General features: G+C 39.4%; 1 protein-coding gene across 5 annotated transcripts; it reads left to right on the top strand.

Moving 5' to 3' along the window:
• Nucleotides 1–27,984: 27,984 nt before the first annotated feature.
• On the top strand, nucleotides 27,985–109,737 carry LOC133454563 (mucin-2). 5 transcript variants are annotated; one of them, XM_061733288.1, is made up of 5 exons: nucleotides 27,985–28,482; nucleotides 41,590–45,361; nucleotides 48,529–48,600; nucleotides 70,555–70,584; nucleotides 108,422–109,737. In XM_061733288.1, the coding sequence occupies exons 2-5, from the start codon at nucleotides 42,399–42,401 to the stop codon at nucleotides 108,603–108,605; spliced, it is 3,249 nt and encodes a 1,082-aa protein (XP_061589272.1). In that variant the 5' UTR covers nucleotides 27,985–28,482; nucleotides 41,590–42,398; the 3' UTR covers nucleotides 108,606–109,737. The 5 variants fall into 5 exon arrangements, with proteins under 5 accessions (XP_061589272.1, XP_061589270.1, XP_061589274.1 ...); XM_061733286.1 differs by having other exon boundaries at nucleotides 48,526–48,600; XM_061733287.1 differs by lacking the exon at nucleotides 27,985–28,482 and adding an exon at nucleotides 29,221–29,254 and having other exon boundaries at nucleotides 48,526–48,600.
• The last annotated feature ends 10,378 nt before the right edge of the window (nucleotides 109,738–120,115 follow it).

Below are 120,115 nucleotides of genomic sequence, written 5' to 3'. Positions count from 1 at the left end.
ACTTGACTTCTTGTGTTTTCAACAGTACAGTCTCAATCTTTCATATTTTGTCTCCTTGATGTTTTGAATGAAACATGGGGTTTAAATGATTCACAAATCCTTTCATGTTTTTTTTTTTATTTTGAAACAGAGATGTGGTGACGATAAACTATTTCTTGTGAATAAGAAACAGTTCAATTGTAAAGAGGACTTTTTTTTTTGTTTGCACATATCTGGATGTCCAAAAATGCTCACAACTCATAAACTTTATTGCAGCACATTTTTTTTCTTGGCTTGTGGCTGTTCAGAACTTTGACAACAAAAACCCAGAGTAAAATCATCCAACTTTCCCATCTTCATCTCAATCTTATCTCACAGCCTGCTGCAGTAACTCCACCTTTTAAACCAGCTGCTGTGAAAACATGGTTGTAAAATATCCTCTTGCGCTGAGCCTGTGTGGGATTTTGACAACAACTTGGCTTGTGCTTCCATTGGCCGGGGTCCAGCTTAAAACCTTGGCTAATTCTAACAGGCCCACCCCCTCCTCTCCTTTCGGTTGTGGTGTCCTCATTTACAGTAATGGGACCAGTAAGATCCACTGACTTAGCAGTAATGCTAGTGGTGTACCAATTTTGCTGCCTGGCAACCACCAAAAAATAACAGAAGAAGACAGCAACAAACTGGAATGGTGACATTAGCATTGAAGGGGCTGAGATAGTTGTGTTTCTGCTTGCTGTTTGCACAGGTGAAGGCATTGGTGGTGGCAATGAATGAGAAAAGAACTGGTAATGGAAGAGGACACCAGATCATCTTAATATCTTATCTTCTGCCTACAGCAGTCAACATTAAAATGTAAATGGAGCCCATATCAGACAGATTTCATTGAACCGTTTTAACTTTCAAGAGCATGCACCTTCAAAGCTCTTTTAAAAAATGTTGATGTTAATTCATCTCAGTTTTGAAGTTTCTTGTATACGTGTAAAAGAAAACTTGGTCTGACGGTATGATGTTATCAGTACTGGAGTTGAGGGGGGATGAGGGGGGATGGCATCCCCCCTGGAATAAAAATGGTAAAAATCATCCCCCCTGTAAAACCGCCGTCCCGCCTTTCCATCCCTTATGTCATTTCATCAATGAATGTGGTTTTACTGCTATTTCAACATTTAGAGCCATCACCAGAAAAATAACACCAGAAAAATAACTTATTTGAAAATTTTCACCTGTTTCAAGTAAATTTTCACTTGAAATAAGTAGGAAAATCTGATTGTTCTACTTATTTTAAGTGAAAATCTACTTGAAACAGGTGAAAATTGTTGTTTTGTCCAGTGATGAGTCTTGTTTTAAGTGTAATGAGATTTTTTTTACTAAAATGAGACATTTTAACTAGAAATAAGACAAATATTCTTGTTAAGATTTAGAGTTTTTGCAGTGATCCATTTTACTTTTCCTGTGAAGGACAGAGTCATATTGATAAGTTCAGAAAACAGTTTTTTATTTTTGTGTTTTGATGTATTTGATGTAAGCCCAGTGGATATTTAAAGCTTACAGAAAGCTGCATTTAACTGCTGCTATGTCATTCCTGCAGTATTTCTGCAGGTGTTTTGGTCAGTGCTATTATTTGTAATATATTATATTATTTGTAATCAGCTCAAATTATCTGTCCCCATATGATAAAATCCACCACCCCCCTGATTTTTTTTTACAACTCGAGTACTGGATGTTATTCCCGGCTTTTTTAAATGGGATTTACCAAATTTATGACGCGGAAAAAACAACAATCTCAAATTAAAATTCAGGAAAGTGTGACCCCCACACATCAGCATATGGCAATCTGGAGTAAAGAGTAAAAAAAAAGCACTCAAATCAAACAATACAACCATTCTTTGGCACAGACAATATATAACACTACAGTAACAATGAGCTGCTGCGACTGTTTCTCGCAGCATGAGAACGATGGTCAGACAGTAAGCTGACATGACAGCAGCAGGAGATTTGGAGTTACACAGTTCTTCCGTGGATTTAACCGTCTCTTAACTGTGTCTTCTTTCTCCTTATCCTAGTGGAGTCTTATGCTGCTGCGATCTGGACTGTGTGGGGGTCAGACTGTCTCCGGCAGGGCTCTCTGTTGTTCTGGGTGAAGATAGGCTGGTTTATCACTTTGGTTGCAGGTTCTGGCTCAGTGTCGTGCAGAAGGGTGGATTGTCAGTAACAATCAGATATCTCCCTGATTGCATTGTGAGAGGATAATTAGGTGACCATGGCATACTTTGCATGTGTTTCCTGCTGTGTTTGAGGGCTTAGCACACGCCGGACAATAAGATGGATCAGAGAAACAGGAGGATACTTTTTACTCTTGTCTTTCATTGACCGAGTACAATACAGCATTTAAAATGTAAATGCCATACTAAACAGGAGAAATATGTTGTGGCTGCAGTGTTTTTAGGGCCCGAGCACTTACAGTGCGAAGGCCCTATTGTATCTGTAGGAATTTTTTTCCTCGTTTTGTTTTTTTTTTCCTTCTTCCGACGAAATGAGGGCCTTTTTGCCCCCCTAAACGTGCCCCAAAAGTCACCAAATTTTGCACGCAAGCCAGGCCTGGTGAAAAATTTGATATTTCATGGTTTGCATTAATGGGCGTGGCAAAATGGCTCAACAGCGCCCCCTAGAAAACTATGTGCCTCAAGCCCCACAATACGGTTTGACGTACATGCACGAAAATCTGTACACACCTGTAACATGTTGCAACTTAAAGAAAAGTCTCTTGCCACCATGGCCAAAACCGAACAGGAAGTCGGCCATTTTGAATTAATCGTGTAATTTTGCCACAATTTACGCCATTTCTTCGGCTGTTTCTTCGCCCGAACAGTAAAGTGCATCCAGGTGTGTTATACATCAAAATGTGTGTCTCCATCCTGCGACGATGTGCATTACTTTTCTCAGTCAAAAGCGTTACCGTGGCGACGCTAGACGCCAAAAAGTGCGCCCCCCCCTTTGGTCCATATTTGATAGTTCCTACTTTCTGCCATAACTTTTGAATGGTTTGACATAAAGACTCGTGGGTGGTGTCATCGGACTCGGTTTTGAGTCCTTGAACATAATTGGTGCAAATTAGCCATGCCCCTTCTTCTGATTGGTCAATATTTGATAGTTCCTACTTTCTGCCATAACCTTTGACTGGTTTGACATAGAGAGTCGTGGGTGGTGTCATCTGACTCAGTTTTGCGTACTTGACCTTCATTGGCATGAATTAGTCCCGCCCCTTCTTCTGATTGGTCGATATCTGATAGTTTCTACTTCCTGCCATAACTTTTGAATGGTTTGATATAGAGTCGTGCGGTGTCATCCACTAAATGTCCAGGCCTGAAGAATCTACATGCAAGTCATACAAGCGCTTCCACTGCAGCACGCCTGAATGTGCACAAGGGTGCGAGGGCCCGGTCATCGCTGCTTGCAGCTTTAATTTTGTTTTGTTTTTTGTTTTTAATTCATTGCATCTTCATGTCATGCTTGCAGGAGAAGGACCCAAATTGAGGAGAGCAGGGAAGCAGAAGGAACAGGCAAAGTATTTTTGTTTTAATCAAAATTGCAGGATAACCAAAAGTGAACTGCGGCGACACAAGGAGCAGAGCAACAATGGACTTAATGACAACAGACTAGCTGGGGAGGAATGAGAGACAAGACAATATATTAGCTGCAAGCGTTCAAGGGATAACAAGAGACAGGTGTTGAAGCATTAAAGCCGGAGAGAGGTACAGAAAGTCAGACACCAAGAAGAGTATTAAAATTAAACTATATTCAGAACAACAAAATATCACCAGTATAAGTTTTATTCAAAACAGAGGAATTGAACCAAACTCAAATAAATCCACAAGCAAAAAGCCAAGATCATGATAATTTATGTCAGCTTAGAGCCGTAGACCAGGGGTGTCAAACTCATTTTGCTTGGCGGGCCGGATTTGACCAATTTTTTTCTTGCGGGCCGCACGTTCAAAATAACAAAAACGGTGCGAATATTTTTTCTCTAATTCTTTTTTTTTAACTATTCTTATCTAATCCAATATCAGTTTAGTTAATTTTAAAGGAAATATGCACTTTGTTTACACTCTAATTATGTAAAATATATTTATTCAGGATCTTTTCTTGAAATTTCTCGTTTTTTTCAAATTATGTAAGATACTTTTAATATCATTTTACAAAGATAAACAGAAACAAGAATGTTTTTTTTCATATTTCGCTTTTTTATAGGAAATTTAATTAAAAGCAAAATCTTTCTTATCACATCCGAGAGTGTTTCTTTGTGATTTTGAGATTTTTCCAGTACAATTAAGTGTATTTATTTTTAAAAATTGGCGCGGATATTTAGGCCAGTGTGCCGAAAAAGTCAGCACTTCTCTTTTAACTGTTTTACTTTGTCACTATCCTCGTATTCAAAACTGAAATTCTCCGAATAAATATCTTCTATCATCTTTTTTAGCAGTGACATTTTTCCTGCGAAAATATATAATAGTAATCAGTTAATAAAAATAAACGTCGTCTACAAAGAAATTAAATCGGCAAATGCATTCTAGAAAACTAAAAAACTGTCGAAAACTGCTCTATTAGTGGAATAACGATGGATTTGTAGAAGAAATATATTATCGGATATGCTGCGATTCATGGCAATTATTTATGCCTTTTTAGTAAATTAACATTTCGTTTTTTTGTGTTGGAAACTTCTCGCTGGCCGCATGAAAACCGCTCTCGGGCCGCATGCGGCCCGCGGGCCGCACATTTGACACCCCTGCCGTAGACAGTTAAATACAGAGTGACCACTTGTGACAGCTCGCTCCATCATGAATTGTTACACACTGCAATTTAAGTTGTCACAGTGGATTAGTAACGAATAAAAACACAACTACTTAATAATAAATGTAACTTTTTACATCATATTCTATGGATCTCTTTGGATCAAATATGCCACACTTCTTCCTTGCTTGTTTCTTTGATGCTACATGTACCTTTATAAAGTTTAAAGTTGATGAGACAACTTGCCCTAAATTAACATGTAGACGTGTTTGTCCTTCCTCTACTGGATTAAAAAATATAGTTATAAACTGTGAAGCTGAAATTAGAACATTTCCTTGAATAAAACAACTATATGAGATTTTTTTAGACAGTACTAAGGGCTGGGTATCTTCAATGCCGATTCCTCAATTATACCTTTCCGTGGTTTTACAGGTGGACATTCAGCTGAGGCATCAACATTAAGCCGGGCATACACTGTGCGATTGTCGGCTCGTTTTGAGCCGATTTTCCAGTCGTGCGACTATTTTTTGGATTGGATTTTGACCCAATCGTGCTCGTGCCTCGTGCAGTAAACGTGGGGTAACAACGAGAGATTAACACCTCACGACGAGCTCCCGATCACAAATCGTGAGGTCGCAAGAAAATCAAGCGTGTTTGAAATCCTGGTCGCTCCTCGCGAAGGAGTCGCACAGTTGAAGCAGCTACGACCCGATTTGCCTCATCCTTTCGCAGAGAGCATGCACAATCTCTGATGTCACGTCAAAAACTGTTATTTGTATTAGCATTAGCATTATTTATTTATAAGTGTTGCAAATTCACATTACAAATCATGTTTTAATAGCAGAAAAAAGACTGCATTTCCACGTACGGTGCGGGTCGCCGCGTACCCTACACCGTAGGCTCTGCATTATTGTAACGCGGAACCATAAAGTGGATTAGTAACGAATAAAAACACAACTACTTAATAATAAATTTAACTTTTTACATCATATTCTACACTAAGTTTATCATCCATAAAGAGCTCTAACCAACAATAAATCATAATAATCATTTTCATCTTCACAGTTCCAGCAAACATACATTGTTTGGCCTTGGGCGCCGACACAATGGGCTCATTTTTGCATCTGGCATACTGGACCAAGTCTCATTTGGTTGGCTGTTTGAGTACGGCTCCACACATTTGAGGAAGAAGCCTTCCTCTTCATCAGATGAGTCACCACAGATATTTTTGTTCTTATTAGTCTTCAAAGTCAGGGTTTTGACTTTTCCTCCATTTCATCTTTTTTCTTATAAAGCAGATTTCTGTTCCATTATACCTCGTATTGTTACATTTCCTGTGGCTTTTTCAAGCTCGTAATAGAGTTTCTGCTTTCTTTTTTCCCCCCAGAGACACGCTCTCAGAGAGTGCCAGATATTCTCTGAAGTCGCTAGACCTGTGTAAACACTGACATTGCTGTGAACATATCTGAGCAGACGGTCTGATGCTAACATATGAACTGAACAGGTTTTTCTTCGGGGTCAAGGCAGGAAGGGCCGGGTTGATGCTTGAGGTCTAGCAGGGCGACGCAGTCATTTATGCCAAAAGCCTTTGCCGTACTCTTCATCGATTTCTTTTGCAGCTCCACCTGCTTTAGAAGGCGGTGTACTTCATGCTCTGCCCTCTTCTACAATTTCTAACTGTCTTCCTTCCTCTTCCTTTCCTCCCTTTATGTATCTCTGGGGATTCTTTCTTCGTGTTACCTCTTTCTTCGGATCAAATATGCCACACTTCTTCCTTGCTTGCTTGCTTCTTTAATGCTACATGTACCTTTATAAAGTTTAAAGTTGATGAGACAACTTGCCCTAAATTAACATGTAGACATGTTTGTCCGTCCTCTACTGGATTGAAAAATATAGTTATAAACTGTGAAGCTGAAATTAGAACATTTCCTTGAATAAAACAACTATATGATATTTCTTTAGACAGTACTAAGGGCTGGGTATCTTCAATGCCGATTCCTCAATTATACCTTTCCGTGGTTTTACAGGCAGTGTTGCCTACTCCTCGGTAAGGAAAGTAGCTATTGGCTGTCCCAAAAGTCGCTAGAAGTCTCTAAATGACGTAATCGCCTAATTTGCATAATTGGCAATTTGCATATAACTGTAATGGACGCTGTAGGAGAGAGGAATAACGTCGTGGGAGAGACAAAAGTGAGTAAAAAACACCCTAAATAAGTTTAGAACTACAAATGTACAAAAATAATTTCAACATTAACAACATTTAATTATTTTAATGCTTTATCTAGATCAGGGGTCAGCGACCCGCGGCTCTAGAGCCGCATGCGGCTCTTCAGCGCCGCCCTAGTGGCTCCTGGAGCTTTTTCAAAAAAGTTTGACCTCTTTTTTCCATTTTTTCTTCTTTTTTTCTTCTTTTTCTTTTTTTTCATTTTTTTCTCTTTTTTTTCTCTTTTCCTTTTTTTCAACTTTTTTTCCTTTTTCTTTTTTCTCTCTTTTTTTTCTTCCTTTTTCCTTTCCTTTTTAATCTCGACATTTCAACTTTTTTCTCGACATTTTGACTTTTTTTTCGACATTTGGCCCTTTTTCTCAAGATTGTACTTCAACATTAATCTTGACATTTCAACTTTTTTCTTGAAATTTCAACTTTTTTCTCGACATTTCGACTTTTTTCTCGAAGTGCATAATAAAAAAATAAATCTCCCCCCAGTTATAACTAATATATCCAACACATATCCAACCAATATGAATCCTTTATTTTTATTACAGAAAAGAGCACTTAGAGTTATTTTCAATACACATTACAGAGAACACACCAACAGATTATTTTTTGAATCAAGATTACTGAAACTTGAGGATTTGGTTAAGTTACAGACACTCACAATCATGTACACAGCTAAATGTAAATTATTACCAGAAAACTTACAACTTACACATGTTTACTTTCAGTTTAAATAACGAAGATAGTCGCAGAAAATTTAATTTTAAACATTTATTTGCCCGAACAACTTTAAAGCAGATGAGCACTTCAATTGTTGGAATTAAGTTATGGAATTCATTAAATTATGATTTAAAGTGCTGTATAAACATATTTCAGTTTAAATATAAATTTAAAGAGAAAAAAATAGCTATGTATGAAATAGTCTAAATATATAATATATGCGTATGGAGACAGACAATTTATTTTCTTGTTTTTCTTTTCTTGTGATATTAATTAAGGAATTGTGCAGACCATCTGTTATTATTGTTCAGTTTTTTTTTGAGGGAGGGACAGGTATAATAAGATTTTCTTCTTCCTGCTCCTTTCTGGTTCTGGAATATGTTTTTGATTGTGTTGTCATTTTACTTGCTTGCTTTTTTTCTCTGCATATTTCCATGACCAGAATAAATAAAAATGAAATGAAATGAAATGAAATGAAATATAGATCCATGCAGCATGTGTTGCCGTCATTCTAAGGCTGATACAAGACTTTTCATTTTTTGCGGCTCCAGACATATGTGTTTTTTTGTGTTTTTGGTCCAATATGGCTCTTTCAACATTTTGGGTTGCCGACCCCTGATCTAGATCCACATTACACACATCAGTTTTGTCCTGTATTGTTAAATGTTATAACAGCAAATTTAATCAAAAGATTGTTATGTAGGGTGAAATTCCTAGCTCTACAACCCTCCTCCTTTATCCGGGCTTGGGACCGGCAAAGTGACCCAAAAGAAAAAAGAAACGTTTACTTTTACATCCCGCTCTGCAAGCCAGCGGCGGCTTTGCGCAAGCGCATTTCATTTGCAGTCTGGACGCGGAGTGGTGAGGGTCTCCTCTCTGCTCTGCTCTGCCCACCAGATAAGTCTCCAATAACACCAGAAAAAGTCGCTAGATTTGTCGCTAGTCGCTTTTTTTCAGACCCTTCGCTATAAGGGTCTGAAAAGTCGCTAAATCTAGCGACAAAGTCGCTAAGTTGGCAACACTGTTTACAGGTGGACCTTCAGCTGAGGCATCAACATTAGGAACTGAATGACACAGGGTCCCAAGAGCGCCTCCTCAACAAAGGCAATCCATCATGTTTTCCTTCCCCTAACCACCTGCTTTTGAATGTCTAAACCTAAACACGCAGTAAGTGACAGCCTGGATAAACACCGGCTGAAATCAAACATTTTAAACTCCATCAGAGGTAAAACATGTGGTAGGCCATAAAACTGGTTAACGTTGCTCAAATTACACATTAACATTGAGGTCAATGTCAAAACCAGACAGCTTCTTTTTGGTCAAAAACCCTTGTCCCTTGCTTGCAGCTTGTATTCAACATATTCAAATGATGAAACTCTGAATTTGTAGACAAAATAGAAAGTTTTTTTTTTCTCAGATGTTTTGTCTCAGTATGAAGAGCACTGTTTTCTTTCTAAGCTACGGAAAGTGTTTGTCCTCTTTTTCTATTGTTGCTTACAGACAGACATCTCTTATATATCCCAGACTATGTTGTTTACGTGACATGATCCTCTGATCCCAATACACTAAACATTTTCCTTTGTTTCAGAGACAACACGCTTTAAAAGATTACTGTTTATCATGCTCGAGGGGGCTCAATGGCCGTGAATTGTGCCCAACCTTTTCATCTTAGACGCATTCAGAAAGACCACCTTGGTGTCATACAGTATTAGTAGCCTTCACTGTCTGTCTGAAAAAGGGTATTTATTGTGTTGCTATGACAACTGCAAAACAATCCTCCTGGGGTGAAAAGGGTAGCGTTTCTATCTGCAGTCGCAGATGATGTGGAGTTGTGATGTCTAGATATGCAATTTATTTTACTCCGTACACCCAAAAGATTAGTTCAGATTTGGTCACTGAGTTGTTCGCTCTCAGTTTCTATTTGCATTCAATAAAATTCAAATGTAACTATATTCTTCTCATAGGTCCTACAAAGATAATCCAATATAGCCTATTATTAACTTAAAGGGGACATATTATGGCATTTAATGTATATTTTAAACAGGCCTTGAATGTCTTAAAAACAATCTACATAAATCAGAAATTCAGTCCCTGGGCCATGTTTTTATTTTTTCCGCTTCTAAAGCCTTTTTCTGTGATTCATTTTCAGGGCGGGTGGGGGGTATGATAATGAGGCTCTGCGCTGATTGGCTGCTTGAATGACGTGCAGCAGGGGAGGAGACAAAGCGTCGCTCCGGGCAGAAGAGCAGCGGCTGCGTAGCAAAGCGTGTCCACGGTTCTGCGTTAAATCGACACGTACCCTGCGCCGTAGGCTCTGCGTTGGTGTAACGCGGAACCATAAATCAGCCTTTAGTCACCTCGTCTTCAAACAGGAAGATTGAATTTAATTCTAAACAGTTACACCACAGTTCTTTACTCCAATTCCTCATTTCAGACAAATGGATCATGTTAACTGTAAAGAAATCACAACACTAAATTTTCACAAATGGCAACTTTATTGTTAAAATATATAAATAAAATGTATGCACTATTGCTGGCTCAGGAAGGACCGCGCGTCTTCTGAATGTGAACAGCTCCAGGTGCTTGAAAGACCTGAAACCACAGAAGAAATACTAATAGAGCCCCGAGCCCGGGGCTCCTCGACGGTCCGGTCCGTGAGCAGCCCCTGCAGCTCCGTATGCGGCGCCGGAGCTCCGGAGCTAAGCTAAATACTTAGCCCATGCAAAGATCATACAAATATAAATAACATTAAAAAAAAAGGAACATACCGCTGACTCGTGTGCAGTTGCCGGGTCCGTGCTGTGGGAACTGATCCTTTTATGAGGGTAAATGTCGATGCAAAATCTCATTTCTACTCTCCCTCGCTGTTCAAACAGCCACCGCTTGTAAACAATGGTGGACGCTGGAGCCAGCGTAGAGAGCTGGTTGTGGGCGTGGTTTCAGCAGCGGAGGCCGAACCTCTGCGCCTATGGTGACGTCACCCTAGGCGCAGATTTTAATCGGCTCAAAAAAAATCACGTGACACTGGGGGATTCTGTAAGGCGGGGGTCACAGACCTTGCAGAAATTCATGGTATTTTGTCTCCCCTGTGCTGGCAGGGTGAGGGGAGACCAATTTATATATGTTAAAACAAGAAAAAACGTGTTTTTCATAATATGTCCCCTTTAAGAACAATCTGAATGCAGGATCCCAGTAAAGATTCAAATGCTTCTCTTTTGTCATTTTCGTGCCTTCACAAATATGTCATTCCACACGTAATTTGTGATATCAAGATAACACCAACAGTTCATACCTATCCTTAAAGATTATCTTATGGCATGTGGAAAGCTTACTGTTGTTTGAGTTTTTTATTTTTTTTTTCTGTTCTAAACCCAGGTGGTTTACCATATTGTTTTAATAACAGCAATGTTTACCTTGAGTAAACTTTGGCAACATAGGTTTCAAGTAAGATCAGTCCAAAAGTCCTGTCTTTAATGCTTGGCAGGCTCTATGGGCTGCAGAAATACCCTTTGAGGTGCAACTAAAATACATCAAACAAAATGGACCGAAGCAAATCAGGATGCTGTTGGTTGCTGCATCATCGTTCTCTCACCATCACATCCCAAAAACTTGTTTGAACTTCATGTTTTATTTAAGCAAACAAAGATTAATTAGATTAAGAATGTTTCCGAGAGTCTTCCTTTTGTGTCTGTATCCAATGAGCCCTGTGGCCAGTGATTCATCCGTTTCTGTGACATTTCTTTGAGAAGCTTGGCATCGTCAACTTCAGCAGGGCACGGACTCGGCACTGGATTTCACTCATGTTGCCAAGAGCAAAGAGAGGCATAAAAAAAATGGGAGTAGGCCCAATACACACCCTACTTCTCCGCAAAAGTGGTTTTTCATTATCATCATTTTGTTTACCCCTATACTTGCTAATGATTATCGGTTCAGTAAACACACAACCCTTCAGGGTCATAACATAGACTGCACGGGTCAAATGAATAGACGGCGTGTGAGGGGAAAATTGTTTGTTCTCTCCTGAATCATTTGGAAAGGTTATTGTAATGGAACATTGCACAAGACTTTATGAACAACATCACCACCTGGTGGAAAGAACGATTAAGAAGCGTCACGTCCTTTATTCATCAGCTTTAAAACTAGAACTGCCACATGCTGTTTTTATCTAGAGCAGGGGTCGGCAACCCAAAATGTTGAAAGAGCCATATTGGACCAAAAACACAAAAAACTAATATGTCTGGAGCCGCAATGAATGAAAAATGAAAAGTCTTGTATCAGCCTTAGACTGCCTTAACTGGGGGAAGATTTTTTTTTTTTCATTATGCACTTCGACAAGTACAATCTTGAGAAAAAAGTCGAAATGTCAAGAAAAAAGTCGAAATGTTGAGAAAAAAGTCAAAATTTTGGGAAAAAAGTCAAAATGTCAAGAAAAAAGTCAAAATGTTGAGAAAAAAGCTGGAATGTCGAGAAAAAAGTCGAAATGTCGAGAAAAAAGTCAAAATGTTGAGAAAAAAGCTGGAATGTCAAGAAAAAAGTCAAAATGTTGAGAAAAAAGCTGGAATGTCGAGAAAAAAGTCGAAATGTCGAGAAAAAAGCTGGAATGTCGAGAAAAAAGTCGAAATGTCGAGAAAAAAAGTCAAAATGTTGAGAAAAAAGCTGGAATGTCAAGAAAAAAGTCAAAATGTTGAGAAAAAAGCTGGAATGTCGAGAAAAAAGTCAAAATTTCGAGAAAAAAGTTAAAAAGTCGAAATGTCAAGAAAAAAGTCGAAATGTTGAGAAAAAAGTCAAAATTTTGGGAAAAAAGTCGAAATGTCAAGAAAAAAAGTCAAAATGTTGAGAAAAAAGCTGGAATGTCGAGAAAAAAGTCAAAATGTTGAGAAAAAAGCTGGAATGTCGAGAAAAAAGTCAAAATGTTGAGAAAAAAGCTGGAATGTCGAGAAAAAAGTCGAAATGTCGAGAAAAAAAGTCAAAATGTTGAGAAAAAAGCTGGAATGTCAAGAAAAAAGTCAAAATGTTGAGAAAAAAGCTGGAATGTCGAGAAAAAAGTCGAAATGTCGAGAAAAAAGTCAAAATTTCGAGAAAAAAGTTAAAAAGTCGAAATGTCGAGATTAAAAAGAAGAAAGAAAAAAGAGAAATAAAGGAAAAAAAGAAGAAAAAAGGAAAAAAATTAAAAAAAATGAAGAAAAAAAGGTCAAACATTTTTGAAAAAGCTCCAGGAGCCACTAGGGCGGCGCTAAAGAGCCGCATGCGGCTCTAGAGCCGCGGGTTGCCGACCCCTGATCTAGAGTGACGGAAGTACAGCTGGTTTACAGCCTCTAAACTATTGTGTAGCTTGCTTTCAACATGCTTTTTTCGAGGAGGGTGATCAGAACAGCAGGGATTACGAATTATAGTATGCTATGTATTGTTAGTACCCTCTGGTACATAGTAGCAGCCAGAAAAGGCTTCACTTTCACAGTTTATTGTCTCGCCCATTTATTATGCTGCCGGGCAGCATTTCTCTTCTGACCTCCAGCCTTGTTTCCAGAGAAAAAGGACAGGCACAAAAAGTCATTATTGAACCCAGAAACAAAGCAGAAAAAGTTCCCTCATCCATCAAAGGAACTGGAGATCTTTGACAATGTCCAGGACACGGCTCAGATCAAAGAAGGAGATGTCAGTTGTACTCAGGTTTGGCAAATGACTAGCTGGCCTGGTTCATCCATCATGCCTGAGACTGAGATAGCAAAATCATAAAACCTTTTCAGGTAATGGCCAGAGTTAGATACCACCATTAGACGTGTCCTCCTGGCCTGGAACCTTGTGCTGGGTCATGATTGATGACTTTATCTCATCCCACATTATAGGATCTGTTTAAAATGCTCCTTTTTTTGTTGCCAGGCAGACACAGAAGCGGATCAATGAGTCGAGGGAAGTTTTTCTGTTCTTTTGGTAAGTCTGAGGGCGCTGGTTGAATAAGAGCACTTAAATAAAAAAAAAAGGAAAAAAGCTTATCACAATACCAACGCTACTGTATCTGGAGCTGAAAACTGTTTTTAGGTCACTGCAAATGACTTTATCCTCACACAAGTCCACTACAGTCCACACTAGAATGGGTGATATTTTACCGTTCACGATAAACCGTCAAAAAAATTCCCCACGGTAAGAATTTGTCATCTCGCGATAAAAAATGATAAATTCCCGTTGATGACGTTTTTGTGTAAAACCGGATTTATGGTTCTGCGTTAAATCGACGCACAACGTACGTGAAGGAAGGAAGGAAGGAAGGAAGCCAGAAAGAAAGAAATGAGCCAGAAAGAAAGAAATGAGCCTGAAAGAAAGAAAGAAAGAAAGAAAGAAAGAAAGAAAGAAAGAAAGAAAGAAAGAAATGAGCCTGAAAGAAAAAAAGAAAGAAAGAAAGAAAGAAAGAAAGAAATGAGCCTGAAAGAAAGAAAGAAAGAAAGAAAGAAATGAGCCTGAAAGAAAAAAAGAAAGAAAGAAAGAAAGAAAGAAAGAAATGAGCCTGAAAGAAAGAAAGAAAGAAAAAAAGAAAGAAAGAAAGAAAAAGAAAGAAAGAAAGAAAGAAAGAAAGATAGATATGGGCCTGAAAGAAAGAAAGAAAGAAAGAAAGAAAGAAATGAGCCTGAAAGAAAAAAAGAAAGAAAGAAAGAAAGAAATGAGCCTGAAAGAAAAAAAGAAAGAAAGAAAGAAAGAAAGAAATGAGCCAGAAAGAAAGAAATGAGCCTGAAAGAAAGAAAGAAAGAAAGAAAGAAAGAAAGAAAGAAAGAAAGAAATGAGCCTGAAAGAAAAAAAGAAAGAAAGAAAGAAAGAAAGAAAGAAAGAAATGAGCCTGAAAGAAAGAAAGAAAGAAAGAAAGAAATGAGCCTGAAAGAAAAAAGAAAGAAAGAAAGAAAGAAAGAAAGAAAGAAAGAAATGAGCCTGAAAGAAAGAAAGAAAGAAAAAAAGAAAGAAAGAAAGAAAAAGAAAGAAAGAAAGATATGGGCCTGAAAGAAAGAAAGAAAGAAAGAAAGAAAGAAAGAAAGAAAGAAAGAAAGAAAGAAAGAAAGAAAGAAAGAAAGAAAGAAAGAAAGAAAGAAAGAAAGAAAGAAAGAAAGAAAGAAGAAAGAAAGAAAGAAGTGTTGAATTGGTATTTTTTTATCATCATTTTTATCATTATCGGGATAAATGCCAGAAATGATCGTGATAAATCTTTTAGTCCATACCGCCCATCCCTAGTCCACACTGGATCTTCAAACACCATCATAATAAGATGGGCAAACTGTCAAAATATAATGGCCAGTCTACTTAAAAACAAACCAAAACACAGCCAGTAGACGCTCTTTGTTGTGTCTAAACTCAGTGTCCTCTGCAGTCAGCAGGCTACTCAGCCTGTTTATACAGCTCATGGAGTCTGTCCTCTTCTAATTATCCTTCACTGCTCCATCTGCTGTTTCCCCGCGCTGACGGTCTCCAGCAGCCACAGACGTGCTAATTCTGACATCCCTGGTATTTCAGCTGTCACAGACATCAAAGTTGCTGCTTTCATACGAAGCAGCTCTGTCTGTGCGGAAAATGACCCTGAACACCTCTTTCAGTCAGTGTGTCACTTTGCTTCAGTCCAGCTGAGGTGCAGATACTGCAGTCCAGTCTTTAGCTGCTTGCATTTGGACAGAACAAATCTGGAACAAATAATCACTATTTAGTATAGTCTGCTGTGGATTTTCAGTGGGTCCAGGTTTTGTTTAAAACATTTAAATTAAATTTAGATTCTCAATAGCCTTGTGGATTCACTGTTAGTGATATTAGTGACATATAGCACTAGGGATTGGCGGTATGGACTAAAAAATGTATCACAATTATTTCTGGCATTTATCCCGATAACGATAAAAATGACGATAAAAAAAATACCAATTCAACTCCACCTTTTTAACTATGAATCTATCTCGCTCTCAGATCCGCCATGTTTGTCATCAACGGGAATTTATCTTTCTTTCCTTCCTTCCTTCCTTCCTTCCTTCCTTCCTTCCTTCCTTCCTTCCTTCCTTCCTTCCTTCCTTCCTTCCTTCCTTCCCTTCCTTCCTTCCTTCCTTCCTTCCTTCCTTCCTTCCTTCCTTCCTTCCTTCCTTCCTTCCTTCCTTCCTTCCTTCCTTCCCTCCCTCCCTCCTCCCTCCCTCCTTCCTTCCTTCCTTCCTTCCTTCCTTCCTTCCTTCCTTCCTTCCTTCCTTCCTTCCTTCCTTCCTTCCTTCCTTCCTTCCTTCCTTCCTTCCTTCCTTCTTTCCTCCTGCTCTCTCCTTCCTTCTTCCCTTCCTCCTTCCTTCCTTCCTTCCTTCCTTCCTTCCTTCCCTTCCTTTCCTTCCTTTCCTCCTGCTCTCTCCTTCCTTCTTCCCTTCCTTCCTTCCTCTCCTTCCTTCCTTCCTTCCTTCCTTCCTTCCTTCCTTCCTTCCTTCTTTTTTCCCCTTCCTTCCTTCTTTCCTCCTGCTCTCTCCTTCCTTCTTCCCTTCCTCCTTCCTTCCTTCCTTCCTTCCTTCCTTCCTTCCTTCCTTCCTTCCTTCCTTCCTTCTTTTTTCCCCTCCTTCCTCCTTTCCTTTGTTTTCTCCCTTCCTTCCTTCCTTCCTTCCTTCCTTCCTTCCTTCCTTCCTTCCTTCCTTCCTTCCTTCCTTCCTTCCTTCCTTCCTTCCTTCCTTCTTTCCTTGTTTTCTCGCTTCCTTCTCCCCTTTCCTTCCTTCCTTCCTTCCTTCCTTCCTTTTTCCCCTTCCTTCCTTCTTCTTCCTCCTGCTCTCTCCTTCCTTCTTCCCTTCCTCTTTTCTCCCCTTCTTTCCCTGTTTTCTCCCTTCCTTCCTTCCTTTCCTTCCTTCCTTCCTTCCTTCCTTCCTTCCTTCCTTCCTTCCTTCCTTCCTTCCTTCCTTCCTTCCTTCCTTCCTTCCTTCCTTCCTTCCTTCCTTCCTTCCTTCCTTCCTTCCTTCCTTCCTTCCTTCCATAAATCCGGCTTTACACAAAAACATCATCAACGGGAATTTATCGTTTTTACCGCGACATGACAAATTCTTATCGTGAGGAATTTTTTTGACGGTATATCGTGAACGGTAAAATATCACCCATTCCTACTGTGCACACGTTTATACAAGATTTTGCATCGTAATAGACTAGACTACTCCCATGCCTCCACCTCAACAAACAACATTAGTGAAAAACTAAATAATGACCAAGTCATAGAGAATAACACAAACAAGGGACAGTGTATTTAAATGCTTTTGTGCTCGCATGATGAGTTCCTTAGATGTGTAAATAAACCTCTGAGGGTCTAAATGTTTTTGATACTGTCCCTGGCACAATAGAGTCTATTGAAGCGGCTTCCTCCTGTCATTTAGACGCTGGTCACTTTTAAATCCAATGTCCCCTACAGCTTAGACATTGCAAGTATGTGGGGAGTCTGTATGTCAACATTTCCTATCCATATAACATTTGACAATACATCAATGCCACAAGCCTTTGGTAAGTATAGACCAGGGTTCGGCAACCCGTGGCTCTAGAGCCGCATGCGGCTCTTTAGCGCCGCCCTAGTGGCTCCTGGAGCTTTTTCAAAAATGTTTGACCTTTTTTTTTCCCTTTTTTTCTTCATTTTTTCTTTTTTTTTTTTTTTCCTTTTTTCTTCTTTTTTCCTTTATTTCTCTTTTTTTCTTTCTTCTTTTCTTTCTTCTTTTTAATCTCGACATTTCGACTTTTTAACTTTTTTCTCTAAATTTTGACTTTTTTCTCGACATTTCGACTTTTTTCTTGACATTCCAGCTTTTTTCTCAACATTTTGACTTTTTCTCGACATCGACTTTTTTCTCGACATTCCAGCTTTTTTCTCAACATTTTGACTTTTTTCTTGAATTCCAGCTTTTTTCTCAACATTTTGACTTTTTCTCGACATCTCGACTTTTTCTCTCGACATTCCAGCTTTTTTCTCAACATTTTGACTTTTTTCTTGACATTTCGACTTTTTTCTCAAGATTGTACTTCAAAATTAATCTCGACATTTCGACTTTTTTCTCGAAGTGCATAATGAAAAAAAAAATCTTCCCCAAGTTATAACTAATATAGAAAAATGCAGCATGTGTTGTCTTCATTCTAAGGCTGATACAAGACTTTTCATTTTTCATTCATTGCGGCTCCAGACATATTAGTTTTTTGTGTTTTTGGTCCAATATGGCTCTTTCAACATTTTGGGTTGCCGACCCCTGGTATAGACCCAAAGGCAGACACAGAATCTGGGCAAATAATAGTGGATGGCGCTGAGAAGCAGTCCTTAACTGTCAACCAGGTGTTGGTAACCCAAACCTGATTGTTTATCATTAATCATGTGGGTTGACAGAGGTGGATGGGGATGGAGGGAGGTTGCAGATGAGACACGTGTGGTAGGACGTGATTACAGTCAGGTGGGCAGTTTACTTCATGACAGAAGAGGTGAAAGCCTTAATAGGGATTTTGAAATGCACAGCAATGCCGAGTTGTCTTCAAGGGAATACCTTAGAGGAAAGCCAGACTTTGTGATCATTATCCGGTGCAGGTGTCCTCCATCTTACAGCCAGATAACAGTTACATTCCCGGGTCCTGAGCAGAGCTGATTTGGCTTTCTTCCAAACTCTGCAGCAGCAGCAACAAAGAGGGTGCACTGATGATACTCCTGTATGTTCTTGAGTAGAGAACAATGGAGGTTGGTAACCTTGGGAGCATTCGAAAAGGTGAGTACCCCATAGCTGAGGTTTTGTGTGGTTTTCCAGCCCACACCTACGGTGGCCGAGACCCGCCATTGCTGAAAATAAAAGTAACGCTGCAAACAGAAACAAACGCCGCTGCAAATAAAATAAACGCTTAGCAAATAAAATAAACGCTGCAAACAAAAAGAAACGCAGCTGCAAATAAAAGAAACACTGCAAATATAAAGAAACCTTGCTGCATTTAAAATAAAAAAACGACGAAAATAAAAAAGCCACAACGGAAGTGAATTACCGGGGACTATTTTTGCCGATGCACCGGTGTTGCACATTAAAAATTACACGTAGCGACGTTGAACACTAACCTTTTCATTTATTTTCTTGTTTATTGTTCTTATTCTTCGCTCTTCTTATTTTTTCCTTTTCACTTACGTCCTCTTCGTCTTCTTCTTCTTCTCCTCCTCCTCTCACATAAAAACACTGGTGCATCAGCAAAAATAGTCCCCGGTAATTCACTTCCGTTGTGGCTTTTTTATTTGCGTCGTTGTTTATTTTATTTTCAGCGGCATTTCTTTATATTTGCAGCATTTCTTTTATTTGCGACGGCGTTTGTTTTTATTTGCAGCGTTTCTTTAATTTTCAGCAATGGCGGGTCTCGGCCACCGTACACACCAGGTGACACACCACATCCAAGCTGTTTTTGGTGAAACCAAGACATGAGACTAACTGTCACCCCAATATAACTCTGACTGGCTGCCAGCAACTCTTTTTTGAACAGAAACATAACCAACGTGACCAGGAATCTTCATCAGAATACTTAGTCATTGGTAGGTGTATCCAGGTGGAGTTGAAACAACAAAACAAAAGAGAGCTCAGTGGGTTTCGACATCTTGGATGAATGAATTTAAATTAAAGTCTTGCGATCTGACCAGATTAAAAAAAAGGGATTCCTGATACCTGAAGTTATTGTCTCTGAATCCTCCAAGACTAACTTTACTTCCGGGAGTTTTTCTATTGCCATCAAAATAGTTACACTCAGCAGATGAAAAACAAGAAAAGACAGAGAAAGAAAGAAAAGAAAGAAAAGACAGAGCTGCTTCTTGTGTCTGATGCGTAAGTTGCAAACTGGTGTCCAGGTAAGTGAAAATGTAATGCTGATGTGAAACCTTCCTTTAGTTTAACAAACACCTTTCTCCGCATCGGATAAGGAGTTTGGAGGAGGTCAGATAACAGAATTCCCTTAAAACGCCTTATTGTGTTTGTGTTCGTGATTAGATTAGCATGCTGATATATCCACAGCTTGCCTCAGTGATGTGAAAAATGAACTGAGAAAGAAAAGGTAGCAAAACCGTTAGAAAATTTGCATCTGTGCAGATATTTGCATAGTTGTGCAGGAGGATAAAAATCTTGAATGCATATTCAAATCTGTCACGCTGTATTACAGGACATCACTGCTGCGCTGGAAGACCTGTCCATTCAGCTCATACTCTGTATTCAGAGGGAGTAATTGTGCCCTTTCCATGAAATAGTGTTTGAAACCCTTTTAATTTTCAAAAAATTTGGCTATGAACGTGTAAAAGTAGAATTAAAGAAATATAACGACTTGATTCAATGTTATGTTAATGTAAAGCTGATACGGCGTTAGGAGATAGGACAAAATGACGGATCAGGACTGATAAAAAGGGAAGAGATGTCTCAGCCCTCGAGGCATGTGTGTGGAGACTTTATCTCTCAATCTCTGCAGTACCAAGTGCTTTCTACAACCTACTGTATAGCCTTAGGTGACAACAGGCAGCGCACTGGCGATGCGGTTGATGCACACTAATAATAATAATGATCATAAAAGAAGTAAGTTTTACCAACAACCTCTGATAGAAGAGACACCAACCAGAGATAGGTGGTTAATCTAACACATCTTTTAGTGTTTTTCCCTTTCATTTGCATGCATGTTACAGGTACATCCCACAGCCACTAACTACAACTCCCATTCAGGCCATTGGATAGCTGTGTGGGTGCTCAGTGATGACTGGCTGTGCTGCTCTGTTCCTGGTTGGCTGTACCATCCCCGGACCAGGATTGTCCGCTTCCTCTTCTTCTGTAGCAAGTGCCTGATAGCCAGCTCTATTTGAGGAGCTGCCTGACAATGACTCAGGGCAGCTGTGTGTAACCTGCCCAGCTTGCCACTGTTTGTTTGTGTTTGGAAACTTTGTAGTAGTATTGTTAAGGGAATTCTGGGACTTAAAGATTGTAACTTTTAGTTTTGGTAGACATTTGTTGTAAAACCTTAGGTGAATTCATTTTGTTATATCAGACTTTTAAACCTCCACTAATTTTGATGTAGTTTTGTGCATAATGCTATGTTACTTTGTGGGAGGTTGGCTTCAGTTACCTTATTTTAATTCTGTTAACTTATCACACAAAAACAAACTAAAATGAAAGCTGCAAGCAGCGATGAACGGGCCCTCGCACCCTTGTGCACGTCCAGGCGTGCTGCAGTGGAAGCGCTTGTATGACTTGCATGTAGATGTCTTCAGGCCTGGACATTTAGCGGATGACACCAGCCACGACTCTCTATATCAAACCATTCAAAAGTTATGGCAGAAAGTAGGAACTAGTTTGCATGTTCTCCCCGTGTTCCCTTGGGTAGCAATGTGAGCTACCCTCACAAAAACATGCACACAGTCCTGGGCTATACATGCCCCCTCTGGCCAGCCGGGGTTCCAAATGGGGTGGGGAGGCCAGAGAAGCCCCACCCTGTCTGGTGAAAAGATGCCGCCTGCTCACTCCTCAGGTTAAGGAGGAGACCTGAGCTCAGTGCAGGGCCCTCCCGGGGTTGGTAGAGGATGGCAATGCCCAGGACTGTTAGGTAGGAGCACTGGGTGATAAAATGGGGAAAAATCAGGGATAAAAATATAAAATAAAAAATAAAAAAAAGAAAGTAGGAACTATCAGATATCGACCAATCAGATGAAGGGGCGGTGCTAATTTGCAGCAATTATGTTCAAATACTCAAAACTGAGTTCAATGACACCACCCACGAGTCTTTATGTCAAACGATTCAAAAGTTATTGCAGATAATAGGAACTATCACATATCGACCAATCAGAAGAAGGAGCTGGGCTAATTTGCACCAATTAAGGTGAAGTACTCAAAACCGAGTCCGATGACACCACCCACGACTCTGTATGTCATACCATTCAAAAGTTATGGCAGAAAATAGGGACTATCAAATATTGACCAATCAGAAGAAGGGGTGGGGGTAATTAAGGCAAATGAAGGTCAGGTACTCAATACCGAGTCCGTTGACACCCCCCACGAGTCTTTATGTCAAACCATTCAAGAGTTATGGCATAGAATAGGAACTATCAAATATTGACCAATAAGAAGAAGGGGTGGGGCTAATTTGCACCAATTATGTTCAAGGATTTAAAACCGAGTCCGATGACACCACCCACGACTCTTTATGTCCAGCCATTCAAAAGTTATGGCAGAAAATAGGAACTATCACATATCGACCAATCAGAAAAAGGGGTGGGGATAATTCATGCCAATGAAGGTCAAGTACTCAATACCGAGTCAGATGACACCACCCATGACTCTTTATGTCATAGGTCATGACATATCTTTTTGGCGTCTGCGTCGCCACGGTAATGCTTTTGATTGAGAAAAGTAATGCACGTCGTCGGAGGATAGAGACGCACATTTTGAAGTATAACACACCTGGGTGCACGTTACGGTTCGCGCCGTATTAACTGCCGAAGGAATCGCATAAATTGCACCGAAATTACACGATTAATTCAAAATGGCCGATTTCCTGTTCGGTTTCAGCCATGGCGCCAAGATACTTTTCTTTAAGTTGTGACATGATACAGGTGTGTACCGATTTTCGTGCATGTACATCAAACCGTATTGTGGGGCTTGAGGCACAAAGTTTTCTAGGGGGCGCTGTTGAGCCATTTTGCCACTCCCATTAATGCAAACCATTAAATATAAAATTTTTCGCCAAGCCCGGCTTGCGTGCAAAATTTGGTGACTTTTGGGCCACGTTTAGGGGGGCAAAAAGGCCCTCCTTTCGTCGGAAAAATTAAAAAGAAAGAAAAAAGAAGGAAAATTCCTACAGATACAATAGGGCCTTCGCACTGTAAGTGCTCGGGCCCTAATAAATACTTTTAATATTTTAAAGGATTTGTTTTGGTATTAATGCTTGCAAACCCCTTTCCCCTGACGAGCTGGGGTTTGTAACATTAAATGGGGGCTCATCCGGGAAATTATGGTAACCCAGTCCTGTGACGTGACAGAGTGAGACTTTGTGTATTTGTGTTGGCTTTTGCTTGTATCAGTAGTTTGTGGAGGCTACAAATGGCAGCTCCATTTGATCTGGGCCAATTTCTGGAGCAGCTCTCTTTCGACCAATTAAATCAATGTCGTAAAGCTGAGTTAGCTCAAATTGCGGACCACTTGTCCATCACATGTCCAAAACAGATCCTGAAGAAGGATCTTAAGGACTTGGGGGTAGGAAGGTTGGTGGAGCTGGAACTGCTGGTGTTGCCTTCCCTGTCTGAGGTGAAAGCTACTGGTGCTTCAGCTGATGTGCTTGATACTGGCCCCACTGCTGTGAAGGTGGATGGCCACAAGGCAGGGACCCCTATGGATGGGGCCCAGCCTGGTTTCATGGAACCTAAGGTGGACAATGAGGTCGCTGGTTGGAGCAAGACTCCTTTCATGATTCCTCGATTTGATCCTCTCTCTGAGACTGGCTCCACTGGGTCCATTTATACAAATGAACAGAAGGTAGAAACTGTTTCTGCTGCTGCTGTGCTCGCTGATGAGTATGTGCTCACGCACAAAACATACAGCTTTGGGACAACACAACCTTCTTCCCCTGGTAATAGTTTGGCTGAGAAGTCAATACCAAAAAGAGATACTTCTGCTAGAGAATGCTATTACTGTCATAAATCAGGTCATGTTATTGCTAACTGTTTAGCGCTGAAAAACAAAACTCAGCGCTAATCACAGGCTCAGACAAAAGGTGTTGGATTTATTAAAAATGAAATAGGCTTGGGTTCAGTTACGGAAGTTGGCGGTACCCCTGATTCATGTTTTGAGCCCTTCATGTTTGAAAGAACAGTTTCACTTACTGGAAAAGAGGACGATCAACAGTTGATCCGAATCTTGAGGAATACCGGGGGGTCTGTGATCTTAAGTGATGCATTGCACTTTTCTGAGGAGTCTTCTTGTGATTATAGTGCTATATTGCAAAGTGTTGAAATGGGCTATGTTCCAAAACCTGTCCATCGTGTTTACTTGCAGTCTACGCTTGTATCTGGTGGTTACCGTGCTGTTGGGTAATGATAATTGCAGGTGGAAAAGTCACTCCTGCATTGGAAGTCTTGAATGCTCCTAAGAGTACCCATCCAAAGATTATAAATCTCTCCCAGGCTGAGTCTTCACCCACTTGTGTTCTCACTCGTGCTCAGAAATTAACACAAGTTTTTTCATGCTGATTCTTGCAGATGGAGGGAAACCAGAGGTGGTAGTTAAGAGACCTGCAGAAAAGCTCAGGAAACACTGCAGCCCTCCATTGCTCTTCCTTCGTCAGTGACCCTTGATCAACTGTGTGCAGAGCAAAAGGCAGACCCAACGCTACGTAGATGTTACTCAAAGATGGTAAGTGTTCACAGGGCTGGATCAGAAACCATTGCTTTCTATCTGGATGGTGGTATGCTAATGCGTAAGTGGTGTCCTAAAGTAATACCCCATGTTTACTGAATGTTATTGAACAAATCGTGATACCAAAACCATTCCGGTGGCATATTTTATAATTGGCACACAAACATCAATGGTCTGGACACCTGGGTATAACCAAAACCTACCATCTTATCCTTTATCCATTTCTACTGACCTGGTTTAAAGTCTGATGTAGCTCGATACTGCCATGGGTGTCATGTCTGCCAGATAGCTGGTAAACCGAAACCAGTCTATTCCGCGTGCTCCACTCTATCCCATTCCTGTGGTTGGAGAGCCATTTGAACGAATACTCATAGACTGTGTTGGCCCTTTACCACGTAATAAAGCTGGTAATCAGTTTTTACTCACTCTGATGTGTGCCCCCACGAGATACCCAGAAGCCATCTGTGGCCGGGTGGAGAGGTTGACGGGACACGCACCTGTGTCCCATCCACCTGAGTGGCTGCCACGCCTCCACCCGGCCTGCCTTTATAACGCAGAGCTGGAGAGCAGAAAAGGGTCGGAGGAGCTGCTGTGTGCTTCTGCACTGTGTTGGGGTGTCAACCTCTCCACCCGGCCACACCATCCCATTGCGTAGAATCACAGCTAGCACGGTAATCAAAACACACAAAGTATTTTTCTACATTCGGCTTACCCCGTGTCACTCAATCTGACCAGGCTCAAACTTTAAATCGAAACTGTTTAAACAAGTTCTCCGTGAGTTATCTATTCAACATGCGGTTTCAAGTGCATATCACCCGGAGTCACAAGGTGCATTAGAGCGTTGGCATCCGACGTTAAAGTCTATGCTCAGGAAGTACTGCATTGACGTTGGTAAGGATTGAGATGAAGGCATCCCTTTTGTTTTGTTTGCAGCCCGAGAGTCCACACAGGAATCCTTAGGCTTTAGTCCTGCGGAACTAGTGTGTGGTAATACACGCCGTGGACCACTTAAGGTCCTAAAAGAAAAGTTGTTCGAACCCAGTGTGTCCCAGAGCAAAAATGTACTCGATTATGTGTCTCAATTCCGTGAGCGTTTGCACTGTTCACGTGAATTAGCACAGGAACTACTTACCAAATCTCGGAAGTCCATGAAATCCCATTACGACAGGTCAGCTGTCTCTCGCCATTTCCAAATTGGTGACAAAGTATTGGCTTTCTTACCAATTCCTGGTTCGTCACTCTCTGCTAAGTTCTCAGGCCCTTATGACATTCGTGATCGTCTAAGTGACACGGATTATGTGATAAGCACTCCTGAAAGAAGACGGAAAACTAGAGTGTGCCACATAAACATGTTAAAGCATTACCACACTCAGGAACCTTCCCCTCATTATAAACTCGCCTAGCCATCCGTGTTATATTAATGGGACTGCTCTGATAACTCATGACCCTAGTTCTGTTCCAGATGATGGGCTTAAGTTCGGTTCAACACCTTTGAAGTCCCCTCGGTTTCTAACTCAGAGAGGGTAGAGAAACTTCCCTCTCTGCTTGGACATTTGATACAGGCCCAACATGATGACATTGTGTCCTTAGTGCACTCTTTCCTGTCATTATTCAGTGACATTCCCACTCGTACCACGTACCACATTGAACATGACATTGATGTAGGGGATGCTCGTCCCATTAAACAGCACCCCTACTGGGCAAATTCTGTAAAAAGAGAAATAATGAGATCTGAGGTTGAGTATATGCTGCGCAATGGCTTTGCAACTTGTAGTTTTAGCCCCTGGAGTTCTCCTTGTATAGTGGAAGTCAAACCAGATGGCTCTCCTCATTTTATAACTGACTACTGTAAAGTAAATGCTGTTACGGTTACTGATTCGTACCCTTTGCCTCGCATTGATGACTGTGTGGACACGATCGGCACAGCTCATTTTGTTACGAAATTGGACCTGCTTAAAGGATATTGGCAGGTGCCTCTCACAAAAAGGGCTTCAGATATTTCGGCATTCGTGACCCCAGATCATTTTTTTTACAGTATACTGTCACGGCGTTGTTGTGCAATGCACCTGTTCTTTCTGCACCTGACCTGGCAAAACCCTTCAAGCTAGAAGTTGATGCTAGTGCTGTCGGCGCTGGTGCAGTCTTAATTCAGGAAGGTGACGATGGGTTTGATCACTCCATTAGTTATTTTTTGTGAAAATTCAACCAGCACCAACTTCAATACTCCACCATTGAGAAAGAAACACTGGCTTTGTTGCTTGCTCTCCAGCACTTTGAGGTGTATCTTGGGTCTTGCCATCTGCCGATTGTAGTGTACACTGATCACAACCCTCTTGTATTCCTCCGTCAAATGTATAACCACAACCAAAGACTTATGTGGTGGGCTCTCAGGAGTTCCAGTTGGAGATAAAACACAAAAGGGGTGTTGCCAACTTCATAGCTGATGCCTTATCCAGGTCCTGAAACCATGGGTGAAAAAGGTTGAATTTGACAATTCCTTTAACTGTACATGTTTGTTTGGTATCAGGCAAATAGTGCCTGATAGCCAGCTCTATTTGAGGAGCTGCCTGACAATGACTCAGGGCAGCTGTGTGTAACCTGCCCAGCTTGCCACTGTGTGTTTGTGTTTGGAAACTTTGTAGTAGTATTGTTAAAGGAGCTTGAGGCCGGATTGTGGCAAGATTTATGAAAAAAATCCGTATACATTTTAAGTTTTCTAGTAATAATGAAGCGTTCCAAACCCAAAAGAATGAGCCCTCTAGTGTATCTCTCCTTTGCCTTGAACAGGCTGTGTGCTGCAAAATGTGCTGCAATTCGGTCCCGAATTTCCCCCGCTGTCCTGCGGATGTGACGTCACATGACGCTGCATGTGCGTTCTCCCCGTTCTCCCGTGCCGGCTTCACTGTTGGCTGCAGTACCCCCAACGGCCGTCGTGGTGAAGGGTGGCGCTAGAGAGTCTCATTTCTTAAAAGGAGCCTCAAGCTCCTTTAAGGGAATTCTGTGACTTAGAGATTGTGACTTTTAGTTTTGGTAAACATTTATTGTAAAGCCTTAGGTTAATTTATTTTGTTATATCAGACTTTTAAACCTCCACTAATTTTGATGCAGTTTTGTGCTTTTACGCTATGTTACTTTGTGGGAGGTTGGCTTCAGTTACCTTTTCATTCTGTTAACTTATCACACAAAAACAAAGTAAAATAAATACTTTGCATATTTTAAAGGATTTGTTTTGGTATTAATGCTTGCAAACCCCTTTCCCCTGACGAGCTGGGGTTTGTAACAATGCATAACACTTACGCATATTAATCCAGAACCAGGGCTGACAACAGTGGAGCAGCTTAACCTTTGATGACTACGGATCTGCCTCTGCTTCAGAGGGCCATTGTCCATGTGTCTCTATTATCCTGCTGGTCACGGATACCCAGCTCTGTCCCTGCTCATATGGGACATTTCTGTAGAATAATTCTACCTGTCTGTTCCTATCTCCTTCCCCCTCCTTCTCTAACCCCACCTAATCCCAGCCCCCCACCCCCGAAAAGCTTGACCTTTCTGCATTCCTCTCCAGCTGACCTTGGTGTCCCCGCAGCTCTTCGCTTTTCCCCACCTTGCACTACTAGCTGCTCTCTTCCTGGCTTCACTAACCACCCCGTGCCCCTCATTTCCACCTCCCACTGACTGCCTCTTCCCTCCGTGTCCCTTGGTTACGCCTACCAGATCACTTAGCTTTCCTCTCTCCTCCTCCTGCTGTCTCCTTCTCCGCTCTCTGCAGCTGTACATACTCTGCTTTTTAATTAGACAGACTCACATAGCTCCACCTCCCTCTGCCTCCTATACTCTCCATCCAACACTCTGCCCCCCCCCCCCCACCCCCCCGACTCCCTCCCTTTTGCTTACAAGGATACAGGGCTTGCATGGCGACAGGGAGAGGAGGTCATGCTGGAGAGATGCAGAGAGAAAGCAAGGGAGAAGAAACGGGAACAAGGCAGGGAGAGCTGAGAGGAGCATCTGAGAGGATAGCTGTCTGTTTGCTCACTCTTGTCTTCTTGCTCCCCCTCCTGTCCTTTCACTTCCACTCACGGCACAAACGCACACTCAACTAGGTAGGCACAGCTGAGTGAGGAGCTCTGAGAGATGGAAAAAAAAGGTTCCCACGTGAAAGGCATGAATCCTCGGGGGAAGAGGAGGGTGCGATAGAAGAAGACACAGCCAGAGGACAGGGGGGAGAGGAACAGAGTTGAGGAGGAGCAGATGGACTCAGGACAGGAAACGGTGTGAAGCTCACCGAGCAGCAGCAGTGACAGAGAGCTGGGGATAAAAGCAAACATGAGGGATGGAAGAGTGAGAGGAAGCAACGTGAAGGAATAGGAGAGAAGAGGAGCAAGCGCTTGTGGGAGAAAGAAACAGCACAAAGGGCAACAGGAAGAGAAAGATGTGGTATGTGTGACTCAGTTCTGTCCTGACGGAAGATTGTACAGCAATCTCCCCAGCAGCCTTTACTCAGCAACACCACAGACATTGAGAGTTAGAAGAAGCAGAGCTGAAGACAGATTTAAAAGAAATGCATGCGTGTGTCTGTTTTTATTCCGTGCAACTCAGAAGTGAGAACATTTGATCATGTTTTGTTTTGGCTCACTGCCTTCCTCTGAATTTGTCCTTGCTTGTGTGCGTACACGTGCATGCTTATATTTTGTTTATGTGTTTGGCAGGTGAGTGCATATGCACTTATTTATACTGACAAGGGGGTGTGTTCATGTGCTCACAGTGCATCTTTGCTCAGTAGCCCGTGTCTGTGCGTGCGTGTGAAATCTCGTGGAAATGGATTGTGCGTGCACGTGTTTGGATACTGGGATTTGCTTTACTGCAGGTGTGGGAGTTATTTTTCTGAGTGTATATTTGCAGCTTTATGAGAAGCTTTAAAGAGTGAGGAGCTTAGATTGCTCTGTCAATGAGGTAGCTTTGCAAAATCCAGCAGTGTGCTTTCATTGCATATTTGTCATGATTTGGAGTCTGTGTGCGTGTGTGTGTTGTTGAGGTGCTGATGAGGGGAGTACACAGAAAGTTTGAGGAGGAGGGGGAAGAGGAGGAGGTACTGACGGAGGGAATTCCATTTGTATGGATTGGTGTGTACGTGTGTATCAAGAAAAAGTCCAGTGAATGCTGATCTGGCTACAAAGGCACATCATTTAGCGAAGCTGTCTCAAGAAAGGTAGGAAATTGTAAATGCATGGCCATAACTTCACTATGATTTGAGGTTCTGATCACTCATCAGTGCTTATTATAGTTTGCTTTTGTCTTCATGTCTCAGTTAAGTCACCTTGTGACTGTCGCAGATGATCCAAATGTAGACGCGCAAGCAACTTCTTATTTTTGCACGTTATCCTGTATCATGGACTGTTTGCAGGTGCGCACACATACTTTAATTTATTAGGGAACATTGTCGTTCAACAAGTCTTTCTTCCTGCTCTTCAACTCTTTCTGCTTAAGTACCCGCTTTGGTCTGTTATCATCAATTGCATTACAAATCTAGACATTTTATGAGATCTGAATATAATATTTTTCCCACATATATTCAGAGTGCAGTTTTTCAGGGTGGCCATGCCGTCCTCCGAGCCGTAGGTTTGATCGCCTGCCCCTCCACATGTTGAAGCGTCCTTGTTCAGGATATTAACGTCCATCAGCGTGTGGTTGTAGACAGGGGCGAAAATCCCGGGGGGGACAGGGGGGACAAGTCCCCCCCATTAGTAAAGCTGTCCCCCCCTAGAATAATTTGAGACAGAATTAATAATTTTGGAACAATGCAGTAGTATTTAGTAGTGATGCACCAAAAGGAAAATTTGTGGCCGAAACCGAAATCGAAAATAATAATAAACAGTAAAATCTCATTACACTTAAAACAAGACTCATCACTGGAAAAATAACTTGTTATTTGACAATTTTCACCTGTTTCAAGTAAATTTTCACTTGAAATAATTACAAAAATCTGCCAGTGCGACAAGATTGATCTTATAAGCAAAACAATCTTGTTCCACTGGCAGATTTTTCTACTTATTTTAAGTGAAAATCTACTTGAAACAGGTGAAAATTGTTGTTTTTTTCCAGTGATGAGTCTTGTTTTAAGTGTAATGAGATTTTTTTTTAACTAAAAATGAGACATTTTAACCAGAAATAAGACAAATATTCTTGTTAAGATTGTGGGTTTTTGCAGTGTATTATGTCAGATGTGCTGTATTATTGCCACCTTCCACCTAATACCATTGTTTTGTATTACTCTAAGAAAGGTCTTCTGCCTGTTTGCGAGATAGAGTTGAAAATGTCAAAATGCTGTATTAAAGGAAGGCTAAAACTTTTATTCCTTGTCCCCCCCTGGATTTATTCTCTAAAATTGTACTGTTTATTGTCCCCCCCAACTATGAAACAGGATTTTCGCCCCTGGTTGTAGACATCCAGCGCTATTATACAGTACACAGAGTGTGAATTGTAATAGAGGCGCTTTAGTTTGTGTGAACGGGTAAACAAGAACACACACTGTAAAGCACTTTTTAAAAGCTGATTCAAAAGGTACCATTTAATACTACTTGGCTTCGCTTGATGTAGGGCAGGTATTAGTTTCAATGCTTCTGTTTATTATTTTTATTCCTATTTTTATTGTAAAAAGCACTTTTTGCCAAATTTAGTCTGTTTGAAAAAAACGGTAAAGAAAAAAAGTCTAAATGATTGAGCAGCATATCCTTTAAGAGGTCAGCTATCTCCGCAGTCAGCACGCATTGCTCACGTTGCTAATAAATCCGTCGTCTGTCTCCACTTAATTTTCTCTCTTTACTCAACAGCAGCTAATGCACCCATCTCCTACACTTTCATCCACTTTCTCCATTCTTGGAGAGCCTTTGTGTCTGCTGGCTATGTGATTTCACTGGGTTTGCAGCAACTTGATTTTACAGGTAATGCACTCTGATGTACCCTTGGGACGTAAATAAGGACAGGGAGATTGTTGAACGACAGTCCGGCAGAGTGTAACCCCCCCAAGGAGTAGATGTTGCTGTTCATGTAGCCACCTAGTGTGCCGCGGAGATGTCAGTCTGACCACCTGCTCTAATTTGTACCAGGTGATTCACACAGAGGCCTGAGCATTTAACCTCCCTTAAACCGGCAGCGAAGAGTGAAAAAGACAGACAGAGAAGCTATAGCACAAGCGAGCGAAACAAGACAATTAGGCTGAAAAAGGAGAGCAAAAGAAAAACAATGTTTATTCTGGGGTTCTTTAACAACCAAGTTTCCTCTGATTTGCAGTTGCTTTAGTATGCTTATCACAATCCACTGGCCTACATATAGGGATTTCTTACTGGGCAGAGGGTTTTGATGCAAAGAAGACAGATGGAACAAATCATTTCTGACACACATGTTCTCAAAGTTAGAAACCCCCCTTGAGGGAAACTAGAACAAATAAGGTGTCCAAAGATGTCATGTTTAGTAGCAATAGAGACCCTTTTGCTGACTAAAATTTGTTCATGTGACCTTTAAGACGTTTTAGCTGCAGAAAATGTATTTAGGAGCCAAGCGTTTTCATATGCTCCTGAGTGCACCAACTTTCCCAGGTCTGGATGTGACTCATTTGTTTTGTGAGGACCCGCTTTGAAGCCTCTTTTTTCCCAAAGACTTTAAGATACAAAACAAAAAAAAAAAAAAGAATATTTACCATAAACTGTATAAAATAATTCAGTCACATGACCCACTGGTTTCTGAAGATCGGTTTTGAAGCCCGTTTTTCCTCGTACGGGCGCACCCACGGCAAGCCGACGGGAACACTCCCATCCCATGTCAATCAAATTGTTAGCTTTGCTCCCAATTCCTTCAGTTGAGTCCCGCCAGGTTATCTGCAGAGGTGCTGTCAGACGTTTCCAGAAAATCAAACGATTGATTTTTTTTAACCAAGCTGCAAATACGACAATTTAACATAGGGGTGTAACGATACACTAATCTCACGATACGGTACGATACACGATATTGAGGTCACGATAACGATACGATACGATATTATAGCAGTATTTTTTTAACAACCTTGAATGAGGAACATATGACTGGAAAAAATTGTCTTTTATTTGAAAGACAGAAAATACAAAACAATGCTGTGTGTTTGCCCTATTGTTACAGTTTGTAATGCTTTATAACTGTTTAAGTTTTAAAGAGAAAGCCAGGCCAACCATTTTCCACAAACTGAACTAAAAGTAAATATAAGGTTTGCATTATGCATCTTCAGTTGCATAATGTAAAAATAAAAATATTTTGTCTGAATAGTTTCTCTCATGTATGATTTGACTTTTTTCTTTTCCAGAAATTTAACAACTAAAATTAAATAAATAAATAAAAGTAAATAAAGACATACAATTTTACATCATAAAAAAGATTGATTCCTGCTCACCTTATAAGTGTAAGAGGAGATTTATTTTTGTTAAGAAGGTTATTTTGGTAATTCAGGGTTCATTATTTTATGAATATATATTCTTTATATTCTGATGTAAATCAGGGACTATAATGACACTAGTCAGTTTATCTGTAGTTGTTAATATGTTTTAGATTGGGCGGAGTGATACTACAGTACGGCACTAGCTGCTGTGTTGATGTTCTAAAATCCTACGCTGTTGAGGGACATTAAAGTACACTGGAGCTCAGGAGAAGTTGCCCGCGTGTTTATCCTACTCACGAGCCCAAAAAGGTTTAATTTAATAAGGTAAGGCTTAACTCTACACCAGCCTTACATAAGTAAAAGTTCAGAGCTCAAAACGGGACTGCAAAACGGGACTAGTTTCTTCTGAGCGGAGTAAGATTTTGGTCTGCGCGGTCGCGGCCGCGGTCGCGATCAGATGCGCGTTACTAGTCAACACAATAGATTAATATTAATACCCCAATATCGCGATACACTTTGTCACCTCCACGACACGTATCGTGACGTTTTTGTATCGCAAAATTTCGTGGCACGATATATTGTTCCACACCTTATGGAGATTGACTTGCTTTTATTGCTAGCCTCTATCAGTCAGTCGAGGAACTGCAACAACATTTTATATATACCTTTTTCTGCGGTACGCCGCCATGTTGCTATGGAAGCTGATGGGAACAAGCCCACCGTATGTCAGTCAAAGTTCTTTCAACCGACCCACGTCGGAGGAGCTTAGAACTGCCAGACGTTCACAGCAGGATAACTCACTTCACATGTGTTGCACATCAGAAATACCACTGCGCTTAGCCGATGCTAGCTGGGTTAGTATAAACTGCCGCTAACTGATCATGGCTCGCCATTGGTTGAGCCAACTGTCAATAAAAGCCTATGTCTCATATTAGCCTATAGATACATTCATTTCTTTATATATTAATCTTTTGTTTTTGTTAAAAACACAACCAAAAATGCCCAGAGATGTGTATAGATGTGTATAAAATCACAGTATGTGATATATCAAACATTACAAACCAAAGTGTTTTTTTCAGTTTGGTTTTTGTTCTTTGTTTTTGTATTTGTTTAGGTATTTATTCAAAACTGTCTAAAAACAGGGATGTTTAATTGGACATTATTCTGTTTTAGAACGACTCCGATCTACATAATTTGGTGCTTGTTGGACCAAAGTTTGCCCTCAGACTTTCAGAGTATATTTTTGACTGATCATCTTTTTTTTAAAGGATAACTTAAGTTAACTATGAAAATCTTTTGATTACTCGCAATCATTGATTGAGAATATTTAATTACCTAAAACAAGCAGGCCGTACGGCTTTAAAGTGAAGACGAATTTTATTTATTTTTCTTGCCACTAGGGGGCAGTAGACGCAAGTTGCAAACGCAGCACAGACATTTTTAAGTCACTGTAAGGAGTAAGGTCTTCAAAAACATTTTTTTAACTAGAAATAGCAGTTGATGAGAAGTAAGTTCAATTTTATATCTAATTTGGTCTTCAAGTGATGCCCAATATTTACTACACAACACTTATATGCGTACCACGCACCATTAAAACAAGACATAGTCTTGCACAAATGCAACTCTGCATCTCTGCTCTGGTGATACCAAGAGGATGGAGGTTGGTGATAACCCACCATTTTGAGTCACAGCTCAAATAATAAATGAGTTGTTGTTCATGACGACCATTGTGTTTTGGGATCTGTTGGAACCAGTTTGAACTGGAACCTGTCACGTCTTTAACATCTTTATTTATTCATTTATTTTATTGATTTCTATTTCATTCTTGTATATATATATATATATATATATATATATATATATATATATATATATATATATATATATATATATATATATATATATGTATATATATATATATATATATATATATATAATTAAATCTTTCATAAATGCATTCATCAGCTTTACGTGTGTGCTCGTTTTTTTGTCCTTCAGGGACAAATCCCACAAACACACACAATGAAATCTATTCTAAGACGACTTATTACACTGCAAAAGGCAATTACTGTATGATCTACCCTCCCGCCTTTTATTTTTGGATGTTTTATGTTGTCTTATTCTTCTAAATCCTCTGGTGACCCCAAAAATGATTTTCTCAGGTTGATAAACTGGTTTAGAGAAATACAAAGCAAATTTAATCTCAGCTCATAACATTTGCACATTTGGAAACCCTCTAGCCCTGGTACCCCAGTGCTGTCATTTTTCAACAGGAAGCATGGAATAATGCACCCCAGTATAGCAAGACTGTGGCCACCTGTTTTCTGCTGGCGATGTTTTGGGCCCCATAGTGACCCACAAATTGGAAAAGAGTTGTGATGATTTCCAACATCTTTCCAAGTAGTTTTGATGACTGACTAAACTTTAACAAACAGTGATTGCAAATGATAAATGTAAAACTGAGATTTGACGGTGAAGATCCCACACAGTCCTCTATCACTTCTACAAATCAAAATCACCATCTTTTAGCCCTTTTTCACCCTTTTCTGAGGGGGCACCACAGCAGATTATGCTGTTTCACAAACTGATTTAGAATAGTTTTTTTTCTTGTAATGCCATATGTCCTTCCTGACATAACCTTCCCCATTTATTCAAGCTTTTACGGCACCATAAGAACACCGGCTTGTGACCCATTAGAGGCTGGGTCAATGAGGGCAATGTGGGGTTCAGTATCCTACTCAAGGACACTTCAGCACGTGACAGGGCTGGTGATCAATGCAATGACCTTTCCTTTTGAAAGGGATCTGACTCTACTCATTAGACCACGACAATCGCTTCTAAAATGTCTTATTATGGGCTACGTTAATCGTTAAGGGCCACCTGGTGGCCAGATGCTCACAGAGATAACGTCCTTCCTCTGTTGCAGTAAGAACTGAACCTGAAGCCTAAGAGAAAAAGAGTGATAAATCCAGATATCAGTCCCAAAAGACGATATGGGATGATTTTTTAGCAGAAAAAAAAAAATATATATAGATAATCTTCTGCAGCAGCCACTAAAATACCTTATAAACAAATATGTCATTCCAAAGCTATAACAGAAACTCCAGTTGTGTGTGCATCGTCGCCATGGATACAGCGGGGCAAAAAGGTATTTAGTAAGACACCAGTTGTACAAATTCTCCCACTTAAAAAGATGCCTGTAATTTGCCTGTAATTTTTATCACAGGTATATCTCAACTATGAGAGACAAAATGAAAAAAAAAATCATCCAAAAAATCACATTGTCTGATTTTTAAGGAATTGATTTGCAAATTATAGTGGAAAATAAGTATTCGGTCAATAACAAAAGTTAATCTCAATACTTTGTTGGCAATGACAGAGGTCAAATGTTTTCTGTAAGTCTTCACCAGGTTTTCACACACTGTTGCTGGTATTTTGGCCCGTTCCTCCATGCAGATCTCCTCTATCCTCCTGAGACCCGGGCTTTTGTTTGATGTGCATTTTTTATGTCTCCTTACTATTTGGGATCAGTAGGACCTAATTTTTGTTGAAAGTACATTTTTGCTTTCTATGTGCTGTTGAACTATGTCAAATCCAATGGCCTCACATGAGGACAATGGGTTTATTTTTCTGTATTTCCCTTTCTTGGTCCTGCCCTGCATCCTTGCACATCCTGGTCAGGTTCTAATAATAAAAATATGATACATTTTATTTGCAATATACTCAGCATTTTGAATGAAATAAAGTGCTACAGAGTAAAAACATGGGTATTAGGTTATATCTCTATATCATTTATATTTATATATCATTTTCAATTGTTTTTTTTCCTGTTACAAGGAAATAAAAACTTGCTCCAATGGCAGATTATTCTACTTATTTCTAGTGAAAATGTGCTTTAAACAAATGGAAATCTAAAAACAAGTATTTTAAGTGTAATGAGACTCATTTTGACTAGAAATTGGACATTTGGGCAAGAAATAAAGACAAATGTTTTTGGAAAGAATTTACGTGTTTGCAGTGAAGATAGACCTGATGTCCTCAAACGAGTACTTCATGTTTACAGACGTTGTAGCTTGCTAATATTACTCAAATATATCAAAAACGCATGCCATATGAAGCTGCAGACGTTATTGTGCATAAATATACTAGTTTCAATCATAAAATTAGGTTAGGATTTTTACCTTGTCCATATTTCTGTCGGGAGCTGCCATAGAAGACTTTCATTGAGATCCCAGCCATCTTGTTTTTTCCCAAATTAGTGTAATTTCATTATGAGACCACTAGATGGTGCAGGCGGGGGTCCCGGATGAGGACAATGGGTCAATGTTCGTACAAATGAAGTATCATGGCGCAGAACAGCAGAAATGTAATGTCCTCATATGAGAACGCAGGGTCTCAGGAGGCTAGAGCAGTGATGTTTTGGGGCTGTTGCTCGGCAACACGGTCTTTCAACTCCCTCCAAAGATTTTCTATGGGGTTGAGATCTGGAGACTCTTTCCTACCATTCTGTCTCTCATTGTTGAAGTAGTTTGTGGGAGAACTTGCACAATTAGTGGCTGACTAAGTACTTTTTTGCCCTACTGTATATAATGAATTAAGAATCTAAGGATTTGATTTTTTTTTCTTTGATTTGGTTTGCTGCTAGATGTCCTCTATGAGGTATAGCTACACTAATTCAAGTCCTGTTTTCTTTTTTCCCCCAATCAGCGTTTAGCCGCTTCAGCAGAGCATCACTTATCCCCTTATTTCTAGTGCAAATTTGATGATGTATATTTGTAGATTTCTCTGCAGCGTTTGATTTCTACTTTGTCATTGCTTATTTATGCTTATGTATGTATTTACAAAGGAATATCTGTACCCACAAAGCCTTGTAAGAACTTACATGTGCATTTTTAATGGGCTTGCTGGTTTTATTATATCAAATAAAGTGAAACATCCCCCTGTGACTCTGCTGTGCTCTGCTGCACACACAATGCTTACCTAACAAAATATGCATCTCCAGGCAACTCCCAAAGAGCAGCTTCTGAATCGGAGATCTCTTTTGACAAGAACATACAAAAACCCCCAGCACCTCATGCATGCTGCATCTGCTTTGATAACTGACTGTGTTGCGAAGTCTGCTGACGGAGCGCAGGTATAAGTCTTGGTCTCGTTGTGCGCATAGGGCCGATAACTGATCATGTAACTTTTCTTAGTTCCTCTCCAGTTCCCCCTTAAATGCCCTGACACACTGATGCTCCTGATTTACCACTTCAGTGAACCCTAACCATGACATTTCCTCTGCTGCCAGAGGTTGTTCCCTCCTGCCTTGCGCCCTGTCCCCTTTACCTCTGCCCGTCTGTCTCCCTCCACCCCCTCTCCCTCTTACTTATTCAGATTCCCTCTACTCTCAGTTTGCTATGTGTCTCATAGCATCTCTAAATATAACCAAGCATGTCTTCCTCCTCTCCTTCCGCCTTCTCACTCTCCCTCCTCCTCATCTCGGTTCTGTCTGACAAATTCGAGCATGCCTAGACAAACCAATCTGACGTGACTTTACATAACAATTCAATCCACAGCACCTTCCACCTCCTCAGCACAGTGAGTCCAAAAGGTATGTTATTGTCATGGATGCAATTCTCAACATCCCTGTACAGCTCTGGCTCAGAATATTATTACATCCGCGCAACCAAGGTCTTCCCTTCTTGTATCCTGAATGCAAGAGATTCATTTGTCAGAGTTGGTGTGGCTTCAAACAAGAGGATCAAATGTGACCTTAGCGGTTTATTCACACATGCGTGCAAGAGGAAAGGGTGGAAACCTCTTTTCCCAGCAAAGCGCCCTTATAGACAAAGGCAAGAAGCAACGACGCTAGAGTAAATCTTAAATAATAACAGCAAAGAGTTACAACCCTTGCTGGCATTATGCCATTGCACACCTTCGTCCTCTTGCTTGGTGATTTATCTTTCGTCTGCCAATAAAGCTCCACATGGAAATGTCACATGTGGGAGAGGGCTGGCCTCGGCCCCACCACTGAGCCCATACAGCATTAAGAGGGTCTGGATTCATTAAACTGTCGGCGTAAATTTTGATCTAAGGGTAGTTTGTAGACCAAACAGGGAGCAACTGCGGAGAGGGGATGCGGGGTAAGAAAAGGCAGCACGAGTAATTTTGTCAGAACAAGTGATGGTGGGAGAAGAAAGGTAGATAGGAATGACGGTGGAAAAATGGAGAAAAATAGGGCTGGATGAAGTGAGATAGAAAGAAAGCATGCTTAGGGTGACACCCCACACAGGGAGTGAGGCTAAAAGCCAGACTGTGCACGAATGAGGCTCTGGAAAATCTGTCAGGGTGAAGGTTGAAAGTAGTGGGTTTTTGTACGAAATGGGTAGGAAGACTGACGGCTAAAATGAAATAGGATATAAAAAAAAAAAAAAAAAGCAGGAAGACTAAAAACTCGATTTCATTTAGGAAGAACTGAGAAAGAAAACTGCCATCCCACACAAATTGCTAGCCTAGATCAGTGTAGGGTAAATATAAAGATACATTTCTGCTTTCATTTATTTATTTTTCATACCCATGTAGTGCAAGACTCATACCATGTACACCGGGGGTATTCAACTAGATTCGGCCGGGGGCCACATCTGCAAAAGGACTGTATGGAGAGGGCCGCACAATTTGAAAATGTGGGGGTTTTCAAAATGTATTTTGCACTCAAAGACAAAGACTTATGTAAATATAATACATTTGTATTATACATTTGAATATATCTAGTTTACATATGAATTATGTATTAGTTGTCTCCAGATTTAGTAATTGTGAATGTTAAATATAATATTCAGATAAAGAAATATTATTTTAAATGCAAGTTCATTTTGAACCATGCATTGTGCAAACTTAATGAAATTGATATTGACCTACTTTTAATAAAACACGCCATAATGACAAAGCACCACTTTCCACCAAGATTTCCTTATTTGAATATTATATTAAGCATTGAGCACAACAATTTTAGTCCATAGTAGCCAGTTATAAAAATATTATAAAAAAAAAAATAAATATATATATATTTTTTTCAACAAACACCCCCTTTTTGAAATATGACCAGGGGCCACATAAAAGCTCCTGGCGGGCCGCATGTGGCCCACGGGCCGCCAATTGAATACCCCTGATGTACACCGTTTCCCAGACTGATAAGATTTTCAATGGATTTATATTTAAGCTGCTCATCTGTACACACTGCAATGATAAGAAAGTAAAATGAGAAGAAATACCATAGCTTTTTTTTTCTTAATCCATTATGGCTGATATTTCCCCTCAAGGGTCTGTCGGTGACTCTTATCATAATTAATCCTAATAAGCATGTTTTTAAAGAGGTTGACGGAAGGGTGCGGCTGTGACAAAGATCCTCCTCTCCGGAGGAAGAGAGAAAATTGAGAAAAACAGTGGACATAAATAAAAGTGGCAGCCCCTCGGGTATCTTTCTCCCTAAATAACCTGGGAGCTGTGAAGGAGTCGCTAATTACCCCTCCTACAGACAATATGAGTGCAGCAAGTCACACTTGCACCCGGGATTAGCGCACACGGGGCCGTCAATGTCAGAGGCTATCAGGAGAAGACGACGAGGAACAGGTTCACAGAACATGCGAGGCCCACCACCACGACGACGTGCCCGACTGCCAGCAGCGCAGACAGGAAGTGCAAGTGATCCATACGTCTCAAAACAGGCCAAAGAATTGGAGTGACTAGAACGTACTACTAACCACAGCATGTCGGACAGACTGTCACAAAGTGACCAGATGAATCAGAGAGGATGTCAACATGGCAGATCGTCAAGGCCTGATAACACGGCCGCAAACTGCTAAAACATGGAGGAAAAGAAAAATCTGTTAGACACATGCAAACGGCTGATGTGATGACAGTCACACCGTGTTTCTATGAACTGAAATAACACAGAATTTTGCTGGTACACTACAATACAGCTACATTTACCAATAGTTAAAGGTATTGTGACATGAAAAACACATTTTTCTTGATTTTTTGTGTTTTGTTGGGTGTCTTGACATCAATTACACCCAAAAAACAACGAACTTTTAACATTCAATGTATTGTGTGCTTTCTGGGATTTTCCGCATAACTATGCAAAAACGGCGCATCTGGTTTGGTGGCGGGCCGTTACGTCACGATCCGCTAAATCACCGCCCCCTCCACCCAGCTCCCTGCCTCCTCTCCTCTCCAGCGCACCATAAAGGCTGATTTATGGTTCCGCGTTACACCGACGCAGAGCCTACGGCGTAGGGTTACGCGGCGACGCGCACCGTACGCTGAACCCTACGGCGTAGGCTCTGCGTCGATTTAACGCGGAACCATAAATCAGGCTTAACACGGAGCTGTTTAGAGCCTCTTTTGTTCTCATCACCGGAGGAGAACTGCTAAGAAGACCCGCGGCCACTGACTGGACTTAAGATAAGGGGACACTGCTGCTTGCATGCCTTTATTTTTATGATTGTTTGCTGTGGTTCGCCCTGCTGCTTTTCCGTGCTTCGCCTGTCGCTCCCGGCTTAACTCTCCGACGCCGCTGTGAGCGTATGGTTGGGTTGGAGGAGGTTTGGAGGAGGAGCAGAGCAATGATTGACAGGAAAGGGGGAAAAGGAAGCGTTTTTCACGGCGCAAAAAAACACTGTCATAAAAAGCCAGGAATGGAGTACTAGAGTGAAGTTTTTCTTGTTACACTCTTTTAGACACATTTGAGGGATGTTGGCCAAGACTTTTAATAGTGTTAAAAGCATGTTAAAAATTATGTCACAATACCTTTAATAAAAGAGAGGAAAATGAAACAGCTATAAAGCACAAGTACACCTCTCAGCAAAAGTGAATAGGCCTTAATTACTATCTCTTTGCACATGTTTTGAGCGCATGTTTCTCCACTGATTTTATTTTGTTACCTCCAGCTCTTCACTGCTTTCCTTCTTCCTGTTTTCCTCCACCCTTCTGTATCGGCCCTCTTCTCATGCATTTCAAAGTATCTGGCTATCTTATATCTTCCTCTTTATCCGGAGGAAAAGCGCATGATTTATTTTTTCTACCTCTGTGAAAACGCAACAATATGGAAATTATTACAGACTCTTACTCCTTTTCTTTCTGTCTGTGTATTTCTTTAGGAGCTCACGCTGTCATCAGCCATGAGAGGATGTGTCACTCTGAGAGGAGCTGACAAAAGAAGTAGGGAAAAAGTGGTCAAATCGAAGCAGAAAGAGAGAGGACCAAAAGAAAAGCTCCAAGAAAAGGCCATTATGATGAAGCACTCAAGCCCATACCTTACCTTGGCCATTCAATCTCCCGAGGGCTCGGGGGAAAAAGCAGGTGGCAAAGGAGATGCTGCCAAGTAGGGATGGACAGGCTGCATTCCCCACCTGTCTACATATTTGAACTTCTCTGGCCTTGTTAAAGAGTTTATCACTCTGGAAAGTTGAAGAGAAATGGGAAGTGCACAACTCACGAAGACATGAAGAAGCATGGACATGAACATTTTAAAAATATTTGATGCTGCACATATATATTTTTCTATAAGTAAAGGTAAAGCGTCAGCATTCATGCAGAGATTATTAACAGTGATTTGTACAGTTTATACTTTCTTTGCTTGATTTTGATTAACCTTGATCTGTGGCTACAGCTGTCCACCATCTCTTGAGGACAATCTTAGTTCCAGAGGAAGGCATACAGATGAGCTCAGCAGGTTTACCTGAGCCTTTGAAGAAACTGTTGTAACCTCAGTCTCTTCTACATGAACTGGAACTCAAGTCAATGTATAGATTATTAATTGCTGTAATGGAGGGATCAATTGTTAGAGAGATCAGATAATAATGGAGATATCCCTGTGTAGGTGGTCTTACTAACAAAATAAGACTTTTACAACTGCAAATTGCTTGTAGAACCTCTGGATGTTGGGGGAAGGACAGAGGCTGCAAAAATGGTGAGCAAAGAGTCCAACCACGTGCTCACAGGCCAATCCAATAGCAAGAGCACCTTGGCAGACAAGCTGCCAGGGACAATGACTGTACGTTCTGTGCTGCTTAATCGAGACTCTCCAGATATTGAAAGTCGCCTCAAACGGCGCCGCAGCCGCACCCACCAGGTTCGCTTTAAGGACCTGGAAGATGGCAGCAGCAGCAGCGGCAACAGTGGGACAGGCGACAATAACGGCCATAAAAAGCCTGGCACAGACTGTGACAGCCCACATCCTCTCCGCAAACACAGCAGCAGGTCCTCAAAGCCATGGGCCGACAGTCTGCAAACAGAGGATCGACCGCTCCAAACGTCCGTGGTGGGAGCCGTGCGTAGCGACATGGCAAGTACTTTAGAAGTGGTGGCTGCTTTTTTAGCTCGGGCGCCCCCTCATCCATTAACACCTGGTCCAACGCGTCGATGCTGGGTACCGCCACAGACTAACTCTCTCACTCTGCCAATGACGCGTAGGTCTAGTACGAGCACCAGCACAGCCATCCAAACCTCTCCATGCCTGAAAAAAACACCATCTCTCTCTTCTAGCCATGCACGTAGCCACAGCATTGGGGACTCTGTTGGTGTGGATGGAGATGATGAACATGACTCTCAAGATGAGTACCATACACACAACCACGTGTTGCTGCCTGGATCCAAAGATCAGAGCAGACCTCCGACCCCTGGGGATAGTACCGTGGTGGAACGGAGGTCCAAAGCACCGAGGACGGACAGCAAGTCAGTTGGCCTGTCAAAAGGCTCAAGACACAGCTGCCCACCTTCAGTCCTTCACAGCTCTGAGCCATGTCACTGTCCCACTGCATCCTGCCGAGATGGCCCCAAGCGTCAGGGGAGCATCACCCCCTCAGTGGTCAGGAGGAGAAAGCGGCTAAACAGGACAACAAGTGATCCTGGAAAGGAGGTTCACTACTGCACCACTCCCACACAGACTGAGAGTCCAAGTTCACACCCCCTGCCTTCAAGTAACAAACACTGTACAACTCAAGTTCAAACTGAGAGCCTTTCCCCTCCTCCGAATTCAAAGTACTGCACTGCCCAAAGTCAGACTGAGAATGAAAAAAAGTTGTCACCTTTGACCGATGAACAAACCAAAACCCAAATTCAAACCCCTGCTTCTTCCCCAAACCTACTTTTGGGTACTGAGCAGTGCACGACTCAAACACAAATAGACTCTCCTTGTCACTCTTCTCCGAATCATAAACCTAGCACTACACAGACACAAACTTGCAGCTCATTTGCTTCCCCACCACTGACTGTATCACCCAGCTCTGTGCAAACTCAATCTGACAGCCCTGCATCCCCACTTGAAACTCAGAACCCTCCCACAACCCAAATTACTACTGTGCCTTACCATAATTACCCCCCACCTACAAGTGCAACAATACAGACCCCTGAAGACTGCACTGAGCCACCTTGCTCCTCTCCTTCCAAATCAGCTTGCACCACCCCTCCACCATCCAATGCCCCGTCAATTCCTGCCTCCACCCCCGCACCTTCTGCAGCCCAACAACCTATCCCCTATTATAGCGTTGTGTCTTTATTAACAGACCCCAGCACAGCTGCTGCCAGCTCTAGTCTTTCTGCAAATGTAACTCCATGCCCCACGCAAAACGGCTCCTCTCCCATACCAAACCCAGTATCATGCTCTTCTTTAACCTGTTCTGTCCCGACACCAACCGTATCATCACCTTTGGCTCCTTGTAACCCTACTAAACAACCTACTCCCCCAAATATAACACATGAGCCCCCATTGGATGTATTACATGCTACACATCCCACAAATCAAGCACCTTGTACGTTTGTGACTCAAACTGCTCTGTCTTGCACATCCATATCTTATTACACAACCACACACCCAGCTGGTCCACATGCACCTCACTTAAATCAAACTTCACCCTCTTATGCCACAGTTATACAAACGGTAGCTCATTGTAACATCCCATGTCAAGGCCTGCAAAATAACTCCTCTGCTAGCACAGGCTTAACCCCCTACTCATCCCCGGTCCCAAAACTAAAATCCTGCACCTCTCCGCCCCCACTTGTGAAAACCTACATGTCCAGTCTTCAGACTGCGCAGAGTTGTGCAACGCCAACAAAAACTGTTCCTCTATATGCATCCACATTTCGTGCCGCACCGCCGTACACTCCCCCCTCTCAGGCCCCCTACAGTGCTCAGGATAAGAGGGGCATTCGACTACCACCTCCTCCTCCACCTCCTCCACCCTACACTCCACGTAAAAAGGGAAACGAGCCAGCATGTCCCAGAGTTCGAACACCCATGCTCAGGGCAGAGAGCAAGGCCAGCAAAAAAGATAGAGAAAGGAACAAAGAGCAAAAGGAGGATGTAAAATGTAAAGATTCACCAAAGCTCTGTGAGAGAGCCAGCTCTCTGAAGCACAGAGCTCAAACCCCGCCAGTCGCTGTGATGAGGGGAGAGAGGCACTCCAATACCTCCTCCCCTGCCAAGGCCTGTTTTAAGCCCAGCTGTCTTAGCTCAGCCCAGGCTCAGCTTGGGGTGCTACACAAAATGCTCTGCTCAGGAGCCAACGCCAGGCCGAATACGCCCAACAGCCAACACACTCTCCCCTCAAACCAGCAGGGTTGCTCTGGGGCCGGAGGCTGCTGTGTTTCTGGGGAGCGGCCCATAGCAGGGCCCCTATCTCCCACCCAAGCTGACACTCTGAAACAGGTCCAAGAAATTCTCGGAGGGTTAATGTCAGGGGCCAGGTGTAAACTGGACCCGTCAAGGGTGACAGAAAAGCTCCTGAGTCCCAACGGACCACTGCATGACATGCGTAGCCTGCAGAACCAGCTCCAAAGTCTGGAAGGGGTCCTGGAAACAAGCCAGAACACCATTAAGGTCCTGCTGGATGTCATTCAAGACCTCGAGAAGAAGGAAGCAGAGCGAGAAGGGTGAGTATGGCAGCCATAATTCCTCAACTGATGTGAGCATAGTTGAAAATCCAAAGTATGACAAGATGATTTAAATCATATGTGTAGAACTCCGCTACTCTTGGGTCTGGTTTTTCAATGATGAATTTATGGAATGTTGATATTTACGACTTTATATATGGCGACATTTCGCAAAGTAGAGAATATCACTCAGTAGGGCTGTTCGATTAATCGATTTTAAATCGTAATCGCGATTATGTAATTAGAACGATGTTAAAACGTGAAACTCGTAAAATCGATTTTTCACTTTTTTTTTTACCTTGTCTGCACACATATTAATGATTGATACCATATTAATGATTGATGTAAATACCTCTCAATACCTGCGACAAGTGCCCCATCGGAGAGGCTCTTTAGTGTAGGAGGGGGCGTTGTAACATGCCACCGGGCATCCCTCCAGCCAGATGAGGTAGACCGGCTCGTGTTCCTTGCAAAAAACTTGCAAATGTGAATATCAAATGTAATGAGTGACATTACACACCTATACCTCCTTCATGGGTTGCATTATTATTTAGCATGCAAAGACCCAGTTTAGTTTAATTATAAAATGTCTTGTTTTATTTAATTGGAAATATAACTTACTGTATGTTTGCAAGTGCTGATTTGCTGATTTTTTTTTCAGAGATAAAACTTTATATTTTATTATATTTTTTAAAACTTTTTTTCAACTTATTTTACAGAGTTTTGCACTTTATTCATTCATTTTTGGTTTAATAAGAGCAAAGTTTGCACTTAAAGCCCAATGGGGCAAATGTTCAATAAAAAAACAGCATATTTGAAATCATTTATTTGCCTTTTGTCAATTCACAAAATAATCGTAATCGAAAATCGGATTTTGAGAGAAAAAAATCGAGATTTTATTTTTGGGCAAAATCGAACAGCCCTATCACTCAGGATTCCTGTACTTTTCTTTGCACAACAAGCCTGAAGTAGTGTCAGAAGGTAGCGTGAGCAGTGTCATAGCCCAGAAACAGACCAAGGGTTTTGAAATGGGTTTTTAGGGTTTAAATGCAGTGTGAAAGCCCTGGGACAAAAGTAGAGCTATTCAATGTTTGAAGCTGTAAATGCAAAATGACTTAAATCTTTAGGCCAGTGGAGTAGTAAGCCCGGGACTTACTGGTCCACTTCTCCCAGGGCCAAGTGTCATGTGTAAAGTCAACTGGTAATCTTTTCCTTTAGCCCTATGGATAGATGAGGGGAAATAAGAAAAAGAGAAGGAGATGAACAAGCTGTTGGACAGTATAAATTATTTTTGGTATTTTGGAGACTTAGAAAGTAAATGTCAGCATGTAGCCTAAGTACCTGCTGTTTTTTCAACAGGATGATCTGGTTCACTCCGCGCAAAAACAAACAAGCAAAAGATGTGACATTTTGATCCCAGCTTTGCTAAAAAAAACAAGAAAGAAAAGAAAAAAAAGGTCTGCTCACTCTTGGAATGGCGTTGACAAGTATGTTGTTTTAGGCAGATTATTCTTCACCAAAAGGCCCCGCTGTAATAACCTCCCTGCACTGTGAATATTACAGATAGACGCTTGTTGATTTGTTGAGATGCGGCTTCCCTATTTATAGCCAATCCCAGTTTTGTATAAATACGACGCTATGCGGACTGAGCACAGTGTCAATTTGGTTCAAATGAAAAGCAATAGAAATAAACCACACAGGGAGACTGAACTAACTTTATAAAGTCTCCTATCAATCATATGCAAGTCTATGCGAATCTCAATATGCTAAACAATTTATGCCATGTCAGACCACAGGAAACCTTTTGGGAGTTCGATTGCACCCATTTGGCAGCAGCACTTTGCTTAAAGCGTGAGAGGAGCATGCAGGAATCGGCAGAAATCAGCATTTGGCTCTCATCATGTTGGTTGCTTCAGATGCTTCTTGCCTCTTAGTGTAAACCCTTTACCGTCCCCATCAAGTCTTTAATTAATCTGCTTCCTACGTTGTAAGCCGCTTAGTAATTTCTGTTGCCTTATCGCACCAAAATAGTACATACATGATGAGGGGATGAGAAAAATCTTGGATAGGAAACAGGGATGGATGTGTGTCTAGGAGTCCAAGGAAAATCTTGACTGATATCTGTGCACGGTAATCCAAATCAGTGTCTCACAGGGATGAGGGTTATTGACTGTCACCATGTGTTCATTGTTTATGTGTGTATATATATATATATATATATATATATATATATATATATATATATGTATGTATATATGTATATTTATATATTTTTTCTTTTGTTAATTATTATTTATTTATATGTTGTCAGCACAATTAAGAAATATAACGAAAAAAGAGTGTATGTGTGTGTATGTATGTATGTGTACTTGTATGTTTGTGTATATTATGTACGTACAGTATGTATGTGTGTGCGTGCGTGTGTGTGTGTATGTATATATTTATATATAATTAAGAAAAGAGTAATGTAAAAATAAGAAGGACATAAATAAATACTGTTAATATTTTATGGAGAAGGGGCGAGATTAAATAAGTTATACTTCTTCCCACCCCTTTTCGGACATGCAAGTGAAATTACTGTGCTGTTTTTTTGTTTTATGCTGTTTTTTTGTTTTATTTTGTTTTGTTTTGTAAAATTGTCTTGATCGGCCATTTTGTATTATTATTTCTGTTTTACTTGTTCATATTTACATTATATATCATTTGCATGTTCGGCATAAATCACTAACTAACTAACTAACTAACTAACTAACTAACTAACTAACTAACTAACTAACAGTGATGACACTAAAGGCTGCACTATACTTTGCAGGCATGTAAACATGTGACTGAACAGTCTTCTGCGATCATAGAGACATCATCTTGCGTGTTTCAGTATTAGAATTCATTGGTTTTATGCATGCGCATTTGACTTTTACCTCATAAGCATTATTTTATGCCTCGAGTGACACCGTGACTCATGGTTTACATAACAGACTCAGCCCGTTGAAGAGGGTATTATTGTCCATTAAAAAAAATGATCAAGGCTGATTTTCAGGGAGATAATATGTACACTATTAGCTCCATGAGGAAACGTGAATATATTTTTACGGGCTCACGCAAACACACTTGTAGAAACCGTTCCTCCTTTACCCCTGATATGTGATCTCTATGCTTTTCCACAGAAGACATTCCTACAGGACCGGACAGGACATTGAGAACTGTGGCACCTGCAGGGACTGTGCCTGCATCATCTACAGGTGTGTTGATGCGTGCATGTGTGAACTTTTGCATATTTATTGCCTGGTTTTTCCACGTGAGCACTGAGAGCACAGGGCTTTTCTGGATGTACAGCTGAGTGCATCATGCTGTCATTTTGAATCACATCAGTTTCTGAGGTTTACTGTTGTGGTTTTGTAGGATTATCGTTCTGCTCTGTGTGACAGCACAGATGCATGCAGCACTTCTGATTATGGCCACTCATTGCCATCATTGCCTCATCACTTCTGCAAGTTTGCTCCCTGAGCACAGTTGTTAGATGTGTATTAGAGAGGTCATACAAAGAAGAAAATCAGCTTTTCTCAGCTTGAGAGCATATGTTTGGAGACCTGATGTGATCACCAAATCAGAAACTCATCATAACACAATTCTGAAAATGGGTAGTGCAAGAGTAAAAGTAGAGACATTATCAAGTCGGAACAAGCGTAAGCATTTATAATAGTGTCACGTGTGCTACGGAAAACAAAGAAACATATAGATGAAAGGTCCAAAAGTTAAGTGCATCCAGTACTCGAGTTGTAAAAAAAAAATCAGGGGGGATGGTGGATTTTATCATATGGGGACAGATAATTTGTGCTAATTACAATAGCACTGACCAAAACACCTGCAGAAATACTGCAGGAATGACATAGCAGCAGTTAAATGCAGCCTTCTGTAAGCTTTAAATATCCACTGGGCTTACATCTAATACATCAAAACACAACAATAAAAAAATGTTTACTAAACTTATCAATATAACTCTGTCCTTCACAGGATAAGTAAAATGGATCACTGCAAAAACTCCAAATCTTAACAAGAATATTTGTCTTATTTATGGTTAAAATGTCTCATTTTAGTAAAAAAAAAAAATCTCATTACACTGAAAACAAGACTCATCACTGGAAAAAACAAAAATGTTTTCACCTGTTTCAAGTAGATTTTCACTTGAAATAAGTAGGAAAATCTGCCAGTGGAACAAGATTATTTTGCTTGTAATAAGAAGATAAATCTTGTCCCATTGGCAGATTTTCCTACTTATTTCAAGTGAAAATTTACTTGAAACAGGTGAAAATTGTCAAATAAGTTATTTTTCTGGTGATGACTAAATGTTGAAATAGCAGTGAAACCACATTCATTGTTGAAATGACATAAGGGATGGAAAGGGAGGATGGCAGTTTTACAGGGGGGATGATTTTGACCGTTTTTATTTCAGGGGGGATGCCATCCCCCCTCATCCCCCCTCAACTCGAGTACTGAGTGCATCTACAGCTAGTAACCTCTCCAGGAAGCATAAGATTGTGGATATACCATGTTTTGGAACCTCCATCCTATACTACTAGTGCTTACTGATTTTGCCAAAAAATAGCATGCAGTATGTGAACAATTGCACAATATGTGATGATTTATTCCTGTAGCTTTAGACCCGCTTCCACTTGTGCCACTGCGCAGGTCACACAAGTGGCTAACAATGCCACTGTGTGCTAATAATGACTACCGGACCAGTATGCAGCTTGTGTGAGAGAAAAAAAACTGCATAATACATCTCCTTAAATATTTATGATGCACATCCTCATACTCTCAAATTAGATGAGGTGAACAATAGCGCAGATCTGAGTTGTGGACACTTCTCTTTCCTCCCTCTTCCTCAACTACACACACACACACACGCACACACACACACACACATACACATAAAACTGCATTCTGAGATTTGGATAGAAATAAACTGTTTCATACTTAACAGGGTGTAAAAAAAGAAGCAAAAGAAAAGTGCAAACTGCTTTGAGCTGATATCTCTTTAAATTGTCCAAATTTAAAAGATCCAGCAGGGCAAGAGGAGATATACCACAGTGGAGGGAAAGAAAGGATGACATGAGTGCTTGGTATTAAAGCGCTACTCTAATTATTAAAGCTTTCATGTAAACAGCTTAGAGGCTTTATATTACTTTAATTATGTCATAAATCGGAGAACGGAGAACTCAATTACCAACCCAGGATCCATCAAAACTCTTTAATTGTGGACTGGACTTACCTTCAACTGATTGTTTACCTACTTCCTCATTTATAATTTGTTATTTTTTTTGTCTCCTATTAAGGTTTCTCCTGTTAACTAGAACGTATCCTGGCCCTCAAACCTATTACAAACAAGCAATATTAGAGCTGAAGCTCAGTCATTGTTAACCACGTAAATGATTCAGTCCAAGTACTTTCTTAATCTGTTTATTCTCAGTCATTTATTTATGCTTTGTATCCAAACCTCCTAAATCATGCTAAAAGAAAAAGAAGAAAGACAGTGGGGGAGGGAAAAGAAGAGAGGCAGCTGAGTATAAGAGAGAAGGGAGAAAAGAAGCAAAAAGATTTATAAGAGAAGAGATCTGAGATTTAGAAAAAGAACAAGGAAAAGAGGGCGCGGAGGAAGATGATGTCCATAAAGAAAGTGATTCATTCAGAAGCTAAATACGCATTCATTTTGAGAGATTAGAATATAACTACTCAGGAATGTCAGCCTGAAACAGAAATGGCTGCTCATCATGAAGTAAGGGAATAAAAAAAATGTTGTACTTTTACATTTCACTGTATCATCATGTATTTTCCCTCCCAGGAGGAAGAGCAAAAGCATTTTCTCACTATTACACTGCGCCGTTGACACCACAAATCACAGTCTTCTGGTCAAAAGGGGGACAAATCACTCACTCATCTGTCAAGTCAACACGTTTCTTCTCATGTGAGAGGAAGATTTCCCTGCTTTAGGAGGGGAGGAGATTCTCTTTTCAGACTCGAAATGAGCTGAGCTTTATAGGAGAATTTGGTGGCAGTGGGGGGGGGGGGGGGGGGGGGGGGTGGTGAAGATAAAGTGGGGCTTGAAAATGAGTGAGTGATGGAAAGCCCTTTGAATCTGACAGGGCAGATTCCATCAATTAAAACGCCGGTCGAAATCTTCGTCTTCAAAGCAAAATAAAACAGAGATCAGCACAACACTCGCTGTCAGTCCACTCGGGCAGGAGTATGTTCAAAGATGAATTTCATACGTCTGTGCGAGGGTATTTGTCTTTGACCAATAAGCCGTTTAGAGATCTGACACAAGTTAATCAAATACCGGAGAGATTTACTGAGGTCACAAACAGCGACGACTTTAAATCAGATGATATACACATGTGGCCTAATAAGCAAGTGGACAGAATTTCCGGGTCAGACTTATCAACACACACACACACACACACCAAAAAAAGAAAGAAACCCATCTTCTTCAGCTACAGAGCATTTTATTTTAACTGACTTTTATGATCTTCCAGCAGGGTTGGGTCCTGCGCGGCTGAGAGCTGGCAGCCTTTTAGCCAGTACTGGAGTTGAGGGGGGATGAGGGGGATGGCATCCCCCCTGAAATAAAAAACAGTCAAAATCATCCCCCTGTAAAACTGCCATCCCCCCTTTCCATCCCTTATGTCATTTCATCAATGAATGTGGTTTTACTGCTATTTCCACATTTAGAGACATCACCAGAAAAATAACACCAGAAAAATAACACCAGAAAAATAACTTATTTGACAATTTTCACCCGTTTCAAGTAGATTTTCACTTGAAATAAGTAGGAAAATCTGCCAGTGGGACAAGATTTATCTTCTCATTACAAACAAAAAAATGTTGTTCCACTGGCAGATTTTTCTACTTATTTCAAGTGAAAATCTACTTGAAACAGGTGAAAATTGAATCTTGTTTTAAGTGTAATAAGATTTTTTTTACTAAAATGAAACATTTTAACTAGAAATAGGACAAATATTCTTGCAGTGATACATTTTACTTATCCTGTGAAGGACAGTATTTCTGCAGGTGTTTTGGTCAGTGCTATTTGTAATATATTATATTATTTGTAATCTGCACAAATTATCTGTCCCCATATGATAAAATCCACCATCCCCCCTGATTTTATTTTACAGCTCGAGTACTGCACACACACACCAAAAAAAGAAAGAAACCCATCTTCTTCAGCTACAGAGCATTTTATTTTAGCTGACTTTTATGATCTTCCAGCAGGGTTGGGTCCTGCGCGGCTGAGAGCTGGCAGCCTTGTAGCATACGCCGTCCTCTCCAGTCTGTTCATACAGAGGAGGCTACAAATGGCGCCATGATTCATCTCACCTACTCAGACTCTTTTGCTGGTATTTTATGTGTACAAAGAGCACAAATTGCTTCCTTTTGGCTCGCCGCTTTCCGCTGGTTCAAAACTAAAAACATCCCTAACCCGAGATCTCCCTTTCTTTTGCACTCGTCCATGATTTAATCCACTTAGAATAGCTTACATCAGCAGCAGCTGCTGCGGTTGTTGAACTGATGTTAGCCAGGGGGGAAACTTATCTTCTTACCCTATTTCCCAACTTACAGCTTGAAAGTTTTATTGTGTAGCATTGTAGCTTTCAGGGGGGATCTATTGGCAGAAATGTGGTGTAATATTCATCACCATAGTCTCGTAAAAATCTGAATTTTGCTTCTCGGTTCAGATGACTGATCATTGCATCATGTGCACTATACAAGATGACGAAGGGGTTTCATGTCAGAATGGGTTCACGCTGCATGACTGATCAATGACAAGGGTTCACACTTCACAAGGTTTTTTCACTGGATCCAACCCCTGACTAATCTGGTTGGTATTGATCAAGATATTGCTGGTGTCACGACTGTAGACAAGTACCTCCTCCTGAAGCGACATGCTCCGCTCAGCTGGTTAAGAGAGAAGTGACAGTTTCCCACAAGGTTTCTCTTGAGTTTTTTTTTATGTTGCATGCTGGAAGTATCAAAGAAAGATGGGACTTCCTGTCAAATTTCAGCCAAACTGCACTTAACAACTTCAAGTAGAGCATACTTTCTTAACAATGCAGTGTTTGATTCACTTGATTCCCTCACCATTTCTCTTGCAAATTCTTTGGATGTAACTCAGGCCCCGTTTACACGGAGCAAAAACGGAGGCGTTTTCATGCGTTTTGGCCGTTCGTTTACACGAAAACGGAGCTCAAAGTCACCAAAAACGATCATTTCTGAAAACTTCGGCCAAAGTGGAGATTTTCAAAAACTGCGTTTTCACGTTTGCTTGTAAACGGAGGGAAACAGAGATTTAGGCTTCAGAACGTCACATTATGCAACAGAAACGTCACCAGCGTCACGTGTGCGACCTGTGTTTACAATTAGTTTGGCCACCGTCAATATTTTCTTGTATTTTACCTGTTTTATATTCTAAAGTCACACTTAAAAGTAACTCCACTTCTCTGTCACTCCAAACGAAAGACTCTCGTTCCGTCTTGGAAGTAACTGCAGTCAAGGCTGATTTATGGTTCCGCGTTACACCAACGCAGAGCCTACGGCGTAGGGTACGCGGCGACGCGCACCGTACGTAGGCTACGTCGTCGATTTAACGCGGACCACATTATTCAGGCTTCACACGTGTCATTTGTTGACGTTTTTTTCCAGGATTGTGATTGGCTAGCATGACTTTACGCTTCTCGTTACACTGCCCCCTGCAGGTTTGGATGCTCATAGCACCTTAACAGCGGATTTATCCGGGTTCTTGTAAACGTGGATATTTTTCAAAACGTAAAGGGGGAAATAAATATATATAATATAACGTGGCCTTAATGTGAACAATCTCTCACTAACTCCTAAAGCTCTGACTGCTGGAGATATCTACTGTAGCAAGCAAGACACTTGATGAGTCTGTGACATTTTGAGGATAACAACAAGCCACTTCTTTGATGTAATTACATACAGCGATTGGTGCCTGACAATGAAATACCATATTGATTCCAACATGGATGTTTTATCATTGACCTCCAGAATTTTTCCTGCAACTTAAAAAGTGGACTTAAAATGTTGTAGTTTGGTACTAATTTAAGATTCTGCCATGTATAACCACTAAGCTGTATAACCACTTCTACCATGGATTAACCAAACACCGTTATTAGAGAGGATTGTTCGCTTGTTTAAACGGACAGCTTTCAGGTTTTTTTTTCAAACTTGGATGGGAGGGAAATGTCAGCAAGGGAACGATGGGGTCAGGACTATTGATTTGATTGCAGTTTACAATTTCCCACTACAACACACTAAATCATGCACATTTGACCTTTATTCTAAACTCGATCGTTGTGGCAAAACTTGAAGTTGGCTTTGGGCTGGACCTCACTGATGATATCGCCATAGCAATAGAAAAGCTGGGTGCTTTTCAGGCTTGATGCAGCATTCACAGCGTTTTTCAGCAATGATAACAAGTTTGTGTACACTGTTGACGGATAATTACGGTGGCCAAGACCCGCCATTGCTGAAAATAAAAGAAACGCTGCAAACAGAAACAAACGCCGCTGCAAATTAAAGAAACGCTGCAAATAAAAAGAAACGCCGCTGAAAATAAAACGACGCAAATAAAAAAGCCACAACGGAAGTGAATTACCGGGGACTACTTTTGCTGATGCACCGGTGTTTTTTACGTGAGAGGAGAAGTCCCTGACCACCACACACACAGCTTCAACTTCACATTCATACAAATAACTATTGTTACCCACGCTTTAGATTATTCTTGGCATTATTATTAATGATAAAAACAACAAAAACAACAACACCTCTCACATAAAAACACTGGTTTATCGGCAAAAACAGCCCCGGGTAATTCACTTCCGTTGTGGCTTTTTTATTTGCGTCGTTTTTTATTTTATTTGAAGCGGGGTTTCTTTATATTTTCAGCGTTTCTTTTGTTTGCAGCTGCGTTTCTATTTGTTTGCAGCTGCGTTTCTATTTGTTTGCAGCGTTTATTTTATTTGCTAAGCGTTTATTTTATTTGCAGCAGCGTTTGTTTCTGTTTGCAGCGTTACTTTTATTTTCAGCAATGGCGGGTCTCGGCCACCGTAGATAATGCCTCTGATATTCATACTATTAGCTGATTCTCATGTTGAAGCCTAATGTGTAATGGGAAATTTTGGAGTAACACACATTGCTGCCACTGTTTTCAAGTGAACATTCCTTGCCAGGGTCATGCACCTCTGACACAGTATGGTTGTCAGGGTGATGAGCAATGTTTTGTCTTTTCCAGCTCCACTCTATAAAATAAGCTGTCCCTAATCTTCTGGAGCACACACAGGACTAAATGTTGAACTGTGTTGCTCCGTTCATGAATGTATATTTGTACTCTTTCATTAAAGCATCACAAAGACAGCCGAGGTATCCTGACTTGCATTTTTGAGCAACAATTTTTGCCACCACAATTGTTCTTCTGACGGGAGCAAAAGCCACGTAGCGGACCCACAATTCAGTTTAGCAATACTTGATTTCACCCCATTCAGAGTCAATGGACAGCCACGATGTTGACACCTCCTGTTAGTGTTACATGTGTGCCAGGGGTCAGTGTTGGATTCTCTTCATCGCTCCAAAAGTGTTGTTTTTTGGCTATTGAAAGTTATTTTAATTTGGGATGGAATAAATGTTTTTTTTGGCAAATGATAGCATGGACTCAAACATTTAAATAAATACAACTAATACATCCTTTCTCCTCCCTCTCTTTTGGGCGTGTCCTCTTCCTCTAAATACCAGCTCTGCAATGGAAGCCATTTATTAAAACAGGGCTGTAGCCATGGCAACAATATAGGTAGATGTGATAGACTGCTAGAGGCATTTCTCGTCTCTGACTGGTTATTCACTCTCAGGTGTGGTGGATTATTACAAATCACATTAGATGCTGTAGGAGGATCCAGAAGAACCAGATCGCGTCTCAGTTATCTGACTCATGTCTTACTGTCAGGAAACATTAGAAGAAGTTACGAAAAGTTATAATTTTCAGGGCTCCAGACTAACTTTTTTCACTAGGAGCACAGTAGCCCCTAACTGAAAATTTTTAGGGGCACAATCAGAAATTTTAGGAGCGCACATCGTTTATCGACACGCTAACCAAATTTTTACATTTCTACTACATTTCAGTGTATTAGTAATACGTATTTCATAATAGATTAATGAATTACCACAATGTGCTGTTTCAAATGCAGTGTTACATTTTATTGTGCACTTTTAAAGATGCCGCAACATAAAGTAAACTGACAGCACCATTGCTGTCATTATATATATAAAAAAACATACATGATAAAAAAGTGCTTGGTAACAAAGTGCTTAGTAACCTTTCAGCCATGAATGTAACTGTTAAACACAGTACTTAACAAATGTACAAATGGTAGAGTGGTAGAGAGGAATCATAATTCATTATTCCTACAAGCAGTGGATGAAAAGGAAATTTTGAGTGTTGTTAAGAAGTGTAAGAATAAAGAGTCCACTGACTTAAATGATATTAATATGTCACTAGTTAAAAGGGTCATTGGGGGAATTTCAAAGCCATTAACATACATCTGTAACTTATCATTTCAAACTGGTTCATTCCCTCAAAAAATGAAAATAGCTAAAGTCATACCTCTGTACAAGGCTGGAAACAAGCACCAATTCACAAACTACAGACCTGTCTCCTTGTTACCACAATTCTCAAAAATTCTGGAAAAACTCTTTAACAACAGACTGGATTCATTTTTAGAGAAGAACAGAATACTTGTGGAGAATCAGTATGGGTTTCAATCAAACAGATCTACATCATTGCCACTAATAGAGGCAATAGAAGAAATAACAAATGCAATAGATCGCAAACAGTATGCCGTTGGGATATTCATTGATTTAAAAAAGGCTTTCGATACGATCAATCATGAAATACTAATCAAGAAACTGGAAAAATATGGCATCAGGGGAATAGTGTTGGATTGGGTGAAAAGTTATTTAAGCGGGAGACAGCAGTTTGTGAAATTGGGTGACTGTGTTTCTCCATGCTTGGACATTGCATGTGGGGTACCCCAGGGGTCAGTTTTGGGCCCTAAATTTTTCATTTTGTACATCAATGATATATGTCAGATCTCTAAGTTATTGCATTTTGTGTTATTTGCAGACGACACTAATATTTTTTGTTCCGGGGATAATTTACAAAAGCTACAAGAGGATATTACCATAGAAATGAACAAACTGAAAGAATGGTTCGACAGAAACAGATTATCATTAAATTTGAGTAAGACTAAAATAATGTTGTTTGGCAATTATACATTAAATACTAAGGTAATAATAAAAATAGATGGAGTTGAAATAGAAAGAGTTAATGAAATAACATTTTTGGGAGTAATCATAGATGATAAAATCAACTGGAAATCACACATCAAACATGTACAAAGTAAAGTATCAAGAACCATTGCCATTATAAATAAAGTTAAAAAGGTCTTGGATCAGAAATCACTCCACACTCTTTATTGTTCCCTGGTCTCACCATATTTTCAATACTGTGCAGAAATCTGGGGCAACAATTACAAAACATCTCTACAGCCATTAACCATAATGCAAAAAAGAGCAATAAGAATAATCCACAATGCTGACTACAAGGAACACACAAACCCATTATTCCTGAAGTCCAAAATACTCAAATTTATGGATATTGTGGGCTATCAAACAGCGCAAATAATGTTCAAAGCAAAAAATGATCTGTTACCAACAAATATACAGAAATTATTTAGTATTCATGAGGGAAGATATGGTTTAAGGGGCAAAAGTAATTTTAATGTCACATTAATACGCACAAACAGGAAAGGTTTTTGTGTTTCGGTCAGCGGGGTGAGGCTATGGAACAAGTTTTCAATGGAATTAAAGCAATGTCCAAATATTAAACCGTTTAAAATAAAATACAAATATATTATTTTTCAGAGGTACAGGGATGAGCAAAATGCTTGGGTGCAATGATACAGTGTTTATTTTTTATTTATCTATTTTTATCCTTATTTTCTTACACTAGTTTTTTTTAGCTTTGTACAGTAGCTTATGTTGCTACAATGTTTTTATTGTCTTGTTTTGATTGTTTTTGTTTTTTTATTTTTATTTTTATTTTTTTTATTATGTTTGCATAATGTTATGTTCGCATGTGTTAGCTAGTCATATTTAAGGAGAGGGGGTGAGAGTTTATAAGTTTTACTTCTTCTCACTCCCTTTCGAATATGTACTTTGTTATGTCTCATGTTAAGACGATTGTCTTATTTTCTTTCTTTTTTTATATATGATACATATTCGAAATAAACACTACTACTACTACTACTACTACAAATATTGGGGGTACTGGCCAATAACATTTCCCTACTTGTGTCTTTACTAAAACCCTGAACCTACACCAGTTGACCAAATTCACTGCCTTCACTCAAATAACTAAGGATCTTACCAAGAAATATTCTTATTTCTAACCTAAAAATGCCATTACACCTGACACACATCACTTAAAAGGTTAGGTGTTTTTCCCACGTGTTAAAATTGAACTTTCATTTGTGTCAAGCAAATTTTAAGTTCTAGTTACGTTTAAGTTAGAGTTTTGGCAGTGTTCAAAATAAAATTATGAGACCTGCTGTATTGGAGCACATTTTCTTTTTTTTTTTTTTCTTTACCGGGTGAAGGCTGATTTATGGTTCCGCGTTACAACAACGCAGAGCCACGCCGTAGGCTACGGCGTGGCTCTGCGTCGATTTAAGGCGGAACCATAATTCAGGCGGGGAACATATCGGAGAACAACCAGAAGAATATAGAGTGGATTAAAAATAAAAGTTATGCACTGAGCTACACGTGTCTCCCGTCTGGGCCATTGCAGACTCATTGCCTGAGCAAGATGTTACTAAAACCAAACATACCCGCCGTCTCTTTCTTCTAACTTTATGTGCGCGCCGCGGCGGCAGCGCGTTGTGTCGCATTAAATGTGGTCCGGGCGTAATACCTGCTTTGAGCTGGTGAAATGAAACGAAAAAAATAAATAAATAAATAAATAGATCCCCCAACTCATTCCCTTTCACACTCATTGGCCTGCAAATATGCAGGTTCATTGACGCACCCCTTCCACGTTTAACGTGTAAAAAAAAAAACACTGGCAAATTTAATGGTCGCACGTGTGCGAGTGGATATGAAATTCAGTCGCACATACTCAAATTTTGGTCGCAAAATGCGAGCATTTGGTCGCAGTCTGGAGCCCTGATTTTATTAGGTTCCTCAAAGGAGCTTACTTTAAATGAGCATTTTGTAGAATTTAGTGACATCTAGCTGTAAAATTGCAGGCTGCAACCAAATGAGTTATATGTCAACGCTATATTAAGTTTAGCAATAAAAATTGATAAAGCCTTCATAAATACTTTTATTCAGTGCTTTAAAACATATCCGTAAGCTTGACAAAGCATCATGTCCATCATATATAAATATTATAAGTTGTCACACACTGCGTGCGACATTTATGGTTGGTGACCTTTACAAATATAACAGACTGACAAGTGCATGAATATTTCTTTTTATAGGACACATTTCTATAATACTGTACATATCAAGTTCTACTTGATTTAACAAGAAAATGAGACGTAAAAAAGTAACGTGTACGTAAGCAGGGTTTTGTTTGGTTTGACACAGCTTTGCTCTTGAGTTATTCTGGACATCTACCTGGGCAAAATGCTAATGACACTAAATGGAGATACTACTGACTACAGAGTGTAACATTTTGAACATTTTGTACCCAACCAACACTCGTAAATAAGTACTTCATTTGTTCTGCTTCTTAAGTTTTGATATTACAGGAAGAATAATGCATGATGTATCTGATGTTATTTATCCAGGACCAGTGGGACGGTAACTCCATATTAATCAGGAACTGGATTGTGTGGCCATGCAGGAGTGTTAATTAATGAGCGGTCTTGTGATTTCTGCTCCCTCTTATTCTTTTCACCAATGGCAAATGTGCAGCATGGAACAAAGTGGCGAGGTCTAACAAGGAGCCGTTGTGCTTAATCTCCGTGGAGTGTGCGGAGACAGCAGCCCAATCAGATCTGTACTCTGCTGCTTTATCTCTGCAACCGCTCCGTCTATTGCTCGATCACGCGTTTTGCTAGAGGAGTTCGATGGGCCGACACTGAGATGGATTAATGACTCTCTGGACCATATGTTTTCAGCTACACTTTAAGTCCACTAAGAGTTTTTTTTCTTTCTCTCACTGGAAAGACAATCCGTCATCACCTTCCCTGAACAGCAAATGAATGAGAAAAAATACTGCTGAGGAGGCATTCTTGCCATTTCTGCCTTTCCTGCTATCTGACTATTATCAGTGGCCTCATTTTGCTCTCATATTGTTTTCTCTCTATTCATTTTCATTTTGTCATTTTGCCTCTTCACGTCTGCGATACTCGTATCTACGCCAGGCATAGTGTTAGTGGCGGAGGCTGAAGGATTCTTCCTCCAAGTCTCCAAGACTCGTAGGCAGTACTGGAGTTGAGGGGGGATGAAGGGGGATGGCATCCCCCCCTGAAATAAAAACGGTCCAAATCATCCCCCCTGTAAAACTGCCATCCCACTTTCCATCCCTTATGTCATTTCATCAATGAATGTGGTTTTACTGCTATTTCAACATTTAGAGTCATCACCAGAAAAATAACACCAGAAAAATAACTTATTTAACAATTTTCACCTGTTTCAAGTAAATTTTCACTTGAAATAAGTAAGAAAATCTGCCAGTGGGACAAGATTTATCTTCTTATTATAAGCAAAAAAATCTTGTTCCTCTGGCAGATTTTTCTACTTATTTCAAGTGAAAATCTACTTGAAAAAGGTGAAAATTTTTGTTTTGTCCAGTGATGAGTCTTGTTTTAAGTCTAATGAGATTTCTTTACTAAAATGATACATTTTAACTAGAAATAAGACAAATATTCTTGTTAAGATTTTGAGTTTTTGCAGTGATCAATTTTACTTATCCTGTGAAGGACAGAGGCATATTGATAAGTTCAGAAAACTGTTTTTTATTGTTGTGTTTTGATGTATTTGATGTAAACCCAGTGGATATTTAAAGCTTACAGAAGACTGCATTTAACTGCTGCTATGTCATTCCTGCAGTATTTCTGCAGGTGTTTTGGTCACTGCTATTATTTGTAATATATTATATTATTTGTAATCAGCACAAATTATCTGTCCCCATATGATAAAATCCACCATCCCCCCTGATTGTTTTTTACAACTCGAGTCCTGCTCGTAGGATGAAGTCTATAGAGGGATCCATTGGGGGAGGGCTTGAAACAAACATTTTGTGACAGTGCCTACAGTAACAACTCATCACTCTCCGTTCTTTACACTCCAATCATGAATCAGCACTTCCTGACGCACATCCACGCTGACACAATGTTGCATGAAGCATAAGAGACTCTGGAGACTGGGCATGGGAAAGGAAACTGGACCGTCTACTCCTGTGTCTCACTGTCTCCACCAAATATTCCTCATATTGGCTTCTGAGTCCCCCAGTCCCTCCTTTTGTAACTCTAGTGTGCTTTTAAATATTCATTTCTGTTAAAAAATTAATCATGGTGGCTTTAAAAGATTTTAAAAAGTAATAATAGTGTTAAAAGCGACCCGGGTACAGCTGTTCACTGGCTCAGCACGGGTGAGTGATGGCTTTCAGACATTTGTCCAATAGTTACCCAAGTCAGAACAGCGCCCCTCGCATGATTAATCATACAGTACAATACAAGATGCCCTCAGGGGGTATCGATTGATTGTACTTCAAAATGTCAAGGAATGTAAAATGAAATAATGCATAAAAACAGACAGGTGGAATGGAAAATAATTGGATTAGCAGAAACTATGAAAGAAACTGTTTAACCACAAGATCAAGTTAAAACCATCACATCTTTAACCTCGAATGGTTTCGCTTATGAAAACTTCTACGTTCTGTTTAGTTTTACTTTTCCAACTCAAATGCCTCTTTATCAGATCCATTCTGTGATATTGACTGTGCAAAATCATGTTGGTTTATTCTTGTTTATCTTGATATTTCCCTTCAGTTATCCAGACTAGAGCTGGGGATCGATTCAAATGTCAAGAATCCATTCGATTCCGATTCTTAAGATTCAGAATCGATTATCACCATTTGATTCGATCCGATCCGATTCGATTCGATATTGATTTGGGTTAGTGTTGCCTGGATTATGTGACTGTAAAATAACTATTGAAAAATTAATTTCACAATAATTATTGTGAAATAACTAAGAAATAAATAACTCAAATAGGCATTTCAATATCCATTTAAAGTGCAAAAAAAGAAAGAAATTGCAACAGCTCAAGCAGTAAACAAATTATTTTAGCTTGTCTGATTTATTCTGTCACCAGACACACAGCTTGCCATGAAGCACCAGGCATTTTTCAGGTATTTCATGACAAACCGTGTCCGATAACAGAGAAACCAAACAAGCTATAGTAAATATAGATAATATGAACTTCATTGAACTAATATAACATTTAGAAATTTAAGCTGAAATGTCCCGCATTTTCTCTAAAGAAAAGTTCATTTAGTTCAGGAGTTTTCAAAACTACTGGGACTACTGGGATTAAAGTTCACCAGGCAAAAATGTAATGATGAAAAAAAGAAGAAAATTTTTAGGAATTAATATGAGAATCGATTTAGAATCAGAAAATCGATTTTTTTCAACACAGGCTTAATCCAGACTATTCAGGTGACTGTCATTTGTCAGCCACTGAAGACGCTCAAATCATTAAATAAAAACCCGTGAGAGGTCAGACCTCCTGCTTTCACCATACTTTGTTGACTTTGCTGACTTAGTCCTGATGTTTATGAATATTTTATAAATTATTGTGCTGCTTGACACAGTCACTTAACTGCAATTAAATACAATATTACTCATGCTGCGACATTTCCCATTTTAGCCACAGCTGTGGTTAAAATAGGTTAGGAAAATAAAGAAGTAGACCTCAGCCAGGCTAGTGACAGCACAACCGCTCCGACGGTTCCTGTGTCTTGAAAATATAGGTTGAAAGGTAAAAGCAGCTTCTAGCACCAGGTCATAATGGTTTGATAACAAGTTTAGTTATAATAATAACAATGTGCACTGATGTGCAGTGCGGTGTTGTATGATTTGCCACCAGAGGTGGGTAGAGTAGCCAAAAATTGTACTCAAGTAAAAGTACTGTTCCTTCAGAATAATATGACTCAAGTAGAAGTAAAAAGTAGTCATCCAAATAATTACTTGAGTAAAAGTAAAAAAGTACTTGGTGAAAAAACTACTAAAGTACTGAGTAACTGTTGAGTAACGTCTGATTTATTTTTTTAACAACCATTCAAACAGACAAAAGTACAAAATAATCATCTTCAGGCAAATTAAATCAGTAAAATTAATAAAAAAAAGCTTAAATTAAAATAATCTTAAAGTAAATTCAAGTAGTTTAATAAATGATAAAGTAATAGAATAAAAAAATAAATTAAGCACAAGTAGCACAAAATTTCAAGCCTTTGTACTTTTCTTTTTTAACCAGGCAGAACTAGAACAAGCCCATGAACTCATAGAAACAATGTGTGTGTTTGAGTCTGTGTAAATGTGACAAAACATGCAAAAACAAACATTTTTCCCAAAGAATCACCCAGTGATGTCATGAGATTGACGCGTACGCTGATAAAAGGGATAAAAGAAAAGTAACAGCTCAACGTAGCCTAATGTAGCGGAGTAAGAGGAACAGTTTCTTCTTCACAAATCTACTCAAGTAAAAGTAAAAAGTATAGTGATTCAAAACTACTCCTAAAAGTACAAAATTTCCCAAAACTTACTCAAGTAAATGTAACGGAGTAAATGTAACTCGTTACTACCCACCTCTGTTTGCCACACAGAAATCATCTGGTGTACAGTGTTAAAGTCGTTAAAGTCATTTCTTTGTCTTTTTTATAGTTCTCGCAATCTGTAATGAAGGTGTTGAGACGGATTGTACGTGATGTAGAGCCGCAATTTGTTGTGTGACCTTTTCCTCATCATCAAAACATCTAAAGATTCTGACTGATCAAAATCCCCAAGAACTTGTATGCTGCTGTTTTGATTGTTTTCAAGAAGTCCTTGAATGTTAAATTTTGTTGCAATGCCAAAGGACACTGTGGGTGTATTTCCCGACCCGAGTAGCAGGACTGTGCCATAATGAAGGATATTTCTACTAAGACCGTAACAGCAGCTTATCGCACCTCGGCCCAAAACACCCAAAAAGATTACATTTGTTGTGTTTCCCAGCCGAGCGACTATCCAATCCATCTATTTTCTGTAAGATGTTTACAATTTATTGGCTCTAAATGATAAACCATAAAATCTCAGATCCGGTAATCCAAACATTTTGCCTCACTGAATCCAGTTTCTTTTCTTCTCTTAAGAACCATTGGATCCTCATTCCTCTTACAGCATGTAACGTTCCCATGCAGCGGGAGTTTAATTTTCTACCACTTCTAGTTCATGACAGCTCAGCAATCACAGCTCCTCTCTTGAGACTTTAAGGAAGATATTCATCAATTTTTTAACACCCGGATACAGAATAATTTAATACATATCTCCATTGACCAGGTTTAGGATACCATATTCATGCAACAGCAAATTTTGTTTCTTGACAGATAACCCCTTTTTGAACACTATTTTAATTATTTTGATCAACAAATAATCAAAGGAATATTGACAAAGGTAACAATATTGTAAAATGGAAAATAATGTAAGAATAATGTACAGAAGGATGTGGTGTAAGTTTCCTTTAGCTGGCTTCTCATGTGGCACAGATGTATATATGATCCTAACTCTATCCTGCCACCACTGACGTTTTTTACTGATGGTTTCATCTAGGTCAGGGGTCGGCAACCCGCGGCTCCAGAGCCGCCTGCGGCTCTTTAGCGCCGCCCTAGTGGCTCCTGGAGATTTTTCAAAAATGTTTCACCTTTTTTTCCATTTTTTCCCCTTTTTCTTATTTTTTTCTTCTTTTTTTCTCTTTTTTTTCCTTTTTTTCTTTCTTTTCTTGTTTTTTTTTTGCTTTTTTCTTCTTTTTTTCCTTTTTTTCTTCTTTTTTTCTTCTTTTTTTCTCTTTCTTGGTCTTTATTTTCTCTTTTTTCTTCTTTTTTTCTTCCTTTTTTTCTCTTTCTTTGTCTTTATTTTCTCTTTTTTCTTATTTTTTTTCTTCCTTTTTTTTCTTTCTTTGTCTTTATTTTCTCTTTTTTTCTCTTTTTTCTCTTTTTTCCTTTTTTTTTTCTTTTCTTGTTTTTTTTTCTTTTTTCTTCTTTCTTTCCTTTTTTTCCTCTTTTTTTTCTTCCTTTTTCCTTTCCTTTTTAATCTCGACATTTCGGCTTTTTTCTCGACATTTCGACTTTTTTCTCAACATTTGAACTTCTTTCTCGAGATTGTACTTCAACATTAATCTCAACTTTTTGACTTTTTTCTCTAAATTTTGACCTTTTTTTCCCCTTTTTCTTCTTTTTTTCTTCTTTTTTTATTCCTTTTTTTCTCTTTATTTCTCTTTCTTTACTCTTTTTTCTCTTTTTTTCCTTTTTTTCTTTCTTTTCTTGTTTTTTTCTTCTTTTTTTCCTTTTTTTCTTCTTTTTTTCTTCCTTTTTTTCTATTTCTTGGTCTTTATTTTCTCTTTTTTTCTCCTTTTTGTCTTCCTTTTTTTCTCTTTCTTTGTCTTTATTTTCTCTTTTTTTCTCTTTTTTTCTTTTTTTCTCTTTCTTTGTCTTTATTTTCTCTTTTTTTCTCTTTTTTTCCTTTTTTTCTTTCTTTTCTTGTTTTTTTTTCTTTTTTCTTCTTTCTTTCCTTTTTTTCCTCTTTTTTTTCTTCCTTTTTCCTTTCCTTTTTAATCTCGACATTTCGGCTTTTTTCTCGACATTTCGACTTTTTTCTCAACATTTGAACTTTTTTCTCGAGATTGTACTTCAACATTAATCTCAACTTTTTGACTTTTTTCTCTAAATTTTGACTTTTTTCTCCACATTTTGACTTTTTTTTCGACATTTCTCCTTTCACCATTTGCCTTCATTCTAAAGCTTATACAAGAGCTACATTTTTTGTGGCTCCAGACATATTCGTTTTTTGTTTTTTTGGTCCAATATGGCTCTTTCAACATTTTGGGTTGCCGACCCTTGATCTAGGTGAATATTCTAGTTTACAGACGTCAGAAAGAGGAGGCTTTTCCTCAGTTCACTCCCCTCTTCTCCCCTTTTGCGCCGCTGTGAATAGAAATGCACTTCACACCTAAAAGGGGGATAAGGAAAAGCTCTGCAAACTGGCAGCTCTGGTCTGGGGATCGCAGATGTAAGTAAGAAACGGGTGAGAGGGTAGCGTCATGAAAGGGGTGGAGACTGTCTCAGGAAATACTTGCAGCTTTCTGTTAAAGATAAACAAATCAGTACCTGACTTTTTTTTTTCCTCTGCAAAGTTTACTCTGAGCAAGCAAGACCTGCTCGGCAGTATGTAAATGAAATAAGAAATAAGTCCTGAGCTTGTGCGTGTTCAGCTGAGCCTCTGTGAACACGGTGATCTGGGAGCAAATTATAGATGAACTTCTCATGTCCCTTTATCTAGCCTCCAGTCTTTCATTAAACACTGACAGATCTCTGCTTTTATCATAACACGGAGAAAAAGGACCTCACTGAGGAGAATTTAAACCAAAAAAAAAATCTTTGAAAAATGTAACACTTATGAGAAGAGAAAAAGGAAGAGTGCATCACGCATTGGAGTGAAAGGAACAGAAAAATGAAAACATAAGGCTGTACGTTACAGTGACAGAAAGCCCTGCAAATGACTGGTAAGAAGAATAGAAGCTGTTGCTAAATTTCTAGCAGCCCTGTATGTGTAAAAATGATTCCCTTATTGGATTTTTCTGCTTTTAATGATCCAGTGTAGAATATCAGGAAAGGGATTATACATATATGTTGGAAAAAAACAACAACTATATCCTCTAATCACATTTAAAATGACTGAAACATGGGTGTGACTATTTTGGGTGACAGGAAAGTGCCGTGTCCTCTTCCTCTCCAGGCCTTGCATGTCACCTTTAACAAGTGTCATCTTCCAAAAGCACAGTTAAACGTTAAGTTAATGATGGCTTCGTACATTGCTCATACAGTATCCAGACTTTGGTAATTGTCATAACATTCTAAATGTAATTCGTGAAATGTCACAAAATGTCATTTATTAATTCTGAAATTTTGGGGCACAAATATAAATAAGAATACAATATTTTTTTCAAAAAAAAAATATATATATTTTTTTTTTCATCATTACATTACAACTTTTGGTACTTTTTTGTTTATGCCCAAAAAAGGAATATTTTGTTGGACACGAGAATAACTGGTGCCATGTTTTTGCCTTTAAATATGTCTAAAGGTATGAAAACATTAAAGTTTTCAGTTATAATTGCATACATTGTCTATATTTCTTTGCTTTATATACTGTCTTGGGGTTACATTTGCATAAATGTTAAAAACCAAATTCTCATAAATGGGGAAAAAATAAAAGCGATTTTTCTTTCGTCCTCTGTTTGCTGCCCTGGATCTGTTTGATAATTCTGACCCACACAATGTTTCTGAAAGCAGTTCTATGAGCATTCTGGGAGCTGATTGGTCCTTACAGCATCATTAGCTGCCAATACTTGCTGTTGAATCTCAATATAATACTAGTATTAATATGTTGCATAACTAGACAGTCATATAATTCATGCAACAGCTGAAAAAACTGTTTTATTAACAGTATCTTGATATTTGAATCGATCCCCAGCCCTAGTCCTGATGAGTAAAACCTTTAATTTTGGTATAGTATGACATGAAAGCCTTTTTTCTTCTGTCCCAAATCTTAAAACCAGGTAAATACAAGCTCAGATGAACAAAATTCAATATTAAGCTGCGTCTTTGTTTATATGTGGAAAAACATAGCATGACTTTTTGGTGTAAATTCAGGTCGTGATAATCCTAAATACCTGGAAAAAAGAAAATGGGTACAGGGCCAACTATCAACTTAAGCATTGGCTTTTCCAGTTGAGCTATAACGCCACAGACGCACAAAAACAATGAGTATTTGATTTAACTAGTGGAAGCAAATAGAAAGAATGGCAAAAACTGAATTGGACAGTATATTTTGTACATCCTGTGTGCTTTAGTTTTTCAGGTTTCCCCCTCCCCCTTTATCCCTCTGATTCCTATAAAAATGCATTTCTCTGGGTCAAAGGTGAGAACTAGGAGCATGCAAACTGTGCAGACTAGTCTCAGTCCAGTTTGAATTTTGGCATGTAGGGACTTTAACCACATTATGTGGATGTGTTAGTGCAATTATGATAAGTTCAATTTCAACTGGACAGAAATATTTACAAGCTTTTTAAAACTATGATTTCAGTCAGACTAATACAGTAATTACATCTATCTAATGTACTGCAGTAATACTGAGAAGAGAGTCAAAGATTACAGACTTACTGAATGAAGATGCATATAATGAATTTCCTGCATCAACACTTAAAGAGAGTAAAAGATGTGAAATTCAGACCCCAAGCAGCCAAAAACAACTCAGTTGCAAGTCAATAACACATCTACGGAGCATGAGGTTAAGTCTCTGCAATCCTACTCCAGTCAGATTTTATCCTCTCACTACAGAAACTGTCCTTTTTTTTGTTCTGATGTATCAAATTACCAGGTAGTCCATAGCTGACAGGAACTTGATCTGACCGTGACCAAATTTCTCCTTTATTGTGCAACTTCACGGAGATAGAAACAGAAAGAAACAAAAAGGATAAATAGAAGGTGATGGAACAACAAAACGAAAGAAATGTATCTGCCGTTGTGTTCTCAATTTATCTGGATATGAGAGGTTTTTCGTCTCGCTTAAAAAAGATTTGTCGGATTCGTGACTCTGACCTTTTGATAACAACCCTGTCAAAGCTGTATGGATTCCAGTGTGTGTGTGTGTGTGTGTGTGTGTGTGTGTGTCACATCTCGTGGATAAAGCTGATAATGGAGAAGTGGTGTATGTGAAATGTGTAAAGAGCAGGACACGCAAATCTTCTGCAGTAATCCATCTTTACTTCAGGCCTGCGCTGTGGAGCAACAGGCACCTCACGGGGGAAAAGGAGGAAATACGCCGTAGGCGTTACTCTTATTTATATGAAACTACTCAGATGAAATGCTCAGCCAGAAGGGGATTTTTTTTTACAGCAAGAAAACAGGAAATGAAGACACTGAAAATAAAGAGGATTATTGTTTTCACACACTTCCTTTTCTTGCGCCGCTGACATTGAGGAAAAGCCTGTGAGTGGTTTGTGACATAATAGCTGTGCATATGTTTAAAAGCGGCTTTGTCTCAGGCCATACAATGGAGATGTGAAGCCGTAAAATTGTTATATATGTCCTGACAAATGTGTATCCATCCACTTGTGAGTTTGTTTAGGCGAGGAAGTGACAGATATGGGCCTGGGTGTGAAACAGAGGCTCAGGGAGACACACCAAGGAACGAGGGAGTGAGAATCCTTGTTCATGCTGTTTGGCAATAATCACTGAGCCAGACTCGTGCCAGCAGTGAGAGCCAGATGGTACGCATCACCATTTTGCGTTGTCTTTTAAGCAGAGAGGAGAGAGGAAGATCAAGAGTGGCATTTGGAAGAAGGGAGCGCTGCCTGATGTGGATGATGTGTCATATAAATACTAATCATCCTAGAATCACACCCACAGCTAAATTAGATCCCTAAAGCGCATCCACTTGCACCCACTCTCAATCTTCTCCCTGCTTGGCGCTGTGCCGCTGTCATTATCAGAGATGATAAACAGATGAGATATTAAATGCTGAATGCTAACTTGAGATTTTTTAGTATTATGGTTATCACTCTGCAATAACGGAGCATAAGCGGCGACTGTTGGTTTTATTAAAGGAAGATGAATCAGTTGTTAACGCTGTTTTAAATTAGCAGAAATCCCTTTGGCTTCCACATCAACCATAAACTTAGTGATACGTGGCAAGAGTCAACTTTTTAAATCCTGCTACTGCAATATACTTCTTCCTTTGGATCAGAGTCAACAACAAAGAGCTAATAAGGCAGCATTAAAATAAAATGTCCTTTCTGCATTACAGCTCAATCACTGAGGATAAAGGTGAAGTACAGTAAGTAAGGCGCTTCAATTTATATCTACAATGAATCAGAATTTTTCTTAATGTAGGATACAGCGCCCAATTTTTTAAGCACCTCCTTTGGAAAACATCATTCAGCAAGAACACCCACAAAGGTGTCTGGTCAGGTGGCCCATAGGAGAGTGAAATTGAGGAGATAATTCCCCTCTGTATGGTTATGTTTAGATTTAGAGGAACACTGGGTTGAAACTGAGGATCTTTAATTTTCAGAGCATGCTTTTGAGGTTTTGTGAACAGTAAGAAAAAGAAGGGGGGTGGGGGGGCAGAATATCATGATAGTGAACCCCACAGTGACTGTTATGGTTTTCTCTGTGTGTAGGAGGGTTATTATGCACTTAATGAACAGACAGTATATGGTGACATCCGGAGGGGTCGTGGTGGCTGGTGTTGTTTTTGTCAGCCTGTTTTAATTTTAGTTTTAGTCTAATCTTTGGGTCAAGTTCTCATTTTAGTTTTTATTAGTTTTAGTCACGTTCATTCTCCTTTTACTCCTGTCAAGTTTCAGTCTTAACTGACTAAAAGTCTGAGCATTTTAGTCTTGTTTTAGTCAGAATTGTCCAGGACCATGTTAGTCTCATTTTAGTCAAAGATTGTATTTAGCCAAACCCATTTTACAATTCAAACAAGCTTATCTTATTATTAGGGCCCGAGGTATCTGTAGGAATTTTTTTTTTCTTTATTCTCAGTTTTCCGGCGAAAGGAGGGCCTTTTTGCCCCCCTAAACGTGCCCCAAATGTCACCAAATTTTGCAGGCAAGCCAGGCCTGGCGAAAAATTTAATATTTTTTGGTTTACGTTAATGGGCGTGGCAAAGTGGCTCAACAGCGCCCCCTAGAAAACTTTGTGCCTCAAGCCCCACAATACGGTTTGACGTACATGCACGAAAATCGGTACACACCTGTATCATGTCGCAACTTACAGTAAAGAAAAGTCTCTTAGCGCCATGGCCGAAACCAAGCAGGAAGTCGGCCATTTTGAATTAATTGTGAAATTTTGCCACAACTTATGCCATTTCCTTAGCCGTTTATTCGCCCGAACCGTAACGTGCACCCAGGTGTATTTTACATCAAAATGTGCGTCTCCATCATGCGATGACACGCATTACTACAAAGTGCATCTGAGTTCATCTGATTGGTCCATATTTGATAGTTCCTACTTTCTGCCATAACTTTTGAATGGTTTGACATAAATACTTGTGGGTGGTGTCATCAGACTCGGTATTGAGTCCTTGAACATAATTGGTGCAAAATTTGGTGTCATCCGCTAAATGTCCAGGCCTGAAGAATCTACATGCAAGTCATACAAGCTTCCACTGCAGCCTGAACGCGCACAAGGGTGCGAGGGTCCATTCATCGCAGCTTGCAGCTTTAATTATATTATCGTTACCTCAAGAATACATTCATTCCAGATACAGAAGACTCTAATTTGAGTTTGCAACATATTTATTTTTCTGCATTTCTCCCCATCTTTTTCTTTTTCAACGACACGTTCGGTTTTCTTTTCCACATCTGTGTAGGAAAGTGTATCCAAAGATGGTCTCTTCTTCTTCTTCTTCCAGCCCCAGAGAAGATCCCCCCGTGGCCGACCATCGTTATCGTCACATGTCCAGCATAACAGCGTTATTAAGTCATAATTTTCTTTGACGAAAACAACTTTAGTGGCGGCGCTAGGTCTCCTTGATTATTACCTTCATATTTTCTCCCCACTACCCTCTCTATTGCCTGCTATGGTTGGTGTCTTGGCTCCTGGTGGGCTGTGGCAGGATGAGTTGTCACTCAGATCTGATGGTGCTGAGGGTGAGGGGTTGTACTGTGGCAGGGGTGCTTCGGTGTCTCCTGCCTCCTCGGAGGATCCCTGCTCAAATCTCAACAAAATGTGGTTATTCCTGCTGCTGGGGGGCTGGTATGGGGTAACACTGGACTCTGCCCTGTGGCTCTGGTTCCTCCTTCCTGCCTTTTGCATCCTGGACAGGGGGACATGTACCATGCTCATCCTGGGGTGGGGGTTTCATTAACATGTGCTCTTTAAGACACCATTGTAATGGGAATGAGTATGTCCTTCAACCTATACGGAAGACATGAGATATATAGGTGGCACTTCTGTGACCCAGAATACATTGTGTTTACAGTGCAACCAAAAAAAGTGGCAAGTTGTGGTCCAAACCATCTCAAATCTCTCAAAACAGATTATTTTTTTCTCTTTTCCAACTGTTTGCATGTATATTAGTGGTTAGTACCATGATTTGAAAAAAAAACCTTTATCCATGACATGTCAATCTTGCAGGAGATGTTAGCTTTCTTAAAGGAGCATGAGGCAGGATTGAGGCAGGATTTATGTAAAAAATTCGTATACGTTTTAAGTTTTCTAGTAATAATGTCAGATGAAGCGTTCCAAACCAAAAAGAATGAGCCCTCTAGTGTATCTCTCCGTTGCCTTGAACAGGCTGTGTGCTGCAAAATGTGCTGCAATTGTGACCGGAATTTCCCGTGCTGGGCTGCGGATGTGACGTCACATGACGCTGCATGTGCATTCTCCCCGTTCTCCCGTGCCGGCTTCACTGTTGGCTGCAGTACCCCCGACGGCTGTCGTGGCGAAGGGTGGCGCTAATGAGTAATTTCTTAAAAGGAGCCTCATGCTCCTTTAAAGTGCATGAATGTGTGTTTGAGTGTGTGTCCTTCACCAGTCTTCTTTGACTATTTCTATTAACATTTGAAGTTCATATGACAGAGAGGACCAAAATCATCGATGTGAGACATGAAAGGACAAGACTGATAGAAAGACAAGACAGTGATGGGTGCAGTGTGTGTAGTGTGGTGATTGCTGCAGTGTTTGTGTGATCGTGTCTTAGTGGTGAAAAGGACAGACATGCCAATACAAGACAAACAGATATAAAAAGAAAAGGAAAAATAGAAAACTGTGTGTGGGTGCGTGAAGTGTGTGTGTTTTGAACGTCTGTGTTACATAGTGTTTGTGTGATGTGTCTTAGCGGTGAACTGTCTTGCAGTAAAAAGGACAGACATGCCAATACAAAGGAGAGCGTGCGTGCGTGAGTGAGTGAGTGAGTGAGTGAGTGAGTGAGTGAGTGAGTGAGTGAGTGAGTGAGTGAGTGAGTGAGTGAGTGAGTGAGTGAGTGAGTGAGTGAGTGAGTGAGTGAGTGAGTGAGTGCAACACGGCTTCAGCAGCATCACTCCTGCCCCCCACCAAATGCCAGTAGATAAAAGTACAAGACGACAGCGGAGAGGGAAAAGGGAGAGAAAGTAAGAATAGGGGCAAAACAACCAACAACAGAAGGGCCAAGATGACCGCAGCTCACCGCCTGCAGACAACACAGCAGCGGCGACAAACAAGAATTATTCGGGCAATGGAAAGTCAGTCCACTATATTTTTGGACTACTTAAAATCTGAATCTAGAAGTTTAAGGGTAATCTATTAGACCTTTTTAGTTGTCAGTGGTATTGCACTTTAAGACACTTATGCATTGGCTTCACTTTTCAGACTTTGTGGTGTTTTTTTTCCTCTCAAATGTCATTTTTATTTGAAGAAATATTTGATTACCTTTTCAGAAGTGTCATCTAGCTCAAAAAACCTGACCAAAGTAACTTTGGACTCCTGTCCTAGCCACTCTCAACACACACAACTGCTTGGTCATTGTGTTGGATAACTTTTAAACCATGGGATACAGAATAAATTATGTGGGCATTTTATTTGCACTTTAAAGGGGACCTATTATGGCATTTAACGTCTATTTTAAACAGGCCTTGAATGTCTTAAAAACAAGCTTTTGATTTTTTTTTCTATATAAATTAGAAATTCAGCCTCTGGGCCATGTCTTTATCTTGACCGTTTCTAACCTCATTCTCTATGTGGGATTCTGAGTGGGCGGGGAGGCTATGATAATGAGGCTCTGTGCTGATTGGCTGCCTGAATGACGCGATACACCGCTACGAAAAAATGGTGGAAGGTCCGGCCGGCGGAGTTAAGCCTGAATTATGGTTCTGCGTTAAATCGACGCAGACCCTACGCTGTAGGGTACGGCATAGCCTACGGCGTACCCTGTGCCGTAGGCTCTGCGTTGGTGTAACGCGGAACCATAAATCAGCCTTTACACCGTGTCATAACTGCATGCGATGCGAGCGAGCATCAGCGACCAAATCAATTCCATTGCTTTATTTTCTATTGGACTGTCCTAACTGGCCGCAGCGACGCAGCGACGCAGCGCTGCGCAGCACGACACGGCGCGTCATTTTGAGCTGAACATTTGTCGGATGCAGGCTTCTATTTTCTTCCTGACGCTCGCGTTGAAAGCCGGTTGAAAGCACTGTAGGAAACGGTCACGGATGAGGAACGGCTGATCCAGTTAGTTGAAATGAGAAGTTATCGCTATGATACCTCCTCATTTCACTACAAAAACCTCAATAAAGTGGCAGCTGCTGGAGGGAGATGGACAGAGAGCGTCCGATGTCACGCTGTGCTACGCGATAGTCGGACGCTCGCATGCAGTTACACGGTTTTATAGTTGTGGCCCTGGTTTCACACATCGGAGACCAACCTCTGCTCCTGTCGTGACGTCACAACAGGAGCAGAATCTGAACGGCTCGTAAAAGTCACATCACACTGGGCGGCTCATCCGGGCGGCTGTACAGACACTGCAGAATCTGGTTGCTTTCATCCTTCTCTGAGTTGGCAGGCTGAGGGGAGACCACTTTATATATGTTAAAGCAAGAAAAAACATGTTTTTTTCGTAATAGGTCCCCTTTAACTACATTTCACCAGACATTTAGCACACTCTGTGATATAATTTCATGCAGTAAGATCCGCTGGCTCAAATTTTAGATGGGATGAAACAAAAACATACCCATTCACACAGAAAACAATGAAGAAAAGCCTGAATGCATTAATCTGTGATTATGAATGAGTGTGACAGAAATAGAGAAAGGATCGATCCCAGCTTCATGTCGTTTTAATCAGGTGGGAAACTGCCATTGCGCCTACTGCCCTCTCACGTCTCGTCAGCAGTCATTCATCCGTCAGAGCCTTCCGCTCCAGCAACTATCACTCAATACCTCAGTGGTGCTGGGGAAAAACCTGTAGTGTGTGCAACCAGCTCTCACCTTTTGCCTTTTAATTCACCTCGGCTGACTTGCAGTTGCTTCGTCTATCCCATATCCAGGTGAATGGAGGACAATTTTTTGCAGTAACAGGAAAAGTCTGCTGGGCTTTTGTGTGCACCGTTGCTGAGCTTTGGATAAATATTGATTGTGGGCACATGCTGAGGGAAAATCCTGGCTTGAATGTTAGGACAGACTGGATAAGCACACCTAATCACATATGCCGCACTAAATTTGGCTTGCGACAGCCCCAGGAGGGCCGAGTGGTAAATTTTAGTCCAATTTTCTCATTAAAAGCACCCACCTCCGCAGAACTCTACACTGATTTGTGTTTAACAACTTCCAGACACTCAAGCTGGGCTAATACTCAGACTTACAGTTCAGCTGAATTCAGTTGACATGTTCATGGCCCAAAGTAAGAGGGGCTTTAAACATCTTTGTTTAAAGTTTCTTGCACATTGCTCCTAAAACAGTGCAAACGAGCAATTTACTGTCCATAAGTTTCCTTCTTATCCTCCAGAATCCTCTTATCAAGACAGCATTTCCAGTCTTTAAGAAACAGTACATTTAAACTTAAACTTAAACATTATGTGTTATATTTAACAGTCAGATGTTGTGATGAACCCAATCAAAACCATCACTCTACACTCTTTCACTGCTCTTATCATCAGGGAGGCTTCAAAAAATATCAGGCACTTTACACCACTTGCTCAGAAGCAAACTGCAGACAGACACCTACATGGAGGGAATAATAAAAGAGCTAAAAGCATTCTGTGTCTGATGGCATGGCCCATAACTTCTTTTCAGTACTAATGCAAACTGGTAGATATGTAAATAACTGTTTGCTAACATGTGCTCCTCCGGTAATGTTAAAATGGATATGTTAAAATTGATTATATACCTGTATCAGTTAATTGTATTTACTGTAGAGAGTACTCTTTGTGTTTTTAGGAGCTATTGTGATCTAGAAGAACAGATTTTTATTTCAGTTTCAGTCAAAGTACCTTGTGAGCTGAGCATATATTGAAAGACTCAGCATGAAAATGAAAATGCTGCAGATTGTTACAGCCTGGTTCATTGGGCTGCAGCATAAAATGGAGACCAAACACATGGCTTTAATAGAAAAAGCATAGGTTTTGATATGACACAAATAAACTAAAGAATAGGCACATCTACAATAAGACAAGACGAAAACTCCTTAGGCTGCATTTTATCTAGAAGGCCATGCGAGATGCAAAAAGATGCAGTAAAGTGTGACCTTTTGGTGCATCAACGCTCTGCTGCATTGCAATTCTCCTAATCTGAATTCACTTTAGTGCCGTTTCATTTTAAAACGTTTAACTTTTTATACGGTCACGCTAGAGTTCATGCTACTTCAGTGAGTTCAACCTTGAAAAACAGCAGCAAACCCTGTTTAAGTTTGTTTACACTGGTGTACACTGGCCTATCTCGTATTGCTACTACCGGAAGATTATAAAAACAGATGAGCCTTGACCACAGAGTAAACAACATGCAAATCATCACATTTGTCTTGACATGAGTCTCAATTCATATTTTCTGACCACTATTACAGCTTTGGAGTTTCCTCTTAAAATCCCACCTCCAGACAAATAAATCCCTGATTTGCCAGGTGAAAATTTTTACAACATGAAGTTGAAACTTTCATATGGATGTGGATATATTTAATTGTACAACAGTGTGGATTAAGGTTTGGTGAAATTGTATTTTCTTTGGATGGTTCTTGAAACGATTCAAAAAGCCTAAAAGTATTTCAAAGGCGATTATAATGAAAGCTGGACAGATTCTCCAAATTCCAAGACAGGTGCTTCAATGCCTTTTTTATTATCTCTTTAAGGATAGAAAAACACTGGACCATCCTTTATGAAAAAAATTGGCAAATTTAGTGCATTTTATGCATTTTATGCATTTCATTTTATGCAGATGCAACAGTCAAAGAAATACTTGATTACTTTCATTTGGTTGTACACATACAGTAGGAATCTATGTAAATAAATATGAGTGCAGGAGGTTGAATGGGCTCCTGAGTGCTCACCACCTGAAGATGGCTCCTACAAATCCGACGCAATGTACTTTGGATAGCAGCCAAAGGCTGACCCTCCACTTCTAAAACTGACCCTTGGGAATTGGTCACCTTCTTTGCCGGAAAAGAACCCTGGGCTTGCGCAAAGAGTTACCACTTCGATAAAGTCAGGCCTCAATGCACAGCATGGGCTCCTGAACCAGTCCTCTTCTCCATTCAAGGTTGAGATGGAGATGGTTGTTCATGCTTTTATTTCTTCTCGCTTAGATTATTGTAATTCTCTTTTTACCTGTTTAAATCAGACCTCCTTAAATCGTCTCCAAACTGTCCAGAATGCAGCAACCCGGCTTTTAACTAGTAGTAATAAGAGAACACACATCACTCCAATTTTATCCTCTCTTCCATGGCTTCCCATTAAATTTCGCATCCATTTTAAAATACTGGTGCTAACTTTCAGAGCTTTGCATGGCCAAACACCACAATACATCGCTGACCTCCTCCTACCTAATGCGCCAAATTGGGCTCTTAGATCAGCACACCAATCGTTACTGTCTGTCCCTCAAACTCATTATAAATCCAGAGGTGACCGTGCTTTTCAAGCTATTGCGCCAAATTTATGGAATGCTCTCCCTTCACAACTGCGTTCTCTAGACTCATGTGAAGGCTTTATGAAGCAGGTGAAAACGTTTTTATTCAGACAGGCTTTTGGTTAACCATTCATTTATTGTGTCTCTGCGTTGCTGCTACAGTATGTTTTTAATTGTGCGTTGCGACTATGTTTTTAACATGCCAGGCCAGTGCTGTTTTCTGTACCTTGTTAATTTTATATAGGTTTTTATATATATGTTTACTATTGATATCTTTTCTTTTTATCTCTTTTAATTTGTGTGCCTTCTTTTAATGTAAAGCACTTTGTGATTTTATATCTGTGAAAGGTGCTATATAAATAAACTTTACTTACTTACTTACTCTTGAAAGAGGTTCGACCTTGTTCACTCTGGAGTTGCTCTGGTTGGAAGGTATTGGGCTGGATCGTGCTTACTTATAGCCCCCTCGCTTGGAGCTTACATGTTGATAGACAAGAGAGTAGTTTTTTTAGACCAGGGTAGTTCCTAGTTGTCATCTGTGCCTATGCTTCAAATGGCAGTTTGGGTTATTCAGTCTTAATGGTGGTTTCAGAAGTTGCTTCTAAAGGGGACGCCATAATTCAGCAATGACTACGTTTACATGCAGTCAAAATTCGGGTTATTGCTAAAACTGAAACATTCCGTTTACATACGTGAGCAAACTGGGTTATCCCTGTATACATGGTAATTAATCATTCGGGATATCTCGATCAAACCAGCGACGCGCGGAGAACGTCATGATGCAATTACCGTCATTTCCGCTTCTTCTTCCTATTGTACATCCAAATTCAAAACAAATACTGCTTCGCGCAACTTTTCGCTCACCTTCTTGTAAATCTCGCTATCCCGGTACTTTCTACCGTCTACAAATGCCAAAATGTTCATATCCTTCATTACATTTATAAAATGATTAGTCTCCTCCTCACTCCAAAAGTGTGGTGTGGTCTTGCGTTTCTCCATGTTTAGAAGTACGTCCTGGACTCAAAAGACCAAGAGTCCGTTTGATCGGGATATCCCGTTAGGCGTTTACATGACCAAATATTCGGGTTAGAAAAGGAGTAACCCAGGGGTCATATTCGGGTTTTTAAAAACCGGAATATGAGCAAATTCCGGTTATTCAAAGGGGTTATTGGTGTTTAAATGGCCGTGCAAAACCGGGTTATTGCTAATATTCCCGTTTAAAAATGGTTATTGACTGCATTTAAATGCAGTCAATGATAGTGTTACCTGGAAGGGTGTAAGTGTGAGTAGTAGCCTCTCTGATCTGAAACCGAGCTGTGTTCTGTTTTCGAACGTCTGTGCTTGTCACAGTTTGTCCATAATTGAAGAACTGCTCCTTGAACAAAGTGCTCATCGCAGCACACAGAACATAGATGATTTAAGCACTGAAGGTTCCCTTTTGTAAGAAGGGAGAAAAGAGGATGCATTCAAATGTTGGAGGGTTCACACTTCTCAGTCTCCTTGGTAATGTTTAGTCCAGTCAGTCGTTGAATCTCTGATCCAGCAGGAACAATGGGCGTCTAAACCCTCATTAGAGTCATGGAGGGAGCATGGGAGGCCTCCTCAAGGTCCACTTGTGCTTTGTGGAACTGGTGAAGACATCTGAGCATGTGATTGTGTCATTGGGAGTATGCTCTGGGATAGCTTGTAGATGGGGTGACTTGGGTTCATCAAGGTGGGAGTTGGGTTTCCCTGGGAGAGCAGGGATGAAAAATCAACACCCCCAAATCTTAGACCGCGCTTTACTACGACGGAGTATTAGGGCCAAACAAAAAAACAAAAAAAGGAAATTACGAGAATAAAGTCATAATGTAATGAGAATAAAGTCGTAAAATTATGAGAATAAAGTCATAATATTACGAGAATAAAGTCGTAATATTACGAGAATAAAGTTGTAATATATTATAAATATATAAATATAACTTCACAAAATGCTCAATATTCTTCATTTTAACACAGGGAGAAGATGCTCTTCCTGTTAGATTTCTCATAAATTGCCACTTTATTTTCATAATATTATGACTTTATTCTCATAAATTACCACTTTATTCATTACGACTTTATTCTCGTAATGTCACAACTTTATTCTCGGAATTTTACGACTTTATTCTCGGAATTTTACGACTTTATTCTCGTAATATTACGACTTTATTCTTATAATATTACAACTTTATTCTCATAATATTACGACTTTATTCTATTACGACTTTATTCTCGCAACATTACGACTTTATTCTCGTAATTTTACGACTTTATTCTCGTAATATTACGACTTTATTCTCATAATATTACGACTTTATTCTATTACGACTTTATTCTCGTAATTTTACGACTTTATTCTCGTAATTTTACGACTTTATTCTCATTATATTATGACTTTATTCTCGTAATTTCCAATTTTTTTTTGTCTTAGTTTGGCCCTAATACTCCGTCGTAGTTTACAGTAGTAAAAAGGTGGAATACCCTTTTCAGGTTGGGAGTGTGTAATTGTTCATGAGTGAGGGAAAAATGGAGCGAAGATTGACACACTGTACCCAGACTCTGCCATCAGTCAGTCTCAGGAGCACAAAGAAACAAACGAGATAACCATAAACACACACTTTCCCTCCTACAAACAGTTTAGACTGACCAATTAACCTAATGTGTATGCGCTTGGACTGTGGGAGGAAAATCTAAACTGGGAGAGAACATGCAAACTCTGCTCCACAGCTGGAGTGAGACCAGTTTTTAGTCTGGAGATTTGATGCCCAAAACTAACCCACCTCTTTTCAGTGTGGAGGAAATTAAATTAATCGCTCTCCAATCCCATTCTTTGTTTTATTTCTGTGCCTTATACAAATTTACACAAGGCATATCCAGTCAAAACAGCGTTCTAGTTTCTGCAACTTAGTTTATTACTCATTAACAGTAGAAACGTCCTTTTCAGTACAAGTATGCATGAAGCTGATTCAGCTGCCAGGGGCCTGTTTTTCCACAAACTTAAATATTGTGATGCATCTCTCAAAGGTAACTTCAGCTGTGTCATCCTCCAACACCTTTAACATATCTTGTCATTTCATCCTCACTTTCATCTTTATTCTGCACTGTCTCCTTGTATTCGTTTTGTCAGGAAATCAATAAATATAACAACCACTTTCACAATTTGGAAAATTGCTTTAGGTGCTACTGTAACATCTATCTGGTCACCTGTAATTCTGACATTGCACAGTTATAATTGTAGAAAGTAAAATGTGCACAGACATGGCAGATTAAGGAGTGCAATGATGGTCAAAATCACAATTCCAGGTTCTGAACCAGTATTACAATTGTGTATTTGGAAAAGAACTGTCCTACACAACTTTCAGAGTAATGTGTTACAGTGGAGGGTGTGGGCTAGCTCAGGGGTCGGCAACCCGCGGCTCTAGAGCCGCATGCGGCTCTTTAGTGCCGCCCTAGTGGCTCCTTGAGCTTTTTCAAAAATGTTTGACCTTTTTTTTTCCTTTTTTCTTCTTATTTTTCTTCTTTTTTCCTTTCCTTTTTAATCGCGACATTTCGACTTTTTTCTCGACATTTCGACTTTTTTCTCGACATTTCGACTTTTTTCTCAACATTTCGACTTTTTTCTCAACATTTTGACTTTTTTCTCGAATTTTCGACTTTTTTCTTGATATTCCAACTTTTTTCTTGATATTTCAACTTTTTTCTTGACATTCCAACTTTTTTCTCGACATTTCGACTTTTTTCTCGACATTTCGACTTTTTTCTCGAAGTGCATAATGAAAAAAAAAATCTTCCCCCAGTTATAACTAATATAGCTACATGCAGCATGCGTTGCCTTCATTCTAAGGCTTATACAAGACTTTTCATTTTTTGCGGCTCCAGACATATTTGTATTTTGTGTTTTTGGTCCAATATGGCTCTTTCAACATTTTGGGTTGCCGACCCCTGGGCTAGTTCATGCCTGACACTAACCGGAGTCAAATTCCCTGTCTGACATATTCTAACTTGGCCAATAAAGCTGATTCTGTTTCTGATTCTGATGTTTGAACATTTGGTAGACAAGATGTGACTCGTCTCCTCATAACTCAAAAGACAAGATTTCTAACATACAGTAGACCTAGCAGGAGCATCTGTTTTGAGGGGATCCATGTCACTACTGTAGGTGGTTTAGGTGCCTAAATGAAGCCAAATGGAGATGTCAAGCAAAAGTGAACGTTAGGACACGGTGAGTGTAAAAGTCATGTTTCCATTAACCTATAGATTTGCACAAAATGTAAATATAACAAAAAAATGCAACTGAAACAACAATACCGTATTGTCCCGAATATAAGACGACCCCGATTATAAGACGACCCCCTTTTTTTTAAAGACTCAAGTTTAAAGAAAGACTTTTTGAACACCAAATTCAATTTTTATACAGAAAATAATGACAGTACATCTGAAACAAATGATTATAACAACATATTCGAGAGAAAAAGCATGTTATTTTGACTATTTGAAATCATTATCTTGAAGTTTGCATCATAACTTCTCCTCAGCTGCCGGTTTACCTGCCGAACTTCCACCCTCTTTTCTCCAGATTGTCGCTACGTTTCTCCACTTTCTGTTATCTCTTCTCTTATTTTCTTCTCTTTTCTTTCTTATACTATTTTTTATTTTTATTCTTCGTGACAGGGGTTCGCTTTGGCCTGGGGAGTTTAGTTCAGCATTTGCTTTAAAGATATCTGGCGCAATCTAGCGTTGTGAATGGGTAGAATGTCTAGACCCCGAATGTAAGACGACCCCCACTTTTTCAGTCTTATTTCAATGCAAAAAACACGGTCTTATATTCGGGCCAATACGGTAATAACAAAAAACTGCCAAAGATGTGTCGATCTAGTTAATTGAAAAAGTGTAATAAAAACTCTTTTTGAGCATTTGCAGTGTCCTGGATAACAGTTATGTGTTACTCCACCACCATACCCTGCGGCCTTGTGAAATGTATTTTTCCAACAGTTAAAACAAACTCTTCTTTTGCATACATTTGAAAACTAATTTCCAAACAGCAGCCACGCATGAGGAAGTTGTTCCATCTTAACTCAACATCTCACCTACCAGTTCCTCTATTATGCTGCATTTATTAATCATGTTGCTCACAGCAGCTCCTGACAGAGACAGTTAGACAATAGCAACATCCCACCTCCCAAAGTAAACAAGTAACAAGTGTGAGGTTGCAGTAAACAGCCCCCACTCCTCAAAGAAAAAAAAAACCCTGGATGTTCACAACTGCCAGGCTCCCCTCTGGTTCCTGCCGCACTGTATATTATCTCACCTCGTATACACTTTGTGCAGCATCTTCCTGTGGTGCAACACACTCTCCAGAGCAAACAAAGCACCGAGAGCCAGACTGCAAGTACAGGTCAAGTCTTAAACTCCGATGGGGTAGTAAGTTCTTGGCCTGTATCAGCTTCCATTTCTGCATCGCTCACTCGTGTTTCCTCCGTAATGAACCTCATCCTTGCTGCCACTTTATTTACAAATCTATTTGATGCAGTTGATTTTCTTTGATCTTAAACCTTTCAGGTTCCTTATCTAATCTCTTCAGAGAACAACAGTTTGTGTTATTTATTCATGCCCATGGAGAGAAATACAAACAAAATTAGATTCAGTTCTTTATCTCGGAGGGAATGCTTGCTGTGTGTTGGTTTTTGAAAAACAAAGCTCTGCAAAAAGTGCCAGAGGTTGATAATAAGGTCACATTAGTAACACATATGTGGGTAATTGTTACAATAATAAATTAGAGTTGAGTTGGAGCAGAGAGACAGGAGGAGACTGATATTGAGGCTACTCAAGGTTTAGATAGCCACATAAGGTTTATGTGTGTATGTGCGTGTGTGTTTGTCCTGAAATGATTCCAAGAACCTCAACTCTTTGTTGTGAAGACAAATGCATTGACCTTGAAAAAGTCATATTGTATCCAGGCACAGATTGTTTCAAAGCATTATATTGTTCTGTCTCATGGCAAGAGGTGTTTTGCTGTAACGTCACTAGACTACTGATGATGTGCATTTAGACTTTCAGCATCCTAAGATCAGCATGCATTGTTTTGTTTTGTCAACCCTATTTGTGGATGTCATTAATCATATAATGATAAAACCCTGAGGTTGAAGTCATGTTTATAGTGTCTTTTCTTTTCTTGCTCAGTCACATGTTGTCTTCCCAGCGGGCTGCTCTCTGTCCATCGTAGACATCCATCTCTGCTACTTCTTGCCTGAGTCCAGTATCTTGTTAGAGGAGCCTTCTGTACCATCAGATTTTTAATTAGATTTCTTCCAGATCCCTTTGAGTTTGATGAATTAAGGTTTAGAAATTACTGGTGTCTGGGTTCTTCTTTGGTATTAAAGCTCCTGTGATAACTCAGTGGCTAAACTGGGCCAGACGCCAATTCAACAACCTTCGGTTGTCATCTGGCTGACTTGGTGCCATCCTAGACATGACGTTTTGATTGTTTTAAAATATTTGAATTTAAGTAATTCATACTCAATTCCTGGGAACATCTTTATGAGATACTGATTTACTGCTTTCATTCATCAGGCGTTAAACAATCCTTAAAAGTAATCTAACGTTCCCTCCATGGGTCATCTATATCTGCTTCTTCCTATTCAGGATAACTCCTGAATCATATTAAGCAGTTAAAACAAAATAATAATAATGTGTATAAGCAGGATAATAAGAGTGTATGAAAATGATGTATCTAAGAAAATTACCAAAACACTGAGTAAACGTAGTGTAAAAAGCCGATTTTTGAAGTTCAAGTCGAATGAAACAAAGAAAAAGCAATGATTCCCACTATTAAGGACTCAGCTGGGAAGCTTAAAAACTCACTTGAAGAAGTCAATAAAATATTCAGAGAATTTTATGCAAAATTATTTCTAATATTGACCCAGGAAAGGAGGTCATCGACTCATTTTTCGATTGCATTGAGCTCTTTCAACTTAACAAAGAACAAGTTGACAAACTGGACGCACCATTTACAGAGAATGAACTGGTAGCCGCCCTTGGTGGGATGCCAAATAACAAATCTCCCAGACCGGACAGCTTCCCTGGTGAATGTTGAAAACATTTGGGGAATATCTTGTCTCCACTATTTATCATAGCAATAATTCAAATAAAACAAAACTGAAGTTATCCAAAGCATATGAATACAGCAGTTATCTCACATCTCCCAAATTGACCTAACACTTCCATCAAATATCAATCAATCTCTCTTATTAATGTAGATTTAAAAATCATTGGCAAGACTCTAGGTCACAGGGTTGAAAAAAGTCACCCCTTACATAATCCATCCAGACCAAACTGGTTTTATTTAAGGAGGACAAGCCTACTGCGATACACGCTGCATATTTAATTGAATCCATTAATCATCTTTACAACAGGTTTAGATGCAGAAATAGCTTTTGACAGAGTCAATTGGGATTTTTCTCTTCACAACATTGCAAAAATTCAGCTCAGGGCTCATTTATTAATTGTATCAAGACCCTATATACAATGCACTTTCAGCCACGGTGACCACAAATGGTATTACTGCACAAAGCTTTACATTGCATAGGGGAGCTAGGGGAGCTCTCCCCTTCTTTATTCATTATATTTATTCAACCCTTGGCAGCAGCTATCTGTCAGAACCTCCATGTAACAGGAATCCAGACGTCTCAAACGCACCATAAGATCAGCTTATATGCTGATGACATTGTACTATTTTTTACAAAAACATAAATCATCCATACAAGAAGTACTAAAACAAATTAATTTGTACTCCAACATTGCTTAATAAACTGGAATAAGTCCTCCATTCTTCCATTGGACAAACTTAATTGGGAATGGGTCAGCCCCCACATCAGCCATCTCTCTATGCACAAATCACATCACCTTCACATCAACTTTACCTCACTGTTAAAATCAGTAGATGATGATTGCCTGGTGGAAATGTTATAAAACCACAAATTCAAATCAAATGCCTTTATTTTCATTGAACAGGTGTACAATGAAATGTGAATGCATCTCCTAAAGTGGTTTGCAAATTCACCTTTTTCTATTTCTCACTCCAATCTGGCATAACCTCGACTTCATAAGCAACAAAAAAAACAATCAGCTTTCACACGTGGGCTGATAAGGGTATCATTCATCTTAAACACATCTTTCATTCCAATGTTCTGGCATCATTTTCCTATCTAGCCCAGGACTACAGCATCAGGAACTGTCAGTTTCTGGAATATCTATGACTGAAATCATCAACTGAAGCTAAAATCTCCATTAGATCGACAGATATTCCCGCCTGCAGCAACAGATTTAATAAATATCTCTTCAACAAAGGAAAATATTCCAATTAATAGTTTGTTCAGATAAGACTATATCTCTCCCGTCAACAACATAGGAAAATTACTTTTATACTACTCCTAATGCAGAATTCTGGATTCAAAACTGTAAAAATATTTATTTTATGATTAAAAATGTTAACTTGCAAACCATTCAGTACAAAAAGTTCCACAGAACTCATTACACAAGACAAAAAAATGTCTAAAATGGGATTTGCATCAGAGACCTGTCCATATTGCTCAAAAAACTATCCTGACACATATATCTGCGCCAACTAGAATTGCACATCCAACATTTTTGGGAAATAGTCACTGAAGCTTAATCTAATTTCTTGGAATGCCTGATCTCATTATCTCCCTCGCTTTTCCTATTAGGAGATTTATCATATTTATCAGAATTCAATCTGGAATAAACTTCTTCTCATAGCCCAAACTATCGCCAAGAAAACTATCTTTATCAGCTGGAAATCAAAGAACACCATACTCTCTGGAGAAACTTGTTAAGTTAACACATTTCTTAATCCATTACCTACTTCCACTGACACAACCGAACCACAATCCATTTGGTCAGCTTTCACTTTTTTAACCTGATATCTCTAATGGCGCTTTTCCACTAGTACTTACTCAGCCCGACTTGGCTCGTCACGCCTATACCCGCCTCTACCCGCCTCTACCCGCCTCTACCCGTTTTGTCTCCGTTTGTTTTTCCACAGCCAGGGGAGAAGTGAGCAGGTTGGGGTGAAGCTGCTGTGACGTACTCGATTGCGCAACCGCTTTGTTTATGTCGGCGCTGTTCAAAAATCAGCTGGAGCCGCGAGCGGCTGAGAGTAAAACAGCCCGTCTACATACCTTTTTTAATTCTCTCGTCAGCCACCAGGTTTATGAACATCTGCACCTCAGAGTTGGATCACCAAACAGACGTTTTGCGCTTTATAATAAAATCGCCGCGAGCCGCGAGTCGCTCTCGCGCTGACTCCCGCTTCCTGATTCAAACGCCTGACGGCCCCGCCCCCGACCAATCAGTGGCACGGAGGGTGGTGACGTCAGAAATAGTCCCGGCTCAGCCCGCTTAGAACCTCGACAGAATGGTTACAGAAAAAGTATTGGCTTGGCGCGGCGCGGCCCGCCTTGGCCCGTAGTGGGAAAGCGCAAGACGGGGGTGTGGCGGGTAGAAGCGAGCTGAAGTGGTACTAGTGGAAAAGGGCCATAAGTATACTAATATATTGATAGTGTGTTGGATTTCAGGGCCTTGCCTGCAGTGGGAACCTCAAGGGTCTTATGCAGGGCTGGGGCATGCCTCTGTTGGTGGATTTGGTGCTTGGCGTGGCCCTGGGGTGGGGCTTCCTGGTGGGGTGGTGTGTGGGCTTGCTGCTAGCTGGTGCATCCTGGTGTGTAGGGGGATGCCGTCCGGCTGTCCTGGTGTTGCCTTTTGCTCCCTGTTGTGCACTTTCATTTGATGCCGCTGCTGTGTTGGCTACGGGATGGTGGCCATCTTGACCCTCCCAGTTTTGGTCGTGTTCGCCCTGTACTTTCTTCCTTCCGCCTCTCCCTCTTTGCTTTCCTCTTCTCCTTTCATCTGCTGACTTTTGACAAGAGCCTGGAGTGGTGCTGCTGCAGCCAGCTTGCACAGGTTGGCTTTGGGTCAGTTGGTCTTGGCAGCGTCAGTAGTACTAATAAATAACTGTAGTACTACTACTAATTATAATACCAGCAGTGGTGATACTAAGATTATTAATATTGTTATTATTGACCGTATGGTTGTTGTTGCTGTAGATGTCCTTTCTGTCACTATTATTATAATAATTATTATTATAAGAGTGTATTGACAGGTATGTGTATCGCTCAGTGTATATATGTATGTGTATATGTAGATGTATACACAGCAAATTCCTTGCGTGTGTTAAACTGGGCAATAAACTTCTTTCTGATTCTGGTTTTGATAAGAGTGCATGCTTACATATTTACATTTGGATGTATGTTCATACATTTGTGCATGTAACACAGATGTCCAAAACACACACACACACACACACGCACACGCACACGCACACGCACCCACACACACACTTTTCTATTTTTCCGTTTCTTTTCATATCTGTTTGTCTTGTATTGGCATGTCTGTCCTTTTCACCACTAAGACATGATCAAACAAACACTGCAGCAATCACCACACTACACACACTGCACCCATCACTGTCTTGTCTTTCTATCAGTCTTGTCCTTTCATGTCTCACATTGATGATTTTTGGTCCTCTCTGTCAGAATATGAACTTCAAATGTTAATAAAATATGTTAGATCTGACTGTCAAAGAGGACTGGTGAAGGACACACACTCACACATTCATGCACTTTAAGAAAACTAACATCTCCTGCAAGTTTCAAAAGCATATATATGTAATTGATAAAGGTTTTTACCAAGGTACTAACCAGGTACTAACCAGTAACCTAAATACCAAGAAAATAACTCCGGAGAGAAGCTCAAACAAGGGGAATCCGCAAAGCAAGGAGGAGATGTTAACAATATGCAATACCCAATACAGCAGGAAGCTACTTTTTCATTACAAAAGATTTTGATTCACCTTCAACTCTCCTAGTAGCACAAATCTCTGCAACCTACTGTACTAATTTCTTCCTGTGCTCCTCCTCATGGTTTTTCTTTTTTTCATTTGTCCAAACAAATATTGCACAAACAGCTTGTTACTTCCTTGAACCATTTCAAATAGTAAGCTGTGTTTCCAACGTGTGTTATGTGTTGATAAATGTGGTTTTAGAGACACATCACACACACATATATATATATATATATATATATATATATGGGTCAATGACATGACGTGCATATTTGTGTGTCCGCGTGCATTATTTCCTTTTAAAATAATTTTAATCAATTTATGACATATATCACTTTATTCTATAAAACCTATTTAGTTTGAATACCGTTTAGGTACATTCAAATAATATATATTATTTTACGTTTTGGCATCTCAAACCCCCAAAATGTCAGGCGGTGCAACCGTCCGTGCAAATGAACAGACTAAGAAAACTATTTAAAATGGCCTTTTAATGATAAGAAATTCAAGATAAAATACTATGGCATTATTTTATGTTTGAAACCTTTCTAATTACGAAATTTTACAAATATAAATAGTTTTAAAGCTGTTGATATAATTGAAAAACTTTTGTCCAGCAATTTATGTTCTCAAAATGTCAGGGTGGCACAACCGTAAACATGGGACTTTTATTGTGAAGTAAAGAGGTAATAACAGTGAACAGGGTGGTACATCAGCCAGAGGACCCCCAGTGACTTTTATGGCAGAGTAAAAAGGTTTGTAGATCTTGCTCAAATATTGATAAAAATAGCTACTTTTAACTCGTAGGCAGGCTGGTACACTTTCCATGTCAGGTGGTACAACCAATGTAAAACTAGGAAAATGTGATTTTATCATAAAACTCTTTATTCTATTTAAAAATGATATGTATGAACTTGATAGCTAAGGTAAAGCTAATAAAGGTGTCCAAGTAGAAGCCTGTTAAATTTAAAATTAGTTGTAAAAGTCAGGTGGCGCAACCATTAAGTCAGGTGGCGCAACTGCAAGGAATGTCACAATATTAAATAAATAATGTTATTTAAAGCTTAAAAGGATCTATTACATTTCTAAAATGTTTATTAGTTTTAAGTTAAAGATTTTGTACACTTTTCATGATTATAATTTTTAACAATTTTAGATGCTAAAGCAGGGGTGTCCAAAGTCGGTCCTTGAAGGCCGCAGTCCTGCGTGTTTTAGATGTGTCCCTTTTTTTATCAAACCATGATACAAGGAGCTTGGTCATCAACAGAACTATCCAGACCTTGATGACAATGTGGCGACGACCGTTAATTAGAATCAGGTGTGTTTATGCAGGAAAACAACTAAAACATGCAGGATTGCGGCCCTCGAGGACCGACTTTGGACACCCCTGTTTTCATCATTTCCAAAGGCTTGCTCTCTGGAGACCATTGTGTTCTTGCTTCCCAAGAAAGGTAGCAGCTTCCGGAGGCAGCAACAGCTCCTCTCTCAACAGAGAAACAGAAACAGAACCCCATTACATCTTTTTTGTCTTCATTTCAAAACTAAATAAAGGAAAAGGGCTATGGAAATTTTGAATTTCAATCAGAAGCTCGATAAACTATCCAAACACCACTACAACTGGTTGCACCAAGCCAAAGAGTGCAGAGGCCTCATTTATAAAAGAGTGCGTAAGATTCATACTAAAAGTGTACGTGCGCTCAAAAGCCGAAAATGGTGTGCGGACAAAAAATCCTGATTTATAAAACCGTGTGCACGCACACCTGCACGCAATGTTCTCTTTATAAATCACAGTCCAGCTGGAAGGTTGCACACGTGAATTTGCCTCATACCCCGCCCTCTACACGCCCACTTCATATCATAAATGGTCAATGCAAACTACTTTGACTGTATTTGCATATAAATGAGCTTGCTGAGCATGCGAAGCGGCTTCCTGCAGTCTGTTTCTGCTGCGTCAAGATGAATGAGATGTGTCGAGCGGTGTTCTGCCGAGGTGTCCTACCTCGACAGAAAATACTACTGTACCATCTCCGTTTCTTTTATCTCAGTTTCTTTTTTTTCAAAGGCTTTTTCATGCAAATAGACGATTTAACAGCAGGAAGTCAGAATGTGCTTCACATAGATTTATGTGTACGACGCTTCGGCGGAAGAAAAAAAAAAACGTCAAATCACGCTTCCACATAGATATTGGCAGGTAGGATGATTTGACAGATAAAAATAACCGGTCAGATCACGCTTCCACATAGACATCAACATTTATCTATAAAAGAATTAAAATCTTTAAAAGAATTATTCAGCATATTTCTTGTCATTACTAATGTAGTCAGGTGGCACAACTGATGTCAGGTGGTGCGACCACATAAAATATTAATTTAAACCAATAAATAATACGTTAAAGTGAACAAATGGTTGATAACTATGATGTGAATAGCTATTGTATTAAATGCATTCATTTGTATATTTGTATAATTATTATTCTGTCTTTAAATGTAAAATTGGACGCTAAAGATACTAAATACCTGGCCACTGGAACGAATAATCTTAAAATATTGTAGATACAAAACACAACCACAAAATAATAATGTGTTGGGATTTGTAGACACTCTAAGGGATGCTTGCCAAAAATTTCACTTAGAATAAATAGTAGGAAAATACATATATTTTTACAAATATTTGGTTGCGCCACCTGACATTTTTTGGGCAGTGAAGTTAAAAATACATTCAAAAAATGAATTTAAACACTTTGAAATGTTATTTAAGAAATGAGACTTGTTTAAATATATTGTTCCAGACTCAAAAATATACATTACATCCATTTTGAACAGACTTTTTAAAAATACCTTTTTGGAAGCCTTATTTGTCATTGACCCATATATATATATATATATATATGTATATATATATATATATATATATATATACATATATATATATATATATATATATATATACATATATATATATATATATGTATATACATATATATATATATATATATATATATATATATATATATATATATGTGTATGTATGTATGTATGTATGTATGTATATTCTTTCTAAACCTTCTAAACCTTATATTAATGCAGCTTCTGCTTTTATCATTGCCCAGTGCTTCCCATTTTTTTTTCCTTCCCAAACTTCTTTCTCTTGTTGTGTATTTTAAGGCATTGAGTAGTGCACTGTATGTTAACGTTGCTCCTCAATAGGAAAACAAACAGACTCAGACTCTAGTTGCACCTGCTTTTAATGAACAGCTTTCATCTTGGATCACACATATCTATACTGGAGATATATTCATATTGTATAAAGATATATAGACACACACGTACACAAAACAAAACAAAACACTGGAGCCATGCATGGATAAGTACTTGAGGAAGAGCTTTATTCAAAATCCCTTATCCTGCTGCAGGGCTTATTGAAATGGATGTACAACAAATAACATCTGGTTGAGTGATATACTTCCTTGTAGAAGGATTAAAAGTTTCATTCAAATGCTGCAGACTTGGACACAGTGACTCTCTTTTAAAAGTGCCCGAGTCAGTTTAAATCCACAAATCAGTGCAATCGGAATATTAAAAAAGGGGGAAAAAAGACTGCATTTGAGCAGTTGTGGGACTACTTCAGAGCAAAAGTAATGCAGGAGGAGGGCACGGCCTTTCATCTGAATAACAATGGGAACGTTGCGGTGTGTCTGTGTATGTGTGAGGTGAGGAGGTCAGGGATTACAGTTTATGCAGTTTGTGCATATCCACACGTTTGCGTATGTGGTGGCTCATCACATAGCTCTTAACCAGAGATTGACTGTTCATTTAACTCCTTTTGAGATGGAAAAGCGCTTATATTTCTTTCTTTTTAAAAAAAAAGATGTTCAGCCTATATACTAGGAGAGAAAATTGCAAAGATATTTCGACTTGATTGCCTTTGCAATACGACAATATTTTCTGCTGAGAGCCTTTCCTCAAAGGAGCAGAGATGGAGGAAAAATGATGATCTCCTTCTGGTGCAGATGAATGAATGTTTTATGGATGGAAGGATGAAAAAGAGATGAGCCATCGCCTGGCCTCTGTGCTTATATTACAGTTTTAAAATATTGTTTTCAGCTTGAAAAGTTTAGTCTATATCCAGTCTGACTCTGCGTAACAATTTACAGAGGAAGCTATACAGCACAAGTGTTTCAGTTTTTCCAACAACCTACTTCAGTGGGTAATTTCGTCTGACTGCAGTGAACATAAGAGCTTTATAGACAGAAATGTAAGAGCTGATAATGCTATACCAAAGCTGATCCTTTCAAATATTAATGCTTACGTTTAAATGAATTCACTTTTAATTATTTCAAATGACAGTAAGCAAAAAAACCTTGAAATCTGTTGTGCGCTACCAAATATCAGCTTTTTCAAATCTACCTGCGGTTGGCCAAGGTCACTGTCTCCCAAGCTGAATGACCGTCACAGAAGAGATTTGTACAATAAATCTCTCAGGATGGAATAATGTGCGCAAGATAAGGTCACTCAGTGGGAATAGATAATACACGCAGGCTTTAACAGCAAGAAGTATCAATGTTTGCAAGTAATGAGAGTTGACTTTGGAGTCACTTTCATTCCCCAACTTAAATTCTGTCATTGCAGCTGCTTCAATGATCAGAGATTATAGTCAAAGTAGATTTATCCAGCGTCCCTCGATACACAAATGTCTATTGATAGTTATTCTAGAGATAGTTAGCACGTTGGAAGGCAACACTAGTCTTCACCACATACAGTTAATCGTTTAGACCAGGGGTCGGCAACCCCTGAATGTTGAAAGAGCCATATTGGACCAAAAACACAAAAAACAAATATGTCTGGAGCCGCAAAAAATGAAAGGTCTTGTATAAACCTTAGAATGAAGGCAAATGGTGAAAGGAGAAATGTCGAAAAAAAAGTCAAAATGTGGAGAAAAAAGTCAATATTTAGAGAAAAAAGTCAAAATGTTGAGATTAATGTTGAAGTACAATCTCGAGAAAAAAGTTCAAATGTTGAGAAAAAAGTTGAAATGTTGAGAAAAAAGTCGAAATGTCGAGAAAAAAGCCAAAATGTCGAGATTAAAAAGGAAAGGAAAAAGGAAGAAAAAAAAGAGGAAAAAAAGGAAAGAAAGAAGAAAAAAGAAAAAAAAAAAACAAGAAAAGAAAGAAAAAAAGGAAAAAAGAGAAAAAGGAGAAAAAAAAAGAGAAAATAAAGACAAAGAAAGAGAAAAAAAGGAAGAAAAAAAGAAGAAAAAAGGGAAAAAAAGAAGAAAAAAGCAAAAAAAACAAGAAAAGAAAGAAAAAAAGGAAAAAAAAGAGGAAAAGAAAGAGAAAGAAAGAGAAAAAAAGGAAGAAAAAAAAGAAGAAAAAGGGGAAAAAAAGGAAAAAAAGGTGAAACATTTTTGAAAAAGCTCCAGGAGCCACTAGGGTGGCGCTAAAGAGCCGCATGCGGCTCTAGAGCCGCGGGTTGCTGATCCCTGTTCTAGAGATAGTTAGCACGTTGGAAGGCAACACTAGTCTTCACCACATACAGTTAATCGTTTAGACGATATTTTAACTGTTTTGTATGTTCTACAGTCTCTGGGCTTCACTGGTGGTACCACTGAATTATATAAATATGTTATGGAGAAGTGCTAGGTCTCTGCGGCCTGCACAAGTGCTGAAATGCATTTGGTTTGCCAAAATCAGCAGCTTGGCTGGAGGTGTGTACTTCCTGGGAATGAAAAATGGCAACGGAGCTGGTAGACGGAGGAGAAGGAGCCTCGAGGATGATCAGACAACTCTTGGCTTCAATAAGGAAAAACCCCTTCATCACTTGCACGGCGAGTCACGAGTGATCCAGCACGTGGGTGAACTTGTTTCTTTGTTAACCATCAAGAGAAGACTTCATGACTAGAACCTCTAAGGATTCACTACAATATGCAAAAAGAAAGCCCTCTAGAAGATACTTCTAGGGCTGAATCTCCTACACAGACTGACATAAATCTATTCATCTTAAAGCTGAGACAAGGCTTTTTTAATGTTGCACTCATTATTAGGGCCTGAGCACTGACACTGGGAAGGCCCTATTGTATCTGTAGGAATTTTTCTCGTTTTTTTTTTATTTTCCTTCTTCCGACAAAATGAGGGCCTTTTTGCCCCCCTAAACGTGCCCAAAAGTCACCAAATTTTGCACGCAAGCCAGGCCTGGCGAAAAATTTGATATTTAATGGTTTGCATTAATGGGCGTGGCCTAATGGCTCAACAGCGCCCCCTAGAAAACTTTGTGCCTCAAGCCCCACAATACGGTTTGACATGCACGGAAATCGGTACACACTTGTATCATGTCGCAACTTAAAGAAAAGTCTCTTGGCGCCATGGCTGAAACCAAACAGGAAGTCGGCCATTTTGAATTAATCGTGTAATTTTGGCGCAATTTATGCCATTTCTTCGGCGGCTTCTTTGCCCGAACCGTAACGTGCACCCAGATGTGTTATACATCAAAATGTGTCTCGATCCTGCAACGATGTGCATTACTTTTTCTCAGTCAAAAGCGTTACCGTGGCGACGATAGGCGCCAAAATGCCCCCCCCCCCCTTTATCTAATTGGTCCATATTTGATAGTTCCTATTTTCTGCTATAACTTTTGAATGGTTTGACATAAAGAGTCATGGGTGGTGTCATCGGACTTAGCTTTGAGTCCTTGACCTTTATTGGTGAAAATTGCACGCGCGAGGGCCTATTCAACGCTACTTGCAGCTTTAATTCTATTTTAAATTGTATTTTCTGAAGCATAAATCCTTGAGTTAAATGGGTTGTTGTTTAAGTAGTCAGTATTTGCTCTGTATGTATATAGATAGTCTTACAGATTTTTTTTTTTACCATATTGTTGGACATTTCATTGTATTTATCTAAAACAGTAAATCTACTTATCCTTTAGTGTGATCAGTACATGTTTCCTAAAGGTAGGGTATGCAGTTATATGTGATTTCTAACCCAGAACCCAGTTTGTGACATTCATCAGGTGCGGGGCATCAGGGGGGCTGGGGGAGCGGTACTACCCTGGCCCGGCCGGCCCAATGGGGCCCTGAGGCAGCAGGCCCCGCCCGCTTTTTTTATTTGTGACACCACTTGGTTCATATTAGGAATAAAGCATTGCATAATATGTTGTGCTGAGATTTTCACACTCACAGTTGACATTAAAAAATAAAATTGCAAGTGAATCTCCAAATGTATTTTGGGTAAAATCATTCGTCATCAACAGCCGTCTAACAATGTCCTACGTCTTCATCGATCACTTGTCAACAGAGCACAGTAATCCTACAGCGTAGGGCTGGGCGATATGGACCAAAAGTCATATCTCGATATTTTCTAGCTGAATAGCGATACTCGATATATATCTCGATATTTTTTCTGTGCCATAATTGGGGTTTCCCCCAAAGCATTATAGCATAGCATCTCTGTTAGCTTCATTTTTTTCTGAGGCAAACCCTTAAAAAACAGTCAGTTTTAATACAAAGCCTCGTGCCAAATGTCACACAGGTTCCTTTATTAACAGAGGTCTGCACAATATCAAAATGTATAAAACAAATGAAATAAGAATAAACTGCCTGCATTTATAGAATGAAAATGCTTCTTGAATAAAATAAAACAAATATCCCTTTCCTGCATAAAAATTAAATTAAAATACACTGTGCAATTAATACAATGTAGACAGTAACAGGCAGACTTTTCCACTGAGGTTGACAGTTGTGCAAATAACAAAACATTTGTGCAAATCTCAAATAAAACATTCAAGTCAATTTGTCACAAAATAAGCTATATCAAAATCATAAAAAAAATATATATATATGTTTGTTTTTTTTAACGATATAAACGATATTGCCTCGTACCATATTGCGTTTGAAAATATATTGATATATATTAAAATCTAGATATATTGCCCAGCCCTACTACAGCATAAACATGAGCGGGAGTTATAAACACAAAAGTGGAGCGATAAAACGCAAAGAAAAAGAAAAAATGGAGCAACACAAAGCTAAATTGCCCAAGCTAGACGCATATTTTGTTCGTCTTAATCCCCCTTGGGGAGATGAACCTGATGTTGTTAGCAGAGATTCATCCCCGGGTCCAGGCCGCCAGAAGCTGCATCATGGTCAGGGAGCAGGTTTACAGGTAGCTACAGTTATAACAATCACAGACACACACTGTCAGCAAGAAAATGTGAGTTTGTGGTAAATTGTTTATATATTAGCCCAGCATGAGACAAGAGGCTCCAGGCTGGGCCCAGTCATATGCCCCCGCCCCCCGGCCCGGCTCTGATATGTTCCGCTACTGACATTCATTATGTATCTTACCACCATCATGTCGCTGACCATCTCATGAATAGACGGTAAAAAAACAAACAGACAAAATGAAAAACAGTTTTCATACACAGCCCTGGCACAGAAGACGCAGTGGGGGAAACCTCCCAGAATAACAAATAGTGGTCCAGCCAATCACCAACAGGATGATAGGGTTGTTATTGGGTTCATGATTGGGGTGTTTCTTTCTTCCCAGGGAGCACTAGAGTGTATGTTTTGTATCAAATATAAACAGATATAACCAGATATAATATAACCCAAATATAACTCTTATCCTAATCTCTTATACTACCTTTAATGTTCAGAGGTGTCTTCAGTATTCACATTCATTACTCAGGTAGAAGTATAGATACTAGAGTTTAAAAATACTCCTGTAGAAGTTGAAGTATCAACTCAAGTATTTTACTCAAGTAAAAGTATAAAAGTACTGGTTTCAAAACTACTTAAAGTATAAAAGTAAAAGTAATGTAAGGGGGAAAAAAGCCATTGAAAATGAATGCATCTTAGTATAATGCAAATATATTAAAGAACCATATATGTGTACTATTGAGCATTAACATGTGTTTCAGAGAGCAGGAGATATGATGACTAGTTGCCTATAAGTATTGTAATGGTGCAAAAAGTCAAACTTCAGAGGCATGTTATCATTTATCCTAACCTTTATTGGAATGTACATCCAAGTTTAGTTACAGGAATCTGAGGGAACGGATGTAAGAACAAAAGTGGACAAGAACATCTGAAACAACCACAACCAAATTCACTCTATCCGGATGGAGCAATTTAACTGGATAGTTTTTTTTAAAGGCCGAAATGAAATAGAGTAACAAGGCTGTTTTTAAAATGTAAGGAGTAAAAAGTACAGATAATTGCGTGAAAATGTAAGGAGTAAAAGTAAAAAGTCGTCTGAAAAATAATTACTCCAGTGAAGTATAGATAACCAAAATTTCTACTTAAGTAAGGTAACAAAGTATTTGTACTTTGTTACTTGACACCTCTGCCTATGTTGTATGTATTAACAGCTTCATATTTGTTTTTTTGCTGATACGCTGAAGTGGGCAGCACAGTTAAACTTGGCACTGCTGCCTCATAGCAAAAGTGGCTCCTGGCTCAAATCCTGGCAGGAGTCTTTCTGTGTGAAGTTCGCATGTTCTCCCTGTACTTGTACAGGTTTTCTCCGAGTTCTCCACCTTTGTCCCACAGTCCCAAAAACATGCATATTGGACTACTCAGTAATTTTAAATTGCCTATAGGTGTGAGAGTGATTGTGTGTGGTATTGTAACTACATGTGGCCCTGCGATTGGAGAGGTGACCTGTCCAAGGTGTAGCCCCGCCTTTTACCCCAGGAGAGTTGAGATAAGCTCTTGCAGATCCAGTGGCGTCAATTCAGTGGAAGCTAAGGTATGGCAAGGTTACGAGTCACAGAACTTAACTAGAGTATCAATCAACACGTCCAGCAAATACTCATCACAGAGTCTGCTATGTAGTTTATCTGTGTGGTCAAGAAAATTGGAACTTTTTCAAATGCAGTCTCGCTCACTGCAAAAACTGAAAATCTTACCAGGAATATTTGTCTTATTTCTAGTTAAAATGTCTCATTTTTAGTCAAAAAATCTCATTACACTTAAAACAAAAGAGTCATTATCAGAAAAATAACTTGTTATTTGACCATTTTCAACTGTTTCAAGTAAATTTTCACTTGAAATATTTGGAAAAATCTGCCAGTGGGACAAGATTTATCTTCTCATAACAAAAGAAAACAATCTTGTTCCATTGGCAGATTTTTCTACTTATTTTAAGTGAAAATGTACTTGAAACAGGTGAAAATGGTTGTTTTTGAGTCTTGTCTTAAATGTAATGAGATTTTTTTTTGACTAAAAATTAGACATTTTAACTAGAAATAAGACAAATATTCTTGTTAAGATTTTGAGTTTTTTCAGTGTAATAACTAGTGAAATCGATCATGTTGTTCTGATTTGCATTTGTAGTTATTCTATATGTATTAATAGAATAATCAATACAAAGAGACACAGAGTAATTCCATAAATGTATTTAAAAAAAGAAACATTTACATTTAACCCTTGAAGCCAAGGTGTGGCGGCTGCCATACCCAATTGACGCCCCTGTGCAGATCCCTCTGACCCTAAAATAGAAATAAGGGGTATGAAGGATGGATGGATGGATGGATGGATGGATGGATGGATGGATGGATGGATGGATGGATGATACTCTAAAAGAGGTGGAAGTGTTTTATCTAAAAGACAAATACACTTTTTCTTCTTTTTTTCCCCAAAGTGTTAAATGGTGAATCTCTGTTTGGGATTTGTCTGAAATGCTTTCTTTTACTTCTTATCCTTTTAAGGTCCCACTTCCCTATAGGCTGGTTTGCCTTGATTGGTCAAGCCTTGATGAATACAGATAAGTGGAGAAGACGGCATTATGCCGGCATTTCTAAGGCAAACCAAGCCAGCCTCTATACAGGCCCTACGTTGATAGGTTTCAAGGTAACTTGATTAAGTAAAGCATGAGAAGTCTGGACAATTGCTCTGAAAGCCTTATTTCCACTGAAGGAACACAGAAAACAGAGCTTCTCTTAAACTAAATGTCCATACGTCAGTTTTTCTTCTCGGCTCTCATCTGCTTATTAACTTCCTTTTTGATGCTCTTCAGACAAAAAAAGATCCCCAAATAATTTTTTCAATGAGATTCCGGCAGCAGTTTCCCCTCTCCTCTAAAATATGGATTGCATGATATGCAAAACACACCTAATTTTCCAAAAGGCAGGAGTGGAATTCGTCCGCAGCCTGAAGCCAAAAACAGAGAGATGTGAGCAGAGAGCTGAAGAGGAGCAGAGCGTCTTCCTTGCCACTGTTTGCGGACTCATCGTGCAGATATTTAAGGTCGAGGGTGGGCAGCTCCCAGCAGTGCTAGTGTGCCATGATCACGCAGAACTGTGGACGGGGGGCAATTCATTTTCACAAAGAGGGAACACAGCAGAGGCAAAGGCAAGAGTCACCGAGGAGCTCCTCGGGGAGCGGCGCTGCATGGTGGAGCAAATAGAGAGGCAGTGAAGATGAAGGAATGGTATATTTTATTTATTCTGTTCATTCCATAACATTAGAAGACCAAAGACAACCTCTGTGACTTACTTTCTGCTGACTAGGGTCTCATTTTACAGAGCTACTGAGAATTTTGAAGCAGTCCCAGCTGCTACAATGAGGTTTATTTTCTAGCAGCAGTAAATAAAAAAGGGGGGGTTGTAGCACCCTATAATGTAATAATTTCCTGATAATGTAATAACGCCTGAAAATGTAATAAAATTTGCACTTAACTCAATCGAAAATGTAATAAAACCCAATAATGTAATAACTCAACCAATAATGTAATAAAATATCCTGACTGATATTGTAATAACATTTTTACCGATAATGTAATACCGTATTACATTATTGGGAATTTATTTATTACTTATTACTTATCGGTAAAAATGCTATTACAATATCAGTCAGGATATTTTATTACATTATTGGTGAAGTTATTACATTATTGGATTTTATTACATTTTCGATTGAGTTAAATGCAAATGTTCTTATCTGCATATCTGTGTATGATTGTATGGAACTCAAAGTCTGCAAATTTAACCCAATAGTCAATCTGGTGTTTCACATCCAGTGTAAATAACATTCTTAGATACTTAAAACACAAAATGTTGAACTCTGGACTGAAAATAAACATATATGACATTATCTGTCAAGTATTACATTATCAGTTTTGAAAAAAAAAGACCCCTAAAAATGTAATAAATTCCCAATAATGTAATAAGGTATTACATTATCGGTAAAAATGTTATTACAATATCAGTCATGATATTTTATTACATTATTGGTTAAGTTATTACATTATTGGATTTTATTACATTTTCGATTGAGTTAAGTGCAAATTTTATTACATTTTCAGGCGTTATTACATTATCAGGAAATTATTACATTATAGGGGGCTACAGGGGTCTTCTTTAATGTTCCTCGTACCCACTCACTTTTTTTACTTCTCACTTTTTCCGTGTCCACTGCCTGTTCCTAAGTGGAGCTTGGTGTTTTATTTGTTTTGGGGTTGTTTTTTTGGTTTGTTTTTTTTTACTAAAATACCAGTGGGCATCCAGAGTGAAGTGGCTGAGTGACTAAGGGAGTGGGAGTTTGAAGCCAGATGGATACGAATCTGAGGGTCCTCACTGTCCCTGCTTGAAAACTGGAGGCCCAGCCACGGCTGAGCTCAGTCCTCGCAGCTTCCTTTGAAACATTTCTCTCCTTGTACATTCAGCCGAGGGAGTCCTCTTTATTTCCAGCATCTGTGCCGTGATGAGAAACACCAGCTAACTAGGCCACTGCATAATAAGCAAGAATAGCAGCAAAGTAAGTGTATGAAAAAAAGAAAAGAGAGAGAGAAGAATCAGTTCATGGGGGGAATGCTTACCCAACAGATAAATGCTGACAAAAGTAAATCAGCAAGCAAATATTTTCTTTTTTCCTTTATTGCAGGTGCATTCATTTATTATTGCTTACCTTCACCCATCGCTTTCGCGAAAGTGCATCACAGTTCACATCTCATTTTGGTAGCGAAGCCCCAAAGCTAAACTGGCATGTGACTGACAATGCACCTTGCTGACTTTTCCTGTGGCGTGTGTCAATTGTACCCCTGAAATCCGTGCTGATACTGCAAAGTTTCTGTAATGCTCAGCATTTCCACACTTGATTTGCTTTGTTAAAAGCTTCATCGAGGTTTACTCGAAGACGCTAGATGTGGGATTCATCACTGATACTTCCCACACTAGTTCTCTTTCACATGAAACGCTGCACATTACTTTTGTGGGTTTTTTTCAAGTGGTGTATGATTGCTGATCTCATGAGCAGTCCTTTTTGTATAACCCAGGCTAAAACACAGCTCTCTGCTCAGATTCACTTTTTTATCCTTGACCACAATGTCTATCACTCAGTTAACTAAAAGAGAGACAAAATAATGCATTAAATACATTTTAAAGAACCGGAGCAATGGAAGATGGAGTGAAGCAAATACTTAACTTTTATCTAAGGCCTTAGTTCACTTTAATTAGGGCCCGAGCACTTACAGTACGAAGGCCCTATTGTATCTGTAGGTTTTTTTTTTTTCTCGTTTTTATTTTTCCGACGAAATGAGGGCCTTTTTGCCCCCCTAAACGTGCCCCAAAAGTCACCAAATTTTGCACGCAAGCCAGGCCTCGTGAAAAATTTGATATTTAATGGTTTGCATTAATGGGCGTGGCCTAATGGCTCAACAGTGCCCCCTTGGAAACTTTGTGCCTCAAGCCCCACAATACGGTTTGACGTACATGCACGAAAATCGGTACACACCTGTATCATGGCACAACTTAAAGAAAAGTCTCTTGGCACCATGGCCGAAACCGAACAGGAAGTCGGCCATTTTGAATTAGTCGTGTAATTTTGGCGCAATTTATGCCGTTTCTTCAGCCGCTTCTTCGCCCGAACCGTAACGTGCACCCAGGTGTGTTATTAGGGATGGGCGGTATGGACTAAAAAATGTATCACGATAATTTCTGGCATTTATCCCGATAACGATAAAAATGACGATAAAAAAATACCAATTCAACTCCACCTTTGTAACTATAAATCTATCTCACTCTCAGATCCACCAGGTTTGTTACACAAAAACGTCATCAACGGGAATTTATCTTTCTTTTCCTTCCTTCCTTCCTTCCTTCCTTCCTTCCTTCCTTCCTTCCTTCCTTCCTTCCTTCCTTCCTTCCTTCCTTCCTTCCTTCCTTCCTTCCTTCCTTCCTTCCTTCCTTCCTTCCTTCCTTCCTTCCTTCCTTCCTTCCTTCCTTCCTTCCTTCCCTCCTTCCCTCCTTCCTTCCTTCCCTCACACGTACCTTGTGCATGGATTTAACACAGAACCATAAATCAGCTTTACACAAAAACATCATCAACGGGAATTTATCGTTTTTATCGTGAGATGACAAATTCTTACCGTGAGGAATTTTTTTGACGGTATATCGTGAACGGTAAAATATCGCCCATTCCTATGTGTTATACATCTAAATGTCCAAAGTCGGTCCTCGAGGGCCGGTGTCCTGCATGTTTTAGATGTGTCCCTTTTTTTATCAAACCGTGATACAAGGAGCTTGGTCATCAACAGAACTATCCAGACTTTGATGACAAGGTGGTGACGACCGTTAATTAGAATCAGGTGTGTTGATGCAGGGAAACAACTAAAACATGCAGGACACCGGCCCTGGGGGACCGACTCTGAACACCCCTGGTCTAGATCCTGCGACGATGGGCATTACTTTTCTCAGTCAAAAGCGTTACCGTGGCGACGATAGACGGCAAAAAGCGCGCCCCCCCTTCATCGATTGAAAGTTCCTACTTTCTGCCATAACTTGTGAGGGGTTGGGGGATGGGGGGGCGGTGGCCATGCGTGCGAGGGCCCATTCATCGCTGCTTTTTTTTAAACTCTTCTGTTACTTTTGTTTCAGGTGCTGTTTGGTCGTGTTTAGGCACTGGCTTGAGGCTTTTAATTATCTGCTAACAACATGACGCTGCATGTCAAATGATTGCAGTTCATGTATTGAGATATTGAGTATTGATATACCTAGGGTTGCCACCTTTCAGAAATAGAAATAAGGGACGCCCTGATTTCAGCAGCGCAGGAGCCAAAAAAAAAGCCCCAAAACTTCTAAACTGAATAAAAATGTGTGCATGACTGTACAGACAGACAACCATACTAGCAACTGAAATATCCTCCTATGCTATGTATGTCCACATCAGCCAAGGTGTAGAATATAGCTACAGGTGAAGAATATGGTGTAAAAGTTAATTTATTTCAATAATTCAACTAGAATATGGTGTAAAAGTTAATTTATTTCAATAATTCAACTAGAATATGGTGTAAAAGTTAATTTATTTCAATAATTCAACTAGAATATGATGTAAAGGTTAATTTATTTCAATAATTCAACTAGAATATGGTGTAAAAGTTAACTTATTTCAATAATTCAACTAGAATATGGTGTAAAAGTTAACTTATTTCAATAATTCAACTAGAATATGGTGTAAAAGTTAATTTATTTCAATAATTCAACTAGAATATGGTGTAAAAGTTAATTTATTTCAATAATTCAACTAGAATATGGTGTAAAGGTTAATTTATTTCAATAATTCAACTAGAATATGGTGTAAAAGTGAATGAAAATACGGTACAAATCGTGTCCCGTATTAGTTCAATACGGGACGCAACATTTTTTTCTCAAATAAAGGACAATTCCGTATTTTACGGGACGGGTGGCAACCCTAGATATACCTGGTAAGAGACCAAACTCCTTTGTGATGAAATTTTGATAATGGACCAAGTCATGCCATGGTTCCTGTTATTATTTATGTCATGATATTCATTTCTCTAATCCTAAATAATACAAGACATTATATGTTTTCATTCTCAAAATATGGAATAAAAAAGTTCAAATATACCTAAAACGAAAAAGAAAAGAAAGACTGAAGAAAATGTGTTTTATTGCCCCCTTCTTTTAGTCTGATAATTAGCAGAAGCTGCCATGCCTTGTGTCATATGATGTTAACATGTTTTAGTACCAGATGACTGATGTCAGAATAAAGACAAACACTCTTGCTATCCAATGCAGCTACTTTTGTAATATGGCAAGTGCAATAAATGCAATACACCCACCCTGTTTAGTCTACTTGAAGGAAACCCAATAACATTTGCTTGTTTCCGCATGACTGAACAACTCCAATATAGCAACTTGCCATTGTGTCGCATTCAGAAGTGTTACACAGTTTAAACAGAGTAAAAGCATAGCAGCAGCAGCCAGGCAGGCAGTTTGGTGACGGGGAACGTTTTGCATTTTCCTAGATCTGCGCCTTCTTTGAAAACTCCTAAATAAACCGTTTTGACAGATGGAGCAATTATTTCCAATGGAAGTTTTTATATAATGATATAATGAACATTGATCAACTGCAATTTCTTTTAAGGGCAGTGTCCTTCCACCCTGGTCCTCAGGGCCCACCATCCAACATGTTTTAGATGTTAATTGGTTCCAACACACCTGCTTTAAATTAGTGGACCATTGACAGACTTGTGTGGACCTTGATGATAAGATGACGGTCCATTTAAATCAAGTGTGCTTGGAGCAGAGCAACATCTAAAACATGTTGGATGGTGGGCCCTGAGGACAAAAGTTGATGAACACTGTTCTAGGGGTTTCGTCAATGCCAAGAGGGTTTAAGGTGTTACATAAAGCTACGTTCAAGGCATATTCCTGCTGCACCACAGGAACAGAAATATCACTGTTGTGAGTTAGTTTAAATCACTGGATACAAACAACTGGAAAAAACATCTGTAACATCAGCGTCAGATTTTCAGAGTAGTTTTTAGGGTAATTTTCCAGAGTTCTGGTTGGTCAGAACTAGGGCTGGGCGATATATTGAGATTTTAATATATATCGATATATTTTCAAACACGATATGGTACGAGACAATATCGTTTATATCGATTTAAAAAAAACATATATATTTTTTTTTTTACATTTTTTTTTTAATGATTTTGATATAGCTTATTTTGTGACAAATTGACTTGAATGTTTTATTTGAGATTTGCACAAATGTTTTGTCATTTGCACAACTGTCAACCTCAGTGGAATAGTCTGCCTGTTACTGTCTACATTGTATTAATTGCACATTGTATTTTAATTTTATTGTTATGCAGGGAAGGGATATTTGTTTTATTTTATTCAAGAAGCATTTTTATTCTATATATGCAGGCAGTTTATTTTTATTTCATTTGTTTTATACATTTTGATATTGTGCAGACCTTTGTTAATAAAGGTACATGTGTGACTGTTTTTTTAAGGGTTTGCCTCAGAAAAAAATGAAGCTAACAGAGATGCTATGCTATAATGCTTTGGGGGAAACCCCAATTATGGCACAGAAAAAATATCGATATATATCGAGTATCACCATTCAGCTAGAAAATATCGAGATATGACTTTTGGTCCATATCGCCCAGCCCTAGCAACATCTAAAACATGTTGGATGGCGGGCCCTGAGGACAAAAGTTGATGAACACTGTTCTAGGGGTTTTGTCAATGCCAAGAGGGTTTAAGGTGTTACATAAAGCTGTTTAAGGCATATTCCTGCTGCACCGCAGGAACAGAAACATCACTGTTGTGAGTTAGTTTAAATCACAGACTGGATACAAACAACTGGAAAAAACATCTGTAACATTTACTGAGTAGTTTTGAGGGTAATTTGCCAGAGTTCTGGTTGGTCATAACATGTCCACCTTAACGCTTTTACTAAAAGCTAGCATTTCTTTATTTGGCTTTGCTTATCTTATACACGAATCCAGCAAAAACCGGAAGTCGAGCAGCCGCCATTACTGCGGTGGCGGCTCCGCTCCTGCGCTCCCATGGATCTATTATATTACATATATAATAGATTATAGGGAGCGGACATTATATATGTCCGCTCCCTGCCAGTCTCTCTTAATGTATTTGTATCATCGGAAAACTCCTGTCCCGGTCACGTGCATTTGTTTTGATAGTGAAATAAGACGGGGCGGACTTTCAAAACTACTTTTCTGTTTCACCAAGTGAACATATGGAACGCAAAAAAAAGATGTTAAACTGCTGGAAAGGAACTGGAATTTACCGGGATACCTTAAACAAGGAAGCCAGGGAGCGGTATATGGAGAAAATAATGATTCTTAACGGTCTGGATCCATATGAAATCCCTATCAGAGTGGAGCTCCGATGAGGATTTACTGCCGCAGTTCTGCACAACCCACGTCTTAGGCTACCTTGTTTAGGAGTGTTTGGCAGCTGCTTTAGTAAATGTTTGACTCGCCATGTGTTTCAACAAATTAGTATAATAGTACAACATACAGAACATGTTTTGTATCACTCTTACTTCTCTTTTCTTTTTTTTTTTTACCGCTATATTATGCTGAATAGGCTCCGAGGCGTGAGCAATATTTTTGTTTTCCTCATGAGATTATTTTTTTCCTCTGCAGCTACAAATAGACTTAATATTTTTTCCTAAACAAACTAGTTTTATCTGAAGATTGGGAGACCTGTAATTGCGTTTTTTTTGGTCATCGGACGGAGGTGTTGTTGTTGTTGTTGTTTTTTTAATCACGTAGCCTTTCCATAATGATTAAATTTCGCGCTGCTAACGTTAGCACACGTAACGTATGCTATATTAGTGTTTAATCATACACTCCCTTATCTCCCTATTCCTCTATTCTTTCCTGCTTATCGCTCAAACAAATCATTATTTATAAATTAACATCACCATTAATTTAAGATACCTTCATTAGTTATGGGAGGGAGGCCACTGTCTAACATCATCAATCCAGCTATTCATGATGCTGTGTAGAGAGCGGCAGGTTACAATAACAGTGCTGCGTTGGCAGATTGACACCTGCCACCGCAGCAGTGGCGCCGCCGCAAGATGGCGGCACACACAAACCGGTCGCCGGATTCGTGTATACTAACGTATGATGCTAAATAGCTTTTACATTACTTAGATTATTAAGTAATCTAAGTTTATTTCTGTTGTAAAGCTGGCAATGGAAGATGGTTTTGGAGCCCTAGAGCTCATTTGTTAAACTACAGTTTTCTACACTTCTGCAATAGCTTTAGCTTGAAAAAGCAGATGTTGGCCTTGGATTTAAATGCAAATAACTAACAGTTTGCTACCTTCTCTCTGTCTCTCTGTCTGTATGTCTTCAGCGTAGAGCATGACTTCCGTCTGCAGGAGGGGCAGGTTGTACGCACATGGAAGGTGGGTGACCCTCCAGAGGGCTCACCACAAACGCCCACCCCCACAACACCTCATCATCAAGACTCCCCACAAGCTGTGCAGCCTCCTGCCACCACCAAGAAGAACCGGAAGAAATGCTTCTGGTTCCTCTGACCACCACAGGATTAATCAAGAGACTTTTGACATTATAATGCACTGCTCACCCTTCTTTCAAAAGAAATATGGCATCACCTGACTACGGGGAATTGTTTAAAGAAAAATATGAACATGAACTGGAGGATTAAAATGCAAACATAAAACTGTAGGAGGAGAATGAGAAAACAAATGTATGATTTTATCCATCTCTGTTGGAGCTGATGAGAATAGTTTGAAGTGAACATGTTGTTGCTGTTGTTTTAACTGCTTCTTCAGCACTTACAGATTTTATATTGGTGCAGGAAAGAAAAAAATGCTGAAGTGCAATAAAAAGCAAAAGTTTTGTCTGCAATATGACTAACAGTTAGGAAGCAATTAGGAGATATAAAGAGAATATGTACTGTCAAGGGGCTCAGAACAGAACAGCAGATAGGATAGGATGGGGCATATTTATAAAAGATTAAATTAATACAATTTATAAGTGAAGTGGGACAGAGACAGAAAAGAAGGATTAACTTTCATTAATGGACTGATGAGGGTCAGAACACCAGCTTTTATACCCAGAGACATTTAAAAAAATAATTATTATGACCCGTATTTAAAAATTTTAATATACTGTAATTGATGAACAACTACTACAAGTGTCTACATGTACATACAGCACACACACAAATAAATAAACTGACATATTTGCATAGAGAGCATAATGTGAATTAAGAAAAAGGGGAATTGAGTTCTGTACATATCAGAGCTATTCTGCTTGAATGCTTTATTTCAGATATGGATTACTGTTGCATAAAAGTATTTTACCACAGCTGCCTGATGTGTGTTGTCATTCAGATTCAACACTTTTTAAGCCATTAACGGTGGAAAGTGGATGAAGCACTTCAATAAAGATATTGCTTTATTAAACGTACATTATCATTTTCTGCTAAATGTTTTTTTTTTTTTTTTTTAAATCAATTGTGCTCTCTTCTTTTGGATTTGAGTAGAGAAATAAAACCATGGAAAAGAAATGAAGGGATAATTTACCCCTTAGTGGGACTGAAACCAACTTGGAAAATAATCTTGGAAATCCAGCAAGACATCGTTTAACATGCAACGCAGCCTCACTGCAGAGTGTTATAACTATTATATCACAATAAAGACTCAAAGATTGTTAAATTGCTACATTTTCTGTGCTCCAAAATCATTGCATCTACCTTCTGGTATTTGTGACATGCATACATCTTCCCACATAACATTTCCATGTGGGTCCCATCTGCATACAAAATGGATTACCACCATGGAACCTGCCGACAAACTCTCATCGGACCCATTTTTCGGCCACATTTGGCCCATGTATAAATGCTCATTAGTTATTTTACATTAAACTATCACACATAGGGCTGGGCGATATGGACCAAAAGTCATATCTCGATATTTTCTAGCTGAATGGCGATACTCGATATATATCGATATTTTTTCTGTGCCATAATTGGGGTTTCCCCCAAAGCATTATAGCATAGCATCTCTGTTAGCTTCATTTTTTTCTGAGGCAAACCCTTAAAAAAACAGTCAGTTTTAATACAAAGCCTCGTGCCAAATGTCACACAGGTTCCTTTATTAACAGAGGTCTGCACAATATCAAAATGTATTAAACAAATGAAATAAAAATAAACTGCCTGCATATATAGAATAAAAATGCTTCTTGAATAAAATAAAACAAATATCCCTTTCCTGCATAACAATTAAATTAAAATACACTGTGCAATTAATACAATGTAGAGAGTAACAGGCAGACTTTTCCACTGAGGTTGACAGTTGTGCAAATAACAAAACATTTGTGCAAATCTCAAATAAAACATTCAAGTCAATTTGTCACAAAATAAGCTGTATCAAAATCATAAAAAAAAAGTAAAAAAAACAACAAAAAAAACATTTTTTTTTTTTAAATCGATATAAACGATATTGTCTCGTACCATATCGTGTTTGAAAATATATCGATATATATTAAAATCTCGATATATCGCCCAGCCCTAATCACACATGATCAAAACTTGTTATAGTGTTATTCCAGTGGATCAAATTTAAGCCCCATCTGTCCATCCAAAATGGTATTTGGACAGATTTGTATCTCAGTTTACTGTCGTCAGGCCTTGATTGTCACAAACAAAAATTGTCAGGCGATTGTTAATTTCTTGGAAAATGATTAAGGATTTTAAACCCAAATGTAAGAAATAGAGATTTTCAGTCCTCATATGGTGGCGCAGACAGCCCACTTTCCTAGACACTCCAGGGCAAGTCTCAGGAAATTAAGCCTCAGCTGTTTGATGGCTGTGAGAAGCCCCAAATATTACTACTTAGTAATTCATGACACACATAAGCTGTGTCTATGAGGCTCTGAGGTGGTATGAGATCCTGGCCTAAATTAATTCCAAACTTTGTAAAGTGTTAGCTCTCAGTTTGTTTGCCCGCTCAGTTGGATTTGTACATCTACTGCCAGCTTCTTCCTCGCCTCAAACGAAGCACTTAAAAACAGACTGTTTTGTTTCTGGAGAGAAACAACGTTTCAGGGATCTATGTCATGCTGCAGTCCACAGTCCTCCATATGTTTGTTCTTGTAACTTCCCCTGTTCTCTCAAGCAGTACTCGAGTTGTAAAAAAAGATCAGGGGGGATGGTGGATTTTATCATATGGGGACAGATAATTTGTGCTGATTACAAATAATATAATATATTACAAATAATAGCACTGACCAAAACACCTGCAGAAATACTGCAGGAATGACATAGCAGCAGTTAAATGCAGCCTTCTGTAAGCTCTAAATATCCACTGGGCTTACATCAAATACATCAAAACACAACAATAAAAAACAGTTTTCTGAACTTATCAATATGACTCTGTCCTTCACAGGATAAGTAAAATGGATCACTGCAAAAACTCAAAATCTTAACAAGAATATTTGTCTTATTTCTAGTTAAAATGTCTCATTTTAGTAAAAAAAGTCTCATTACACTTAAAACAAGACTCATCACTGGAAAAAACAACAATTTTCACCTGTTTCAAGTAGATTTTCACTTAAAATAAGTAGAAAAATCTGCATGTGGAACAAGATTTTTTTGCTTGTAATAAGAAGATAAATCTTGTCCCACTGGCAGATTTTTCTACTTATTTCAAGTGAAAATGTACTTGAAACAGGTGAAAATTGTCAAATAAGTTATTTTTCTGGTGTTATTTTTCTGGTGATGACTCTAAATGTTGAAATAGCAGTAAAACCACATTCGTTGATGAAATGACATAAGGGATGGAAAGGGGGGATGGCAGTTTTACAGGGGGGATGATTTTGACCGGTTTTATTTCAGGGGGGATGCCATCCCCCCTCATCCCCCCTCAACTCCAGTACTGCTCTCAAGACATGAGAACGCAATTGCTCATGGCCACATACGAGAACGCACACGTGCAAGGGCTTGTTTCCACCGGTGCCTCGCGTTCGCCGACTTAACTCTGACCCGCTGTGCTGCACTGAGGTGTAGAAGTTGAAAAGCTCTTGCTGCACGTACTGCAGCCTCACAATAAGCAGCACATTCAGGACATAAAGCCCCGCCGCACACACAGCGGCACACACACAATCTCACCGCTGGCACATTGTTCTCAGACCAGCACAATGCATTATCTCCCACACAGTTGTTCCTCTCTTGATCACAACCGGGCACATGCTCCATCCTGGTAGCTCTGTGTGTGCCCGTGCTACGCTGAGAAGAGTGTGAAGTTGTCAGTCATTAATCTGCTACAGCACAGCCTGTAATCCTGATGACAGAGCGGAGCGGGTTTACAGAAGGCAGAGAGGATCTGAGCCCAGCCTAGAGTCGGGAACAAAGGAGCCAAGGAAGACTGGCTTTAAATCCAGAAAGAGAAAGGAAGTGCATGCGCATGTTAATGTGTGTACAGGATTTCTGCGTTGAAGCAGGTATATAACTATTTTGTCAGCATTGCTGCAAACGCTGGTCCAGAATGCTGGCACGCACAATTTGTGAAAAGCTGTACATGGAAAGCAATTCTGGCTTGCCGGGGTGTGAAACTGACACATCAGATCAAGCGGCTCAGGTCCAGACTGGTCATTAGGGAGCGCTGCAAAGTCACACTAGTCTGCAGAGAGAGATAGAGAACAAGCTTATATTGAGAGTTCTTGAACAAAAAGAGGGAAAAAAAAAACTTCAATGGTCAAAGTTGGCTCACGCAATTCAGTGCAACATCAGTCGAAGCGCTGCTGAAAATGAAGGATGAAAAAATAAGCATGTCTCGCGGCATCAACAAGCATGCATAATGGCCGTGTGAAAACAGCTACAACTTCCCAGCATGCTGACAGGAAGCTAATACTGCATGAGTCATTGATCATAGGCTACTATAGATGCTTTGTAACCAAAGAGGTAATTTCAAAGTCCGTCAGACTGAGAAGTCAGAGGTGTTTCAGCCTGTCATCCAGTCTGGCAGCCAAACAATATTGGTTTCCGCCTATGAATGCGATAAATGATGAAACATATGTCTTTTCTCAATCACTTATTAATGACGCTGATAAACAAACCCCAAAGTCGCGGTACTTGAAAGAAATGTATTTTCTTTCAACTCAGACATGGACGTCATTAGTGACCAAATAAAAGAAAAATATGGACTGAATGAGGAGGACTAGGGTTGTGAAAACACACTGTACACACTTTACCGTAGACTGGGATGATGCCTCGGCACGTTCTCAGACTTAAAGGAATATTCTGGAGTCAAAACAACTTTGGGTCTATAAGTAGTCTGAAGGAGTCTAAACATTTGTTAGGGACCAAGATTATGTAAATTAAAGCAGTTTTGAGTCAAAATGGGATATGGGTTTGCAGTAAAATGGTAATTCATTTTGGCATATGGGGGCAAAGGAGCTACGCCAAAATAAGTTGCTATTTAAAGTCTCTAAGAAGACTCACAAATACCATTCCACTTCCCTACAGACAAGCCAAGGTCCTTTTAACTTTATGTATGTACAAATACTATAAAAAGGACTTTTTGTACAGGCATCTCCATCCAAGTGCTTGGAAGAGGAGACTTCACGCTATCTACCTTTATAGAACAGAATTACTACTTAGACAGTAACGAGACAAAACTCAACTCAACTCAACGTTATTGTAATTCATGATGTACAAGGAAGAAAGCCGAATGAAATTGTATACAGCCCAAGGTGCAAGCAGGTAAAGAGAAAGTGTAGGATAGAACAAATAACGGAAGTGCAGTGGAAGAAGCTTTTAACATGGAAGCCCAGGACGAATAATAGACTGTTGTGGTAGATTTGTAGAGCAGGAGACGGTGGCATGGTAGTCAGAGAGGTGGATGGAGCGTTAGATAAGGTGCCAATCGGTCAGTTGGGGGGGTGCAAGGGATGAGTCAGGTGAGGGTGTACATTTTTCTGTCAAATCAGTTCCAGTAGGGCTGGGCTGCTATATATTGAGATTTTAATATATATCGATATATCTTCAAACTATGGTACGAGACAATATCGTTTATATCGATTATTATTTTTTTTTTTTTTTTTTTTTTTTAGGATTTTGATATAGCTTATTTTGTGACAAATTGAATTGAATGTTTTATTTGAGATTTGCACAAATGTTTTGTTATTTTCACAACTGTCAACCTCAGTGGAAAAGTCTGCCTGTTACTGTCTACATTGTATTAATTGCACAGTGTATTTTAATTTAATTGTTATGCAGGAAAGGGATATTTGTTTTATTTTATTCAAGAAGCATTTTTATTCTATATATGCAGGCAGTTTATTTTAATTTCATTTGTTTTATACATTTTGATATTGTGCAGACCTCTGTTAATAAATGTACCTGTGTGACATTTGGCACGAGGCTTTGTATTAAAACTGACTGTTTTTTTAAGGGTTTGCCTCAGGAAAAAATGAAGCTAACAGAGATGCTATGCTATAATGCTTTGGGGGAAACCCCAATTATGGCACAGAAAAAATATCGATATATATATCGAGTATCGCCATTCAGCTAGAAAATATCAAGATATGACTTTTGGTCCATATCGCCCAGCCCTAAGTTCCAGTACCAGATTGATATGGGTGATGCAAAAAGGTAAGGGGTGCAGTAGGGATGTGTGGCAGGTGTTATGGGAGGAAAGCATCAGGGAGTTCAGGGCTCTCAGTCTAAGGAAGGGGGTGTGTGGGGTCTTGGGAGAGATGCTGTGAACATAGTGTGTCTGGAAGACGTCCTAGATGGCGGAGAGGGAGATGCCTATGATCTCCTCAGCTGTCCTCGTGATGCGCTGCAGGGTCCTGCGTTCCAGTTCTGTGCAGTTCCCTAACCACACAGTGATGCAGCTGGACAGGAGCCTCTCCCCAGCTCCTGTGTGGAAGGTGGTGAGGAGGATGAGAGTCGGGCAGCTGAGCCAGAGGCTATAAATTCTGCTCATTTTCTTCTGACAGGAGTTTGTGCGACATTGGTTGTTGACTCGTATGGACGTATAACAAGGTGGCAGCAACCAGACAGACTTGCTTGCACATTTAATTGCCATTTGCAGCCATCACATATTCTGTTCTCACTCAAAATTGCTTCACTTTGGGTTGTTTTTGTCTCTAAAGGAGCTTCACGGTCCTAACCATCTAATAATAGACCTTGGGACGGTTTAACCCTGAGACGTTCCTTTAACTCTTTAGATTTCAGACATCACACGCAAACACACATCACTGGGAAATGGTAAATAATGAAGAAAAAGTACCCACTTCCAGATGACCTGCCAAGTTTCTGAGTCAACTGCGACAGCTGCAGATTGGTTTAATAAAATATGAACTAAATTCTCCCATGACACTGCTGTCAGTGATGCAAAAAAGGGCAATGAAATGTAAATACGGCATGGCTGGGCTGAGGAGGAGGAGGACACAGAAGCACAGCGCTGCAGCACAAAGAATAACGATTAGATACTCTAATGTCATATATGTAACAGAAAAGAAAAGAGGAAAACATATTTCACCATTTCACAGTTTCGCTTTGTTTAGAATATCTTTCCAAAGCAAGAAACCTTAGAGCAGACACACACACAAAAAAGATTTCAAGAAATAGGGGTGATTATTGACAAAGCCCCAGACCAGATTCATTTTTGATGGAGGTTCAGAAGAGTCAGAAAAACAAACAACGGTGTATAATTGAAGCTTTGGAGGAACGTCTACATATGAGCTGGGCTGTTTCATTAGTTTCTTCAGAATGCTTAACTTGTTATGATTTAGTTTGATGCTTTTGCTATGTAAAACACAAAGACTGGTGAGGGTTTTTATCTGGATGATGCTTTTTTTCCCCTTCTGTGTTGCCAGAGGATTGAATTCTATTACATGAGTATTTCTAAACTAATTTAGAAAAAAAATAAATTCTTGCCTCAAGAATGATTTGTAGAGAGCAGTAATTGCTACCTTCCACCAGAGAGCCAAATCAAACATGCCACAAAAGAACCAGATATTTTGGAAATAAACTTAGGACTCAAGAAAGGATTCATCATTGAGAATTATCCTGTATTTTAGGCATCAGTGCTTTACTTCAGATCCTGAAGCGGTTACGTTGAGGAGCCCATGATGGCCATAGAGCAGAGGTGTCAAACTCATTTTCATCGAGGGCCCAGCAGCATGATGGCTGTCCTCAAAGGGCCAGATGTAACTTACAAATGTAACTCAATGTAATCGAATGTAATGTAAAATAAATGTAACTACTCCTTAATGTTAAATAATGAGTTATTTAAAAAATAACAAAACTGAGCTGCAAAGAACATGTATGACATGTAACATTTTACAAAAAAAAAGGCTGCACACGGCCTTGCATCCAACTGATGGTTTGATAACAAAGATTAGTCTGCATACACACATAAGACCTGCAAACATTAAATAATTACAACAGCAACTACACATAAATAATATGTAATCAACTAAAAATACCGAAATAAAGGTTTACTCAGTTCACAACTATATTGGTCAAGTTTTTGGTTAGTTTTTGATGAGGAGATGCTGCCTGTCCTTGAACAAGTGGATTCTCTCTCTATTATGGATTGATCATGTTCTGAAAATGATAAACACAAAACAAAATGCAAGCAAAATCATTAAATTGCACACAGTTTAACTGTTCTTCTTGGTTGAATTACATTTTATTATATTTTAATTAAGTTTAAAAAAAAAAGCTGTAATTTTTGTGGTCACTATTGGTTCAATACGGAACGCAAGTTTTAATTCCCAATGACCTAAAAATTCTGTACTTCAAGGGACGGGTGGCAAACCTACGCGGGCCACATAAAATGACATGGGGGGCCACATCTGGCCCGCGGGCCTTAAGTTTGACACATGTGCCATAGAGGTTGTGCCTTTTCAGTATCTGGCTGGGTTTTGTTCTTTGATTCAGTTTCAGATGAGTTCTATGGAACGTCCACATGATTTATGTATCTTATCCGATGCATTCACTGGTCTCGTCTCAAGGGGATACATTGTTAAAGATTCAAGTCATGTGTTTGTGTTACATCCTTGCAAGTTCTTTTTTCCTCATGAAGATCACTTCCTTTGGTAGAAGTCAGAACATTAAAGTTACCAGATGCCTGTCTGGTTGCTTTAGTCTGTTTGCTGATGTTCCAGCTTCCAGAGAATAAGGTCATGCTTGAATAAATTCAAAGCAAATGTAACATGTTTCTTGCTAGCGATAAGTCCTTTGCTGTCTTTTCTTACTCAGATACCAGAAACACATTTGCTCACATGCTCCAAAAGGGAGCAAACATACAAATAGTGTTAATGCCTTCATCTGAGCATTTTGATTCTGAAATCTACCTCTCCCACCTCCATTTATTTAATCTTTATTTGTACTGGGAAAAGCACCCTAAATTAATAAATGCAGAGAAGCATAACATTTATCCCTAAAGCTACATTTCCGTGCCTGTCCTCGGATCGAACTTTCATTTACATAAAACTTTGTATAAAACACATAATTGTTATCTTCCGTCATGGAGCATTTGTTCAGACGTACTGAACTGAATTGCTGTATTGAGGTATTTCCAAGAGTAAATTCAAGTCTCGGGGCCAGTCTGTAACGTTCTAACTCAGATTTTTCCAGAGAATCACTGCCAAGTGTATGAAAATGCTTGTTAGAGTAAATCTGACACAATGACTTGACTAAAAAAACGTATTCAAATATAAGAATAACCCTGGCTTACAGTTAATTAAGGATAAACCAAAGCATTTATGTAAACATTTTCAAGTCATAGCGCTATGAATAACAAAAACATCCCATGAAAATATCTAAACCATCTGGATCTGTAGTCATAACAGGGGGATATGTTGATCCAAATCCATATCAGAAGATGGTTTCATGCAAGTTTAAAACAAAAACTGCATTTTTTATGCCGTGCCATGGGATGTATCACTTATATTTAGATTTTTTCAGCTTATCTTCAGCCACCATAGTAACGTATTCAATTCAATTCAATTTTATTTATATAGTGTCTAATACAACAGATGTTGTCTCTAGACCAGGGGTGTCAAATGTGCGGCCCGTGGGCCCGAGAGAGGTTTTCATGCGGCCCGCGAGAAGTTTCCAACGCAAAACGAAATGTTAATTTACTGAAAAGGAAGGCATAAATAATTGCCATGAATCGCAGCATATCCGATAATATATTTCTTCTACAAATCCATCGTTATTCCACAAATAGAGCAGTTTTCAACATTTTTTTAGTTTTCTAGAATGCATTTGCCGATTTTATTTCTTTGTAAACGGTCATTTATTTTTATTAACTGACTACTATTATATAATTTCGCAGGAAAAAATATCACTGCTAAAAAAGATGATAGAAGATATTTATTTGGAGAATTTCAGTTTTGAATACGAGGATAGTGACAAAGTAAAACAGTTGAAAGAGAAGTGCTGACTTTTTCGGCACACTGGCGTAAATATCCGCGGCAATTTTTAAAAATAAATACACTTAATTGTACTGGAAAAATCTCTAAATCACAAAGAAACACTTTCGGATGTAATAAGAAAGATTTTGCTTTTAATTAAATTTCCTATAAAAAAGCGAAATATAAAAAAAACAAACTTGTTTCTGTTTATCTTTGTAAAATGATATTAAAAGTATCTTACATAATTTGACAAAAAAGGAGAAATTTCAAGAAAAGATCCTGAAGAAATATATTTTACATAATTAGAGTGTAAACAAAGTGAATATTTCCTTTAAAATTAACTAAACTGATATTGGATTAGATAACAATAGTAAAAAAAAAAATTAGAAAAAAAAATTTTCGCACCGTTTTTGTTATTTTGTGCGTGCAGCCCGCGAGAAAAAAATTGGTCAAATCCGGCCATCCAAGCAAAATGAGTTTGACACCCCTGATCTAGACGCTTTCCAGAGATCCAGAACATGAACATAAACATAGACATAAACCCCCGAGCAATTATTACATAAACAATGGCAGGTAAAAACTCCCATAGTGGGAGAAAAGCCTTAAGCCAAACACGTACATCACTGTTGAGCCCTGCAGAAATACCAACAACCCCATTCAAGAAGCCACTTCTACCACCATGTAGAAATGCGTCTAATTAATTACTATTTATTCTGTGGTGTGCTTTGGTTAGTGCCCACTTGAAAAGAAAGCAGCCAAAAGACCCAAATCTAAAAAAGATAAAAGTCTGCATTCTGCAAGGGAAAGATTTTGGTTTGTCATCTCTCATTAGGTTTTGTTCTTTTTTTAAATCGTGCTCTTTCTTGCTGTAAACAGCTACCGGTTGTTTATTACGGCCATGTGTGACATGGCTTTCAATACCACGTTGTGACAACACTGTAGTGTCCAGTTTATGTTTGCAAATCATGCTGGCAGTTGGGATCACGTCTGTCGAGCCTTTTTCAGCCACCCATCAAAGGTATCCAATTATTCCTTTAAGCAGTTTGAAACTGCTAAATAAATAAGTCAACAAAAACTATTAAATCTGCTCTGTGTGAGAGGGTATTCAAGTCGTCGTAATGTTACGTTTTCCACCCGGGCTTGTCATGCAATAAGCACTAATGATGCCAAACAACTGATATTATATAAAAAGCAGAGCATTTTGAACAAAGAATAACAGGAGTTCAAGCCTATGCTGCCTGCAGGGCAGTCAGTGAGCTCATGAACAAGTTTGACAATTATTTTCAGGGGAATATACCACTGTTTTAGAGGGGTTTTCTGAACATCAAAGTCAGGCTCTCCGAAGACATGTTAGATAACTTCAAAGTCTTGTGACTGTTTTGCCAAGAGGTGCTTTGCCTTTGTTTTGTTCTGCTAGTTTATTTTGCTTTCCATTGTGCAGAACATGACAGCAACTGTGAGTGCGCGTTACATCATGAACCTGTTCTTTGTAATTTACCAATCATGGAGACAATTGACACTGAGCATGTCTAAAGACCTAAATGTTCTGAAAGGTGAAACGTCCAAGACAGCTTCCCTTGAGGACGGTTCCTTTATTGTTTATTGTGATTAGAAAATTCCATTTCGTAATTTTGTCAGTTATATT

The sequence above is a fragment of the Cololabis saira genome, chromosome 11 (genome assembly GCF_033807715.1).
Source record: "Cololabis saira isolate AMF1-May2022 chromosome 11, fColSai1.1, whole genome shotgun sequence".
Classification (NCBI taxonomy): domain Eukaryota; kingdom Metazoa; phylum Chordata; class Actinopteri; order Beloniformes; family Belonidae; genus Cololabis; species Cololabis saira.
This window is presented reverse-complemented; position numbering and strand designations above follow the sequence as displayed.

Excerpts from the sequence above, each read along its gene's own strand:
- LOC133454563 (XM_061733286.1), top strand. The coding sequence starts at position 42,399 with ATGGTGAGCAAAGAGTCCAACCACGTGCTCACAGGCCAATCCAATAGC. Across the intron at positions 48,601-70,554 it reads TGTGCCTGCATCATCTACAG|CTCAATCACTGAGGATAAAG; the intron begins GTGTGTTGATGC and ends TCTGCATTACAG. Across the intron at positions 70,585-108,421 it reads GAGGATAAAGGTGAAGTACA|CGTAGAGCATGACTTCCGTC; the intron begins GTAAGTAAGGCG and ends GTATGTCTTCAG.